The 144,179-nt window shown below is 47.1% G+C and overlaps 6 protein-coding genes and 1 non-coding gene across 7 annotated transcripts in view; 5 read left to right on the top strand and 2 right to left on the bottom strand.

The window, feature by feature from the left end:
* The window catches only part of LOC122370061, a 14,589-nt gene extending 10,047 nt beyond the window's left edge, over positions 1-4,542 (top strand). The window contains exons 5-9 of the mRNA XM_043345323.1: positions 1-49; positions 765-905; positions 2,564-2,777; positions 3,295-3,437; positions 3,720-4,542. The exon at positions 1-49 is cut by the window's left edge and continues 209 nt beyond it. Coding sequence (XP_043201258.1) covers positions 1-49; positions 765-905; positions 2,564-2,777; positions 3,295-3,437; positions 3,720-3,790 — 618 coding nt within the window. The 3' untranslated portion in view covers positions 3,791-4,542. The remainder of the gene's footprint in view (positions 50-764; positions 906-2,563; positions 2,778-3,294; positions 3,438-3,719) is intronic.
* Positions 4,543-17,032: 12,490 nt separating this feature from the next.
* On the top strand, positions 17,033-50,269 carry LOC122370060. Its single transcript, XM_043345322.1, has 9 exons — positions 17,033-17,206; positions 34,090-34,507; positions 36,059-36,285; positions 36,614-36,811; positions 36,929-37,186; positions 38,040-38,183; positions 38,668-38,881; positions 49,130-49,272; positions 49,562-50,269. Exons 2-9 carry the CDS (start codon positions 34,092-34,094, stop codon positions 49,627-49,629), a joined length of 1,668 nt encoding a protein of 555 aa, XP_043201257.1. The 5' UTR covers positions 17,033-17,206; positions 34,090-34,091; the 3' UTR covers positions 49,630-50,269.
* LOC122370064 lies at positions 20,474-22,304 on the top strand. The gene is made up of 2 exons (XM_043345327.1): positions 20,474-21,968; positions 22,243-22,304. Exons 1-2 carry the CDS (start codon positions 20,474-20,476, stop codon positions 22,302-22,304), a joined length of 1,557 nt encoding a protein of 518 aa, XP_043201262.1.
* Positions 22,362-23,973, top strand: LOC122370062. The gene has a single exon (XM_043345324.1). The coding sequence runs from the start codon at positions 22,391-22,393 to the stop codon at positions 23,840-23,842; it is 1,452 nt and encodes a 483-aa protein (XP_043201259.1). The 5' UTR covers positions 22,362-22,390; the 3' UTR covers positions 23,843-23,973.
* A 23,800-nt stretch (positions 50,270-74,069) lies between the features above and the next one.
* Positions 74,070-75,858, bottom strand: LOC122370065 (uncharacterized transmembrane protein DDB_G0289901-like). The gene has a single exon (XM_043345328.1). It carries the CDS (start codon positions 75,781-75,783, stop codon positions 74,458-74,460), a length of 1,326 nt encoding a protein of 441 aa, XP_043201263.1. The 5' UTR covers positions 75,784-75,858; the 3' UTR covers positions 74,070-74,457.
* A 13,481-nt stretch (positions 75,859-89,339) lies between these two features.
* Positions 89,340-142,042, top strand: LOC122370066 (QRFP-like peptide receptor). Its single transcript, XM_043345329.1, has 5 exons — positions 89,340-90,235; positions 99,763-99,997; positions 105,837-106,030; positions 110,045-110,161; positions 141,867-142,042. Exons 1-5 carry the CDS (start codon positions 90,104-90,106, stop codon positions 142,017-142,019), a joined length of 831 nt encoding a protein of 276 aa, XP_043201264.1. The 5' UTR covers positions 89,340-90,103; the 3' UTR covers positions 142,020-142,042.
* On the bottom strand, positions 113,323-113,394 carry Trnae-uuc. Its single transcript has one exon. It is a non-coding gene; the product is annotated as a tRNA-Glu (tRNA).
* Positions 142,043-144,179: the final 2,137 nt, after the last annotated feature.

Genomic DNA, 144,179 nt, shown 5'->3' with positions numbered 1-144,179 from the left:
AAGTGGCTGCGGCTGCTGCCCAAGTCACTGAGGAGACTGGACATCACTGGTGAGAAGGGTCGTGGGGTGCTGGTGGAACGCTTGAGTTTCTAGCACCGTTGCGCAGAGGCGCAGCCAGGATAACATTTCAGAGGGGTCATGAAGTGGTGAGGGCGCCAATTTCGGCTCAGGAGGGCGCTATCAATGCCTAGCAAGAATGACAAAATGTACACTCGTTTTTGCCCTAACATAGTCAGTGATCACGCAACGTTAACCCGCGACCCGTAGGGCTATCGGCGGACCCTACCAACCGTGGAGGGGGGGGGGGGGAAGGGGCGTATCGGCCCCCCTAAGATCTCGGAAACTTACCGGCCGATTTCCAAAATTCAAACAGCGTTGGAATAGTGTCAGGCTAATGCTCTCCTCTATACACAGTGTTGCAGGGCATATTTTAAGGCACTTACTGCGTCCCATTTTGGGACGCAGTCCCCTCGCCTTGGGGCGTAGCCCCTGCTGATTTGACCCACTGCGTCTCTGCCCTGTCCGGTTCCCTGACCTGTGCCCTGCGGTCTGCCCTGACCTGTACCCGGCCTTTCCTCTAAAATGTCCTGTGCCATGCCCTGCAACCAGCCGTGCCCTACTTTCTGCCCTCCTCAGTGCCCTACTCTGTTCCTTGCCCTGTGCCCTTAGTCGTAGCACGTGCCCTCTGCTCAACTTTGGGACGCAGTAAAAATTTGCTAAAATATGCCCTGCAGTGTTGATGGCGATTATGTCCCTCTCCACAGGGTTGGGGATGACTCGGACACCTTGGACTTTGAAAAGATGTCCGGAGGGACTCTTCGTCTGCATACAGCTGGCAACGGACGCACTCCTGGAGCAGCTGGCTGTTCTGGCGACCCATTCAGTCACGGGACTGTTTATACCTGGTGAGCAGCAACAACACGAGCAGAGCATCAGTGCCAAGAAATTCGTGACCACTGACCAATGGACATATCATATGTATGTACTAGTGTAGGGAAGACGCGGCTCTTATGTTCCGCTTACTACTGCACGTAACCAAATTGACCAAACGTAGCGCATTTCGTTAACCCGCGCCCCAGTGGCGGTCTCAGCCAACTTCGCCCTAGTGGGGGGGGGGGGGGATATGTTACCACCCACCTCTAACTCAAAAACTAAGAGGGCTAGAAAGACGCGGTAACAGTCGATAGCTCTTAATGCGTACGTTTGAAAGTATTTCAGTCATTTTTCATCTTAGAGCAATATTGGGGTCACCAGAGGTCATCAAAGGTCAAAATTTGCCAATTGTCATTATATTTTTTCAGAAAACATGCCGATATCTCAGGAACTATGATAACTAGAAAAACGCATGGAAAAGCAATAGATAGCTTTTTACCTCTTCTTTTGATAAGGTCATTATCAAAATTGACCTCAGGTCAACGGCTTAGCCTCCAGAGGGCAAAAACTCCAAAAATAGCTGTTTTTACGAAAAGTGTTTTTTTCGACAATAACTTTCGACTACAAAAAGCCACGACATTTCTTTTGCCAGAATCGTGTTCCTCTCGCCGAGACGCGTCGAATGAACTATAATTTGACCTTGAAAGGTCAACTTGAAAATTTGACCTCAGGTCAAGGTCATGACCTGACCTGAAAAGGTCATGTTGCATATCAGTCGATGCGTCTCAACAAGACAAAGACAATGAGACCATCCCCAGCGTTCTATCTCTTTCCACTAGCGAGTTATTGGCAAAAATCTGTTTGTAGCCTCAAATGACCTCGGATGACCTTTCTAGAGGCTATCAGCAAAAATGACACCATGGTCATTGGTCATCACGGGTGGTCCAAATCATTGTAATTCTGATATATTTGGACTGTTCCTATGCGTACAAACGGACCTAGAGGCATTTTCATTTTTCTTCATTGACTTGTAATGGAAAGGTCACGCCACTGACCTGACCTTAGGTCACGGATATAAAAAATCCGAGTTATGCAAATTGTAGGCGCCCATAACAACATGCAATCCACCAAGTTTAAAACCTTTCTGACAAACACTGCAGGCTGGACATGATTGCAATTTTTTAGGCTTGGTCAGTTAACTTGACCTGGTGACCTGACCTGACATGACCTGGGGTCAAAAATTTCACACATTGTCCAAAATCGACATACCAAAAGCTAGTCCAAGCGGCGCGGCGCTACGCGCCGTGGTTTTTTATTCACACGCAAAAACGCGACAGGGTGGTAACATATGCCCCCCCCCCCCACTGGGGCGAAGGTTAAACACATATTTTACTGAGCATGCTAATTGTCAATTAACAAATATGGGGCCACTTATCCACCTCATTCTCAAGAGCGACGGGCTGGATTGCGCTGGAGTTTTCTACGTTGCTCTGGACAGGTTTGAAGGATGGCCCATATAAAGCAGTTAGATCTTACTACTGCGCTTTACCACCATTCCTTTGTTGTTCTCGCTCGTGCGTTTCCAAAAAAGGTCATACCGGTAAGTACTAAGCATATCTTGCTGTGAATATATTAATCTTCAGTTTCAGCCATTCCAGTCGGTATGTGTGTCTGTTTTTATGTTTTACAGCGTCACCGTCTGTGACACCGGAAGCGACGGGACGCCTCCTGACTGCCCTCACCAGCTTGAAGGGCGTCGGTGTCGGCGGATCCGGCGTCATTTCCGAAACTGTGCTGTCCGCCCTCCACGGTTGCTCCCAGCTGGATACGGTGCAGCTTAATGACACCCGGCGCCTCACGGACATCCCTGCCCTGGCCCAGTCAGAGGTGGCAGTGGTCAGCAGGTCAGTCGGCCGGACGGCGACGGCGGATATTATGTGTATCTGGATAGACCGCAATAACCCCCGAGATAGTGCATCCGGTGGAGGTATAGGATAACGGGCACATGGACACTGGAAATCGTAACAAACTCTTTACAGAAGAATAGGTATCCACAAGCAGACTTTTTGATTCAGGTGGTTGTGTAGATGCCATGCAAAGAGACAGACAGACGAACAAACGGACGGGCAGCTACGTTATCTGGACTTCGTTGGTATGAATATAGATATGGACATTGGACATAGTATTGGGTGGTATAAGGCTCTTAAGGGTATCGTGTGAAACGTTAACGTTTCAATCAGGTACGAATTCGTACCTGATTGCAGCACGAGACTGGGAACTTGAGGTAGCTGGAGGCACATATGTTCTGTTATGAACGGCATTATTACTACATGGTCTAACCGTGTTGAGTCGCCCGCTGGTGCCACTGTGTGACTGTGTCCCGTATACTGACCTGTTCTGTTTTGTTGTAATCTGTTACAGGATGGCAGTGACCTGCAGGAAACTGGAGACACTGTACATCAAATCCTCAACTGAAAACTGCCAGGCCGTCCTGACTGCCCTGCACGAGACAGACCTGGGATGTGACGGTGGCCAGTCTCGCACAATCACTCTCTATGTCCCCAGTAAGTGGCAGCGTCTCTGACCACCCACACCAGCCGACACGGCGCCACCGGCCTCTCTGATACGCGCAGACACTGACGCACGTGACGTCACAATAGGTGACGTGTATCTCCGTTAGTGACGTCACAGTATCAGTATCAGCCCTCATGACGTCATTACTCAGTGATACACACATTGTCATTGTATTTGTTTCTGTACCTGTCAGTGACGTCACCAATCTGAGTTGCCCCATGATGTGACATCACTAGCAATCAGTGTGTAATCTGACGTGCTCTATTTTTCAGAGTCTGCATACGACAAGCTTACTAAGCCACCCAACGGCAGCAAAATCACCGTGTACTCTCTAAAAGCCTGACTAATCAGTGCCTCGACCGCTCCGGTGCCGGGTGGCAGTGTCGGAACTCGACAACAGATGGCAGCACCGTGTCTAGTCTGTAGTGTCGGAACTCGACAACAGATGACAGCACCGTGTCTAGTCTGTAGTGTCGGAACTCGACAACAGATGGCGCACCGTGTCCCGTCGGCAGCGCTGTAAGGAGCACAATGCACATCAAGACCTCCATAATTCATAAATCATAATTATCCAGAGTTGTTTTGAGCCGCCCTGTCCCATCGGCTCAGGTCCGCGGGTACTTTACCGCCGTACCAGGCTGGTTTGGACTGAGTGGCCACCTAAATGTTTGATCATTTGAGCACAGATTGCTACGTTTGTTGACACTGCTTTGATAGACACTAGTTATATTCAGTATCCGAGATGTATCACGCTCCGGGCCACTGTCCAGCCGTCGGTAAACCGTTGTCACCGTGCCGGAGATACCGCCGTGGTGACGTCACGTGTGTTGTCGTGACGTCACGCTGGCTCACACCGTTGTGCTGTTGTGTTGTTGTTTCAGTTTAGACCAGAGAGTGGTTGGAGCTAGCTGTGAGGGTGTCCGGTCCGGGCGATATCGGACCTCGCCCGTCACTGTGTCGGACCGTCGGTGGTCCGGTCGGCTGTGGTTGGTTTGGACCGGATATGTCCGGTTCGGTGTCGCTCATGGGATATCACGGGCTGATGGCGATTGAAATACACAGTGGTTCAGACGTTCAATACACAAATGTTACTGGGTTTCCAAGCGCCACTATGTAGTGCTGTCATTTCGTGACGGTAACTAGTCAAAGGGATTGTAAGGCTTCTGACCATTATGCAATGCTTTGAACATACCTATCATTCCATAATGTCATCGAAGTTGTGATAAAAAGAAGTCACCTACTTGAAGTGACGTGGAGCTCTAATGTCGGATGCTTCATAAAAAGTGCGTGCAACTTCAGATTGCCTAATATAAGTGTTCCGTAAAAATTAAGCCAAACCCAGAGAGTTATCAGTAAAAGGAAAAATCAGGTAATTCCCAGGAAACGTTTCCCTCACGGGACGGGTGAATCATACTTTTTACCCTCACCACCAGCCCAGCACTTCAGTTGACTGAGCCGATAGGCTATACTGATTATCACACATGAAGTGTGTCTATGGTGATCAATGTGTCCCCCAGCCCGTGCGCTGCGGCACAGCCTACCACTCCAGGCAGCTGATTGCCCGCTGAGAAACGGTGCATCGTTCTGCCGTCAACTGTAGACTGTACAGTGTGTATTAGTTATATTACAGCTGTATGGACACAGCACGGGTACGGATCCGGGACACCACACCATCGACTGGTGGATACAGGACACGGTCTAGTATCAAGCGGTGCGATGCAGCCGGTGGCCGTTATTTCTTTTAGAAGGCTGGATACCGCCAGTGGACACTATTTCTTATAGAAGGCTGGATACCGCTATACTCTGTTCCGTTTCAAGTTTGCAGCCGAAGTCCCCTGCTGAAAGCAGTGCGTGATTTCTGTATCTATATTACTATTTGAGGTGACGTAGTTTCTGTCTATTACGAAGGTCGCGACATGGTGCTACGTAGCGCGGGTTACAGGTCACACCGTTGCACCTACCGCGCTGAAGTTTGCGCAACTCATAGAACAAGGATGGACAACGTGCCTTTGATGGGTCTCAGCTCGATCGGATCGATAGCGAGCGCGTGGCGCGTGCCCAAAAAGTGCAAATTCGCGTCATATACTTTAATGTATTAATCGGCTGGCAAAAACGGGCGAAAACAGCCAAATTTGCCCGACACGGGTCCGGTCCCGGTGCAATATCTCGGTAACCGTGGGCCCGACCGGTACGGGGAAAACAGCATCGTGTAGAGAATCGAACGGGCTATCGAATGGTTTGCGGTGCAGGGGTTGGCACGCGCCACGTGCACCGGGGAGGACACTTTCTTTTGAAAAATGGACGTTTTGGACGGATTTTGGAATTTATATTAATTTCAGGTGATCGTCAGACGGAATGAGTTGAAACAGCGCCTATTAGCAATAAAAATGTACCGTCTCTCATGGAAAAATTGTGAAAAGCTAATTGATCAAAAACAATGTGGAAAAAAATCGCTGAATTAAGTGGTATTTTCCAAAATGTGCCACTAAATAATTACACGGATTTTGCTGCTTAACCTGATACGTTTGTCAATTGAAAATGCTATCATTGGAAAGAGCATTCAATTCTCTCCAAGATCCAATCATCACGTTTGCATGACAAGCAACAGTATTCTTAAAAACATAAATGTTTCAATCCTCTGCAAAATGATTTTTAGTGAAAATTATCTACGCCTTTAATTTGTCGTAAAACTACGCGCCTAAATTATAAAGCACATTTGACAGATTCTGAAGTGGAAAGCATGCTTATCAGACACGGGCACCTCGATGCGGTGGATATCAGTGGCGGATCTAGGATTTGAGTTTAGGGGGGGGGGGGCAAACATTGCGCCGCCAGGCAAGTCGGCGAGAATTTCAAACGTCCAGTCTTAGGAACAAAAAAAAAAAAACGAGCTACCCCTATTTTTCTCCTCGGATTTCGGGATTTTTTTTTTGATTTTTTACATTTTTGTCAGTCCGGCCAAGCCAGGGCAGCGCAAAAAATTGCAGCCCCCCCTGACTCCGGGAGATAGTTAGAGAATAGCTCACCGGCGCTATGGACGGTCCGTCCTCTACCTCCCGCATCACCTCGGCAAGACCTCGTCCGAAAGGTCCGCCCGCGCCGGTTCTCAAGGGCTTCTGTATCCGGAGACCGATAAGGGTCGCAGCAGCAGGTTCATGTGTAAATGCCCACGACCAAAGGCCACATCAGCGTACCTGCGATACTATACGCAGTCAGGGTTGCCACGTAGTTAAACGTATTAACAGTTGTTTCCGGTAATAGAAAATGAGATCAGTCGATTAAGAATCCCAACAAGAAATAGACGAAGAACAGCGCATTTGTTTTCGGTCCTGCATTTATTGATGCAATTACAATGAACATTCCTTAACTTTGGGACTAAACTTCGCGAGCTAGCAAAATTATTACGAGCGAGCGAGCGCAGCGAGCGAAGCGAAGTCTTTTCAATATAACGGAAAAATCTCAGTATGAGCGGCCCGGCCCGGCCCGGCCTGTAACGCTTTTGAGAGGCTTATATCTCAGCAACCGCTGGACCGATTGGCCTGCGGTCTTTTTTGCTGGGTAGCCCCATCCCTTCTACCCCGTAATTGACTACTTCTGATACATCTCAGTGACCGTCGTGGCACGTGCCACGTGAAAAGTCAAGGGTGTTCAAGCAGTTTTGCAAAAGTAGTGATTTTGAGAGGCCCATATCTCAGCAGCGGCTTGAGCGATTGTCTTGCGGTAATTTTTATAGGGTAGCTGCATCCCTTCTACCAAAGGTCGCATACTCTTGATCTATTTGAGTGCCCCCCACTGCTCGTGCAAAATACAAAAAGAAGAGGTGCCAAATTTGTTCCCATTTTAGTAGCTCGCTAATTGCTGGGGCGATTTCGCTGAAACTTGGCATACAGGTAGGCACCCACCAGGCAATGCATTCCCATGTGTTGCGGTTAGGGTGCTACTGCACGTGCGCACGTGCAGGGGGCGTTTCCAGATCTCGAGAACGGCTGGGCCGATTGCGCTCAAATTTGGTACACGGTTGGGGACCGGTTAGTAGGGTGCCGTGCAAAAGTCATTTTGGACCCCGTTTGCACGTGCGCATGTGCAGAATGCCGCTTCCAGATCTCAGGAACGGCTGGGCCGATTGCGGTCAAATTTGGCCCGGTTATAAGGGTGCTTTGCACAAGCCCGTTGGAAGTACCCTCTCGCCCTTCCGCACGTGCAGGGCTCACTATCTCGCTCGCTCGTTCTTCGCCCAAAAGGCGTTTTACTGGTACCTACAATAAGTGTTACTTTCGAGAGGAGATAAACGATGCTTCTACAGACTACATAGGACCACAGCGCAACAGCCAACGGAATCACACTGAACAGCGTTAAGTTCCCACAACATACTGAGCTTCTCCAACACCTCGCAAACCAAAAGCTCTGACCGAGCCTTTCTGTATTTGTCGTCCCCACTGGCGTCTGGCGGTCTGCTGTTGACGGTTTGTTTACTTGGTTCAAGGTTTCAATAAATCGCGTTATTTTTTTTTTTTTTTTTTTTTGTAGCAGTAGCAGTAGTAGCACTGCTGATGGATGATGGACTGACATTCATGGGGCGGACTCGGAGGCAATTTATCAGCTCACAACTTAATATCACGAATATGACAACCTTCTAGTCCTCCATTTATTTCACATTTTCTTTTCAAACACCATATTTTTAGTATTCAAGTTGTAGGTTTTTTTAGGGGGGGCAAAAAGATATGTTTGCCCAGAGGTTTTCCGTTTAGGGGGGGCAATTGCCCATTTTGCCCCAACGTAGATCCGCCACTGGTGGATATTTTTTTCCACAAACCAAAACGTTTAGCCGTCAAAAAGCAATCGACCGAAATGGATAGATAACCCAACCGACGAAAGAACAACCGAACACCCACCGATCGAAAATACCCCTTTTCGCGTTGCGGAGCAAGCGGGTCACCCTAGTATACAGCTATTACATTTTAAGACGCAAATTTTTGAGCGGAGGAGCGATCTGCCGAAGAAACTCCGACTGCAAGCTTGATATGGAACAGACTATAGTCGCCATTATCACTTTTAGAAGGCTGCATACCGCCAGTGGCCACATCACATGCCTAGAGGGGTCCAATAGGGCCTTTCGGTTGGTTTACTCACCTCTAAAAGGTGGTGAATAGTGACGTAACGTTTATCACTCAGTTCTAATCAATACCCTTACCTGAAAACGTTCGTGGTCCGATCATTGACCTTGGAAATTTTGCATTGTTTAACCCGCGCCGGGCCGGGGGGGGGGGTGTTTGAACACCCCCCTGCGGTTCTTCGCAGATATATCAAAAACGGCGGCTCGGAGCGCCGCCGTTTTTGGCATACCTGTTCATGCATCTTTTCCGCACATCTTGTGAAAAAAAAATTCAGACCCAGGGCTCTCAACGTCAGGTCACCAGGTCAGGTCAGGTCAAGTGACCTCACCTCAGAAAAAGTTTCAATCCTCGTCATAGCTACAGCGACTGAAGGATCGCCTTGAAACTTTCAGCGATTGATAAGAGTAACAGTATGTACAAAATGTTTAGGTATCTCGGAATTTCGATATCGGTGACCTAAGGTCAGGTCAATTTTGCGACCTCTCCATCATACTCTGTAACAAATATTCAGTACACTATGGCATGAAAATCAATCAAGCGAAAACGTTCATGGCACCAAAATAGCTTTGCAGGACCTTCAGCCAGCTCAGATTAAGTTTGGCCAGTCGATCATTTCTGAAAGCCGCACAGTTAAAAATCTCGGCCTCACAGTGGACCGACATCTGACGTTCGGGGATGATGTTAGCCAGCTGGTTGGCAAATGTACCGGTCTTTTATTATCGCTGTCCCATTCCAAGTATGTCATACCTGCCGGACCGTTGCTTACATTGTGAACGCGCTTGTGGCTAGCTCAATTCGCTACTGCATCTCCATCTACGGGTCCTGCCGCTGCGTTATAACAGAAATGCACCACATTCAAAAACTGTTCAATTTCTGAGCTCGTGTTGTGAGCGGCCGGCACAAATTTGATCACATTTCTGACGTGTTTCATCAACTCGGGTGGTTACACGCTGAGCTGCTCGTGAGCTACCGTAGACTTGATTAACCCGCGCCCTGGTGGGGGGGGGGGGGCTATTTTTTGCCCCCCCCTCCAGACTTTTCGATATATCTCCAGAACCACTGCGCCGATCGTCACCAAACTTTCAGTACCCTCCCGGACATCAATTTTACACATTTTGACCAAAAATTTTTCCAAAGGCTATGATAGGTTGGCCGCAAATGACGTCAGAGTGACGTCATGTTCTGCCGTTTTCGACCCAAAAAAGGGTTTTGCGGGAAGAGCTGTCAGGCCTATAGCTTTGCAAATACAGAAAAATGATACAGACATAAAAGCTGTAGAATGGACAGGGCTACAAAACTGCTATCTCGGATTTTTAAAAATTTTTGGATTTTGACCCCCAAAAATAAAAAAATAGATTTTTTGAATATAATAACCAAAAAATCCAAAAAGTTTTTTGAATTTCGAAAAAACCGGAATATATGTGATAGTCCCTACCGTCTTCCATCTACATACCAAATTTGAGATCGATACCTCTTTTTTTGGCCAAGTTATAGCGAAAAAACTGTTCAAAATTGATGACGTCAAATTTTCAAACTCAATTTTCAGCAATTCTAGACCTCGTAGCGCAAAACAAAGACCACCATTAGACTCCCCGTGACGAGCTGCATCGAATCAATACCCATTTTATGCAAAAATATCAACTTTGAAATTTGACCTTTTTTGACCTGACCTTGACCTTACCTCCACCAGAAAGTGACCTAAACCGTACCTGATGGTCTTATAACCAACACCATTGAGTTGGAAATGAAAAACTGGCCATAAAACATGCATCGCACAACCTTAGTAAAGTTGGGTTCATGTGGTGACCCTCGGTGACCTTTGGTGACCTGACCTGTGACCTGACCTGGTACGACCAGTGACCTCTAACAGCAACATATCTACTAGGCAACTGACGCCCTATCGCTGATTCCCGACAAAATGCGTTTTCCTCGGTGTTATAGCGCATTCCCTAGAAGACCCGTGAACGGTGAAACATTTCATCTTTGACCTGACCTGTGACGTCATCGGTGACCCCGAGGTCAATAAAATTTGGTTTCCTTCGACAAATTTGACAGGCCTTTCGAACGCCGTTTGAATTTTGCGGATCCGTCCAGTAGTTTCGGAGATACGAGGGGGGGGGCAAAAAATAGCCCCCCCCCACCAGGTCGCGTTATAAACAGACCCCACCAGGGCGCGGGTTAAAAAGTCGCTCTAGATACTGAATTACCTGTTGACATTGCAGCCATGTTTTCGTATGTCTGTACTCCACATCCTACTCGCCAGATCGGCCAGCTGCACTGCCACTGCCAGAGAACAGACAGACATCCCAGTGGCGGATCCAGGGGGGGGGGGGCAAAATGGGCATTTGCCCCCCCCCCCCAAACGGCATAATTTTAACATTACGCCTATGGACGAGGCATGGAAAGAATCGATAAATTGTTATGGTTTGCCCCCCCAAAAAAAAACTCTGAGCTGGATCCGCCTTTGAGACATCCTCCGGCACCAGGCGGCTATCACACTGCAGTGCAATGTTTAATTAAAGGGACCCTCCCACCTTAACATTAGTTTTGAGCAAGGCTAAAGAACTCCGTTTTGAGTTGAGATAGCCAAGTTTGCGGCCAGGCTCAGAAACCACCATTTATCCTGGTCGCAACCCCCGCAGCTTTATAGAGTTCAAGAAATTTCTTCCCTTTACTTGCAGGGTGGGACCAGCGTAGTCCCTATCTCTTAACACTAACGGACTCTGATGACGTCATCAAGCCCATTGACCGCGCGTTATAAAATAAAAGTCATATATTTCAAAAACGGGTGAATATTTTTCGGTGAAATTTGGTAGATGTTCATTTTCGCTCTTTCTGATTCACGTTACACCACTTTTATGCCAATTCATTAACTTTTTTAAGGTGGGAGGGTCCCTTTAACCGGCTCCCGAGCGAGCTGAAATGCCTCACCGGATGTTCCTTCAAACGTCATCTTAAGCAGCTGGCAGCTGCTGCTGTACACGTGGTACTGTTGTGGTACTGGGACTGATGGCTGATAAGTGAATGCAAGGAGTGAATGAATGGTACTGTGTTTGTGTTTACGAGTATCTGTCTTAGCCTCACCGTTGTTTTGCCCTATACCTACCCTGGGTTTACCTCCACTGACGTAGTCGTAAGGTGACTCGGGTGCGGAAGAGCCACGGAATTGTGGATATACCTTAATTAAATATTCTTTGAACTTTGGGGAGCGAATCGCACGACTGGTAAAATTAAAAAAGTAAGAATCAAAAGTTAGAGGTTAAATTCAACGCCACGGACTGACAGACTGCTGGAAACCAGCTGTCATCTATCGGCGGTTGTCGGAACTAGATATGTCATTCGGATACCAACTTTTTGGTTTACCGATACCAAACCGATACCAACTTGGTATTTGGTATTTGTCAATGCTAAGGCCTTCCGAGGTATTTTGTTGGTATTATGAATCCTATTCCTAATGTAAAAGAGGCAGCTAATTTGGTAAAAAGTTCGTATTTTTCTCATTTTCCAAAGTCGGTTCGGTTTCGGTATTCAGGGGCGCGGGAACTACTTTCAGACTGGGGGGGGGGGGGGGGGGGGCACCATGATAGAGATCAACCTAGGGTACCCCCAAATTTAGTTTTCTCGCCGGTTTTAGGCCACTTATTTTTCATCCCTTGGCTTTTTCAACAAAAAAGAAAACATTTGCAAAAAAGTGCGGTATTCCGTCTTAACCCGCGCCCTGCTGGGGGGGGGGGTGTTTGAACACCCCCCCTTGTGGTTTTTTGCGAATATCTCAAAAACGGCGGCGCGGAGCGCCGCCGTTTTTGGTACACCTTATTATACATCAATTCTACACATGTTGTGAAAATTTCAGACCAAGGTCATTCAAGGTCAGGTCACCAGGTCACTTGAAGTGACCTCACCTCATAAAAAGTTTCAATGTCCGTCAGAGCTACACCGAGTGACCGATCGCTTTGAAACTTTCAGCGATTGCTAAGAGCAATAGCACGTACAAAATGTATATCTCAGAATTTTGATATCGATGACCTAAGGTTAGGTCAATTTTGCGACCTCCCCATTATAAGTCAATGGGAGAAAATTGAAATGCGCCTCTTTTGGACGAAAGACATTATAAACACTCCCAAACACTGAATTACAAGTGGTTTAGACACACTGAACATGAAAATGGTGTCCGTGACCCCTGTTTATGCCCTGAGGTCATCTTAGGTCACGAATGGTATCTAACAATTTTTCGCAAATAACTTTGATAGGGGCATGCTAGAGCGATGAAAACGCCTTAGATGTGTTCAGCTCGACGATACGGATCGACTGATATGCAACATGACGCTTTCCGGTCAGGTCATGACCTTGACCTGAGGTCAAATTTTCAAGTTGACCTTTAAAGGTCAAGTTATGGTTCATTCGATGCGTCTTGACGAGAGGAACACGATGCCGGTAAAAGTAAGCTTGTACAAGGTTTGGGTCAAAAGTTATTGCAGAAAAACTGTTTCCGAAAAAATCGGTTATTTTTGCAGTTTTTGCCCCCTGCAGGCAAAACCGTTGACGTTAGGTCAAATCTGAGAAAATTACTCAGAAAGGGCGTTAATAGGGCTATCGAATGCGCTTTTCCGCGGCGCTGTAGCTCTATTGGTTCCCGAGTTATGCGCTGGCTTCTTGGAAATTGTCGACATTCGACCTGGAAATCGGCGAAATTTTGCCTTCAGTGACCTCTGGTGACCTGACCTTTGACCTGACCAAAAAATTGACCGAAGTGAATTCCTCATTATTTTTGACGCTCTTTCGAACGCCGCCTTCCGCGTATCGCTACGTGGCCCAGGAGCCGAGTTAGAAGGGGGGGGGGGTGTTCAAACACCCCCCCCCCCAGCAGGGCGTGGAAATCCAGGACCCCCAGCCGGGCGCGGGTTAAAGTTGTGGGGGCACCGCCCCCACGACCCTTAAGTTAGGGGGCAAGCTGCCCCCACTGCCCCCCCCCCCCCGGTTCCCGCGCCCATGTCGGTATTTTCTCATGGTCTTTGTTGGTATTTGGTTTGGTATTGGCAGGGGCGCCGCCACGGATTTTTGACTGGGGGGGACGGACTGACCGACTGAAAACCCAAAAATAGACATTCTTACCGTGGCCTTTTCGGTCCGATGTATTGAACGTTTAAAGCAAATATGCCACTTTTAACATAGGGTTTTAAACTGAAGTAACAGTTTTGTAGCTTGAGCTGAGACAAGAATTAACAAATCAAGAGCTTTTATGGCCCAACGATCACCCTAGCTAAAGATATCGGTATCGATTTTAGGTTTGAAGACTGAAGTCATTCCCATAGACTACACTTTGTCATTCCATTACCGAGGAATCCATTCCCTTACGGAAAAATGGTAGCCAATCAGCATTCAGCTGGTTTGAACTACGTAATACGAGTATGCTTGGTCAACGCGTAATCAGCTTCCGCTGCAATATAAGTAGCCTCTACGAAAGATGGAAATATTGGAAAACAGTTCTTATTTAAAAATAAAATAAAATTCTCTTTGCAAATACCTATCCATTATGTTATTTTCTGACCATTTTAAGCATAAAAACTCATAACTGTGGTAAAACAACTGGTTTGAGGAAAGTAGTTTAGGTATGGCTATAGACCGATTTCCCACCAAGTACCTATACCTAAGTACCTATATACACAGCCGATGTCCGATTCAATTTGACACGGCAAAACTTCCAGTGCTCTATCAGGCTATAATTGCTGATGTATGCCACTAATTTGATCGGTAATGCGTATTGCATAGGAAATGCATATTGCATACCCGCGTGGGAGAGGGGGCGTTGTATAGTAACAATCTCTCTTTTTTGGGTTGTGCATGAATCGGCGCGAAGCGCCGCGAAAATTGGCAAAAAACATCAGGCAAAACTGGTCCAAAATACGGATTTTGCAGCCCGTGTAACAAGCTTGATACCAGAAAACCTTAGGTCAGGTCACCAAGTGAAGTAGTCAAGTCGCCTCAAAGTTTTGTTGCCCTCTCAACCGTATAGCTTATTTCTTAGAAGCTGGAAATTTAGTGTCGTGTGATGCAGAACTGTGGGGTTGTAGCCGGAATCAGTCGGAGTTGATAGTTTCGGCTAGAGTCGGATTTGAAGTCTTCGAAATTGTTCGGATTTTGACTCCGATGTCGAATTGGTTTAAAGTCATGCTCTCTTGGCTGGTTTGACGAAATATATTAGGCCCATTTTCGGCCAGTCGTGTTATACGACACACTTTGATCACGATATCAAAAATCGGCAGCTCCGCGATGACAGGTCGGACAAGAGCTGGAGATTTTGTTGGCCGAGGTGTCAGGGGTCAGACCAATGCATGTAGGCCCACACCCCATATACTGAGTAGGTATGTAAACCTCCTGAACCCTCTCAGATTCGGCACCGTTCTATCTCTTCCATCCTCAGGACAGTCAAATCCTTCTCCTCCACGCCGCAACCCCCCTGCTCCGGGCTGGACGGGCAACTATCACATGCAGGAATGGCTCCACTGGAGCTATAGTCCTTTGCCGGGTGCAGTGAATGCCAGTGGGCTGGGCTGCCTGTTCAATTGGTCGGGTTCAGCCCAATTGTGGCTCACTGGGGTGGCTGCCCAGACCAATGTCTCCCACTAATTCTTTCATCCTTCCGGCTCTGAAATGGTCTCATTGGACAGAAGGGCCTAAGCAAATTTCGAGTATGGATAACAGCCAGTAAAACGCCTTTGGGGGCGACCAACGGAGCGAGCGAGAGGGTGAGCGTTGCACGTGCGAAATTGCAAGGGGATACCTCCAACATACTTGTGCACTGCACCCTACTAACCGGTCCCTAACGATGTGCCAAATTTGAGCGCAATCGGCCTAGCCGTTCTCGAGCTCTGGTCTGGAAGCGGCACCCTGCACGTGCGCACGTGCAGACTGTGTCCCAACTGACTTTTGCACGGTACCCTACTAACCGGTCCCTAACCATGTATCAAATTTCAGCACAATCGGTTCAGCCGTTCTCAAGATCTGGAATCGACCCCTGCACGTGCGCACGTGCAGTAGCACCCCAACAGTAGCGCATGCATATGCATTGCCTAGTGGGTACCTACCCATACATGCCAACTTTCAGCGCAATCGGCCCAGTAGTTACCGATATAGGGGAAGCGGGGGGAGCACCGCCACCTTAAGCATTTCTGCTCACCGAGCTGATATGCGTAGTAAAAACGAAGCTCTTTTGCATTCATGTGAAAGTAGGAATGGTTTCCTACATGTTGGCATAGTTTCCAGCGCTCCATTATAAAATTTCGCTACTTTACAGACATTGAAAACAAGTCCTGCATTTTCCGTCCTCCAAAAAATGTGCGGGTAGCACCGCCACTGATGGCGATGTTATTCACAGATCGGCCTTACGGTGACAGCCACCCTTGGAAGCGTTACTGCTGTCTGAAATAGTAACTCAAACTCATATAAGACACACAAGAGTTGGTTGTTAGTTTGTCACAGATCAGACTGTTTGTTGCGGACAATATGCATACAAAGCATGACAAATTCACGTTTATTTCGAAACATCCAGTGAAGTCAAACGTGAGGTTAAAAAACAGACGACGTTTGCGGCCTAACTAAAGCTCTTCTTCGAGCTGAGTGAATCATCATTGCGGCTTTATCCATTTTGCCACCCCTTGGGGTAGCACCGCCGAGCATGGCGGTGTTACCCCACACACAGTCATGGACCGACAACGCCCCGACAGCAAAACAAGCCGGGACGCGATTCTTCTGTAATTCCTTTCTAAACGAAGAGACACTTCATGCCCTCAAATTTAACGTAAAAATCAAGGCATTTTGACTTGAAATGACCACTTACTTGCTGCTAAAACATGCCAAATGATTACAACGATGGTTTGAAATTCACAAAATGGGCAATTGCGATCTCAAAATCAAATAAATCTTAGCGAAACCTACCTCACGCGGCGTCCCGTTTCCGTTCGAACACCGAAATGGCGGGTGTTTACATTTACAATTCAGAGTTTTGCCGATAGAGAGGATGGTGGTGTTTCCCACATGGCGGTGCTACCCCCGCTTCCCCTATTGCAATTGTTACAAAACTGACACCGCTTCATTTTTCACGTGGCACGTGCATAAGGGGTCACCCACATGCATCGGGAATAGTCCAACACTTGTTAGAAGGAATAAAGCTACCCTACCAAAAATTATGGCATGTAATTCGGTCAAGTGGCTGCTGAGATATAAGCCTCGCAAAAGCGTGCCGGCCGCTCATACTCAGAAATTTCCGTTATCTACGAAAGACTAAGCTCGCTTCGCTCGCTCCGTAATGAGTTTGGGGGGGACGTCCCCCTTCCATTCTGAGAGTGGGGGGACGCGTCCCCCCCGTCCTCCCCGGTGGCGGCGCCCATGGGTATTGGTATCACGATTTTCCGTAATTGACATCACTAGTCGGAACCATAACGGCAGACTGAGCCCAGGACCTGCTGCCACCTATCGGCGATTGTCGGAACCAGAGGCGGCCGACGGTCGAGCGACGGCCTTGGGACTGCCAGTGGCTGCTCAAGGCCATGTGGCTGCTGGAAGTCTGGCGTAGCAGGTGGGAGTACGGAAAGTGGAGACGGAGAAATACGGACGGCGAAGACGGCAGTACGGACAGAGGAGACGAGGTGAGGTCAAAGCGAGGGGTCAGGGAAGGGGTGACACAGACGGTCACACATCTCTGTGGGGATGAGGGGGGGGGGGCTGGCTAAACAGTGTGGTCTTTGTGTGGCCTGTGGGTATTTTCCAGGGTCTCTTTCTCAGCGGCACGGTACCCGGTTGAAGGTATGGCCGAATGCTGAGCTCCAACAGTTGAACAAGCATAGGTTCTGTTCTGTTCCATGCCCTAAACCTAAATAACGATGTTTATCAGCGCACCCAACATGGAGGTAATCCGCTGGGGTGAGTAGGTCACGTGACACATCCCCATCAGTCTGACGTAATCTGCAGGATAGCTTTCTGCCATTGGTAGTTATTCAGGGTTAGGCAGGGCAGGGGTATATCAATATAGGGTCTTGGGTTGGGTGCAGGGTGAAGTGTTGTTGGGTTAGGTAAAAATTAGTCAGGCAGGGCTAGTTTTGGCCGGGCTAGGTCAAGCTTAGATCAGGAGGCCTGAGTCCTGGCCTGGATGGATTATCCTGACGTTTATTACTCTAATGAGCATCATTTCAATATTCAGGACATGTAAAAATGTGATATGGACAGCAGCACACTATATCTAAAAAACAACGGGCACTCGGCTTCAGTTTTCCTGAACGGGGAAGTCCCCCTGACGCGGTTCGCCCCGCTGCGCGTGGGAGAGGGGAAGTCCCTTTCTGCCGTTGGGCGCGACTGGCTGGCGGTTGCCATGGAGACGTCTCAGCTACCAGGATGAGGAGCTCGTCTGAGGAGTTTGGTCTGGTCAAGGCCCTATATACCGGTCAGGTCAGATTTGACGACGTATTTCCTATGTGACTTTTATCTTATTACGTTTTGTTTGGGAGGATTTTATATCAATGAGGCTCGAGCGTGAGCTGCTCGAGAAATGAAAAAAGATTTTTACTGAAAAATACAGGAGAACATGAAGTGTTAAAAGTGTTTAAACCGTTATTAAGTACTTAGCAATTTAAGCTGGTTTATTTATTAAGTATCACATCTATTTAAGATTTAAGATTACAAAACACAACGCGAGGATAGCAAAACTATAATAACATCTGGTGCATGTGACTCCGGATATGGGAAAATCGCGCAAAGCCGGCAATTCAAGCGCTGGCGTAGCCGTTGAAGAAATCATGGAGAGCCAGATTGTGGAAAGTAAAATGAAGAAGAAGCAAAGAATACTGAAGGAGATTCGAATGAATGAATCCAAGTTAAGTTCGCTGATTTGCGACCAAGAATCCTCACTCTCAGAGCTCCAAAAGATAGCAGGTGAGCTAGGAGAGCAGGCGAGTGAGCTATTAGATGTAGTAGAGGCCATCTGGGAAGAGAAGAACAGCGGTGAAGTAGAATCAGGACCAATATGGGACATGTTTCATGGAGTAGAAGCTAGCATTCAAGATTCCGTCAGCATGGCAAACAAGTATATCCGCAAGAAACTGTCAGGAAACCTGTATTGTGAGGAAACAAGTGCGAGCAGTGAAGCGAGTGAACAGCCGAGCACGCAAAAAGAAAATGAAGCAAAGGACAAGGAAAACACGAACCGATCCCAAGATGCGACGGATTCGTCCATCAAGGGTATAAAGCCGCCAGAACTGCCCATATTCGATGGCAGAAAGGGTTACAGTGACTGGAGGGCGGTATTCGATGCTTTCGTCGGCAACTCGAACGCGTCGGCTGAGCTCAAGATGGTCTACCTCAAGAACAGTTTGACCGGCGAGCCCCTACAAATGGTAGAACGATATGGGTTGTCGAAAGCTGGTTATGAGAAAGCTAGAGAAGAGTTGGAAAGAAAGTATGGTGGTCATGCCAGGCGAGTGCGAGCAGAGATAGCCAGCATTCGCAGCTTCCCCAAGATAGGTGAAAACGATACAAAGAAGCTTGAAGAGTACTCAGATAAGGTGACAAGTCTCGTCACCAGTCTGAAGGAAAATGGATCAGACGGAGATCTTTCGGAAGTATCAGCATTTTATATGCTTGTGTCTGAAAAAGTTCACCACTCCTACATCAAGAACTATCAAAGGTGGCTAAGCACGACGAGTCAACAAGACAGCTTCGAAACATTTTCAAAATGGCTAGCTGAAGAAGTCATGCTGGAAAAAAGAGCCAAGGAAGCAACAGCAGCCAGTAGCGAGCAGGATGAGCCAAGACCGAGAATGCGTAGCCACGGAACAAAGAAGACGTACGCTGCCACAAGGCAGGCCAGCCGGCATGCCTTCAGTCGGCTGAAATGTGCAGTGTGTCACGCAGAACACGCGACTGAAGATTGCGCTGAGCTGCAGAGCTGGGAAGTCGCTAGAAGATATGCATTCTGCAAAGCCGAAGGATTGTGCTTCAGGTGTCTGCGTGGCAAGCACAGGGGAACTAACTGCCGCAAGTTTCCCGGCTGTGCTGTTGAGGGCTGTGGTGGCACTCATCACAGCCTCCTGCATGCCAGTGGAGGTGGAAACTCTCGAAACTCACCTGAAGTAGCCCGACCGTCTTACAGGACTCCGACACTCAGCAGCCAGGCCAAGGAATTCATTCCGAGAACGGTCGAGGGCCGCGCTTGTGCTAAAGAAGATAGTGCTCCAACAAGCAGTGCACAGGTGTCCGCGGCTCCCGGTGCAAGTTTTAATACCGCTGCCCAGAGACAAGAGAAGCGAAGTGGAAAAGTCGCGTTTCAGACGGCCCCGGTATTAGTGCACTGTCAGGATCGATTTCTGAAGCTGAACGCACTTTTAGATCCCTGCTCTGACGCCAGTTACATAAGTAAAGCTGCTGCAGACGAACTCGGACTACAAGGAGAAGAAGTCAAATTTGAGCTTGGGACGGTCAATGGCAAGACGGATGTGAAAATGAAGTCAGGAGCTGTCCGGATAGCCTCTACCCAGAGTAGGTTTGAAACGTCCTTAGATGTTCACGTCATTCCCAGTCTGGAAGGAGCCTCCGTATGTACGAGCTGGCAGGATGTGAAGCAGCGTTGGCCACACATGGTAGACATCCCCTTTCCAAAGATGGCTGGAAGGGAAGTGGACCTACTGATCGGTCTTAGCCCTGAGACAATGCCCATCTTTGTGCCTCTGAAGACTGTCTCCGGCGAGAGTTCGAGCCCAGTCGCTGTCCTAACGCCACTTGGATGGACAGCATTCGGCTGCGTTCAAGACAATGAAGATCCTTCTAACCTACAAAAGCTGAAGAGCATGGCAAACGTCGCAAGAACCTTGAGAACTTGCCTGACAGATAAGTCACTAAACGAAGAAATTCAAGCAATGAGAGCGATGACAGATCTGGAGATGCTGGACGTCAAGACCACCGAGACCAATCTTCTGTCAGCTGAAGAAAAAGTGGCTATGAAGAAAGCTGCAAGTTCATTGAAGAAACAAGGAAGTAGATATCAAGTTGCAGTACCATGGCGAGAAAACGAACCGCAGCTGAAAAGCAACTACGAATCTGCGCTGATTCGCCTAGTGAAGCTGGAGAATTCTCTTCATCGTCGGGGAGCTCATCTTGCTGCAAAGTATAACGACATTCTTGAAGAGTACGTGAAGAAAGGTTATATGACCAAAACTCCCACGGCGCAGAGATCAAACAGTGGAGAGGATGAGTGGTTCCTTCCACACTTTCCCGTCATTCGAGAGGACAAGGCGTCATCCAAGATCCGAATCGTGTACGACGCAGCGGCCAAAAGTGAGGGAATCAGTCTCAACTCACAGCTCCTTCCGGGACCATCGCTTTACAGCGACCTGATCGAAACGCTAGTCGGATTCAGACAACATCCTATCGCCTTAGTCGGAGATGTAAAGGAGATGTTCCTTCAAGTCGAGCTGGCGCCAAAAGATCAGAAGTTCCACCGCGTTCTATGGCGCAACATGAAGCAAGATGAAGAACCAACAGTTTTTGAAGCCAAGAGATGGATCTTCGGGAACGCTGCAGCACCATTCGTCGCGCAGTTTGTTCTGAAGGAGCATGCGCGACTCAACGCAGAGAAGTACCCTGTTGCGTCTGAAGTAATCAGCAAGCACGTTTACATGGACGACGAGATCGCATCATTTAAGGATGCGGAATCCGCCATCGGAGCAAGGAGGCAAGTTAGTGAGCTGCTGGAAGATGCTGGCATGAAGATGACGAAGTGGAAATCAAACAGTCAAGAAGTGATGGAAACAGTACCAGAAGAAGACAGAGCCGTCACCTCAAAACACTTCATTGAAGACAAAGGATCAGAATCAACCAAAGCTCTCGGCGTGGTGTGGTCGACAGAAGACGACCTTCTATCACTGGATGTGTCCAAGCGACCGCCGGTGACAGGAAGATGGACCAAGAGAGCTGTCCTGAAGGAGATGGCTGCCATCTTCGACCCGTTGTGCCTATTCGCACCATTCACACTCCGTGCCAAGATGTTATTTCAGCAAACCTGGGACTGCACGATCAACTGGGACGACGTCCTACCTGAGGATCAGCAGAAACAGTGGAACGCGTGGTTCTCCGAACTCGCAGAACTGGAGACCATAGCTGTGCCAAGATGTGTTCACCGCTTCAAGGGTGAACCTGACCAAGAGCTCCATGTCTTCAGTGATGCCTCTGAGCAGGCATATGCCGCTGCTGTATATGTCGTATCCGAAAGCATGGGTGAGAGGTGCTCCAATCTCGTCCTGGCACGTGCCAGAGTGGCACCGAAAGCAAAGAAGAAGACGATCGCCAGGCTGGAGCTCATGGGGGCGCTCTTGGGACTGCGTCTAGTCAAGAAAGTGTGCAGCGCTCTTGGGAAGGAGCTATGTGAGGTCCATTTCTGGTCAGACTCAATGGATGTCCTCTGCTGGATCAGAAACGAAGTTTCTAGGTTTCAAGCATTTGTGGCTCACCGAGTGTCAGAAATCCGTGAGTGTACGGTGCCGGAGCAATGGCAGCACGTACCAGGCAAGGAAAACCCAGCCGACGCGCCGACAAGAGGACTGAGTCTCGAGGCGCTCCGAGGTCACAGGCTGTGGTGGCATGGGCCGGAGTTCCTGGTGGATGAAGACCGTACATGGCCGACAAAAAGACACTTCAGTGATGAAGATTTTGACAGAACCGAACTGGCCAGACGAGAGCAAAGAAACACGTTCGCCATAAGAGCTCCAGCCTCAAGCGCGGAATTACGACTCCTCCCGGAAAAATTCTCTAGCTGGACTAGGTTCATTCGAATCACAGCCTGGGTGATGCGATTCATCAAAGCACTGAAAGAAAAACTGAGAAAACGCCCAGCCAGATGTACTGAACCAGAGGGGCTAGGTCCAACTGAAGTCGATGAAGCGGAACAGTTCTGGATTAAACGAGCTCAGGAAGAGTCATTTTCTGAAGAAATGAAGCAGCTGAAGACAAGTGAAGGATCCGGTGTCAAAAGATGTCGTCAAAGCTCAGTGAAGAAGCTGTGTCCATTCATGGACGAGGACGGCATACTCAGAGTTGGAGGCAGGCTACAGCGCTCCGACTTGAGCTACAGCGCCAAGCATCCTGTTCTGCTTCCAAAGGGACACCCAATCAGCAGACTGATAATTCGTCAGCTGCACGAGGACACTGAACATGGCTTAGGTGTAGAGCACACCTTGGCCAGCTTACGAACGCGCTTCTGGGTGCCTGCTGCGCGGGAGATGATCAAGAAATGCATTCACCAGTGCGTAAAGTGTCAGAAGCTCCGAAAGTCAGCCGAGACACAAGTGATGGCGCCCAAGCAAAGCAACCAAGTGAGAACGCGCTTCCGCGCCTTTGACAAGACGGCAGTTGACTTTGCAGGACCATTCCTGACAAAACAAGGTCGTGGAAAAGTCAGGCAAAAACGGTACCTATGTATCTTCACCTGCCTCCAGGTCAGAGCCGTTCATCTGGAGATGACGTACGGGCTAGATACATCCAGTTTCATTCGGGCTCTGATGAGATTCATTTCCAGAAAAGGCGAGCCCTCAGAGATCATATCTGACAACGGAAGAAACTTCACACGGGCTTCAAAGGAACTGCAGCAGTCCTTTCACGGATTGGACAACAGTCAGATCCAGCGTGAACTTCTGAAGTCACGCACGAAGTGGACGTTCATTCCTCCTGGTGCTCCACACTTCAATGGAGCGTGTGAAGCAATGGTAAAGATCGCGAAGAGAGCGTTGATGAAGACTCTCGAGCATGCTGACCTCTCTGATGAAGAGCTGCAGACAGCGTTCTGTAAAGTAGAGGCGCTGATGAACACAAGGCCACTGACGGTGTTATCCAACGACCCAACTGATGACCAGCCGCTCACGCCAGCCAACTTCCTCGTGGGTCACACAGCAATCGAGATGACAGTATCATCAGATTCCAATGAGGCGGGGGTGAGGCAGCGCTGGAAACGTATACAACAGCTGTCAACAGAGTACTGGAGGCGATGGCTCAGAGAATATCTACCGTCGCTACAGCGGAGACAGAAGTGGCTTGATCCGAAACCTGACATAGCACCTGGTGACGTGGTGTTGGTGGTCGACCCGTCTTCTCCACGAGGAAAGTGGCCGATGGGACGCATAGACCAAGTGATGAGAGGTGACGATGGTCACGTCAGAGTGGCGTCTGTGAGGATGCGAGACAAGATCGTCACAAGACCAGTCACAAAGATGGTCCGACTGGATGTCAGCGGCCTGCTGGTGTAATTGTTGGATTGGGAACAATCCAAAGTGAGGGGAAGATGTTTGGGAGGATTTTATATCAATGAGGCTCGAGCGTGAGCTGCTCGAGAAATGAAAAAAGATTTTTACTGAAAAATACAGGAGAACATGAAGTGTTAAAAGTGTTTAAACCGTTATTAAGTACTTAGCAATTTAAGCTGGTTTATTTATTAAGTATCACATCTATTTAAGATTTAAGATTACAAAACACAACGCGAGGATAGCAAAACTATAATAACACGTTTTATAGAATCGTTATAGTTATTGACGGGGTGTTATTCCTATGTGACTTTTATCTTAATTATTACGTTTTATAGAATCGTTTAAGTTATTGTCAGGATGTTAGAAAATAGCGTTGAATAGCTATAATGTCTCTTGCTGACCCCTGGTTACCTAATAGCAGACCTTATGTCAGGAACGGATAGATTATAACTGTAAGAGATGTCAATCGGATACCAACGTGTTTGGTATAATGAATCCAAGCCATTGTCATCCCGGTTTGGTATCGGGTTTCCAATGATTTGGGATGACCATCACTGATGGATGAACACCACTGATGAATAATCCGCAGCGAAGGAGGCAGGGCCTCACCACGGCCTGTATACTGGGAAACGCGTCCATTTGGACCACGGCTCGGAGATCTGACCGGTACGGCGGGTCGTTTCCACCTTCTCTCTCTCTCTCTCTCTCTCTCTCTCTCTCTCTCTCTCTCTCTCTCTCTCTCTCTCTCTCTCTCTCTCTCTCTCTCTCTCCCTGGCTCCAGTTGCTCTGTACCGGTGTTTCTGCCGACTGAACACACAGACAAGGAGCTGCACCACGGCCGAGTCAGCCGACGGAGACACGACACCGAATTTTCGTTCAAAGCGTGACACGAAATCTTTGCGGCCTTTCTCAACTCTTGTCAAATGTCTGCGACAGGCTCAAGCACCGTTCAAGTGCCGCAGGACTCATGAGCTTGCTTATCACACAGGCTCCTAAGGAGCTCCACTGAGCTCTAACCCTCGCCCGTATAGGAGGGGGGGGGGTCTTACGGACCCCCCATGGTTTTTCGCGAATAACTCGCGTAAAAAGCGGCCGATCGCGACGAAACTTTCAATACCCTCGCGTTCATCAATTTCACACCGACCCTGAAAATTTCATGACCCTGGCCCAAATGACCTTTGACCTGTGACCTACTTTTCGAGACCATGTTTGGCTGAAATCGCGTTTCGGCGTATGTCGGCTCGCATTAGCCGCGCGTTTGCAGTCTTTTCGTGGTTTCAAACGTTCAAACATGTGATATGCTGTTGCCCCCATGCATTAGGGTGGGTGTCAAGGTCACCTGAAGGTCAGGTCAGGTCATTGACCTTTGATGACCTCGGTTCACTTTTTCGAGTTTTACATGTTTCTAGGCCAGTTTTTGGAGCTGAGTTCGAATTTAGCAACCATATGAACATTTACGAAGTAGTTTTGGTGCCTTCGTAACATGTTACGAAGCTGTCAGAGGCGGTTGCCTCCTACACCTTTTTGCGTTGTTCGATGGCCAATCGTCATAACCATTTCGGCATCAGTTTGGACAAGCGTCATTCAGAATAACCCATCGGCGGTGTGCATCACTGTTTGACGGTCGGCAAAACAGGCTGGACTCCATTTAACCATTCTGCATAACTCTTTGTCATTGAGCACAATGTTCGTCATAGGTAAAACACTTTGTCATATTGTCATTATGCTTCGACATTTCACAAAATGGTTAGTCGATGAGCAAAATTCATCGGTACTGTGCGTAAACAATGACTGTTGATTTAAAACTTTCGTCAATGATCAAAATGTCAATGATGTAGTGCTTATCTAGCCATATTCAATGTTTAACGTTAATCACGCATTCAGGGATGAGGCTTATGACAGTTCCAGCGCAATTTGCAACCAATTAACTATTGGATTCCCGATTCCGAAAAAGGCAGTTATACGATAGCTACGAGGAGACTGCCGGCGCCATACCGAGTAGGCATGTAGGTTCTTGAGCGTCGGACTCCAAGCAATTCGATACAAACCACGAAATCGGCCGTCATTATACCCGTGCGATGTCATGGGACAACGCCTCGGGCGGCCGCGCCGGTCGGACTCGCGAGGGAATGGCTGACAGATGGCGAGCCGGGCCCTGCCGGCCGGACACCTTGGTGTTTGGGGCGGCGCTGACTTATCCAGCCTGTTGCTCTGTTGCCTGTCCATTTTTCAATCAGCCGATAACATGTCAGCTACGTCCATCTACATTGTACCTATGGTGCTCATGAACGCTACCGATTTTTATGTGGATCAATGGTCTACGAGTTTCGCCACCTATGCCTCGCACTGCACTGTATAAACGTGGTCATATTTGTACTTCTCTGTAAAGGGGCGATCTGTTTTTAGTTTTGACGAAATGTTATGAGGAATGCCGAAATTAGCATGGGGATGTTTTGGTGAACGACGAAGGGATATTAACGAATGACGAAGCATTTATCCAAATCGTCAAAGGTTTTGCCGGGACTCAATCAGTTATGGCGAATAGCGAAGGTAATACCAACTGACGAACTGTGGAGTGGGATCAGCATTCCGTTTTGCCCATATGCTGAAGGTTTTGCCGGAATGCCTCTCACTGGCGCCACCTATGTGCTGATCGGACGAATGGGTTTTGCTGATTGGCCATTAGAGATGCCACAAATTTGCAATTTCATTACCCGCTCCGCCCCGCAGCTACCCCTTGCCCAACCACAACTACCCGCAAGCTGATTTTGGCTGAGCCGAACCCGCAAAAAACCCGCAATTTTGAAAACCTGCTTTTGCAAGAAAAAAATACAGCTGGGTCAATGCTAGAGCTATATAAACATTACTTGCTTCATTGCTGTGCAGAAAAAGACAGCCAAACAAATAGTAAGGACCTGAAATTGCTATGCTAAGTCCTCAAGAAGTGCACACTGGATAGTGGAAAACGAATAATGCATCAATACATTTGAAATTCCTTTCTGAAAAGAGTTCAGTAAAATTTTTCTCTCACCTTACCCTTCAGCATTAGACGCGTTTACATAGGGTTTGTTGCAAGCTTATATCTCCGTCCGTGATGTTGCAAAAGATGCCAATGGTGCTTAACAATTTACAAAATGATCCCCTCTAAATATTTGAAGACCACTGCAACGAAATTATCGCCAAATTAACGAGCTAGAGCCTCGTCAAATATGCTATGTAAACCGGGTTATTGGCTGAGGATCAAAATTTTACTCTGGCTCCCTCTCAATGTTAGGCTTCTGGAATGATATTGTTATCAAAATGAATGTTGATATAAAAGATATGCGATTTCCAGTTAAAAATAAATAGTGACACGGTGAATAATAAGTATCCAGTCGATCTACACATAAAACAAATCATGCAAAATCCCAGCAAAAACCAACTAATCACCAATGAACCACGCGTTTCTGGAAACATGCGTCAGAAGCGTCACCAACAGCTGATTGCAAAGAATGTAACAGCGACTAAATTATTGCGGCCGTAGTTAGTGCGAACTTGTTGCGAAAACACCGATGTATAACCCGCGCCCTGGTGTGGGTCTGAGCCACCTTCGCCCTGGTGGGGGGGGGCCAAAATGACCCCCCCCGTCTAACTCGAAAACGAAGAGGGCTAGGAAGACGCGGAAAAAAGCAAACGAAAGCCCATAACAAGTACGTTCGAAAGTATTTCGGTCATTTTTTCGCTAAGGTCAATATTGAGGTCGCTAGAGGTCATCATAGGTCAAATTTCAGTGTTTTCGGTGTTGCCGGACATATTCCGCTGTAGCTCGGAAACTAGAAGAGCTAGAGAGCCGCGGAAAAAAGCAATCGATAGCTCTTTTCAAGCTCTTTCGCCAAGGCTCGTCAGATTTGACCTCAGCTCAACGGTTTGGCCTACAGAGGTCATGCAAGGTCAACTTGGCAAATTTCGTTGAAAATGTTTTTAACTATAGCATGCATTCACGAGAAAATAGAGAAACGATTCATGCACCATCGTGCTTGGCTCGTCGAGACGCGTCGAATGATATATAGTTTGACCTCGAAAGGTCATTTTGAAAATTTGACCTCAGGTCAAGGTCATGACCTTACCGAAATAGGTCATGCTGCATATCATTCGATCCGCATTGACGAGACAAACACGATAAACGTCGAACGGAGTCTCTATCTCTATTCAATAACAAGTAAGTGCAGAAAAACCGCTGGTGACCTCTGGTGACCAGGGAGATGACCTAGCGTGACCTCAGCGAGGTCACAAGCAAATGGTTTCACATGGGCTGTGATTTGCTGACCCAAGACACTTCAATAACGAAATATAGGAACAATCACGCCCGATTTAGCTGAAAAACAACTACTTTTCGATTCTCCCATTGACTTATAATGGGGAGCAGCGATGACCTGACCTGACCTTAGGTCACATTTATAAAAAATCCGAGATAGCCATTTTGTAGAGCTGGGTGACATCTTCAAGTACTGTAAATTTTACATAGATCGGATAAAAGCTGTGCCTTTGAGAGAGCTTTGAACTTTTTTAGAGGTGGTGTCAGTTTTGGTGACCTTGTGACCTGACCTGACCTGACCCGAACCCCCCAAAAAAGAACATGATGTAAAAATGTTGAATAAACAGCTATACAAAGTTTCAGGGCGCTAACTCAAGTGGTTTCTGAGTTATCGCTGAAAAACCACAGGGGGGGGCCAAAATGGCCCCCCCCCCACCAGGGCGAAGGATAATGCATATTCATGTGCCATTCTGATAAAGTTATTTTACACAACAGCTAAAGTTTTACCATTTAGAGGTTAATAACCGGTTAAGAAATAAAGAGACAGTAAATACTAAATTGAATGTAATAATTTCATACATGGTCTTGGTAATGTTCTCCGGCTCTCTCGTCATACAAATGATAAGCACGTAAAAAGACAAAAGAAATAAATGCGACCAGCTACGTGGTTTTGTATGTAACATGTATAACTGCTATTTTGAGGTATTCAAAAACCAAGACAGAAAAATTGATTGTAAAATTATTGCGTCATCAATGACAGCTTTCCTTTGCCTCAGAGACCAAAATTGCCGCAGTCAAATGCCAATCCTTGTCAGAATGTCGGAAGTGCGCCAGTATTGTATTGCGTTATATTTGGGCCGCCCAGTCAAGGCAGTATATACCGCCCAGTCAAGTATACCGCAGCGCCCAGTCAATATTTTGATTTTTGTAAGGGTAATTGGTGAGTTATTTTCGTAATATAGGGTGGAACAGAACATAGGATAGGTAATCAATGAATTTGCATCAAATTTTGTTTAGTTGATAGCTCTTTTTATGCCGACCAGACGCAAATAAAGTAGCATGTGGCATTTGCTCTGATTCTGGGTTCTTCCATAATGTATATCTAGTGCACACTGCACATAGACTTCAGTTCAGCTTCCTATAAGTTTGCTTTCAGGTTCTTTTATGTTTTATGGAATGCTTTCATCAGCAATTATTTATGCTTTGTAGTTTGTTGCTTATACCTTGGTTTGGTCATTGCTAGACTGTGGATGCTATTGCTGGTTGTTTTCAGTTTTGCATTTGAAATGTGCTTCCTTGATATATTTCTATATTTGGTTCTGTTTTAAAAGCTGTTTTGATGAATATTGTATTGCTAACCTGAGCAAATGCACTTGGCATTGTGTTTTGCATCTAAAAAAAAAAAAATATAGGTTCTTAAGTCTGACCGCCAAATACCCGCCACACGATAAGTTTTGCTTCTCAAACCCGCCAAAAACCCTGCGGGTTTTGAAAACCCGCAGAAAGCGGGTTCGCGGGTTCAAAAGTGGCATCTCTATTGGCCATCGAACAACGCAAAAAGGTGTACTACGAATACCCTTACTGGTTGACCTGACCTGACCTAACCCGACCTGGCCTAAATACATGAAGACATCATCTGTGATCAAAACTAACATGATATTCGTGATCATCACCCCGAAAAAACCCCATAGCAGCCACACTTTACGACGTTCTAACAGGTCCAGATTTTCCCGCCTTTGGGGTCATTGACCTGACCTGTAAGGTCAACCAATGACCTAGGACCTTAAAATTGGGTATCATCGGCTTCCTCTTGTCACGGGCAACACGCTCGTTTTTTCCGCGAAGCTCTAGCTCGATCAGGGGCGAAACGGCAAGGGGGGGGGGTCCAACGGACCCCCCCCCCCTTATACGTTCGCGGCTGGAAAAACACCAATACGGGCGAGGGCTAAGAGGCATTCAGAGTGCCCAAACCGGCCTCTGAGAGTCCCACTGGTGTCCATGTTCTCTGAGGGCCCATACAGGGATTTTTGAGGATCTTACACATGCGTAGGCCTCTGAGCCACACGAATCTTTAAGGATGCCTTCGAAAATTTCGAGCTTTTGAGGCGATAGACTTTGCTAACACCAAACCGGCATCTGAAGGGTCACAACTCACGTGTCCCTCTGAGGGCCGCAACAAATGTTTCTTATGTCCCTACATAAGAAACAAATCCTTAGGGATTTGACGCAGACCCCGATGGTGCATACATTAGGTATCCGAGGGCTCCATGCTCACACTGGGCCTAGTCTCTTAGCGCCCGCCGCCCACACTGGCTTCTGAGGGCCCCACCTTGGGCTCGGAAAGCCCTTAACCCGCGACCTGGTGGGGGGGGGGCTATTTTTTGCCCCCCCCCCCCTCCAGACTTTTCGATATATCTCCAGAACCGCTGCGCCGATCGTCACCAAACTTTCAGAACCCTCCCGGACATCAATTTTACACATTGTGACCAAAAATGTATCCAAAGGCTATTATAGGTTGGCCGGAAATGACGTCAGAGTGACGTCATGTTCTGCCGTTTTCGACCCAAAAAAAGGGTTTCGCGGGAAGAACTGTCAGGCCTATAGCTTTGCAAATACAGAAAAAATGATAAAGACATAAGAGCTGTAGAATTGACAGGGCTACAAAACTGCTATCTCGGATTTTTTAAAATTTTGGATTTTGATCCCAAAAATAAAAAAATAGATTTTTTGGATATAATAGTCGAAAAATCCAAGAAGTTTTTTTTTTTTAATTTCGCAAAAACCGGAATATATGTGATAGTCCTTACCGCCTTCCATCCACATACAAAATTTGAGATTGATACCTCTTTTTTTGGCGAAGTTATAGCTAAAAAACTGTTCAAAATTGGTGACGTCAAATTTTCAAACTCAATTTTTAGCAATTCTAGACCCCGTAGCGCAAAACAAAGACCACCATTAGACTTCCTGTGACGAGCTGCATCGAATCAATACCCATTTTATGCAAAACTATCAACTTTAAAATTTTACCTTTTTTGGCCTGACCTTGGCCTGACCTTGACCTGACCTTGACCTGACCTTGACCTGACCTTGACCTGACCTTGACCTGACCTTCACCAGAAAGTGACCTAAGCTGTACCTGATAGTCTTATAACCAACACCATTGAGTTGGAAATGAAAAATTGGCCATAAAACATGCATCACACAACCTTAGTAAAGTTGGGTTCATGTGACCTGACCTGTGACCCTTGGTGACCTGACCTGTGACCTGACCTGGTATTGTCAGTGACCTCTAATAGCAACATATCTACTAGGCAACTGACGCCCTATCGCTGATTCTCGACATAATGCGTTTTCCTTGGTGTTATAGCGCATTCCCTAGAAGACCCGTGAACGGTGAAACATTTCATCTTTGACCTGACCTGTGACGTCATCGGTGACCCCGAGGTCAATGAAATTTGGTTTCCCTTGACAAATGTGACAGGCCTTTCGAACGCCGTTTGAGTTTTGCGGATCCGCCCAGTAGTTTCGGAGATACGAGGGGGAGGGGGGCAAAAAATAGCCCTCCCCCACCAGGTCGCGTTATAAACAGACCCCACCAGGGCGCGGGTTAAGCAGCACACGCGCGTAAATATTTGAGGTGACCCACGCCGATCTCCGGGATCCTAAGCAGGCTTTTAACCCGCGCCCCGTTGGGCTCTGCCGAGCAACGCGCCCCGTTGGGGGGGGGGGGGGGGCATTTTGGCCCCCCCTAAGATCTCGAGAACCACGCAACGTAGCGACAAGCGGCAAACGGTGTTGGATAGCCCTATCAGGGAACTACCTTGTGACCCAATTTTATTGACCTAGGTCAAACCGATGACGTCACAGGTCAGGTCAAAGGTCCAATTTTCACCGTTTACAGGCATTTCAAGAAATGCGTTGTAAAATCGAGTAAAATGCATTTCATTGAAAATCATCGATGGGGAAATGTTCTTCAAACACATATTTTGCTAGTTGAGGTCACTGATACCAGGTCAGGTCACTGAGGTCAGGTCACTGGGGGGTCACAATATGAAAGTGTCGTGTGATACATGTTTTATGGTCCATTTTACATGACAAATGCGATTATGTGGGTCAGCCAGCCTTTGGGGCCAGCTTAGGTCACGTTTTGGTCAAGGTCAGGTCAAGGTCAGGTCAAGGTCAGGTCAAGGTCAGGTCAAATAAGGTCAAATTTCAAAGTTGATATTTTTGCATAAAATGGGTATCGAATCGATGCAGCTCGTCACGAGTTCAATGGTGGTCTTTGTTTTGCCGTACGAGGTCTAGAATCGCTAAAAATTGAGTTCAAAAATTTGACGTCATCATTTTTGAACAGTTTTTTCGCTATAACTTGGCCAAAAAACGAGATATCGATCTGAAATTTGGTATATATATAGAAGAGCGCAGGGACTATCAAATATATTCCGGTTTTTACGAAATTCGGAAAAATGTTGGATTTTTTTTAGTATTTCTAAAAAAAAATCAATTTTTTGAATTTTTTTTTTGGTCAAAAACCCAAAATTTTGAAAATCCGAGATAGCAGTTTTGTAGCGCCGCTTTTTGTCTATTAGACCATATAAAGAACTTTGAAATTGCTTGATAACTGTAGATTTGGTGAGTGTTTCAAGATTGCATGTTTTTTGCTCATTTTTGCTCGAACATGACCTCAGATTGACCTCAATAACTCCTGACCTAAGGTGACCTAAGACTTGAAATTTGGTGTGAAGGTGTCAAATTGATGCCCGGAAAGGTACTAAAAATTTGGCGGCGCTGCGCGCCGCCGTTTTCTTGCTATTTAGGAAAAACCACAGGGGGGGGGGGGCCAAAATGGCCCCCCCCCAACGGGGCGAGGGTTAAGAATCCACGCTGACCCTGAATGGCCTGAAATGGCCTGGAAGTCCCAAGCCTAAGGGATCCCTTGCCGCTATGCCGTGTTTAATTTTTGGTTCCGTTAAACATTTTTTGTTCGCGTTTGCAGCGCTCCCTGTCACACGAAAAACGAGAAACTTTTTGTTCACACTCGAGTGAACAAAACACTTCCTCTCACTGGAGCAAAAATGAATTATTTGCGATTCACACTTCCGACATTCACTCTCAGTCCCCGCCGAATGCCCAACTTAGCTACAATCGGCGGCTGGGATAAACCCTAATGCATTTCACGTAAAACCTCTGCATGCATGCATGAATGGAGGTTTTAGCAGGGTGCTGCGATTAAATGGAGCGTTTTTCACCTTTTTGTGGGTAATGATCATGAGCGACGAGGCTGGGCAGGGGCCCTCTGTAGTGCGTCGGCAATCGCAGCCACTGTAATTTTACCGGTCGTTTTTGTCTATAAATTTCAAAATTTCGAATTTTCCTGTAAAAACAAAATGAAATGACATAGCTAGAAGGAAAACTTTGACACCATCGGATTCCTTGCGCCATTGCGCGTCGAATGATATGTAAAACGAGTGAGTAACGACTGGGGAAAGGCAAGATTTAACACAAAAGTTGATTTTGCCCCCCCCCCCAACCGAAAATCTCTGGCGACGCCTATGTGTTCAACCCTCCCCAGTAGGACTAGGGCGTGGAAATTCAGGGCCGTCAGCGAAGTGCGGGTTAACCTGCGGGGTAGTGGGGGGAGCTAGCGCAGCGCCCCCATTTTTTACGTGCCTTAGCTTAAAAGAAAAACGGGACACAACAGGCACGGCAAATTCTGCTAACATGTAAAGAATTGACTGAAGTTCAGATAGACGAAACTTCAAACAAATTTGTCAAAGAATGTTTTATGGATTGAGGCTTTAGTGACGTCATGGTTTCGAGATTTTCGACCAATAACGGCGTGTGTTAAAAATCATAAACTCACAGAATAGCCATAGACACATGCCGTTAAGGCCATTAGACTGTTTCAGGTGAAACCGTTCTCTCAGTCTTATATACCGCACGTTCTATGTTTTAGAAATGGAGCCCAGGCAGCTCCAAGAGAAGGTTATCCAGATGAAAGAACAGATGGCACTTCTGAAGGAGGAAATGACACATCGTAATCAAGAGGACATTGTCCGTTTGGATGGTGAACTGACCACTCTGAAGAAAAACTGCGACTCACTGAGTGAACAGGTGGTCGGACTGGAGGGAGAAGTGGTCACACTGAAGGGGGACAACGCCACACTGAAGGGAGAAGTGACCACACTGAAGGGAGACAACGCCACACTTAAGGGAGACAACGCCACACTGCGTCAGGAGGTGGTCCATCTACGTGAAGAGGTGGTCCGCCTGCGGCAGGCTGTCCTCGAGGAGCGCACCACTCGCCAGGTCGTCGTGGAGGAGCTGCGGCAGGAGGTCCGCCGGCGAGCGGCGCCATCCGACCGCTCCCAGAGGTGAGACTGAGAGGCAGCAGGAGTGGCACCAGGGGGTTAGTCGGTGGGATGACATTAGGGGGTTAAAAGTAGGAGTTAGTCGGCTTTGACTGCAAGTGATTTTAAACATCAGCTTGTAAGAGTGAAACCGGTTGTGTACGTGTAGACAGTTTGTAAGAGTCAACCCGGATATGTAGAGAGTTTGTTTTTAAAGGGAGATAATGAGCTTTCTTTTTTCTTAAATAAAAATTACTCGACATCTATGCTATTTCTACTGTAGTTTCTATAAAATATGAAAATTTCCTAGCACATTTTCGTATGTGAAAAAGGTTTTTATTTTTGCAAAAAAGAAGCAGTACTTGCAGTACTTGTAACACCCACCGAAATGCGTTGTCCTTCTCTATAAAAAAGTCGCAGTATATGGCGCTTTTGTTTCAAACAGCGACGCTTGGGTCTTTGTTTATGTTATCGTCTTGTCGTTGCTTGGTTGTAAGGATTCTAATTTGAATTAGAGTTAATTCGAATTAGAATTAATTAGATTCTAATTCGGGGGTACATAGTGCCTACTCTTCTTTGTTTCCAAGTATTATTTTGCGCCACAAATGAACGGCATGCGCCAGAAACGCAGCCAAATCTTGCGATTGCGATTACGAAATTCATTATTTTGGCGTCAGAGCCTGAAGCGAAAAATACAAGCATATTTATTTCAAAAAGACTTCAGGTTTGTCGAACGGTGTTATGAGAATTTTGATAACAGTATTGCATAAGTTTTTCAGTGATGCCGCAAAAGTGTTGTATTGTATCTATCTTCTTTTATTGTGCAGTCGGCGGGACCGATTCAAAATTGAGTCGTTGCTACTAAAATAGCAGCATATGGCGTCAGATGATGAACAGGAAAAATAGTTGCGTAAATTTAGACATAAACCACCCCCAAACCATGAATATCTTTTGAAGGCACTATAGACGACCATTAACTAACTAGATGTGATGAAGATCAAATGTAAGGAATACGCTCATTTTACAAAATTACATGCAAGTACCAAAAAGTGATGTAAGTACTTATTCAACGGTCATTTTCAGCGCTTCCCGCTAACGTGACTTCAAGTTGAGATATTTGCGGCAAGGTACCGATTTGAGCAAAATGGTTTTAATTTACATTATAACTTGTTGTGTTTTGTCAGAAAATGGTCCTAACTCAGATTTTGTGGAAAAAGGTCATTATCTCCCATTAAGAGTCAACCCGGTTGTGTAGACAGTTTGTATGCAAATATTGACCGGTTGTATGGACAGTTTGTCTACATATAAGAGCCGAACCGGTTGTGTAGACACTAGACAGTTTGTAAGAGACAACTCGGTTTTGTAGACAACTTGACTGTGAGTGACTGTGAGGCAGCAGGCTGCTGGGTGGGACAAGGATGGGGGGGAGGGGACACTAGATGGGCTTTCACAGATCGATGGTACGGCCCAGGGTCCTGTCTTGAAAGTGGAGACTTCTGGAAATTATTGTCTAATGACCGACCTAAGAGCTCTTATGACGTCACACTACGTCACACTGACGTCATTCCTTCCCAGTGACGGCGAGGGGGTGGCTTCTCCGAAGGGCGACACTTGTGACAAGTGTGACGTCATCAGTAGCTGTGACGTCATAACCCCAACTGCGAAGGGGGCGGGGCCGGCGGGCGGCGACGTGCGAGAGGCTGCACCGCAATTGGCTCCTGCCATTTATCTTCTGGACCACGAGTTGTTGAAGATGGTGCTGAGCAAGATGGACTGCTGGGAGATGTTCCGCGCCAGGCGGGGTAAGTGCTACAGCAACTGACATTGTATGTAGGACAGTTGAATGGAGTGTATGTAGATCATGCTTCATTATGATACGCAGTCCTTCGTGGAGTCATTCCTTAGAAACCGGAGTGCTCGGCAAGGGACAATCTATCACGCGAAGGGCTAGAACGGCGACAGGGGCTGGCACGGGATTCACACGTAGATGGATGACCGCTCGGAATGCTGTTTTTCATAGAATAGCTACTTTCTACAATTCAAGATGCAAACGCTGTCTGTACAAACATTGACGCTCCCGGCAAGGTGCTTGGTCAAACCCAATTCTTTTTGTTCCGTCGGTGCCGACAGTCTGCCGTCGGTGGCGGTCCGCCGTCGACGATATCGTCGGCGACTGTCGGCGGGAGCTAACCGATCAGAAAACCCGTGGTGGAGAGGTCCCGGCGCCGGCCACGAGCCTACAGCTCGTATTGAAGGTGCAGGACCAGCCGAAGCTGCCTGAACTGCAGGCGCCGACCGCTGAGACGGACACCGACCTCCGACTGGTCGGTGAGTCCTGTGTGAAACGCGCTGCACACGAACTGGTACGCTTTGTCCCGCTGTAACTGTCATTCCTTGTCCATATCAGTAATCACTTCTTCACTGACTGGTGTTGCTTTATTCCAGCGGCCACCTGCCACGCCCTGGAGAAGGCCAACCTGCGCGGCTTTAAGCTGCGGGTCTCTGCCCTGCGCCGGCTGGCGCGTGCCAACGCCTCCAGTCTGCGTGAGCTGACGCTGCCGGCCGGCATCAGCGACTGGCAGCTGGAGGCGCTGCTGGACCCGCTGAAGGCTCTGGAGCGGCTCGATGTGAGCCCACCCGTGGACAGCTCCGGCAAGTGGCTTCGGCTGCTGCCCAAGTCACTGAGGAGACTGGACATCACTGGTCAGTTGGACTGGGTGTTGGTAGAACGCGTGAGCTCGCAGTTGCCTCAGCCCTCAGCACTGACCTGCATCGTCAGGGCCTCGTTTCATAAAGCGAGTCTGTAACTTACGCCGGTTTTTGGTCTTGCATTGCAAGTGTATGTGAAGCGATAGATTTATTTCCCCTTCTCCCCTCTGTTCTGGCTTGCAAGATAAATAAATTCAACGACTCAAACTAACGTCATCGCTTCACATGCTTTGCAATACAAGGCCAAAAACCGCCGTAAGTTACGGATTCGCTTTATGAAACGTGGCTCAGATCTCGAGAGAGGCTTAAAAAGGAAGACAATGGGCCCTCCTGTAACTGTTGTATGTTTTGTTGGAGAGTTGATTGAAGAAATAAAATTGTTAAGATGCAAATGGTACCTTACCTGCAAAAATACCTTTACTCTTTTTTGCAACTACTTTTTTGCTTGCTCATGAGTAATGAGTATACCTACTAAGTACTAACGGACCGAAGTCCAATCAGTGTTGAAATCTGAGATTTGAGAACGAATTAAATTCACAATGCGCATATCATGAATTACAAATGCAGGCTAACATCTATTGCCTGGACATATTGTACTCAAAATCAAACGATAAATTATCTAAAGATCAAAAATGCGATGACAACAAATGACTAGTATGCATATGGCAATGACAGAAAAAGACTATGGGAGACGGTGATTCTCATGCCACCCATACGAGTGTTATTTACTGACTAGCTGACCCATAGTGTCAGGCTATGGGTCATAGGCTATGGGCTATGGGTATGGGTATACCTTCCCCTGTACACAGTTGACAGTGTTGATGGGCGATTATATCCCTCTCCACAGGGTCGGGAATGACGCGGGCACCTCTGACTTTCGTAAGATGTCCGTCGGAGGGACTGCTGTTCGGTGTACAGCTAGCAACGGACACACTCCTGGACCAGCTGGCTGTCCTGGCGACCCACTCAGTCACCAAGCTGTTCATTAATGGTGAGCAACACCAGCACGAGTAGAGCATCGGTGCCAAGACATCGTGACCAGACCAATGGCCATGACAAATGTAGGGAACACGTGGCTCTTATGTTCCGCTTACTACTGCTCTTTATCAAGTTGACAAAACGTAGCGCTTATCGTTAAACACATATCGTACCGATCATGCCAATGAGTATAGTATATGCATTTGGCTATTATGTATGGGTATAGTATATGCTTATGCATCTTATTCTCAATAACGACGGACGCTCGAGGCTGCTATGCTATTATGGACTGGTTGGAAGGATGGCCCATATAAAGCAGTTGGATCTTACTGCTGCGCTATTCCAATATTCCTTTATTGCTCTCGCTTGTCCGTTTCCCAAAAAGGTGTCGTACTGGTTAGTACTAACTACTAAGCATGATATCTTGCTGTGAATATTATTTGTCTTGAGTTGCAGCCATTCCAGTCGGTATGTGTGTCTGTTTTTATGTTTTGCAGACTCACCGTCCGTGACACCGGAAGCGACGGGACGCCTCCTGGCTGCCCTCATCAGCTTGAAGGACGTGACTCTTCACGGAGCGGGCGGCATTTCCGAAACTGTGCTGTCCGCCCTTCACGGCTGTTCCCAGCTGGATACGGTGCAGCTCAGTGACACCCGGCCCCTCGCGGACATCCCTGCCCTGGCCCAGTCAGAGGTGGCAGCGGTCAGCAGGTCAGTCGGCCGGACGGCGACGGCGGGTATTAGGTGTATCTGGATAGACCGCAATAACCTCAGCGATAACCTTATCCGTTGGAGGTATACATACATAGGAGTACGGGCACATGGACGTTGAAAATGAAAACGATCACGTCACAGAAGAATATGCATCCACTGACAGATAATATGCTGGAGATTAATAAATGCATGGATGCAAGCAGACAGACGGACAGACGGACGGGCAGAGTTGTTAGCTAGACTGCATCGTTCTTCATCCTAATGCTACGTAATAACAATAGCAATAGGTATCTAAAACAACTTCGATTCCAAGTATGTATTACTGTCATTCCAGAGGTGTGAACTCATTTAACCCGCGCCCTGCTGGGGGGGGGGGGGTGTTTGAACACCCCCCTTGTGGTTTTTCGCGAATATCTCAAAAACGGCGGCGCGGAGCGCCGCCGTTTTTGGTACACCTTATCATGCATCAATTCTACACATGTTGTAAAAATTTCAGACCAAGGTCATTCAAGGTCAGGTCACCAGGTCACTTGAAGTGACCTCACCTCATAAAAAGTTTCAATGTCTGTCATAGCTACACCGAGTGACCGATTGCTTTGAAACTTTCAGCGATTGGTAAGAGCAATGACATATACAAAATGTATATCTCAGAATTTTGATATCGATGACCTAAGGTCAGGTCAATTTTGCGACCTCCCCATTATAAGTCAATGGGAGAAAATTGAAATGCGCCTCTTTTGGACGGAAGACATTATAAACACTCCCAAACACCGAATTACAAGTGGTTTAGACACACTGAACATGAAAATGGTGTCCGTGACCCTTGTTTATGCCCTGAGGTCATCTTAGGTCACGAATGGTATCTAACAGTTTTTCGCAAATAACTTTTGATAGAGGCATGCTAGAGCGATGAAAATGCCTTAGATGTGTTCAGCTCGACGATACGGATCGACTGATATGCAACATGACCCTTTCCGGTCAGGTCATGACCTTGACCTGAGGTCAAATTTTCAAGTTGACCTTTCAAGGTCAAGGTATAGTTCATTCGATGCGTCTTGACGAGAGGAACACGATGCCGGTAAAAGTAAGTTTGTACAGGGCTTGGGTCAAAAGTTATTGCAGAAAAACTGTTTCCGAAAAAATCGGCTATTTTTGCAGTTTTTGCCCCCTGGAGGCAAAACCGTTGACGTTAGGTCAAATCTGAGAGAATTACCCAGAAAGGGCGTTAATAGGGCTATTGAATGCGCTTTTCCGCGGCGCTGTAGCTCTATTGGTTCCCGAGTTACGCGTTGGCTTTTTGGAAATTTTCGACATTCGACCTGGAAATCGGCGAAATTTTGTCTTCAATGACCTCTGGTGACCTGACCTTTGACCTGACCAAAAAATTGACCGAAGTAATTTCGTCATTATTTTTGACGCTCTTTCGAACGCCGCCTTCCGCGTATCGCTACGTGGCCCAGGAGCCGAGTTACAAGGGGGGGGGGGTGTTCAAACACCCCCCCCCCAGCAGGGCGTGGAAATCCAGGACCCCCAGCCGGGCGCGGGTTAAGTCAGGCCATAAAAAGATATTGACGGCCGTTTTACGCAATTTTACCAAAACTACTCGTCGGAGAGACGAACGAAGTATTTGCGCTGTTGCTCCGTGTGCAACGTTTCATCCACAATGGGAGAAGGCGACACAAAAGATCGTGTCCGTAGTCAGACCGTAGTCACTTACAGTGGTTATTGTAGACTTGTTGGAACAATATTTCCCACTCCCTTATTTAGTTCAATGACGCAAGTATAGAGTAGTAAACACGCATATGGACAGTGCACAACGTACACATACATAACAATTCAGTACAAGACCAAAACAATAAAAATAATACCAACGGGAATGTGAAGGGTGAATAAGCATAGGACAAGACATGGGCTGAGCTAGTTTCTATAACGTTTGCCATTTCAAGTGCATGATAGACCGGAAGTCAACTCCACTGGAATTGAAGACACAACATATCAGTACGGCCTATAGACAGTCTCATTGGCCTGAGAACTGCAATATAATATTTATTTATGCCTATGTAGCGCGGGAGGCTGATAGAAAATGGGAAAAGTGAAAAAGTGAAATTTAAGTGTGAAATTCTAGTTAGAAATGAAGAAAACCGCCACCTTTCGTCAATACTCCCTCGATATACGGTCAAAGAAGAAAATGAGAAGATATAATAGAGGAAAGATAGAAAGTGATAAAAGTCCTCCCTTGCAGACAATATTGCATCGGGTGATAGTCGATGCTTTATGTTATTTGAGGCTGGTCATTCTGGTATATTGAATCGGCTTTGTGAGGTTGAATGATATTTTAATGCTTAAATTCCTGATGCCCTCAAGTGTCATTTCATATAATCGTTCCGGCTGAGTTCGTCACAACTCCTACTGGACCTTATCCTAGGATTCACCCATCATCTCTCACCCTTTCACTCCTGATACCAATACTTGCATTCTCCCCGTACTTTAGCTGTGACGCCCCCAAAATACCCTCCAGTAGTGCCGGTGACCAAGTAAAAGATTGACCCCCAGGCTGGATAAATGTCCATAAACTGCATTATACATTCACGCTAACAGGGTCTTAAGTGTCGTCTTCTGTCTGCTATCCGCCATCTAACAAAGAAGCTAAATAAAAACTCATCGGAGGCTACCATGCTGTCCCATCCCGGGCCTGCCTCAATTTAGGGCCCGTCGGCCTGCCGAGTTACCACTAACACAACATACACTGCACCACGTCACTCGACGTCACCACATCTCGGCCTAACTTTTACGGGGGAGCCCGTCGACTCCGAGGACTTATCGATGCCTATCCCACCGACTAGGACTTATCAGGCCTCACTAACTTTTCAGGGGCTCTCATTCCACCACCACCCACGAATACCCGGCACCACTCCATGGGTTGTCATTAACTTCCTACAAGAACGTAAAACTCTCGATCTATGGACTCCTCAAATACCTTGACTACCACAATAATTCAAACTACCTGAACTCAAAACCTCGGAACTCGAACGTCTCTACTTTTCCTTGCACATTTCCCCATTACTTTCGATACCTCGTCTACTAACCTTTACACTGCTACTCCAACTTATCCCACCGATACTCTACCGACGTTACTACCTCACTACATGACGCTACCGGCCCCTCTCTCTGCCGAAATAAGACGTGCAGACATTGTTGACACAGCCCTGACAATACAGAACAGACCTCTCCCTGTACGCATTCAACTGTACAAAAGCCATGTTGGTAGAAATATCGACATAGAAGCCGGGCACACAAGCCGTCTAGCCTCGAGAAAAAAATTGCCCGTACGATAATAGAAAAAAAATGGAGGCTTCCCGCCTAAACCTACTCTCGGCTCCCTTACATTTCCCGAGGAATTCCTACCCATCGCGTCAATAACACCTCGCCTCGGACTACCTGCCCTATTCCTACTTCGCACTCGTATCCCTTTCCTTACGTCCCACTGTATAATCGTAATAACGTGAAGCAACGGTTTAACTGAATAATCCTTTCCTGCAAGTCTAACATCCTACTTTAACCCGCGCCCGGCTGGGGGTCCTGGATTTCCACGCCCTGCTGGGGGGGGGGGGGGTGTTTGAACACCCCCCTTCTAACTCGGCTCCTGGGCCACGTAGCGATACGCGGAAGGCGGCGTTCGAAAGAGCGTCAAAAATAATGACGAAATCACTTCGGTCAATTTTTTGGTCAGGTCAAAGGTCAGGTCACCAGAGGTCATTGAAGGCAAAATTTCGCCGATTTCCAGGTCGAATGTCGAAAATTTCCAAGAAGCCAACGCATAACTCGGGAACCAAAAGAGCTACAGCGCCGCGGAAAAGCGCATTCGATAGCCCTATTAACGCCCTTTCTGATTAAGTCTCTCCGATTTGACCTAACGTCAACGGTTTTGCCTGCAGGGGGCAAAAACTGCAAAAATAGCCGATTTTTTCGGAAACAGTTTTTCTGCAATAACTTTTGACCCAAGCCTTGTACGAGCTTACTTTTACCGGCATCGTGTTCCTCTTGTCAAGACGCATCGAATGAACTATAACTTGACCTTGAAAGGTCAACTTGAAAATTTGACCTCAGGTCAAGGTCATGACCTGACCGGAAAGGGTCATGTTGCATATCAGTCGATCCGTATCGTCGAGCTGAACACATCTAAGGTGTTTTCATCGCTCTAGCCCGGCAGTTGCTGGGGTATTTCGCCACCCACCGTTTGCTGGGGGGGGGGGGGGCGTTAAACGCCCCCAGCCGATAACTCGAGAACCAATAGGCGCAGCGAAACGCACGGGGCGGCAAACGAAAGAACGCGACGAGACGCTTCAGATGAGTACTTTTAAGTTGAATTTCGAGGTCACAGGTCAGGTCAAGGTCAGGTCAAACACCTGAAATCGGGCTTTCAGTAGCATGGACTTCAGGACTTCGCAATGGGCGCCTCTCGTCATAAACTCTGCCAAAACGGTGCACAATCCATCATATAAGGCCTACAAGAGTGTCAGCTCCATGCAGGGGTCAGTCAAGTATAGGTCAGGGTCAAGGTCAGGTCAACCGGGCAGGCACATATCCCCGAAAATAAAAACTGATATACGCAGCCTGTGACACATGTTTTATGGGTAATTTGGGGCGTAGAACACGATGGTGACATTCATTTTATCATATGTGTACGTGTTTGGCTAAAAAAGTTTAATTTAAGAAATTAATGTATCATGGTCGTGAAGTAGTCACGAGAAATTGCCAAGATTCAGTGCAAGATTTTGGAAAATGCGGATCCATAATCAATAATCGAAGATAGCCATTTGATTATACATGGTATTGGCAGTCTAATGGCGTTTGCGGCATTTCTATATGTCTATTCTGTGATTTTATATGATTTTTTGAACATATGTCGTTTTTGGTCGAAAACTCAGAAATCATGACGTCACTTGAAGCTCGATATCTCAAAATTTTTCCGACCGATTTTTTTGAAACTTTGTCACAATAAACTTCAATCAATTCCCTACAGGTACCCAAAATTTGGCGCGCCTGCGGCGCGCCGTTTTTATGCTATGGCCCGGCGAAAAAAGTGGGGGCGTTTAACGCCCCCCCCCAGCAACTCGCGGGCTAGCATGCCTCTATCAAAAGTTATTTGCGAAAAACTGTTAGATACCATTCGTGACCTGAGATGACCTCAGGGCATAAACAGGGGTCACGGACACCATTTTCATGTTCAGTGTGTCTAAACCACTTGTAATTTAGTGTTTGGGAGTGTTTATAATGTCTTTCGTCCAAAAGAGACGCATTTCAATTTTCTCCCATTGACTTATAATGGGGAGGTCGCAAAATTGACCTGACCTTAGGTCATCGATATCAAAATTCTGAGATATACATTTTGTACATGCTATTGCTTTTAGCAAACGCTGAAAGTTTCAAAGCGATCGGTCACTCGGTGTTGCTATGGCAGACATTGAAACTTTTTATGAGGTGAGGTCACTTCAAGTGACCTGGTGACCTGACCTTGAATGACCTTGGTCTGAAATTTTCACAACATGTGTAGAATTGATGCATGGTAAGGTGTACAAAAAATGGCGGCGCTCCGCGCCCCCGTTTTTGAGATATTCGCGAAAAACCACAAGGGGGGGGGGGGTGTTCAAACACCCCCCCCAGCAGGGCGCGGGTTAACCCTGCTCAAATCAACACCTGGCGCCTCTTAACCCGTTTCCCGGAAATTACTTCGTAAAATTATATCCTCTTCTCTCACCCTAAACAACTAACTTTCTTAACTTACAAAATACAGCGTGGTCACAGCTAGCACTCACAAGTTTAGCTGCTCGTTATCATTCCTATCTTGATCTTACTCAACCCATACTTTCCTTATTCAACAGAAATCAACGACTATTAATGGGATGACTGATGGATAATATATTTAGTACCGGGGGTCTAGATTGGGGCTTTCCTTCGGACAGGTACGGCGAGAACTGATCACCAGTAACTCGTCGGGGCTTAGGATGAGCGTTTGGACGGGGTACGACAAGAACTGATCACCAGTAACTCGTCGGGGCTTAGGATGAGCGTTTGGACGGGGTACGACAAGAACTGATCACCAGTAACTCGTCGGGGCTTAGGATGAGCGTTTGGACGGGGTACGACAAGAACTGATCACCAGTAACTCGTCGGGGCTTAGGATGAGCGTTTGGACGGGGTTACGACAAGAACTGATCACCAGTAACTCGTCGGGGCTTTAGGATGAGCGTATGGACGGGGTACGACAAGAACTGATCACCAGTAACTCGTCGGGCCGTAGGATGAGCGAATGGACGGGTACGACAAGAACTGATCACCAGTAACTCGTCGGGGCGTAGGATGAGCGAATGGACGGGTTACGACAAGAACTGATCACCAGTAACTCGTCGGGGCTTAGGATGGGCGTATGAAAGGAACGCAGGGCATATTTTAGTCGTTGATCTCCTAAACAAACGAACGGATGTATATCCTAATATCTTTAATCCTACTTCCCGAATCCTATCCTGATATCTATGTACTTGGACAACCTTCGGAGAATTTACAGAAAACCTTCTTTCGGAACACCGTAGCATTACAATGAAAGAAAATCACTCACCTTTCTGGAACTTCTCCGGGCCAGCTCCTCAGCCTCCGACCAGTGCACAGTGGGCGATCCGCCCGGTGTAGCCTCGCGAAACCTATCGGCATTCATAACATCTATGTTTTTGAAGCTAGAACCACAATATTTAGGAGCAACCTTCTTGAATATCCAATGATCATATGTTTTAAGTAAGGACTATCTCTTATAGGATTTGTGCTCTGTGGCGAGCTTGCAATTTGCCTAATTGCTGCTCGAATAACGCATGAATACTTTTGAGGGTAGGTCGAAATTTATGACGATATGAGCTGCGTAGGACATTGAAATGGTGTGTACCTCCATAGAAAATTGCTTCCAAACCAATTTTTTATTCAAACGATTATGCCCTACCAATTTATACACATCATGACACAGCGTAAATCTCGCCCGGCAAGGCCCCATTTCATAACGTGACCCAAGCAGTGGGTTTGGTTTTGGTAAATAACTTCGCAAAACATGGCCGCAGAACCACGATTTTGACATCGTCGTGTTCGCCTTGCTCAGGCGCGTCGAATGGTATACTTTTGTTCAGGTGAGGCCACCGTAAGGTCAACCTGACCTTGACCTCGAGCCAAGATCAGATCAGAGGTCTTCAAATCACGAAGTTGGTCGAAGGAGGTCATATCGCATATCATTCTATTTGGCAGGTCTTCCGGAGTCCATTGGTGACCTTGTCGACTCTCTAGCTCAAGTTGATCGGGAGTTATTGACGAAAAACTCGTATGACCCTAGTGACGTCATAAATGACGTCATGCAAGGTCAACAATGCAAAAATGCAGCATCAGATCTTGCAAGGAGTGCATGAAGTAACGATTCCATGTACTTGAGACAATTGAATATCATTCCTGGCGCCAAAATAACAGTTTTCATATTTCCCCATTGACTTATAGGTGAGGTCACGTGACCTACCTGACTTTATGTGACATTTAGGAAAAATCTGAGATATACAAGTTGTAACACCTCTGAAGGACAATAAGTCCTGCAAGTCTCACCTCCTGTGAAAGTTACTTTGGCATTGAGAGCGTCGCAGGGTTGCGACATCTGAGGATCGTGCAGAGGCTCATTTATGACGTCATAGGTCAGTGACCTGACCTGACTTGAAAGTGCGGTTGGTGTCACAAGATGCAGCGTGCATCAAAGGTCAGGTATGCCAGGTTGCAGCTCTCTATTGCCTGGATGTTTTGAGCTATCGCGAAAACACCCTTTGGAGCATTTACCACTTGTGCTCAAGTGCACCAAGCCACGGCCAACCCTTAGAAAAAAAAAGTGTCTGGATGCCAGGGCTGCAAGTGGCTGCAAATTTTTACTGGCTCCCCTAATAGATAGTGTCTTAGTGCATGCGATACAGCATTATTTTCAGTTCATCCTCGTAAAACTTTTTTGCTGGGCTTGGTCAATTCAGTGAACGTAATGTTCAGTGGTAGAAAAAATATAAAAAGTTAACCTAATTATAAGACATTTTGAACTGATTTTGTCCACTTGCTTTCTATGGCGGAATCGTCTAAACATCTAAATTTCACTTTCCATGCAAAATGGATGCTCAACACCTAGCAATTTCATCGTTCCGCAAAATATTCAAAGAGCGTAAACATCGGCTGTAATTATCCCCCTTATGAAGTGTTACGGAACGCTGTCTTTAACGATACTTTTGTCCACGAAAAAATGTCTCCTGAGCCATGCAAATGCACTAATCGTAATCTTTGATGAATTTTCTGTCGACTAGTATGCGTTGTTTTCCAATTTTCGGAAAAAAGTGTCTTTGAGGTTTCGCGAGGCTAGACCGGCCCGATCGCCTACCGTGCAGTGCGCGGATGAGTCAGTGTTTGCAGCTACCGTCTTTCTCTGCTGCCGCCCATAATTGTCCCCTGTCCCGATCGTCGCGATTTACCCTCGTGTTCTCCCTCTCTTTCCGTTCCTTCATTTCGTACTGATAATTTCCTACCCTTTCCCGAAATTTCCCTCAAGACTCTTTATGAAAATAACAGATTGATATATTTGTGAAGCGAAGCAAAGCGAGCAAGCGTTAACAATAAAACAGTAAAGAAATGGTACGTTTCTCCGCCAACGACGATAAATCAATAGTGAACATTTTCCTTTACAACTGATATCATACTCTGGTTTGGATAATCGTTACCTAACATTTAATCATTCGAAGATTTCCTAACCAACAAAGCTAAACAGATCTTATCATATTACCCGTTCCGGAAACTAAGCCAGTTTCAATCATTGGAAATAAAATATTACGCTGTATGTGCCAGTTTTCCTCGCCAACCCACGAAGGTACTGATTCCTAACGGAAAGTTCTGCCTTTCCCGTAGCTTCTATCATGGAGTAAATCGTTTTCCAAGTTACAACGCGTTTTCCGAATAATAATCAATCAGGTAAAATCTATACACAATATTCCTAAATAAGCATTGGTAACCTGCGTCCAGCCTGTACGGTATTGAAATTTAACTGTATTCGTTACGTTGTTAATTCATAATATAAATTTCTTAAACCCAGTTTAATTTACCCCACCCAGCCGCCAGGATAATTTCAGGGAACTTACATGGTGGGATCGGGCGTGTGTCACTCGGCCGGAGTCCCCCAGGGATCTGTCTGTCAGCCTCCGGCGGCGAGCGCTTCTCTGCCGCTCTGATGCGTCATTGCCAACTCTCTCTGATTGGTCCACTTTCCAGGGTACCATCCGGGATGCAATTTATGTCTTGAAATTTTACTGGTTTCTTGTAGTTTTCTTGTATATTAGCTACGATTTGACGTCCAGCGTTTGATGTAACCTTTTACTTGAGTGTTTTCAACGTCCCCTTCCATTGCTGATGGATTTTGCGACTTCGGTCCTGCGCTGTCCCCTGGTGACCATTTGGGGCTCTTCGGGGAGGGGTTGGTGACGTACCCTCGCGGCTCCGCCCCTGGGTCGTTGGAGACAGTCACTCGGCTCGGATAAAGCTGCTGAATCTGCGGCGACGGCGGCCGGCCGTTGCTGACTCAGTTGTGGATGAGTCGCAGTGAGGGCAGGCATGTGGCGATGACAGCGGACTGTGGTCATTGCGCCACAGCAGCTCATTCGGGGCTGTGATGTGCCTCTGTCGCTCATCGTGCGGGGTCGTTGTAGACATTCACCTGTTCTGGATCAGAATGCTGACGCTGCGGCGGCGGCGGCCGACCGGCTCTCTGTCCCGACGGCGCTGACACTGGTGGGGATGAGGTGTTGGGATGGAAGGCTTGTGACCAGTGTGCCACGGTATGATGAGTCGATGACTGCTGCTGCTGAGTATGGGGAGGGGAGTATGGCGGGCGGCTGGGTCCCGATCTGAAAATGTTAAAACGTCCCAAGATGTAGCCTTGCTACACCTACATGTCTGAGATGGTCAGAGTTTAACCTACAGAGATGGCATGGAATAGCATATGGCTCACAGTATCGTGTGAAGCATCCATAGCGCTCCACTGTATCATACTGGGAACTTGAGATAGCCGGAGGCACATTTTATATTATGAACGACATTGACAATGCACTATGCAGTGTCTCCGTGTTTAATCGCTCACTTGTGCCACTTCGTGACTGTGTCCCTTATACTGACCTGTTCTGTTTTGCTCTGATCTTGTTGCAGGATGGCAGTGACCTGCAGGAAACTGTATAGACTGTACATCAAATCCTCAACTGAAAACTGCCAGGCCGTCCTGACTGCCCTGCACGAGACAGACCTGGGATGTGACAGTGACCAGTCCCGCATCATTTATCTTCGGGTCCCCGGTAAGTGACGGCGTCTCTGACCACCCACACCAGCCGACACGGCGCCACCGGCCTCTCGGACACGCACACTGACGCACGTGACGTCACTAGTACTGACGTCACGCTTGGTGACGTGTATCTCCGTTAGTGACATCACAGTATCAGTATCAGCCCTCATAACGTCATTAGTCGGTGATACACACATTGTCATTGTGTTCGTTTATGTATCTGTAGGTGACGTCATCAGTTTGAGTTGCCCCATGTAACATCACTAGCAATCAGTGTGTAATCTGACGTGTTCCGTTTCCAGAGTCTGCATACGACAAGCTTACTGAGCCTCCCAATGGCAGCAAAATCTACTTGGGTTCCTACACGTAGACGACTAGCTTCCCGGTGCCTCGTCCGCTCCGGTGCCGGGCGGCAGTGTCGGAACTCGACAACAGGTGGCAGCACCGTGTCTTGTCGGCAGCGCTGTACGGGGCACAATGCACATCTAGACATTCATATCCAGAAGTACTTCGAGCCGCCCTGTACCATCGGGCCAGTTCCGCGGGTACTTTACCGCCGTGCCAGGCTGGTTTGGGTTAAGTGGCCACCTAAATGCTTGATCATTTGAGCACAGATTGCTACGTTTGTTGACACTGCTTTGATAGACAGTGGGTATGTTCACTGTTCAGCATCCGAGATTTATCACGCTCCGGGCCACTGTCCAGCCGTCGGTAAACTGTTGTCATCGTGCCGGAGGTACCGCCGTGGTGACGTCACGTGTGTTGTGACGTCACGCTGGCTCACGCCGCTGTGCTGTTGTGTTGTAGTTTCAGTTTAGACCAGAGAGAGGTTGGAGCTAGCTGTGAGGGTGTCCGGTCCAGGCGATATCGGACCTCGCCCGTCACTGTCGGACCGTCGGTGGTCCGGTCGGCTGTGGTTCGTTTGGACCGGATATGTCCGGTTCGGTGTCGCTCATGGGATATCACGGGCTGATGGCGATTGAAATACACAGTGGTTGAGACGTTCAATACACCAATGTTACTGGATTCCCAAGCGCCACTATGTAGTGCTGTCATTTCGTAACGGTAACTAGTCAAAGGGATTGTAAGGCTGCTGACCATTATGCAATGCTTTGAACATATCATTCCATAATGTCATACGAAGTTGTGATAAAAAGAAGTCACTTTCTTGAAGCGACGTGGAGCTCTAATGTCGGATCCTTCATAAAAAGTGTGTGCAGCGTCAGGCTGCCTAATATAATTGTTCCGTAAAAATTAAGCCAAACCCAAAGAGTTACCTACCAGTAAAAAAAAGAAAAATCAGGTCATTCCCAGGAAATGCATCCCTCAGGGGGCGGGGGAATCATACTTTTTACCCGCACCGCCGGCCCAGCACTTCAGTTGACTGAGCCGTAAGGCTGTACTGATTATCACACATGAAGTGTGTCTATGGTGATCAATGTGTCACCCAGCCCGTGTGCTGCGGCACAGCCTACCACTGCAGGCAGCTGACTGACCGCTGAGAAACGGTGCATCGTTCTGCCGTCAACTGTAGACTGTACAGTGTGTATTAGTTATATTACAGCTGTATGGACACAGCACGGGTACGGATCCCGGGACACCATACCATCGACTGGTGGATACAGGACACGGTCTAGTATCAAGCGGTGCGATATCGCCGGTGGTCGTTATTTCTTTTAGAAGGCTGGATACCGCCAGTGGACACTATTTCTTTTAGAAGGCTGGATGTCGCCAGTGGCCACTATTATTTTACTCAAGACTGGATATCGCCAGTGGCCATTATCACTTTTAGAAGGCTGGATGTCGCCAGTGGCCATATCACATACATAGAGGGGTCCAATAGGGCCTTTCGGTTGGTTTACTAACCTCTAAAACGTGGTGAATATTGACGTAACGTTTATCACTCAGTTCTAATCAATACCCTTACCTGAAAACGTTCGTGGTCCGATCATTGACCTTGGAAGTTTTGCATTGTTTAACCCGCGCCGGGCCGGGGGGGGGGTGTTTGAAACCCCCCTGCGGTTCTTCGCAGATATATCAAAAACGGCGGCTCGGAGCGCCGCCGTTTTTGGCATACCTGTTCATGCATCTTTTCCGCACATCTTGTGAAAAAAATTCAGACCCAGGGCTCTCAACGTCAGGTCACCAGGTCAGGTCAGGTCAAGTGACCTCACCTCAGGAAAAGTTTCAATCCTCGTCATAGCTACAGCGACTGAAGGATCGCCTTGAAACTTTCAGCGATTGATAAGAGTAACAGTGTGTACAAAATGTTTAGGTATCTCGGAATTTCGATATCGGTGACCTAAGGTCAGGTCAATTTTGCGACCTCTCCATCATACTCTGTAACAAATATTCAGTACACTATGGCATGAAAATCAATCAAGCGAAAACGTTCATGGCACCAAAATAGCTTTGCCTGAGGACATCCGGCCAGTTCAGATTAAATTTGGACAGTCGATCATTTCTGAAAGCCGCACAGTTAAAAATCTCGGCCTCACTATGGACCGACATCTGACGTTCGGGGATGATGTTAGCCAGCTGGTTGGCAAATGTACCTACCGGTCTTTTGAGTTCGCTGTCCCATTCCAAGCATGTCACACGTGCCTGGACCGTTGCTTACATTGTGAACGCGCTTGTGGCTAGCTCTATTCGCTACTGCATCTCCATCTACGGGTCCTGTGGTAAAACAGAAAAAACCACAATCAGAAACTGTTCAATTTCTGAGCTCGTGTTGTGAGCGGCCGGCACAAATTTGATCACATTTCTGACGTGTTTCATCAACTCGGGTGGTTACACGCTGAGCTGCGTGTGAGCTACCATAGCACGCGCACCGACGGGGGGGGCGGATATCCGCCCCCTGAGGTTTTTCGCGGATAGCGGGAAAACCGCGGCGTGTAGCGCCGCGAAATTTGGTATGACTATTCCCTTATCAATTTTACACATGGTGTGCAAGTTTGAACCTCCTACCTTTCAAGGTCAGGTCACCAGGTCACTTTGAATGACCCAACCTCAAGTCACTTTTTTGCAACTTTGTCACCGTGCCAGAGCTACAGTAGATGTCGGAGGCCTTTGAAAGTCGCAGGATGTTATTAGGTCATTAGTAGCTACAATTTGTATATCTCGGAATTTTGATATCGGTGACCTAAGGTCAGGTCAATTTCGCGACCTCCCCATTATAAGTCAATGGGGGAAAAATCAACTCCCTGTTTTTACCACTAAAACGGGTCGGAATGGCCCCATATACCATACATGACTTCATATACGATCAACCTTCACTACCTTGAGGTCTGTTTTGCTGTTGGACAGCTGTGAGGTCATGTGACGTCATCAAAGGTCACCAAAGGTTTTTGGCCAATAACTCCGTACAGGAACAAGATACAGACGCGTGGATGGTCTCATTGTGTTCAGCTCGTCAAGACGCATCGAATGATATACATGATGACCTCGAGGTCACGTGACCTGAGGTCAACCTTTGACCTTGACCTTTCGAGGTCAACATATATATCATTCGATGCGGATTGACGAGAGGATCACGATGATGCCCTTAGTTTGTTCCTATCTTGACTAATTCGAAAGTTATTCGAGAAAAACTCTCTCCATATTTAGCGCCGCCATTTTGACTTTTTCGACCCCTGTGACGTCATCTTTGACCTGACCTGAAAATGACCTTAGTAAAAATTGTAGATCTTGACCGTGCGTATCCGATGCCGTTTACCGCTTGTCGCTATCTTGCTTCGTTCTCGAGATCTCAGGGGGGGGGGGCGGTCATCCGCCCCCCCCCGTCGGTACTAAGTTAGCGCAGACCCCCGTCGGTGCGCGGGTTAATGGCGTAAATAAAGGGGTAAATAACAGCAGCTTAGTGGAACTGTTATAGCGTTCTAGTTGAATCAGCATTGACAGCATTTCTTACACCTGCATTAACACTGACACTGCATCAATGTGTTTACAATCATGTCACCAAAAACGAATAAATCGGACACTTTTATGAACAGCCAACACCAAACCCCAAACTTCTCCATCCGCTACATCTCACAGGTCACAACACCCTCCCACCTCCACCATATGTTTCAGCAGCACAATTATCGGTGTGATTTTCACTTTACAAACCATGGACACAACAAAACACTGTGACAAAAAGACACCGTCGAGTGTCACCGCAGCGTTTACTTTCCATAACAGCTGGTCAGCTATTCAGATGTTTCTTGTCTTATTTTCAAGGACGCATCAAGGCGAGGGGAGGCGGGGGACCTCCGCTTGGATTTCTCCTTTGCCTGCGAGGGCAATAACCGATAAGGTGAGTTGTATTTAATTCTGAAATACGGCCTATACGAACTGACAGACATGTGCGTGCATGGATCAGAGTGATAGATCTATGATCTCATTGGATCTCCAAGCAAACTGCATGTTAGGAACTGCATGTATGCTGCAATACTGCAGGCTGCAAGCTGTTTTCTTCTTGTTCTTCAGTCACTTTTCTTCAGTCACTTTTCTAATAATAATTTCCGATATATGTGAAATATATATTGATTTGACCAAGAGAACCATTTTATCTGTGCAACGATTTATCACAAACATAATTACGTTCTTTACTTCTTCGCTGAATTGTCAGCTGGATTCTTCTATAACCATGACACAAAGCAACGTCCATTTGGTGAAGGATTTTTTTTACAGCTCAATAAAGGATCCCTTCCCGTCAGGTGAAGGATTTCTCACAGTATGACGGGAAATGCCTTCCGACCTGCAGGTCTGGTAACTGTCTTGGAACCGTTCTCAGTACACAAACTGTACTGGCCTGGGAGAGTGGCGGTCATTTTAGAACGCTCGTTGACCCCAAACTCACACGGCAGCACTTATAAGTTCAGTTTGTGAGCTCAGCAAATAACCAGAATGGTGGCTCCAAGTGCACGTGCACTTCGCGATTTGGGACCGACACAAGGCCATATATAGGGAGGGACCAGCAATAGGAAAGGCGGTGAGCCGGTTGGTTTGTCTTTGAGAGGTAACGTGTGTCTATTGGCGGTGATTCGATTGATCTGCTTGTGTGGTCGTCTGTCGTTTTGTTACCTCGTCTTATCTGCATATATTGGTTATTGTCTTATCTATCCATTATGCCAGTTTGATTGTTTCCTTATTTCCTGTTTTATATAATACTGAACGAGGCCGGTGTAAATAAATTTTCGAGACCGAGGTCCTTACTGGATTTTTGAACGAGGCTGAAGGCCGAGTTCAAAAATCAGCAAGGACTGAGGTCATGACAATTTATCACCGGCCGAGCTTGGTATGTATTTTACTGTATGCCAACGATAAATTTATTTTCTGGACCGAAGCTCTTAGCCGGCTTAGGAACGAGACCATCCCAAAATGTTGGCTTAAGTGCATTCTGGTAATGCATTTTTGACCGTGGTCAATTTTTGGTCAATTTGCTTACACCAGTTATTACCACACCCCTCTGGCTAATGTATTTGAATAGGCCAGGCATACAGTAAATTTTTTTTCTTCCCTCACACTTTTGTAAGGAAATCGTCTTTCATTTTATTTATAATTCCAATCATCCTTTCTCAATCCATATGTCACCCTCCAATTATTTCCTTTCCACCCAAATCTGCCTTCTCTCTCTCCCCTCTCTCTCTCTCTCTCTCTCTCTCTCTCTCTTTCTCTCTCTCTATCCCCCCTCTCTCTCCCTACCTCTCTCTCTCTGTATCTCTCTCTCTCTCTCTCTGTCTCTCTCTCTCTCTCTCTCTCTGTCTCTCTCTCTGTCTCTCTCTCTTTCTCTCTCTCTCTCTCTCTCTCTCTCTCTCTCTCTCTCTCTCTCTCTCTCTCTCTCTCTCTCTCTCTCTCTCTCTCGTCCTTTACGACGCCACTGAACCATATCAAGGTTGTTAAACCCTCCCAAATCGGGGACGTTTGAGACATATGGCACGTGAAAACTCTGTTTGGATGCTACGGGCCTATGATTTCTAACCAGCTGTTTTGTGGACGGGAGCAACGCTTGACTAAGCGGACTAGCGGTTGCCTACCATCTGCCTCTGTTGGTTTGTAATTCAGTCGTGATCAAGAGAGATGCAGATGAGATTAAGAACCGTTATGTTGTGTTTTGCATTACTGATAACTGTTGTGATTAGAGGAATACTTTGTCGATTTAAATGTTTGCTCAACGTCGCTCTTTTGTGTGGTGTTCATCTCGTGAAAATACAGTCGAGTGCTCTTCTGTGGCAGTGACAGCGAAAACAAAAGACATTTGAACCAGTGGTCAAGTGAGCCAGTCAGTTATCAACGAGTTCAGTTGATGAATGTTTCTGTTGTCCTTTGGTGCAGTTGACCACTGCTTACGTTGCCACTGGTGCAGTTAGGTATGCACCACTGGTTCGCTTGTTTACTGGTTCCGGTCTCACTGGTTCAGTTGTACACTGGTTCAGTTGTTCACTGGTTCAGTTTTAGTTCAGTTACCCCGTTGTCACTGGCTCAGTTGTCCGTTTAGCTTGGTGGTGTTTCACCGGTGATAGCAGCACGCTGCTATTTCATTTCGCGAGCTGACGTCACACTTGTGGTAGTGTTGGAGCAATGGGCTTTTTGACATCTCCATGGAAACCCAATTTGACAGCGTGCTGCTATCATCGGTGAAACACCACCTAACTTACCCTGAGAGGTCACCTCCCCCCCCCCCACTGAGCCCCACCTGACGCCGCAGTGGGTACACCTGTCCCCAGTCAGACGGGTAAGTGGGACGCACCGCGCTGGGGGTGGTGTGGCGTTAGAAAGTCGGCTGGGACAGACGGTCGACAGTTTGAGAGACACTGAGATACCGTGGGTGGAATTTGAGGGCCACTGGGATGCTGAGGTTACGGATGATTGAAAATGGAGCGATGGTGTTGATTTATCTTTTAATTGGCAGATTGTTGAGGGGTGGGGGTGGGGGTATATGGCGAACACCGTTTAAACAAAGCTATGCCATGGATACAAACCAAATGATAATAAACCAAATAAACCAAGGCAACACTATGCTAAATGAACCGAAGTGCTAAGACACTAGCGAGCACCCACGAGACTCACGAAATGTATAGGTAGACTATCAAGAAGAAAAAGTCCAAAATACAATTTACAATAAAATCGGAAACAATTTGTCATTGGTATTCAAGAAAGAAGGACATCGAATGAAATTCTCGAGTTATCGCTTTTTGTCTGGCATTTCTAATATTAACCAGAGTTTTAATATTCAGCATTTTTGATATCTTACACCTATACCGGAAGAAGAATTTTGCAACAGATTCACCATTCACCAACACATCACGCTCCTACTGTTCACACATCATACCCATCGTGCAAAGTATGCACTTAGTGTGCACCTAGCGCGCTGCGTCGCGTCACGCACTGTTGCGTCACTTTCGCCGCGCGATGTGCGCCGAGAAACGCACCGACGCGCCGCCGGTGTCACCGCAGCTGATTCCCACGGCTGAGCTGGTGTTTAGAGTCACATCCGGACACGTTAACCCTCGCATGTGTGCGGCGTTTGCCAGCTTCTAATGTGTAGGGGGGGGGGGTCGGTTGGACCCCCCCTTGCCGTTTGGCCCCTGATCGAGCTAGAGCTTCGCGGAAAAAACGAGCGTGTTGCCCGCGACGAGAGGAAGCCGATGATACCCAATTTTAAGGTCCTAGGTCATTGGTTGACCTTCCAGGTCAGGTCAATGACCCAAAGTCGGGAAAATCGGGACCTGTTAGAAAGTCGTAAAGTGTGGCTGCTAAGGGGTTTTTCGGGGTGCTGATCACGAATATCGTGTTAGTTTTGATCACAGATGATGTCTTGAAGCATTTAGACCAGGTCGGGTCAGGTCAGGTCAGGTCAACCAGTAGGCGTCGTGATGGGTATTCGTAGTACGTGTCAACCGCCTCTGACAGCTTCGTAACATGTTACGAAGTCACCAAAACTACTTCGTAAATGTTCAAATGGTTGCTAAATTCGAATTCAGCTCCAAAAACTAGCCTAGAAACATGTAAAACTCGAAAAAGTGACCCGAGGTCACCCGAGGTCACCAAAGGTCAATGACCTGACCTGACCTTCAGGTGACCTTGACACACACGGGAGTAACATCAAATCACATGTTTGAACGTTTGAAACCACGAAAAGCTTGCAAACACGCGGCTAGTGCGAGCTGACATACGCGAAATCGCGATTCCGGCCAAACATGGTCTCGGAAAAGAGGTCACAGGTCAAAGGTCATTTGGGTCAGGGTCATGAAATTTTCAGGGTAGGTGTAAAATTGATCAATGCGAGGGTACTGAAAGTTTCGTCGCGATCGGCCGCTTTTTACGCGAGTTATTCGCGAAAAACCATGGGGGGGGTCCATCCGACCCCCCCCCCTACACATGCGAGGGTTAAGCCTGAAACATGACTCTTTCCGCAGTCAGGAAATCGCATGTGAGAGCCTATTCAAATACATTGTATTCCTTTCCGCTTCAATGACATGCGAGCGGTGCGTGCGATTGATGCGAGCGTGAGTTTATGTATTTGAATTGGCTCTCGCATGTGATTTTCTGATTGCGGAAAGAGTCTGTTTCAGGCTTTAACCCTATTAGTGGCAGGCTCCTGGCTACGCCTATTAGTGGCAGGGGGGCTGTTTACGACCCCCCCTGATATCTCGAGATCTAACGGGCCGATTTTCAAAATTCAAACGGCATTCGATTTCGCTCAACGTGATCTACATTTCTAAAAAATAGAAATTAAAATGTCAATAGGGGGGTAGAGGGGGGTAAAAACGGGCAAATTGCAGATATATTTTAGACTGTTTATCACGGCCAGGTTTCTGAACCAATCTTAACCCTCGCCGGACCTATTGGTTTTCTACATACGCGCCGGCCGAGGGGGGGGGGGGCGGGTACGACCCCCCCCCCCCTCGCCGTTTCGCCCCTGGTGGAGCTAGCGCGTCGCGGAAAAAACGAGCGTGTGCGCCGTTACGAGACGCAGAGATTGGTACCCGATTTTAAGGTCCTAGGTCAACCGGTGACCTCTGAGGTCAGGTCAAGTGCCCCAGGGTACGGTTCAGTTTTTGGTGAATAACTTCGCAAAAAACGGCCGCAGAGCCGCGATTTTGGCAGCATCGTGTTCGCCTTGATCAGGCACGTCGAATGATATACTTTTTGTCCGGGTCAGGTCAACTTGGGGTCTTGACCTCAGGTCAAGGTCAGGTCAGCACCCCCAGGTCACGAAGTTGGTTGAAAGAGGTCATGTCGCATATCATTCGATTTGGCAGGTCTTCCTGAGTCCATTGGTGGCTTTCCCGACTCGCTAGCTCAATTTGATCGGGAGTTATTGACGAAAAACTAATATGACCTTGATGACGTCATAAATGACGTCACGGAAGGTCAACATTGCAAAAGTGACGCATCTAACCTTGCAAGGAGTGCATCAAATCACGATTCTGTGTGCTTGAGATAGTTGGAGATCGTTCCCGGCGCCAGAATAGCAGTTTGAATTTTTCCCCATTGACTTATAATGGTGAGGTCACGAAAATGACCTGACCTCATATGACCTTTAGGAAAAATCCGAGATATACAAGTTGTGAGACTCATAATGGATACTAGATCCTGCAAGTTTCATTTCCCTGTGACATCTCCTCTGGCAGTGAGGGCGTTGCGAAGTTGCGACATCTGAAGACCGTGCAGAGGTTCACTTATGACGTCATAGGTCAGTGACCTGACCTGACCCAAAAATGCGGTTGGTGTCAAAAGATGCGGCTTGGATCAAAGGTCAGGTATGCCAAGTTTCAGCTCTCTATCGCCAGCGTGTTCGGAGCTATCGCGAAAAAACCCTATGGGGGGGGGGCGGCACCCGCCCCCCCCCCCCCTCGGCCGGCGAGGGTTAACGCAACTTTTGTCGATCGATAGAGAATGAACCAGGAATTCACATGGATCCTAAAAATATGCATTTTCAAAAATCATAGGCAGATACAGATCATTGAGATTGGGGGTACACAAAAAGTATAGTAAATAAGGTTGTTGTTGGTACTGTTTCTAAAAAGGGTGGCAATGGTCTTGTTATGTTACAATTTTCTTATGAGAGAACGACTACAATTGTATTGATCATGCATAGGCGGTGTCAGGGCACCTATGTTGGGAGGTAAAACATAACCCCCCCCCCTTTTGAACGCCTGAATCCGCCTATTATAGCAAAAACGTGTCAAAAGAGGATGTACAATAACTTTGTATATGTTATCACATGATACCTTTCATTCACTGTCCGTAAAACTGGTGCATACAGTTATAATACATCAGCATCGTGATCTTCGCCCAAATGACTCGCTTCGCGAATAGGACCCCCAATTCCCAGTGCTCTGGAGCCGCCCCTGGTATAGTTATGTACTTTAAATTTTCAGGGAATGTGCCCAATTTAGTTTTAGGAAAAGTCAGAAAATTTCAGCATCGTAGCTTCAGCGGTTTTGGAGATATTTCCGAAAAACCTGAGGGGTGGATGAAAACAACCCCCTCTGCCACTAATAGGGTTAATGTTCGCGTCTAGGAATAATGGTCTCTTTTTTGCATCATTTCGCATCTCAAAGAGCATAGTTTGGCGAACCGCTATGGTTTTCAAGCCACCATGTAGGTATGCCGTCTTTTTTACCCAAAAGTGTAGGCCTAAATGCTTAGGTAGGTGCCTAAAGGTCAGATTTTAGCATCGTTTCCGTAAAATATGCTCAGTCGTCTCGCTATAGGTTGGTAAAATAATTAGAGCTCTGATTTCGTTTCAGATATCCATATCGATATGTCTGGGGTTGTTTACTTAAAACTTACCTATGAATTTGACCTTGGGTCATGCAAGAAAACATCATTATCAGGCCCAGACGCCGCAATAAATTGATGCAAAACCACTGGCTAGTGTCTGATGTCACATGATACATCATGGGTGATGGCACCAGCCCTTCTCTCCGCTCGGATCAGATGCGAGGGTGTAACATTGTGTGCAGTTTACGTCTACCGGATGTTTGGCACTTCCGGCGCGACGTGCACCATGGCTCTGATGATGTTATGATTATGTAGTTGTCATAGATATGAAAAATGGGTCTGGGACCGGTTTCACCTCACGGAACTAAAACTAGGGTCTGATGAAGGGACCATAGGTTCACCTATTTCAATATGTCGAGAAATCGATTGCGATAAAAATATTAGCATGATTTTCGCCAGAGATCCAGTGGGATCATAGAACCTAGCATTAATTTCTGTTGATCCAAACATGTCGCCAGATCCCAGAGAATAAAAAAAAACTAAGCTACATTTTCTACTGGGGACCAGTGGCGTATCCAGGATCTTGAAAAGGGGGAGGCCAAACCTGCTCAAGGGGCCCCACCCTTACCTTAGGGCCCCAGTAGTGACGCTCTTAACCCACGCCCAGGTGCGGTTCTTTGCCACTTTTACCATGTGAGGGAGCCTTTTTAGGCACACTCGGCAATCTTAAAAAGAAAAGAAAAACGTGAAAAAGCCATCGACATCGATAGCTCTGTATGAAGTGTACAATTTATTTCAGCAGTAGGCATACAGTTTTTTTCCTTTGGTCGGTGCCGGGGCCACTAAAGATTATCAAAAATGAAATGTTTTGTCAATTTTTTACGATTGTAACATTTTTCAAAGGGCAGATGTCAATCTCTTAGTGTTTTGCGCTGGCTGAGGGCTGATACCCTTAACTTTAGCAGGGCCCGACTCGGGTTGAGCTCTGATCTAGACTCTGATGGCTCTATGTCGCCCACATTGGCCTCATTCCGGCCTCTGAAGGCTCATTCTGGCCTCTGAAAGCCCAACACCGGCAACAGAGTGAACCACGCTGGCCTGCGGGCCCCATAATGGCCTTAGTAGACCCATGCTATGGCTGACCTCATAACCCCCCCCCCCCCGCCGGCTCTTCGGAGTCTTTGAGTCAGTCTGAGGACCCTATGCCGCTCTCGAACCCACGCCGGTCTCTAGAAGCCCATGATGCCCCCTGAGGGTCCCACGCCGGCCTTTATAAGGGCCACTCCTACCTCAAGGGGCCCAAACATGCATAAGATCTGAAAAGTGGTTGCCGAGGCCCTCGAGGTGGCCTCTAATGGCCCGACGCCAGCCTATGAAGGCCCGCGCTGGCTTCTGAGGGCCCAGCACCAGTCTCTGAAGTCTGAAGTCAGATGACAGATGGCCCCACGCTGGCCTCAGATGGTTCACGCTGGTCACAGAGTGCCCAACACTGGTCTAAAAGGGCTCCACATTGTCTTCAGAGGGCCCCAAGCTAGTCTCGGTGGCCAATGGGCCTCAATCTGACCTAAGAATGCCCCATGTCGCTGGGCTTAAAAGACCCCACGCTGGACATAGACGGCCCCATGCTGGACATAGAGGGCCCACACTGGCCTTACAAGGCCTCACACTGGCCTTAGAAGGCCCAACATTGGCCTTAGAAGACACCACAATGGCCTTAGAGGGCCCCACGCTGACCTTAGAGGGCTGAGCGCTGGCTCCTTAGGGCTCTACACCAGCCTAAAAGGATCCCACGCTCGAGTATAAGCTTCTTTATGGCCGCCAAAGCGACCTCTGAGGGCCCACGCTAGCCTCTGGGGGCTCGGCCTTGGCCTCTGAGGGCCTATGAGCGCCATCAAATGGCATTTTAAGATAGTTTGACGCAGTTTGACTTTAGTTATGCTTGGGCCAGTACTTTGGATGAGGCCCTGAAGATCGTTTCTCTTGGGACACTCAAGCAGGCACGTAGTACGTACCCAGGATTTCGCCCATGAGGGGGCCGCCTGCTCTCAAAGGGGCCCACGGGTCACCCGGATGCCGCTGTCAACCCAGGCAGGGGCGTATCCAGAACCTTTCGATGAGGGGATTGGGCACAGTGGTTCCGGTCCCCCCTTGCAGACGGGCCCCTCTGTCCGTCTGTCTGTCTAAATCCTGAGAAAATGTGCAAAATTGGCAGGTAAAAATATCATTTCTTGCTTGAGAGGTATGCATAAAATGCACGGTATTTTATTAGGAAGTGAAGCGAGCGAGCGCCTCAGAGTCGCCTGTGTTAGTCCCTCAGAGGTGTCGGTAAAAGGCTATCAGATGTGCTGGTGTGGGGTCCTCACAAGCGCCGTTGTGATGGCTTGGGGCTTAGAGACACTGGTGGGGGCCATCACTTAGGCGTGTGTGGGGCCCTGAAAGTTACTGGTGGCACTTCATAGGCCGGCAAGGGACCCTCAGAGGTCGGTAAGAGGCCCTCAGAGTCGCTGGTAAGTGACCGTCAGATGCGCTGCATAGGGCCCTCGGAGGCGCCGGTGTGGGGGCTCTCAGAGCCGCCGAAGTAGGCCCTTAAAAGGCACTGGTGTGGGGCCCTTAGAGGTGGCAGTGGAGGCCCTCGCAGGCGCCGTTGTGAGGGCCCTCAGAAACACCGGTGTGGGCCGTGGGGCCATAGCAAACGGGTATGAGGCCCTTACAGCTGATCTCTCATTAGCCTTCGAGGACCCTCAGAGGCCGGCGAGGTCCCTCAGAACCTGGCGTGAGGCCCCTCTGGAGATAAGTATGGCTACAGAAGAGCCCATGGGGTGTTCTCACAAGCCCTGTGGTCTCCTTTCCAGTTGAAGCGTTGCCAGCGCGGGCCCTCTGCCGCCCATTGGCACCGCAGGTCCTCTCGGGCCCGAGGGGACCCTAAACCTTATAACGGACACGTGCCCCCTCGCCCCTGGCCATACCATTGAATCCAAGTGATCACGGGCCGTTCAGGTAATCAGGGGCCTCTCAGGTGACCAGGGGCCTTTCAATTGACCAGGGCCTTTCAATTGACCAGGTGGCTTTCAATTGACCAGGGGCCCACCAGGTGACCAGGGGACCCTCTGATAACCAGGGGACGGTTATACCAGGGGCTCCACGGGTAACTAAGGGCCTTAATGTGACTGCAGGGGCCCTTCATATAACCAGGTACTCCCCGGGTAAACATGGGCCCTTCAGGTGACCAGGGTTTCTTCAAACCACTGGCCAGGGGTCACCCCGGGGATCAGGGCCCCTCATCATCATCATCATCATCATCATCATCATGTATTGGTAACAAAACAAGCATCAAACAAGATATGCAGGGCGGTGCAAAAGCACTCCGTGCTTATATCGAGGCACCGCTCCCGTCACACATGCATGAATACTTCAAGAATCACATACACCAAACAACCCTCTCACAAACGCACGCCCACTCCCCACCCCCGCCGACCCAATGTATTTACAGCGCGGCAGCGTTTTCTCAAACGCGCGATGGGTGTGCTCTAGGCAATAAGCACTTGTGCAAATATTGATTATACTTCGAAACGCTTTGAAAGTTTTATTTAGCTACCCCTCAGGTAGCTAGGGTCCCTTTAGATAACCAGGGGCCCATCAGGTAACCAGGGGCCCCTCAGATAACCAGGGGTCCCTCATATACCAAGAGGCCCCACTGGTAACCAGGGGCCTCTCAGAAAATCAGGGGCTCTCAGGCAATCACGAGCCTCTTAGGTAATCAGGGGCCCCTCAGGTAAGCAGGGGCCCCTCGGGAAACCAGGGGCCCCTCAGGTAACCATGGGCCCCTCAGATAACAAGGGCCACTCAGGTTACCAGGGCCCCCGTAGCCAGGGGCCCCTCAGGTAACCAGGAGTCCTTCAGATAACCAGGGACCAATCAGGTAACCAGGGTCCCCTCAGATAACCAAGGGCTCCTCAGATAACCATGGGCCCCTCAGATAACCAGGGGCCACTCAGGTAACCAGGGGCCCCTCAGCTAACCAGGTACCCCTCAGGTGACCAGGGGGACCCTCACTTCAGGTAACCAGGGCGCCCCTCAGGGCCCCCATGGCCCCCTTGGGTACGTCACTGCACTCAAGTGACCCAAAGGGCCCACTTGCATGTTTGATGCCAAAGGGGGAGGCCATGGCCTCTTGGCCTCCCCCCTGGATACGCCACTGCTGGGGACCCAATGGTATCATTCATTATAACCTGAAGTTTGCCTGGATATTTACTTAGGTCACAAATCTTTCTATCAGATTCATTCACATATTGGATCGACACCTACTAAGGTCATACGTCTGAAACACCTCTTCTGATCTCATACGTCAGGATAAGATGGACTTGCCGGTGATGACACCCTGCCTGTTGCGATGTGAAGCGCGCTTTAGGCCACCTGTGAAAGCCTACACCGTTGCACTGAGGAAATGAAAGGGAGGAGGAGCCTGTGCAAGTCATTCACGTGAGGAAGTCCCAATGATTTGTGCATTTGTCCTCATTCGCACCCACTTTCGATTCAAAGATGATTCTCGGGGTAGACACGATAGAAAAGAAGACGACTCACACGGAAATATTATCCGAACGGCACTATAGTTTGGTAAATGAAAGAACGTACGAAGCTAAAGCGTTTAGCGCATTTGGCACGCGATCTGGTCGTTACATATTTGTTAAATAATTTGAATAGTATATCGGCAAGTTTGTATGGAAAAGGAGAAACACATTGAAAAATCACTGGTTAGCAATAGGAGGCACAAATCAGGTAAAAATAAATCGAGCATGAAACATAAAATTCCAATTGCCAAATGATGATCGGTGTCGTGTCGATAAACTAAAAAAGGTGTCCAAACCGAATGACAACTAATAATCCGGACTGTATGGGACGCTTCGTAAAGCGTTTTCATACGGCTGAGAGTGGTGGCTGAGGTTGGCGAGCTGTCAGCTGAACAGCCCCTTATCCGGGTCAGCTGAACGCTAGCGACCATCGGAATTGAGGGCAAGGAACCTCGAGCTACCTCCGCCCGCCGCCGCCGCCGCCACCGCCGCCACCACCACCGTCGCCGCTGCCGCCAGCCGCTTCATTGCATCGAGCGGTGATCCGCTGCTGCTGTTGGTGACATGCAGATATTCTAATTCATGTATTTGTTGTAGTGAGTCTGAAGTGGTGTATGAGTGTTTCAGCAGGTATAAAAATATTGCTATGCTGGGAATCGAAAAAGATGCAAGACCTATAAGCGATGGAATTGAGATGAAAGAGATGTGAGAGTTGTTAGAGGTGATATTTATTTTCCCAATGTATCTTCGATGTGTTTCCAAGTGTCTGTGCGTGTTGACCTGCGGCTGCAGTATGTGGAAAGACTTCCGGTCCCGCCGAGTACAAGCCAGGGAGCCTGAAACACACCACACTAACTAACTTTCAGTGCCTTAAACACACCACACTAACTAACTTTCAGTGCCTGAAACACACCACATTAACTAACTTTCAGTGCCTTAACCCTATTCCTGGCGGGGGGGGGCCTCAGGAGCCCCCCCCTGAGGTTTTTTGGTTATATCTCCCAAACGCGTTGAGCTAGGAAGCTCAAATTTTCTGACTTTTCCTAAAAGGCTTCTACGCAACATGTCTGAAAATTTTGAGTTGATCTGACCTCAGGTCAGGTCACCAGAGGCGGTTTGCTGACGCTACCTCAGAAAAGTTTGCAATCACGCCAGAGCTAGAGTTTTTGACCGATCAATTTCTTCTCTTCAGGGTTTAGTTAGGGTACCAGTATGTGCAATTTGTATATCTCGGAATTTTGATATCGGTGACCTAAGGTCAGGTCAATTTCGCGACCTCCCCATTATAAGTCAATGGGGGAAAAATCAACTCCCTGTTTTTACCACTAAAACGGGTCGGAATGGCCCCATATACCATACATGACTTCATATACGATCAACCTTCACTACCTTGAGGTCTGTTTTGCTGTTGGGCAGCTGTGAGGTCATGTGACGTCATCAAAGGTCACCAAAGGTTTTTGGCCAATAACTCCGTACAGGAACAAGATACAGACGCGTGGATGGTCTCATTGTGTTCAGCTCGTCAAGACGCATCGAATGATATACATGATGACCTCGAGGTCACGTGACCTGAGGTCAACCTTTGACCTTGACCTTTCGAGGTCAACATATATATCATTCGATGCGGATTGACGAGAGGATCACGATGATGCCCTTAGTTTGTTCCTATCTTGACTAATTCGAAAGTTATTCGAGAAAAACTCTCTCCATATCTAGTGCCGCCATTTTGACTTTTTCGACCCCTGTGACGTCATCTTTGACCTGACCTGAAAATGACCTTAGTAAAAATTGTAGATCTTGGCCGTGCGTATCCGATGCCGTTTACCGCTTGTCGCTAGCTTGCTTCGTTCTCGAGATCTCAGGGGGGGGCCGAATCGGCCCCCCCCCGCCAGTTTCTTGTCCCGGCGGAGCCCGCCAGGAATAGGGTTAAACACACCACACTAACTTTCAGTGCCTTAAACACACCACACTAACTAACTTTCAGTGCCTTAAACACACCACACTAACTAACTTTCAGTGCCTTAAACACACCACACTAACTAACTTTTAGTGCCTTAACACACCTTACTTGCTGTCAGTGCCTGAAACACACCTTAGCTGAGTACCCTGTGAGCTGATGTAAATTGTAATGGTGAATGACCCCAGCTGTGCTGCTCGCTAGTGAAAGTTCCCCTGCCGCCCTGCTCGCCCCCTCTGCCCTCCTCTCTGCACTCTCTCTCCCCTCGGGCTGATTTTGGTCGGAGGAATGCAGAGGTGATGAAAGCTATCCCCCGAACGGAGGGTGCTGGAGAGCACGGAGCTCGTTTCTAGCAGGCGGTGTTTCGTCAAGTTTGGTAGATTGTAAAGCAATTGGCCTCAAGCAGGGAACTACAGCGGAGCAATCGTAAGGCTTCGAGCAGTGTTATCCTTCTATAGGATAACGGAGTTCTATAGCCTTGGTGTTATCGAAGACACGGAATATCGAATGCTGTTAGGAATGGAGCAATGCCTTCATGAAACATCACGCATGTACACAAAAAGGAAATATAATAAATGAAAAATACCATACACAATATTTAGGAAAGGTTTTGTAGCAAGCTACCAGTACCCATGCATATGTTTCTTGCATCCATATAAAGAGTAAATACAGAAGTAAACTTTGTCGGTTCTGATCACAACTGCCTCTGCAAATCGGTAAAAATAGCTACGTCTTCTAACGAATCATTATTATTCATATCTACCTTTGCTAAGTAGCTCCGGCATTACCAATTTGAGTTTGCTACCTTGTCGTATTCCAGAATCCGACAACCCCGTGGATCAAGATTAATAACCCTGGATAAGAGCGCTGGAGACGCCTCTGCCAGTAGTCTGCAGCACGACGATCCGAATTCCGAAGCCCAATGGCGGTGTCAGGCAATCTTCTCAGGGGTGGGATAGTCTGAGAGTTAGTCAAAAGGCGGCAGCACTTGGCTCAGCAAAGGTCTAGTTGAAGGTTTTGTCACAAGGTGGCAGCACTAACCTAGGCGAAAGGGTAGTTGGATGCCTGGGCACGAGATGGCTGTACTAGAAGTTTCAGAGGAGGCATGGTAGGTGCGCTGACCGCTGATGCATCAGGTGGAAGCACCTCAGAGAAAGGCTTGTTAACCCTCTTGTTAACCTTCCAGGCGGTGGGGGGGGGGGCACCATTTTTGCCCCCACTTTTTTCGATATTTCTCCAGAATCGCTGAGCCGATCGTCTCCTAACTTTCAGTAGGTACCTACCCTCCCGTGAATAAGCTATTGCACATTGTGAACAATTTTTTTCCAAAGACTATGATATGTTGGCCGCTAATGACGTCAGAGTGACGTCATTTCTGCCATTTTCGACCCAAAAAAGGTTTCGCGGGAAGAGCTGTCAGGCCTACAGCTTTAGAGATACAGAAAAATGTTTCAGCCATAAATGGTGTAGAATTTAAAGGGCTACAAAACTGCTATCTCGGATTTTTGAAATTTTTGGATTTTTACTCCAAAATAAAAAATAGATTTTTGAATATGAAAGCAGAAAAATCGAAAAAGTTTTTTTTTTTTGAATTAAGAAAAAACGGGATGTACGTGATGGTCCCTAGCGCCTTCTATGTACATACCAAATTTGAGATCGATACCTCTTTTTTTGGCCAAGTTATAGCGAAAAAAACTGTTCAAAATTGATGACGTCAAATTTTTAAACTCAATTTTTAGCAATTCTAGACCTCGTAGCGCAAAACAAAGACCATCATTAGACTCCCCGTGACGAGCTGCATCGAATCAATACCCATTTTATGCAAAACTATCAACTTTGAAATTTGATCTTTTTTGACCTGACCTTGACCTGACCTCCAGCAGAAAGTGACCTGGAACGTACCTGATGGTCTTATAACCAACACCATTGAGTTGGAAATGAAAAATTGGACATAAAACATGCATCGCACAACCTAAGTAAAGTTGAGTTCATGTGGTGACCCTTGGTGACCTGACCAGTGACCTGACCTGGTATGACCAGTGTCCTGTAATAGCAACATATGTACTAGACAACTGACGCCCTATCGCTGATTATCGACAAAATGCGTTTTACTCGGTGTTATAGCGCTTTCCCTGGAAGACCGTGAACGGGGAAACATTTTATCTTTGACCTGACCTGTGACGTCATCGGTGACTTCGAGGTCAATGAAACTTAATCTCCCTCGACAAATTTGACAGTGCTATCGAACGCTGTTTGAATTTTCGGATCCGTCCAGTAGTTTCGGAGATACGGGGGGGGGCAAAAATCCCCCCCCCCCACCGCGCCGAAGGTGGCCGGGAACCGCCTGCCAGGTTAAAGGCCAGCATTACAAACGTGACGCATCTAACATTGCAAGGAGTGCATCAAATCACGATTCTGTGTGCTTGAGATAGCTGGAGATGGTTTCCGGCGCCAGAATAGCAGTTTTCATTTTTCCCCATTGACTTACCTATAATGGTGAGGTCACCAAAATGACCTGACCTCATTTGACCTTAACCCTCGCCCTGGCAGGGGGGGGGGGGTCGATGCGACCCCCTAAGGTTTTTCGAAGATAGCGTAAAAACGGGCGCCGCCAAATTTGGCACAGCCTATGGGGCAACCTTTTTACATATGACCTGAAAATTTCAGGTCCGGGTGACCTTGGGTCAGGTCACCAGGTCAGAAAAACCGGTGCAATGTCATGGTCAAATTTCAATTTTCTTTTTGCACCTGTCCAACTCACAGTTTTGGACTGATTTCCTTCAAACTCTCAAGATGTGCTAAGTTCACCGAGTTGTATAACATATAGTTCGGGTTTTTGAGGTCACTGACCTGAGGTCAGTTAGAGGTCATTACGTCGTAATGTTAAGCCTATGGGAAAATACTAAATTCGGAAAATACTGGAGATTTTCGCTTCGTTCTATCACTTTTGTGCTTTGAAACCACAGTACTTAACAGCAGGTCACTTGGTGCTTCTTTGTTTGGTGTAATTATCCATGGGTCAGGTCAAATGAGGTCAACTGAGGTCAAATGACGTTTTTGCCAATAACTTGGCACATAATTACGCTAGAGCTTTAAAAAATGGTGTCATTGTGTTCCTTGTGATCAGCCGAATCGAATGATATGCCATATGATGCAATTTGGTTAACTTAAACTTAATTAATTAATTAAAGTTTACTTAAAAATTAAGAAAACTTTAAATTGAACTTTTTGAGCCAAACACGTACATATATGATAAAATGAATGTCACCATCGTGTTCTACGCCCCAAATTACCCATAAAACATGTGTCTCCGTAAGTACACTTAAGCAAGCTAAAAAGTATATCATTCGACGCGCCTTGACGTGCTGAGTTCACTGGTGCTTTTCTTTTTGCTCTATCTTAATTAGATCAAAAGTTATAAGCGAAAAACTTTTGACCTGTTTTTAGCGAAATTTTTACATTTATACCCCCCCCCCCCCAAAAAACCCCCCTAAATATTGACCTAGAGCAACCAATTTGCACAGGGGCGAGAACTCCAGGGGGCCCACCTACCTACCAAATGGTGTTTCTAGGTGCCATAGGAGCCAATCGCGAGGGGGGTCGCATCGACCCCCCCCCCCCCTGCCAGGCCGTGTTATGAAAAATGCCCTGCCAGGGCGAGGGTTAAGGAAAATTCAGAGATATACAAGTTGTGAGACTCGTAATGAATACTAGATTCTGCAAGTTTCATTTCCCTGTGAAAGCTCCTCTGGCAGTGAGGGCTTTGCGAAGTTGCGACATCTGAAGACCGTGCAGAGGTTCATTTATGATGTTATAGGTCAGTGCCCTGACCTGACCCGAAAATATGGTTGGTGTCAAAAGATCCGGCTTTAATAAAATATCAGGTACGCCAAGTTTCAGCTCTCTATCCCCATTGTAATCGGAGCTATCGCGAAAAAAAACCTAGGGGGGGGGGGTGGCACCCGCTCCCCTCGGCCGGCGAGGGCTAAATTTTGACTCACTGCATTCTAACTATACCCTTTGGCTTTTTTTGTCCCACGTTAGCTCATGTTGGCTGCGAAACATTAAGCAATGCTTAGCTTCATCACTTTTAGCATGTTCGAGCGTTCTTACTTCTTTAACCCGCGCCCCACCTGGGTGGGAGGGGGGGGGGGCTATTTATAGCTCCCTCCCGTTTTTCTCCAATAACTTCCAAACCGCTTGACATATCAACGCCAAACCTTCAGTACCTTCAGCTGCATCAATTTGACACCTTGTGAAAAATATTAACTTCGTAGCTACCATAGATCGGCCGGAAGTGACGTCAGAGTGACGTTATGTTCGGCCGATTTCGACGCAAAATATTGAACCACGTCAATCGCTCCCAATAGCTCAGTGTTTTAAGCTAGATCCAATTTATTTGCATGAGAGAACTCAGAATAAACTGCGCTATCAAACTGCTATCTCAGAATTTCAAAAAATTGAATATTTTGAAAATTATTTATAATAAATTTCAGTTGCCTGGGTTTACCGAGCAACAAGCTTGCTTAGCTCGGTATCCCTTTTCGGTGAGGATCTGACTCCTCCGGGTATGACTAGGCTCTGTCCCTCTTCAATAATGCAAGCTTTGCATGCGCTTATTACCACTAACCCCTGGATCACTGTCTCCTTCTCACTATTTTCTTTGGGAATGGTGTAGCGGCTAGTCAAGCTACATTTAGTCTTGACTTCTTTGCCTCTTCTTATGACAATTTACTAACTTGCTAAGTATTGTATTTAGCCTTGTTTTTGTTTGCTTTCCTTTTTCTTAGCAGGGAGTGTCGCGACTTGCTTCATATTTTGGCTTGGGAAGTGTTAACGTAAGGTTCTGTTGTCGCGTGGGGTCAGTGGTTGGACACTCCTGGTCGTCTGATCATGGGCGGCGGCTTAAAAAAAATAGAAAATTAAAAAAAATCATATTTTTCAAAAAATGACTTTTTGAAAAAAAAAACAAAACGGAATATATGTGATAGAACACATGTTTATGACTTACTCTAGCAAGTTTCAGCTAAATATCTTTAAAAATGGCCAAGTTATACGCATTATTGCAAAACAAATCACAATTAAAAAAATTCAAATCAATTTTTCAGTACGTTTTGACATCGTACACCAATATAAATAGCCCCATCGTGTTCCTGAACTCAAGCTGCATCCAATAGACACCTTTTTGGTTGAAAAATTTCAACTGCAAAACTTGACCTTTTTTACCTGAAAGTGACCTGAACTAAGCTAGATTCAACGTTAGGCGGCACGGGTGGACATCGATAGTAGCGCCTCTAGCTGTCACTAGGGAAAGCTGGGCTGTAGGCGAAGAAATACCGGCCGAGTCGTCACACGTTAGGTTTATAGACATTCATCTCGTGAAAAAGTTCAACTTTTGCCTTCAATATTTCTAAAGGCAATTTTAGAAGTGTCTTTACATCTTACAAAACCGTTTAGGTTATTGTATTTACTTCAAGCCTTCCCTATTGTTCTTGACGATGATGCGGGAACTATTTCTAATTGGTGTTTCTAGTTTAGCAAAAGAACATATTGTGAAAACGATAGGAAAAGCATAAATGGAAGGTTTTAAACGCAATTTTCTCTAACAATGAATGGTAGATTCTCTACACATCAAAGAGAAGGTGCATGCTAACTGATAATTCAAAGTTCTTTTGGGCCAGTTGTTTTCTTCTTCTCTTACGTCGCCCCAATGGCCGCGAATACACTTGTGATAATGCCTATCGACTCAAAATGACCTCGAATGACACAGACGACATCAAATTCGAAATCTATGACCGAAATGGACCATAAAACATGTGTCACGTGACCGATGCATGATATAATATTTCCGTGACCTGTGATTAGGCCTGACCCTGACCTGAAAATCAAAGTACAAGTTGGGTACCCTTATGGTATCTATAGCATCTATTCACGAGTGTGTAAACCAACAATGAGCCTGATCTGCCTTTTAACCCTATTCCTGGCGGGCTCCGCCGGGACAAGAAACTGGCGGGGGGGGCCGATTCGGCCCCCCCCTGAGATCTCGAGAACGAAGCAAGATAGCGACAAACGGTAAACGGCATCGGATACGCACGGTAAAGATCTACAATTTTTACAAAGGTCATTTTCAGGTCAGGTCAAAGATGACGTCACAGGGGTCGAAAAAGTCAAAATGGCGGCGCTAGATATGGAGACAGTTTTTCTCGAATAACTTTCGAATTAGTCAAGATAGGAACAAACTAAGGGCATCATCGTGATCCTCTCGTCAATCCGCATCGAATGATATATATGTTGACCTCGCAAGGTCAAGGTCAAAGGTTGACCTCAGGTCACGTGACCTCGAGGTCATCATGTATATCATTCGATGCGTCTTGACGAGCTGAACACAATGAGACCATCCACGCGTCTGTATCTTGTTCCTGTACGGAGTTATTGGCCAAAAACCTTTGGTGACCTTTGATGACGTCACATGACCTCACAGCTGCCCAACAGCAAAACAGACCTCAAGGTAGTGAAGGTTGATCGTATATGAAGTCATGTATGGTAAATGGGGCCATTCCGACCCGTTTTAGTGGTAAAAACAGGGAGTTGATTTTTCCCCCATTGACTTATAATGGGGAGGTCGCGAAACTGACCTGACCTTAGGTCACCGATATCAAAATTCCGAGATATACAAATTGTACATACTGGTACCCTAACTAAAGCCTGAAGAGAAGAAATTGATCGGTCAAAAACTCTAGCTCTGGCGTGATTGCAAACTTTTCTGAGGTAGGGTCACCAAACCGCCTCTGGTGACCTGACCTGAGGTCAGATCAACTCAAAATTTTCAGACATGTTGCGTAGAAGCCTTTTGGGAAAAGTCAGAAAATTTGAGCTTCCTAGCTCAACGCGTTTGGGAGATATAACCAAAAAACCTCAGGGGGGGCTCCTGAGGCCCCCCCCCGCCAGGAATAGGGTTAAGACGGCGGCCAGATCCCAAAATGTGAACAAGCCAAAATGCTAATAATTTTTACTTTGACCCGACCTGTAACGTCATCGGTGACATTGAGGTCAATGAAATTAGTTTTCGCTTCAGCAGTTTTCCGGGGCTATCAGACGCCTTTTGAATTTTGACGATCGGCCCAGTGGTTTCGGAGTTAGGAGGGGGGGCTATGAAGAGCCTTCCCCCCTCCAGTAGGGCGTGCTATACGCAGACCCCAGTGGGGCACGGGTTGAACACTGAACAGCAAATAATGCAAGTCAAACGATATGACAGACCTTGCTATGCAAGAAGATGATCATCTAACTATAGACCTTATCAGCTGCATTGGTGCCTAAGCTCTAAAGATAGGTACAACAGTCGTCAAGGGTTCTGTAACATCTGATCAACGCCATCGACCGTGAATAAAACTCAATCATGTCTGATTATTTACCTTTTGACAAATTTATACCTGCCGTATGTAAGTTGAAATCAGTTTGGTCTTACTTTTTGATCAATATCGACGAAGCCTGCGACCAAACTTACGTTTAGCAGTTAGCACGATATTTCTCAATGTCGCAACATTTCCCAAGATCTCGTTACAAAAATCACTATTTGTAGACGATGTGGCGTTTTTATTACCCATAATGCATCATTCCCAAGTGGTACATATACAAGCACGATCATTGGCGTCAGTGCGAACCAGCTCAAGGCTGTTTGCACATTCATTTCTCTGGTCAAAGTAGCGCATGGTCAGTATCAGGTCGGCCAACGGCGCAACCGAAGAAGAATCCTGAGGAGTTCTGCATTATCACGAGGATTTCTTTAGAAATCCTAAGATCTTCACAATAACCCTTCGGCAACCTAAGGATGTGTTAAAAGATCTTAGAATTTCCTCAAAATCCTTGAGATTTCCTCAGAATCCTGATGATTCTTCCGCATTTATCCAGCCGATATCGTGCCGGTTCAGTCGCCGTCGCGCTATCTCACCGTACATTTAGCCTACCATTTAGGCTTATACAGTTTGCTGTACTTGGCGGGTATTTTGTGAGGGATAACACATAGCCACTCCAACTTAGTATCGGGCACCCAGCCATACGGCCAGCCTTTGGGCGCTTTGCTGGGGAGCTTGCAGGGCCACACAGGCCGTTTCAGTGTGACGCTCCCGCTGGCGCTAGATGACTGGCTTCCCTCGACTGCACCGGTCTGACGCGTCTGACCGCCGACAGAGGTCTCGGCGAAACCGCTGCCCTCCCCTGCCGAGTGGCCAGCGGAACCTCCGGTGTTGAAATCGGTCTTGGCACTGCCTACCGACTCGGCGCTGCCTCCTGAAGCTGCGTCACTCTTTCCGACGAGTTTGTCTTTGATGGCGCCCAGCACGCCAGCGGAGCCGCTCTTGGCATCCACCGCGGCACTACCAGTCCTGGTTGATGCGATCTTTTGGTTGGAGTCTGACTCAGCGGCAACGTTGGAGCCCTGGTTGGCTGTGCCACCAGCGGAGGACTCGCCCTTGCTAGCTGATCCTCCTCCTACGGTTGACGAAGTACCCGTGGTCTGTGCAGAAGTCTCGGCACCGAGAGCCCCACGCCTGCGGCCTGTAGTTCCGGTACCGGTGGAGCGCTGGTCAGCCTCGGTCCTTCCGTCGCCTGTCGTCGATGTCTTCGTTTGAGAATCCGCACGTGACGTTGTGCCGTCACCGATTCCCCGGCTGGAAGCCTTGCCAGCTGCGTCGGTTCCGGCGGATCCTGAGGAGGTACCCCCGGTCTTCGAGTTGGCGTTGGAGACTGTGCTGGACCCTCCGGGAACCGTCAACGTTTCGGAGGCGGCGGTGTTGAGCGCCTCGGAAGCTGCCTTGCCGTCGCTGATGGTGGAGGTACTGGAACCTCCCTGGACATCAGACTTGGTGTCGTCGCAGATGGTTCCCGCCTCTCCCGTGGCGTCGGAGGTCGACGTCGCCTCGCCGACACTGGCGCCGCTCGTCTGCTGGCCGGTCACACTCGCTCCCTTGCTGAAGCCAGGCTTGCACTTGACTTTGGTCGCGCTGGTGGAGGCGGCACTTCCCTTCGTAGCTCCTGCCTTCTGCGAGTAGAGATCAACCTTGGCTCCAGTTTTGCTTCCCTGATCGGCAGTCTGCTCCAGGGCGACAGCACCACCTGAGGACTTACCAATGGCGTTACCTACGGTCTTGAGCGTACCAACAGTCACCGCATCGGCGTCTGTGGCAGCCCTCTTCGGAGGAAGAGGCGGAGGAACGGGCGGTACCACTCCGGGAGCAGGCGCCGATAGCGCCGCACCCAGGGAGAGGAGAAGGATCGCGGCAGGCAGCATGGTCGGATCGGACGGGGCGTCAGCCAAGGGGTGGGCCGCACTGCGACGAGTCAACGCGGCGGGGGGTTTTATAGAGGCCCGACACCCACGCGGGTGGTCTGTCAGGTGAACCGCTGACGTATGACCGCCACATTTCTCCGCCCAGTGTCCTGCGGTCATGCCTGTCATGACGCGTTAACCTCCTACCCCTCCCCGGACGCGACCATGGCTGACGCTTGGCTACCCCTCCCCCCAGCTACCCCCTCCTGGCGCCCCAACTGCCATGACTGACACAGCGCTACCCCTCCCCTTCCCCTCACCCACCTGCCCCCGTTGCCCGAATGAGGTCCGGGCCAACGGTCAGCCCGTCTCCACCCACGGCACGCTGAGCTGGCGTCACTGACGTTCGGTTGAAGGTTGGAGGATGGCATTTGGTCGTCGGACCACCGCTCATGGCGCGGCGGCTCTGTGATGACTACTCTGACTCTATCGCTGACTCTAAGACTGACTACACTCTATGACTCTATGACTGTGTTCTATATGAGCCGATGTGGAAGTCTACAGGATACGGTTTAATTTTGTGTGAGCCGCTGATAATCCGGCGATGGCTTATGTGAACAACTGTGAAGCTATGTGAGTCGCTGTGATGCTACACGAGACACTGTGGGCCATTCTGAGGGTTACCGTGAGATACCGTGGGATACCGTGAGCTACCCTATGCGAGCCTATTTACATGCCAATGTGAGACGAGCCGGTGTGGTTCGCTACTGGTCTATATGTGTCCTTGTAAGCCAGTGTGAGCAGTTGTGAGCAGTGTGTGAGTCCTTGTAAGCTAGTGTGAGCAGTTGTGAGCAGCGTGTGAGCAGTGTGTGAGCAGTTGTGAGCAGTATGAGCAATGTGTGATCAGTTGTGAGCAGTGTGAGCAATGTGTGAGCAGTTGTGAGTAGTGTGTGAGTCCTTGCAAGCCAGTGTGAGCAATGTGTGAGTCCTTGTAAGCCAGTGTGAGCAGTTGTCGGTGAGTGTGTGAGTCATTATAAATTCAACCCTCTGTGAGCCGACACTCCTGACGCTTTGAGTCGCTGTTAGCCTATACGTGAGTCGCTGTGAGTCGCAGCGCATGGTGCTGTGACTCGCCGAGAGCCGCCGCATCCCTATGACCTCTGTTTTAGTGTCAAAGTCTGGTTAGTTGGTTAATGTTGGTTGTTAATGCTGGTGCTGGTCAGCTATGTATTGTTGTTAATTAGCATTGTGACGGTTGTTAATTAGTTATGAGCCGGTGGAGCAGTTGGGGACTAGCTTTTGGAATGACTCTTTAGTGCCCTGGTTGAAATATGTGACCCGTTGCTGTCACATTTAGCCAGTGTGGGCTGCTGTGAACTTTAGTGAGCCAATCTGAGTCACTGTGAATCACTATGAACCACTGTGCCCTGTGGGGAGCTGTGGGTCTATATTGAGTTAGGTAAGTCGATATTGGAATCTGTGAGCTACTATGAGATTATGTAAGCGATGTCGGCAGCTGTGAGCATGTATGAGCCATAGTGAGCCACTAATCGGTGTGCTGTGAGTGTTTTTTGAGCTATTGTTTGTCGGTTGAGCCTATATGAGCCATTACGAGTCTAGGTGAGCCAAAAGCCATGTTGTAAGTGGGCGAGCTTCTGTGAGCCTCAACTCAATATTCATGAGACTGTGAGCCTTTGTGAAACGAAGCCTTTGTCAGGCCCCTTGTAAGTTGGTGTGAGCCAGGCGACAGGCGCTGTTCAGCGGCTGAGCTGTGGGTGCTACTCACGGCTCTCTGAGACTTTATGAGCCTCTGGGTGTCTCTGAGTCTACATAGTCTCTGAGTCTACATAGTCTCTGAGTCTACATAGTCTATGAGTCTACATAGTCTCTGAGTCTACACTCGTTGGCCAAGCCGCTGAAGGTCGTAAGGAGCCGGTGGTATATTTTTGTATTATGATTTTGTATTATGCAGTCCACTGAGTCGCGATCAATAGCATTGTGAGCCTATGTGAGCTTCCGTGAGCCACTTTGAGCCCTTGTGAGCTGCAGTGAGCACTTGTAAGTCACAATGACCCGTTGCTTATGGCTTACTGTGCTGTGAGCCACTTCCAATGAGATTGCTGAGATCATGACCAAAAAATTGGATTCTCCTATTGTCTACTTGCGTAAGCAGTAAACACATAAGCAAACGCTTTTTTCCAAAAAGAAGTAGCACGCTTGTCCCCCTCCCACCAGAAAAAAAACTAAACTGATTGGTGACCGCAGTGGCGCAGCCAGGGGGGGGGGGTCAGAGGGTTAGCTGACCCCCCCCCCCCGAAATTTCTGTCGGGGGCCCGCTCGAGAGAGAGAGAGAGAGAGAGAGAGAGAGAGAGAGAGAGAGAGAGAGAGAGAGAGAGAGAGAGAGAGAGAGAGAGAGAGAGAGAGAGGCAGTAATCGCCACGCCATGTGTGGATCGCCCATGATCGTAAATACATACATACATACATACAGAGAGAGAGAGAGAGAGAGGAGAGAGGTCCTAATCTAATCGGACGAGCCCGCTTCGAGAAATGCCTGCTGGGACACCACGGGTGAGGGGTCGGCCTGGGGCCCCAGGTGGACGGGGCCCGGGCCCCGGGTGGATGGGGCCTGGGCCCCCCGTTGGATGGGTTCGGGCCCCCTGGGTGGATGGGGCCCAAGCCCCCGGGAGTACGGACCCCGGGCCCCGAGTGGACGGGGCCCGGACCCCCGGGTGGATAGGGCCCGGGCCCCCGGGAGAACGGGGCCCGGACTCGGAGCCCAGGTGGACGTGGCCCGGGCCCCCGTGGGGATAGGGCCCGGGCCCTCGGGTGAATGGGGCCCGGGCCCCGGGTGGATGGGGCCGAGTCCCCGGGAGAACGGGGCCCGGGCCCCGGGTGGATGGGGTCGGGCCCCGGGTGGACGGGGCCCGGGCCCCTGGTGGATGGGTCCGGCCCCGAGCCCCCGGGAGTACGGACCCCGGGCCCCGAGTGGACGGGGCCCGGATCCCCGGGTGGATGGGGCCCGGGCCCCCGGGAGAACGGGGCCCGGACCCGGAGCCCAGGTGGACGTGGCCCGGGCCCCCGTGGGGATAGGGCCTGGGCCCTCGGGTGAATGGGACCCGGGCCCCCGGGTGGATGGGGCCGGGTCCCCGGGAGAACGGGGCCCGGGCCCCGGGTGGACTTGGCCCGGGCCCCGGTTGGATTGGACCCGGGCCCCCGGGAGAACGGGGTCCTGACCCCTGGTGGACGGGGCCCGGGCCCCGGGTGGATGGGGTCGGGGCCCGGGTGGACGGGGCCCGGACCCCCGGGTGGATTGGATTGGACCCGGGCCCCCAAGAGAACGGGGCCCGGGTCCCTGGGAGAACGGGACCCGGGCCCCTGGTGGACGGGCCACGGAGCCCCGGGTGGACGCAGCCCGGGTCCTCGGATGGACGGGGCCCGGGCCCTCGGGTGGACGGGGCCCGGGCCCTCTGATGGACGGGGCCCGGAGCCCCGGGTGGACGGAGCCCGGGCCCTCGTGTGGACGGGGACCAGCCCCCTGTGGATGCCCCCCCCCCCCCGGGTGGATGGGGCCCGCTAGGGTGACCCTCTTGCTCCGCAACGCGAATAAGGGATATTTTCGATCGGTGGGCGTTTGGTTGGTCTTGTGTCCGTGGGTCATGTATACATTTCGGTCGGTTGTCTTTTGACGGCTAAGCATTTTGGTTTGGGAAAAACATCCATCGCATCGAGGTGCTCGTGTCTGATAACCATACCTCTACTATAGAACTTGCCAAGTGTATTTTATAGCATAGGTTGACGTAGGTCATTGAAAAATGAGAGCCATAGATGAATTGCCATGTAGAGGTTTGAAAAATTTATATTTTTAAGAATACTGTTGCTCGTCTTGCAGAAGCGATGATTGGATCTTGGACAAAATGGAATGCTCTTTCCAACGATGCCATTTTTAATTGTCAAACGTATCAGGTTATGCAGCAAAACCCGTGTTATTAAGTAAGTCATGAACAAATACCATTTTCTCCAGCGATTTGTTCCACATTGTTTTTGATCAATTATCTTTTCACAAATTTTCCTTGAGAGGCGGTACATTTCTCTTGCCAACAGGCGTTGTTTGAACCCGCTCCGTCTGACAGTCACGCGAAAATAGCAGTAAGTCCAAAATCCGTCCGAAACGTCAATTTTTCCAGCATAAGTGCCCTAGCGGGTGCACGTGGCGCGTGCCATCCCTGCACCGCTCACCATTCGATAGCCCGTTCGATCCTCATATACGATACTGTGTTCCCCTTGCCGATTGGACCCACGGTTACCGAGATACTGCACGGGGACCGGACCCGTATCGGGCAAATTTAGCAATTTTCGCCCAATTTTGCAAGCCGATTTATACATGTAAAGTCTATGACGCGAATTTGCACTTTTTGAGCACGCGCCATGTGCTCACCACCGGCCCGATCGAGCTGAGACCCCTCACAGGCACGTTCCCCATCCTTGTTCTATAAGTTGCGCAAAGTTCAGCGCACTATGTAGGTGCAACGGTCTGGCCTGTACCTACCCCGGGATAAGTAACACCATGCCGGGACCACGGTAACAGACAGAATCTACGTCACCACATCACCACACCACAACAAACCTGGCCCAAGGCAATACATGACCCATGTGAGCGCGTTAACCCTCGCCGGCTCAGGCCATTTTGCGTCCTTCGACGGCACAAGGGAGGGAGGGTACGACCCCTTCCTCGCGTTTGGCCCATGATCGAGCTAGAGCTTCGCGGAAAAAACGAGCGTGTTGCCCGTGACGAGAGGAAGCCGATAATACCCAATTCCAAGGTCTTAGGTCATTGGTTGACCTTCCAGGTCAGGTCAATGACCCAAATGTCGGGAAAATCGGGACCTGTTAGAACGTCGTAAAATGTGGCTGCTATAGGGATTTTGTCGGGGTGCTGATCACGAATATTATGTTAGTTTTGATCACAAATGATGTCTTTATGCATTTAGGCCAGGTCGGGTCAGGTCAGGTCATGTCAACCTAGTGATGTCAGTTACAGAACATCTGAATACCGATACCAAACCAAATCCCAACATAAACCGTAAGGAAATACCGATACCGAACCAACTTCAGAACATGAGTCAAATGCCGAATTTTTACCAATTTCTCAGCCTTCTTATACGTAAGTGAGGGCTCATATTACCAACAAAATACCGAGTACATTAGGATTGAAATACCAAATACCAAGTTGGTATCGGTTTGGTATCGGTATACCAAAAAGTTGGTATCCGATTGACATCTCTATGTCAACCAGTAGGGGTCCTGCCGGGTATTCGTAGTACCTACGTGTCAACTGCCTCTGACAGCTTCGTAACATGTTACGAAGGCACCAAAACTACTTCTTAAATGTTCAAATGGTTGCTAAAATCGAATTCAGCTAAAAAAAAAAAACTAGCCTAGAAACATGCATTACTTGAAAAAGTGTACCGAGGTCATCATAAGTCAATGATCTGACCTGACCTGACCTTCAGGTGACATTGACATCACCCTTATGCATGGGAGCAACATCAAATCACATGTTTGAACTCCTGAAACCACGAAAGGACTGCAAACGCGCGGCTAATGCGAGCCGGCATACGCCGAACCGCGATTCTGGCCAAACATGGTGTCGGAAAGTAGGTCAAAGGTCATTTGGGTCAGGGTCATGAAATTCTAGGGTAGGTAGGTGTAAAATTGATCAACGAGAGGGTGCTGAAAGTGACGTCGCGATCAGCCGCTTTTTACGCGAGTTATTCGCGAAAAAAACCTTAGGGGGGTGCATCAACCCCTCCCCCTGTGCCGCACGGTTCGTCGGAAGGTCATCTCAGGCTCAAAAGAAACGATATATACCATTCGAAAGCTGACGGTAAGCTGAATCCAAAAAAGTATTTTTTATCAAAATCGATCGATGGCCTTTTTTGAAAATTGCGTTTTAGTAAAAACTTAATAATCTTTTATTCAACGGGCTGTCCCGGACATTCTTGAAAACATAAACATGTATTTTTTAGTTCCAGTGAAAGCTTAACGCCAAAAGAACAATATTCAGCGAAGCAATATTTCCAAACATTAATAAGCGTCTCTCACAGCCGACAATAAGGCGCAATCACACAGCTCTGTGTCACTATGGACCGAAGTCAGCCACACAGAAGCGTGAAATGACCCTTATCGACTCGCAGACCCGGCGCTCTCGGCCCGCCTGACCGGCCACGGAAAGAACGTTCGGCTCTCGTTCTACTAAACAAATGTCATATTTGTCAGTTTAACTGTCCACATCGCTATTAAAGTTATTCAGGATACCTGTGAAGAAAATTCATTGTTCTGCTTGATTTACAACATGCTTTAATTTACATTTTTCTTACACATGTTTTGTTCCATCCAGCTGCGATCAGTGCCCGCGCAGGGGAAGTGAGCGGGGTTTCACTGTCAGAGGCTGTACTGGTGACAGCTGCTCGGCCGTGCGACCGGTCAAAGGTTACCCTGCCCCGCCGGGCGCTACCCCCACTCCACCCGAGCTGAGGCCGGTGCAGCCTCTGACATTTCAGCGCGGCCAATTTTCCTTATATGGGCATGATACCAAGCTCAATTGAGCAAAGTAGACATGAACAAATGCAAATTAATGCATGATGTGAAGATGACAGAACAATGAATTTTCTTCACAGGTATCCTGAATAACTTTAATAGCGATGTGGACAGTTAAACTGACAAATATGACATGTGTTTAGTAGAACGAGAGCCGAACGTTCTTTCCGTGGCCGGTCAGGCGGGCCGAGAGCGCCGGGTCTGCGAGTCGATAAGGGTCATTTCACGCTTCTGTGTGGCTGACTTTGGTCCATCGTGACACTGAGCAGTGTGATTGCGCCTTATTGTCGGCTGTGGGAGACGCATATTAATGTTTGGAAATATTGCTTCGCTAAATATTGTTCTTTTGGCGTTCAGCTTTCACTGGAACTAAAAAATACATGTTTATGTTTTCAAGAATGTCCGGGACAGCCCGTTGAATAAAAGATTATTAAGTTTTTACAAAAACGCAATTTTCAAAAAAGGCCATCGATCGATTTTGATAAAAAATACATTTTTGGATTCAGCTCACCGTCAGCTTTCGAATGGTATATATCGTTTCTTTTGAGCCTGAGATGACCTTCCGACGAACCGTGGCCGGCGAGGGTTAAAACTTTTTGTGAGCGAATTCACGTAATGAAGAAGAATAATGGCATAATCTACATACTACAGCAACCAATAGATGGCTTAGGACAGGCACATGAGCCTACTTAAATCTTGTCCGACAGAAGCAGGCAACAGTTCCGATTGCATATATGCTATGCATATTGCGGAAGGGGCACTTTTCGGCCTCGAAAGATACGAATTCATACGTCATAGTAACATATTTCTGTTGTGGTCAATTTGCGTAAAAATTGAACACCGGGTGATTACCGAGCTATTGTTCTATCCAAATTTTCTGATTCATACTCGCTCAGGGTTATCGTGCAGGTAAAGGTGGCCCGCTCAGCAGAATGTGTATGAAATATGGAGAGATTCTGAAAAATGAGTGGAGGGCCCGCACACTAGGGGGCCCGCTTTGGAGGCGATGACCCCCCCGAAACGAAATCCTGGCTGCGCCACTGGGTGACCGACCACTCTCGAAGTTCGCATTCCGGTGCTAAAAGATAAGCGGTCACTTAACCCTCGCCGGCCGAGGGGGGCCAGCGTTGAAACTTTGTTGCGTCAGCTGCCGTGCCGACCGCCCGTCCACCTATGGTCAACGCCCCCCTCCCCTAGTGGGGTGAAAGGTCAACCGACCACGTGCTCTTGGGGGGGGTCGGCTTCATGACAGATAGATCCGGCCCTCACCCCCGCCCCACCAGTCGAGGGGGGGGGGGCGTTTTCATGTCAGAGCTGTGTCCGGTTCGAGTATACTGTGAACTGATAAAGCATGTGATTGCGTTTTTTTGTGAAAATTAACACATTGATTCATAGCAAGAAATGAATCTTACCACAGCTGTTCGCTTGTGACACAAACATTTGAAAATTTTACCGCTAACATTCTTGTCTTCAGCATGATAGTGTTCAGAGAGCAGAAAACAAGTTTGTGAACAAAGAGGAGCAATTAGGGCACTAGCCACTAATGTATCGATTAGGATAATGGGTCGATAGATTATTGCACTGGACACTTTCCGTCAATCGAGATCATTTCAGGCCGGGGGAGGGGATAGATCGGAAAGATAACGAAGACACATTGAGACGAGTCGATCATGGATTTGGGTTGTGCTCAGTATGGAAGAAAGGGATCAAAAACTTGATCCCATCCCACCGGAAATGGGTTGTGCCGCTGGGTCAGGCCGCTACGCCGCCCAAACGATCACAGAGTTGGCTTTCTAGACCTGAGGCCAGTTTTACCAACAGAAAAATAGCCGCCTGCCGGAATTTTTTGCCTAAAGACCACTTCACAAACGGAGCGTAAACGGTAAAAATCCGCTTACGTGCCCATCGCATTTACGCTCCTGTATGTGAAGCGGTCTTTAGGCAAAAAATTCGGCAGGCGGCTATTTTTCTGTTGGTAAAACTGGCCTCAGTCCGCGTGGTGACCCTGACGGGGAAATATTTGTCGGCCAGACCTCCATCCCTCTGATGGGAGGAGCTTTTCCAGGGAAGTTAGTAGGGCAAAAAGTCACCAAAGTAACAAGACCCGACTGTCTAGTTAAATGAACTACCAGACTGAAGCTATTTCTATCAGTGCAAAGATAATCTTTGGCATTAAACAGGCATTCCAAAGCTCCTCAATTGATTTCGAAAATCTACAGTCCTGCAAATGAGTTCAAGTTCATGGGGCAAAACGGTTATTGGTGGGGAAAACGGCAAGTTGGTGCCCGGTGGGGCAAAGTGATATTGGATGTGACAGTTTCTCCACCCACTGCACCTAAAGACCGTAGGAAGCTCCGCCCCTGCTGATGACTGATGGGGGCTGTGTGACCGTCAGAGCGGGGAGATGCGATCCAAGATGAGCATCAGGATAAGATTATAAGGTGACGGAGGATATGTTTTCCTTACCGGTTTAATTTGGTTTTGGAAGGCATCACATAACGGAACCCTGAATGAATCTTTACATCGTGCTCGTTAGCAGCGCTTGGGAGTTGTGCTAGGTGTCGCCACTGAGGCTGTTCCAGATGTCGCACCCATCGCTCCCGTCTGCTCGGCTGTGTCATTGCTCGTTGATTCTGTAGGTAAACTCTGAACTCTGAAGCCATGGGCGTCGAAACCGGGGGGGACGGGGGGGACGCGTCCCCCCCAGTCGAGGAATCCGGGGGGGACGTCCCCCGCAAAAATATCCCCATGAATGATTTAAAAAGTGACCTACGACATTGGTGTATTGTCGTTTTGGGATGAAATTGCGGATACCTACTCGTATACAAATTGAATCTGCGAATTGCTGACACTGTACCCTTGCTTACAGGGCTGCGGAGTAGATGATTTTGGTAACTCCGACTCCGGCTTAAAAAAAAAAAACGCTCGGAGTCCCAACTCCATCTCCGACCACGGCATCCCTCGGCCCGCATCGGAGTGAAAAAAAAACATGTGATGTGATGCTTTTGTCTCTTTGAACGTTTCTTGGCACATTAAAAGATAACATTGCCTACGAGGTGCAGCTCTGGACTGTCCGTCCCAGGTCCTCGATAGGGAGCCAAAGCTCCAGTTGTAGGGGCGACCATATCCAACAAGGGCTGAAGATCTGTCCCAAAGTCTCAGAGTGCAGTAGGACAACAGCTTGCAGAGACCACCACATTTTACATAGGATATTCGTAATAGTCAAGACCTTCAGCTCACTCTCAAACGGCCCTCTTCCCGTTCGAGGCCATCCGACAGGAGAAGGTCTCACCATGGCCTTTGAACGCTTGATGCTTGAGGGTGAGAGGACCTCGTCCTGGTCTGAGAGAGCCCAGGGGGACGTAATGCTCAGTATGCCCCTACATTGGTCTTACCATGACCCCTACAATCACCACAGCCAACAGAATCTCCAGCTCTTATTCGACCCATCCTCGGGGATGACGTTGACTTCAGAGTTGAAGTCTGTTACGATTTTGGTGACTCCCAACTCCGTATCCGACCAAAACCGTCGACTACGACCGAAGTCGACTCCGACCCCGCAGTCCTGCAGCTACACTGCACAGAAGTTGGAAAAAAGCTGTACCTATGGTTAACAGCGGCTTACAGAGGACCACACGATTTTTTAGAGGCAGGGCTGCTGGACTTGGTGACCAGACCCTAACTGTCCTGGTATCAAACGTGTTACGCGGGATGCAAAATTTATGCGTTTTGGGACTGTTTTGCCAAGAGTTTTTGCCAATTTTCGCGGCGCTTCGCGCCGCCAATTCATGCACAGGTAGAAAGGAGTGTGACTATATAATAACGCCTCCACGCGAGAACATGAGAACATGTGTATTGTGTATGCGTTACAAGTAGTGCATAGGCCTGAAATTGTACGGTAAACTAACTAACTTTTGGGTTTTTAGTCAGCCAATCCGTCCCCCCCAGTCAAAAATCCGTGGCGACGCCCCTGTCTGAAGCATATCAGTCGTTTTCACGACGGGCTACCTCGCCTCGCGAATGCACTCAATTTGACCAAAGCTACACCAAAACTCTTCTTTCAGAATTCAAAAAATTCTTTCAGTGTTTTAATCGAAAATAATGTTTGATAATTTGACAAATGAGGTAGGGGTAGGTATACCTACATGTAAGCATCTGTGCAGCCCAAACTGATAACTTTGAAGAAACACACTACATCTAATTTGACCAAATCTGCACTAAATCTGCACCTAGTATGCACCAACCTGAAATCTGGATCATAGTCCTGTTCCAAAATAGTGAGCACGACAATGCTTCAATGTTTATTGAACGCTCTTATTCAGTCTAAACACAAGCCGCCCGGCGCCCCTCTTAGTTCGTTTTTTTTTCTTATTTGATGGACAGTGGAGAACTTAGTTCTAAAGATCGCCTGTTTCACACGGATAAGGCTTACAACATTTTAGGTACCAGAAACGGTAAACACGTCCTTTATACTGAGTTCGTTTATATTGTTCGTTGCTTACGCTGTTGAAAGAAGAAAACAAGTTCATTTTTCAGATACCTATGGCAATGCTTTCTTGTTATTGACACGGTCAAACCATTTTTCACGATTGATCTTTATTTCGTTAGTCTTGATTTTCAAAGAATCATTTATATCACACTGAATGAACGTGTTAACTCAGCCTGATGATTGTAAAAGTCAAGGTATATTGAATTGTAAAGGCAGCCACCCGTGACAGCTTCTCTCAACTCCAGCCTGTGTGTTTTTTTAAAAGGATTTCTGTCAGATTTCTTTCTTATATATTATTAACGATCTGTAGGACATAACAATTTACAAATCACAAAATACCTATAGGGCTACATCATTGACTTGTACCATATCATCGTGCAACTCAGATGCATCTTTTGCCAACTAGTCCTCATTTTTCAGCATTCTTTCTTTTCTCTTCGGCTCAGAGCCTTTGCAGATTTTCCGGACAAATTATGCTCTACTAAGAAAAAGACTCAGAAAAGCTTAAGAAAAAAAAAACAGATTCCAGGACTATTACATGTTGAACTGCATCATAAATGATAGAATGTGTGTCTTCGTTAGCGTTGAACTAACCCAGCAGAGGTTACTATTATTTTACTTATTTAGGGTGCTAACAGTTCGCAGGACATGACCGGACGAATGCATTAATTTGCCCGGACGAAACATCGTCCTGAATTCATCCATTCTCTGCTCAAATGAACTGGAGCTTGGAGCTGATCTGTTGCACATTGCCACATTTTACATTTATCTACTCCAACAAGCATAAGCGGCGGAACGGGGAGGGCACCGGGGCACAGTGCCTCCCTTTGATTTTGGCATTTTAACCCGCGCCCGGCTGGGGGTCCTGGATTTCCACGCCCTGCTGGGGGGGTGTTTGAACACCCCCCTTCTAACTCGGCTCCTGGGCCACGTAGCGATACGCGGAAGGCAGCGTTCGAAAGAACGTCAAAAATAATGAGGAAATCACTTGGGTCAATTTTTGGTCAGGTCAAAGGTCAGGTCACCAGAGGTCATTGAAGGCAAAATTTCGCCGATTTCCAGGTCGAATGTCGACAATTTCCAAGAAGTCAACGCATAACTCGGGAACCAATAGAGCTACAGCGCCGCGGAAAAGCGCATTCGATAGCCCTATTAACGCCCTTTCTGAGCAATTTTCTCAGATTTGACCTAACGTCAACGGTTTTGCCTGCAGGGGGCAAAAGCTGCAAAAATAGCAGATTTTTTTGGAAACAGTTTTTCTGCAATAACTTTTGACCCAAGCATTGTACGAGCTTACTTTTACCAGCATCGTGTTCCTCTCGTCAAGACGCATCGAATGAACTATAACATGACCTTGAAAGGTCAACCTGAAAATTTGACCTCAGGTCAAGGTCATGACCTGACCTGAAAGGGTCATGTTGCATATCAGTCGATCCGTATCGTCGAGCTGAACACATCTAAGGCGTTTTCATCGCTCTAGCATGCCTCTATCAAAAGTTATTTGCGAAAAACTGTTAGATACCATTCGTGACCTAAGATGGCCTCAGGGCATAAACAGGGGTCACGGACACCATTTTCATGTTCAGTGTGTCTAAACCACTTGTAATTCAGTGTTTGGGAGTGTTTATAATGTCTTTCGTCCAAAAGAGGCGCATTTCAATTTTATCCCATTGACTTATAATGGGGAGATCGCAAAATTGACCTGACCTTAGGTCATCGATATCAAAATTCTGAGATATACATTTTGTACATGCTACTGCTCTTAGCAATCGCTGAAAGTTTCAAAGCGATCGGTCACTCGGTGTAGCTATGGCAGACATTGAAACTTTTTATGAGGTGAGGTCACTTCAAGTGACCTGGTGACCTGACCTTGAATGACCTTGGTCTGAAATTTTCACAACACGTGTAGAATTGATGTATGATAAGGTGGAGCGCCGCCGTTTTTGAGATATTCGCGAAAAACCACAAGGGGGGGTGTTCAAACACCCCCCCCCCCCCCCAGCAGGGCGCGGGTTAACATAAGCCCTATGGGCGTTGCATGGAAAGAATGGGATCAAAAGTCGGCAGTGCCCCCCCCCCCCCTTTATTGAAGGTGTTCCGCCGCTACTGCCAACAAGTCACATAATCCAATAAATCTTCCATGTCTCCAGCAACAAGTCATACAACACAGCAGGTGTCCTCTGTCTGTCTGTCTGTCTGTCTGTCTGTCTGTCTGTCTGTCTGTCTGTCTGTCTGTCTGTCTGTCTGTCTGTCTGTCTCTCTGTCTCTCTGTCTCTCTCTCTCTCTCTCTCTCTCTCTCTCTCTCTCTCTCTCTCTCCCTCTCCCCCTCCCTCTCCCCCTCTCTTTCTCTGTCCCTCTCTCTCTCTCTCCCTCTCCCTCTCCCCCTCTCTCTCTGTCCCTCTCTCTCCCCCCCTCCCCCTCCAGGGACCGTCGGCTGCCCCCCTCTCCAGCGGCGGGGTCATCCCACCTCGGGTCTCGACTCCGTATCCATACGTCCTCGGGCAGTCGGAGGAGGAGGTCGTGCCGCGTCCCGACTTGTGGTCGAGACTCTGGACAGTGAGGATTCACCGCGTCGCATAGGGGAGATGCAGAGAGAGTGGAGAGAGTGGAGAGAGTGAGAGAGGGCGGTGGTTATTATCGAAGCCATTTGGTGATGATACGGGAGTATTGTGAACTGACGGAAGTGGCTCTGATGGAAGGATGAAACTCTGGTGGTGAAACGGATCACGGTCGGTGACGTGGAATTGACTTGACGTCAGGTGACGTTAAACGAAAGCAAGTGACGGAATCTTGGTAACTGACAGAAAAGTGATCACGGGCTGAGACTCATTATAAGAAATTTTAGCAGCATCTGTGGCTGTTGAAAAAAACGACAAATTAAACGCTGAGCCACAAATACACTCCAACTGATTAATTTTGTCAAATCCCTTTCATTTTCATATCCTCCTCTCTTTTTGTCAGAGCATTTACGGGATCATTAGTGACAACTCAACGTCAGTTATGAAAATCTGTTATCTGTTTCGGATGAATGAGATCTCCGACCGCCACTACGCCTTAACATTCATTCAAACGCAACGTGCGTGAAACTTGCCGCGTGTGAACGCTACGACGTGTGAACACTCCAAGAGCGGAATGCCGCGCGTAACAGCACGACTCGTGTGAACATCACCCCAAGATCTCCACGTGTGAGCAATAACACGTGTGAACAGTGTCTCGTACACCACGTGTTGGAAGTCACCACGTGTCATCAGCCATGGAATCCGCATCCGCCGAAGACATGTGCGCGAATGAGACTACAAACATGTTTGGAGGGTTCGAATTCGCCAACTTCTCGTACCCACAGAAGTACGATCCGCTGGACTTCAGTACTGCCGATCTTGTCAAGGTCAGGTCAAGGTCACTGGGCCTGGGAAGGGGGTGGTAGGGGATGGTAGGGAAGGGGGTTTAGAGGCTGGTTAGGGGTGATATTTATGTTTAACCCTCGCCCTGGCAGGGAGGGTCGATGCGACCCCCCCTAAGGTTTTTCGAAGATAGCGTAAAAACGGCGGCGCGCAGCGCCGCCAAATTTGGCACAGCCTATGGGGCAACCTTTTTACATATGACCTGAAAATTTCAGGTCCGAGTGACCTAGGGTCAGGTCACCAGGTCAGAAAAACCGGTACAAGGTCATGGTCAAATTTCAATTTTCTTTTTGCACCTGTCCAACTCACAGTTTTGGACTGATTTCCTTCAAACTTTCAGGACGTGCTAAGTTCACCGAGCTGTATAACATATAGTTCGGGTTTTTTGAGGTCACTGACCTGAGGTCAGTTAGAGGTCATTACGTCGTAATGTTAAGCCTATGGGAAAATACTAAATTCGGAAAATACTGGAGATATCCGCTTCGTTCCATCACTTTTGTGCTTTGAAACCACAGTACTTAACAGCAGGTCACTTAATGCTTCTTTGTTTGGTGTACTTATCCATGGGTCAGGTCAAATGAGGTCAACTGAGGTCAAATGACGTTTTTGCCAATAACTTGGCACATAATGACGCTAGAGCTTAAAAAATGATATCATTGTGTTCCTGGTGATCAGCCGAATCGAATAATATGCGATATGATGCAATTTGGTTAACTTGAACTTAATTTATAAATTTAAGTTTACTTAAAATTTAAGAAAAACTTTAAGTACACTTAAGCAAGCTAAAAAGTATATCAATCGACGCGCCTTGACGTGCAGAGTTCACTGGTGCTTTTCGTTTTGCTCTATCTTAATTAAATCAAAAGTTATAAGCGAAAAACTTTTGACCTGTTTTTTTATTTATTTATTTCACAGTTCGCTACCCATCCACGGACACCGTGGCTATTCCGGGTAGTACGTCAGCAGTACACAAGGTTACACAGGGAGTAGCACACATACCACATTCGGACACAAACCATGCTCCGTTCACTACACGATGCACTATGTGACCTGAGCGCTCAGCAGGTACCGGCGCAGCTCCGACTTGAAGCGGGGCAGGCCTAGCTCACGTGTATCATGGGGCAGTTCATTGAATTCCTTCACGACAGAATACATGAAACGCCGCCGTCCCGACTCAGTGCGAATGGCCGGGGTGTGAAGCTGCTGTACTTGCCTCGTCTGCCGCGAGTGCAGCTCACCACGCGTCACTGTCAGCCCATACAATGTGTCTGGATAGCCTGTCAGCATGATCCGCTTCAGGAGCATAAGGGAGTGATACCGGTACAGGTTGTGCGCAGACAACCACCCCAAGTCCCTAATGACGTCACTGATATGCTCATGCTTCCTTCGACCCGACACAACCCTCGCGCCAAAATTCATCAGCCTCTGGATGCGAGCCATCCGTGTCTGGTCGCAGGAACCATAGACACTAATACAATACCGGATCACCGATACAACCAGCGCCTCCACGATCGTTACAAGCGCCTGCCGCGGCAGGCTATGGCGACAGTGACTCAATCCGACGAGCATGCCGGTACAGCGCCGAACGACATCGTCAACATGTGAAGCGAACGTCATTTGCTGGTCGAAAACCACTCCCAGGTTCTTCAAACTGGGGCAGCCGGTGACGGTAGATCCCATGAAATGAACGGAGATGGTGGGTAGTTGTTTCAGAATTTGTCGTGAGCCAAATACTATGAGTTGAGTTTTGTCTGCGTTAATTTTCATGCCATTTTTGCAGAACCATTTCGAAAGCGAGTCTAAGTTGAGCTCCATCGACCGGACAAGGGCGGCACTGTCACTGGGTCGTCCAAACACTGCCACCTGACAGTCATCGGCGTACTGGACAAGACAGTCACTGTGTGGAAGCGAGTCATGCCTGTGCAGAGGCAGATCGAGCGCATAGACGGAGAACATGAGTGGGCCCAGGGCCGATCCCTGGTAGGTTCCTATCGGGTTCAGTAGCGGCTGTGATATGACTCGTTCGCCATCTGGTGTCTGAATCAGGACTCGCTGGTAGTGGTCTGATGGATAGCTGCTGAACCATCGAGTGTCCACGTTATACAGATGGAGTTTCCAGAGCAGGCGGTCATGCGGAATTACATCAAAACACTTTGACATGTCCAACAAACAGAGAAGTCCGATTTCGCGTCGATCTATGGCTTCTAAAATTCGATCAGAGATAGTGACTAGTGCTGTTTCGGTTGAATGATGTGCCCTAAAGCCGTGCTGGTGAGAAGAGAACAGGTCATGTGAAGTGAAGTATGAAGACAGCTGTTCATAAACTACACGTTCCGTGATCTTAGCGATAGTCGGCAGTATAGATATGGGTCTGTAGTTAGAGGGTTCAGTTGACTTAGAGTTTTTCTGGATCGGATGAACGTAAGTTACTTTCCGCGCCGCTGGTACAGTGTGCGAGGCAAGACTGGAGTTAACAATGTGCGCGACGACATGACACAGCGAGTCCCAACACAACTTCACAAAACGCATGCACAGGCCGTCGTCACCGCCCGCTGTGCTACCGTTCATACTCGCCACGGTGTTAGTCAGACTCTCGGGAGACACCGGAGTCACATCAAACCGACCGGTGGTCACACGCGTCAGACGCACCGGCAGCTCCGGTCCGCTGGAGTCCACCTGGCGGGCTACTCGGGCACCGACACTCACGAAATGCCGGTTCAAAGAGTCCGGGTCGGCACTCGGCGCGACTCTGCTCGGCTGCTTCGCAGCTATCACCGGCTGGACAGAGCGCCACAGAGAGCCTCGGCCGCTTTTTAGCGAAATTTTTACATTTAACCCTCCAAAACCCCCCTAAATATTGACCTAGAGCAACCAAATTTGCACAGGGGCGAGAACTTCAGGGGGCCCACCTACCTACCGAATTTGGTGTTTCTAGGTGCCATAGGAGCCAATCGCGAGGGGGGGTCGCATCGAACCCCCCCCCCCTGCCAGGCCGTGTTATGAAAAATGCCCTGCCAGGGCGAGGGTTAAGTGGTATGCAACTCCTGGGAATTCGGAAGTAAATGTTCAATTAAGATCGATATTACAATTCATAGGATGCTCAACACTGCCTTACGATTTTCTGACATGCTACTTTTAGCACAAACATTGCTTCCAATTTTGCTTAAAAAAGTTTATTTTCTTTATTTGAAACTATCTACTTTCTACTTAAAGGAAGGGTGCCACCTTTTGGACACAACGCAGTTTTTACAAGATTAGCCTCACATGAACCTAAAAACCGGCTTCACTTACCTATGCTCGAGACGGTCAGCATTGAATCCGCACGTGAAGTTATCATTTGCGAGTTTTGCTGCCAGCATTCGGGCAGGCAAAAATCTTCAGCACTATTTCCTCGTCGTGTTAAGGGTATTTTATAAAACATGAAATCAGCAAAGGTATGTATAAAAGTTATACTTTTGAAGCATGTTTTATCATTTTGAAAGGGTATATTTTTTCTTTATGGTATACACTTAAGTTTTAAAATTTTAATTGGGAAGTTTTTCTAGTAAGTTGCATGAAGGGTGAAGGGTTCCATAGATCTCTTAAACATTGTAAAGGAAAACCCTTTACTCGACTTATTTGATGTATTTATTTGATGTATTTATTTATTATTATTATTATTATTTGATGTATTTATTTGATGTATTTTATTGATGTATTTATTTGATTTGATTTTTGTCTCAGTTGCGCCATCAATGCAAATGGCAGAATGATATGTTGCCATGACAACAGGATATGCCAGCCGTCCTAGCTGCCACATCAAACGACCTTGAGTTGTAGTGGTGATATAAACAACGATCTTTTTTTTGGCCAATGTATTAAATGCAATGTTTCGGTTTTTTGTATATTGTGGACGCGCTAACCACGTCTAAAAATTCAAATAAGTAAAATAGATTCATAGAACAAAAATTTCGGAAGGTGGCACCCTTCCTTTAATTATTTCTTGTCTTTCTTTTTGACATGAAAATACCACCGTTTGTTTTGCATGTTTTTGTGAAGTTTCAACTGACTAATGCTGAAAAAGCTTTACAAATGAGTTCTCCTTAATCTAACTATAACTCGTGCCACTTCGCCCTGACATGTTTTTCGTTTCCTGCAATATCAGCTCCACTTTATGAATTTGTGACGTCAGAGTTATGGATTAGTGACGTCAGCAATGCAAACATTGGATGCATATGGCATAATGCATATGGATGAGGCGTCTGCGAAATTTGATTACCGAACCTCGGCGGCTGCACTTCGGTGATGAGACGAAATTTAATATTTACTGAAATTCCAAACCAAATCATGCCAATATTCCAGTATTCCAGTAATCCACAACAGGACGGGATTGTTAATGAATGGGTACATGAGCCGGCAATGATGAGGATTACAATTCCAAGGATTATTGGTAGGCAGAAGTTCGTAAAAATCAGTTTTCGCTTTGTGTGACTGGATAAATTTTGTGAACTTGATACAAATTTAGGAGTTGCAGTTTTGAGGGGCCGAGGTGTGTAGGTATTGCAGTTTTTTACATACTCCTATGCAAGATTGTGTTTTACTAATTAAATGCTAAATAGTGTCAATGTCCAAAACAATTACGACTAGCATTCAGATCACCTTTGCTCCAACTCTTATGATTTTTATCACTACCAAATTCTGCGTAATTTACATCACAACGATTAGTTTCCTCCTAGAATTATGATCATGCACGATTGGATTCCGAGATTGCATCCCTATATGCTTGTTGCGAACAGCACTTTTACAGAACACGGAAATGAGATTTTATTCCAGGTTATTTGGCAGGAGATTAAATTTATTCGGCTCGAGCTGCCGGCCCACTCCAGAAAGTCATGCATTTTGCAAACAGAAACACAGAAACAGCAAAAGCCACTTGCAGTTGATTACATTTACATGATGAGAGAATTAACATTTCAATAATTAATCTGTACTTTGGGAAATTTCATAATTAACGGTACTCTACCGAGCAAGCTTGGAATATCAAATCGCAATAACCTCAGTTTAATTACAACCATGGTGTACATAATTAGCAGCATCGCAGTACCAGATATCACTATATTGGTGTTAAGCACACTTTACCACATGCCGAGATATCCCTTTAACATTAGCACGTGCATTTGGGAAATGGCTTCGGCCCGCCTCGGCTAATGTTGAAGGTATTTGGGAAACGATTCGGCCCTAGGGCTTTTTGATTTTCCCAGACAAAATTTTACTGAATATTCTGAGCGGAAGAACCAATTTCAAAGAAGATATTTACGGATTGCGTGTTCACTAACAGCAACAGCAAAAGTAAGTGACTGCGTGTTTACTTACTTTTGCTGTCAACGTAATTCAACTAAACAAGGTTATCGTTCCAATGCCAATGTATTTATTGCTGCAGAGCATGGTCGGAAATCGGAATAATAATTATTTCTACATAATGCACGCAAAAAAACGATCAATTTAAATGCGTGAAGCATCTTAACGTGCCACAATGAAACATTTGATATTGTTCCAGCTGGGATCCAAGACGCGTTTGATTCAGCGTTTCACCCAATTTTCAGTTTTCCTCACGGTTTCCTCACTCTTGTTGGACTCCATATCTTTATTCTAACTTCTGGCGCTTCACCATCTTCATCCTCAGCTTTTTCAAACCCTAAATAAAGGGGAAGTAGGAATTTCATCTTTCATACTCAACGCAGCCCAATAATGAAAAACACAAAAAATAATCACGGTGACTATAAATATGAACATAGTACTAATATAATATTAACACAATATTAAGATTAAAGTGTAAAATATCAAATGATTATGATATTAACTGTTGCACCGGTACGGCATGTGGTAAATTTCTTCCCAACCTTGGGCTGTGAAAATGCAGTTTTATTCACCTCGGTTTTTTGCTACGGACCTCGTGCCTACCGGCACTCGGTCCTCCGCACAAAAACCTGGGTGAATAAAACGCATTTTCCCAGCCCCGGTCGGGAATATATATTACTGAACGGCTCTGGGAAAGAAAAATGGAAACCGAGGTCTTTAAAAAATTGTAGGCACGAGGCGTAGCCGAGTGCCGGAGATTTTTTGAAGACCGAGGTGTCCATTTTTCTTCCCAGAGCAAGTTCAGTAAGATATTTCCCATACGTCGTTTAATATCTATTCAGAAACTCACAATTTAATTATTGAAATCACCTTTTTTAAGATTTTTATCAAAAAAAACACCAGAACTGTAGGTCATCAACCCGTGCCGGAAAACAGTGCAGGAAAGATCACGTGCAAATGTTTCCCGAACGGCTAGGATAATGCTAAAGGGATATCTCGGCGTATGGGAATATATAATCCTACACGTCCTACACTTTGAAACACGTCCACCAAACTGCTACCGACTGAAGCCGGGTTTACGCCGCTAAAACGATTTGATGAACTCAGGCTAGTTCAGCAGATGTGTGGGATTGCTCGAGATGAACAGCACTTTAGACAAACGGCTCTATTTTCGGTAACGCGTGACTCATTGATCAGAAATCCTTCACTTTAAAGGCTCTGTCAGGGACGGATTGATCGACGCAGCATCAGCAATTGAAATGTAGCTTTTGTAGAAAGGGGCAATTCAACTTATCGGTCTAAGATATTGTATTAGACGTGATTCACGCCGTTTCGAAGATCGTTCGATCAAACATCGATTGGTGCATTTATTTTGCTTGTAGCCAAGGGATAGGTCATTTACTGAGTTTACGATATACCTAGGGCGAATGGGGACGGCTTCCAAATAATTTACGGTTATGGGCTCTAGTAAATATAATGACGCAATAGCCTGTAACTGAAAAGGTCTTTCATGGTCATTTTTTTGTAGTAGCGACTCTTGACCTTTGAAGCGGTTAGTGTAGCAACCACTTCCAAGGTCCTCGACTCACTTCATGTAGTATGAAGTGGCCTTTAATTAAAACGAGCAGCATGAACCTGGCTTTATACGCTCTGTTTGATATGAACCAGCTCTTCAGCATCCTGTCAAGTTTGTTTGTCTCCCGGTAACCCTTTGAAGTCTCGTGAAAAGGAGGAACATTAAATCACGGAAGAGGAAATGGATGCGTTGATCTTTTAGAAGTTGAAGATAAGGCCATAGGGAGAGATGAAAATAGAGTTATTTTGACATATTTCATTCCCTTTATTGTGAACTGTTTTTATATTAGAGAATTAAATTTAGTGAGGTGCCTACGGATACGTGGATAGAAGATAAATGCAGCCACGTTAAACATAACATTTTCTCTGTTTAACTAGTCTCTGTCCATTCAAAAATTCATTTCAACATCCATGGCCATCCTTTCAGCGAAGTTCCGTCCCTACGTCTTACAATTTCCAGTTCGACCCGCTGTAGGAGCCCCTGAACGTAATACCACACACACGTGGATATGAATAGAAGGCTTATCGCTGATGCTGGAAATGCTCCGAGGTGAAACGCAAATGTCGGATTCTTTCTGAAGCATGTGGCGAGATCAACCCAGGGAGACAAGTACCTAAAAGGTTACGGATGGACGGGGATGATAGTTATGATGAATTAGGAAAAATGGGTGATTGAGATTTAAACATGCAATGCGGGATGTAATTTGTGAGGTGAAACTCACAGGTTGTTTCTTCTCTCTCTACTCTTACAAGCATTAATGATGGGAAGAATTAATGAGTTATATTCATATCAAATTACAGATAACTTATTCCTATCTAAGTAGGGGAGAGTGGGGATAACTGGGACGCGGGAGAAGTGGGACACCTTCAATATCTTCGTGGCCGATTGGACAAACAATTTTGTTTTTGCATATTTTCTCATGAATTTAGTCGGGGCACGTCACATCCAAGCGGTTTCCTTTTCCGGTTGCCTGTCTCTGAGATATCGAGTTAGGGTCTAAAATGTGATTTTTAGGCATTTTACTCTAATTCAATTTGCCGCTTATTCAGCGATGTGAAGTGTTCAGGCCGTTCACCTTTGGATATCAGTTAGGTTATCTTAATTATGCAGAAGCATTTTTTATGTATGTTATACTTTTTGTGTGGGAGAGCAGCTGAAATAAAAAGACGACTTGGGGAGGACTGGGACAACGTGCCTAAACCCTGTCCTAGTTCTCCCGCATGCAAATGCATGGGAAAATTTTCCAGGATACTCAGTGCTGTCAGTGTAATTCAAAAAAGATAATCGAGGTGATTTCTTTAAGTGTCAATTTTAAAAACTCCTTCGTGATACTGATGGGTCATCAAATTTTAATTGTATTCCATTTAAATCACATTTCTCGACCAGTCCCAGTTCTCCCCATCATCTGTCCCACTTCTCCTGGACGTGTCCCAGTTCACCCCATTGTCAACCTTTCCTAAAATTTAAATTTTAGAAGTAACACGTGAACAAACACGCATAAAAACAGTAAAGAATGAAGAAGAAATAAACCGTTTACCAGTAAATGCAATCAATTTATTTAAATATTTAATATTCTATTTTTTACGATTTTTCAAAGTTGACGTCAAAATAATGTCCCACTTCTCCCCAGTCTCCCCAGCATAAATGTTTTGCTGTATCGTTAAGCCAATAGCCTATAAACATATCATATCTACTCATATTTCTGAAATGAAATCTCACATCTCACAGGCAGACATGCACATTGCACAGTCATTTCGAATACCGCAAATAAAACAACTGGTGAAAGTAATTGCCCTGCCATATGCAGCTGACAGCAAAGCTCTGTTCTGCGCGTCACTTAATCCGATACCGGAATTTATTATCTTTTTCTACTGTCTTTCTCATCAATGTCACATCATAGCGTGTCTTGTCTAGCACGTATCCCTGGGGATGGCAGTAATGTATATTGGCCTTTCGATAGAAGTTCTCCGTGTTCGACATTTCCTCGGTATATTGGTTGCTTTTATAAGATAATCTCTTATGAGGAGCAGTTTATTGTGAAAGGCAAATAAACCGCATATAGCAACTAAACCCAGTAAGATACCACATGCGTTATCACGCCAGTGCGTGGCAGTTTCATATGATATTTTAAACGTCTAAAATCCCGGGCATAATAAAAAAGCAAACTGAGTGGAAAGAGCCGAAATATCCAGTCGTTTGGTGCTGGCTTATAGACTAACGGAACACTGTTATGCTGTGAATGATTATGTCAGCATAAATCTAGCTTCACTTGTCTCGGCTTTCTTTCCCTCTATCCTTCCTTCGCTTGCTCGTTCCTTTCTCAATTCAATTAGCAATGTTTTTTACCTACTAGGTAGCTATCATGATAAGTGATATTGAATCACCAACAACTTCCCCAGTTATGCCAAGACGTCACCAATTACCTTCATCCCATCCTCATCAGACTCACAACCCTGAACCCTCAGTACCTCTAGTGACATAATTTCACTCTCTCCAAATATTAGCTCACAATCCTACTCCATCCAGTGTCATAACCCCCCCCCCAGCCCCCTCCCACCACCACCCCAATGACGTCATATTTCTCTCTCTTTTCCCCAGATGGTCGCGTACGGCATCGTCTTTTTCGTCTCTCTCATCGGCAATCTCAGCGTCGTGGCCATCTCTGCTGCCAACTCCCACATGCGGAGCGCCATAAATGCCTACCTGGTCAATCTGGCAGCAGCGGATATCTGCATCGTGCTGTTTTGTATGTGGGTACATCTGGTGAATAACTTGAGCGAGCCGATGTTCGTGCTGGGAGCATTCTGGTGCAAGTTTAACGGATTTGCGCAAAGTAAGTGAGATGGGGGGAAGGGAGGGAGGGAGGGAGGTTGGGGAGGGGATGAATGGGAGGGAGATAATAGGGATGAGAGGGAGAGAGAAAGGAAGGAGGAAAGGTAGGGATGGGAGGGGAGGAGGAGGGGAAGTGGGAGAGAGTTGGGGGAGGGAAGTTGGGAAGGGATGGAAGGCAGGGGTAGGAGAGGAGAGAGAGAGGTATGGAAGGGACAGTGTTCAAATGCTGTTACTGTCATACAAAGTACAATTATTCACCGTGGCTTATCAGTCATCATGTATTCAAGGACATTTGACAAATTTTCCATACAAAAAAAAAGACGTCTTTTGAATAATTTCACCAAATCTTAAACATATCACACTCAGCGTATCTGCGTATATGTGTTACCAGCAGTGCTTAAATGTCACCTGCCATGACTGGTGGCCTCGGGATCTGACACCTACGGCCAGATATTTTAATTTTAGCCATCAGGCGTTCTGCGTACACTCCCCTCCCCGCCCCCTCCCCGTGTTCAGCCTGCCTCCCCCAGCGGACGATTGTCAAGTGCCGGTGGTGTGTCGGTGAATGTCTAAATGCTGCACATTTGTGGGTAGATGGAGTTTCACTTGAGGTAGCTGAGCGGAATTCGAGAGTGACAATCAGATATACATAGAACCTGTTTCCGTGGGCATCAATGATTCGGATCAGCCCATTTAAATCGTATCATATTCTCGAACTCTTAGTTACATGATATTATTGCAAGTATTCCAAGTATTATTAGGCTTACATAATCAGTTAACCCCTTATTTTCATTTTCATATACTGTCTAACTATACTGTATTAGCTAATCCATTTTTACTGATCCGGATCAGTGATGCTCATGGAAACGTGGTCATAGTCATTTATAGTGTCATGATACTCAGTCGTAGGCGACACTCAGTACCAGTCCGCGATGAATATTTCCATAGAAAGATTCAAACTACACTAATAGTCGTAACTAACCCATAACTAAACGTGGGATAACGATTCATGAACGGAGGCACTCATAAACCATGCCTACACAGACTAACCAGATCTACCAGTCACCTTCATTCTACTTGTAGAATATGGCGGCATATGCCGCCATATCTCCTAGAATAATCCCCCTCCTCTTTGTTCAGCCAATTCACAACCTCCATTCCGTTCCAATAGTCTTTCCAGTTCGAACGTGTCCACTCGTCAGGTCAAAGTTCCAACAATGGCTTCAAGTCAGAGAAAAATGTTGTGGCGCAGTTCACCTTTTCTAGCGAAATGGTCAGCCCCTTCTGCCAGAATGCTTTTTCTGCACCGTGGAGCGAAAAAATCGCAACCGCGGCGTGTTAGCTGATGTGATTTCGAATCTCTAACGTTCAGTGTTTATTTTACACTTGGCCAGGTGGCGAAGAGGGAATGTTTCTTTTCTGCACGGGTGAAGGTAATTCTGGTGGAAAATAGGAATGCACTGCAATGCGTTCAACAATAGATCGTTTGGGCCGATAATAATAATTTTAGAGTTTATGAGATGATCGTTTACTGCAATATAGAATGGTCGCCCGATAATAATTGCATATAGACTTTACAGTCTTTGCATTCAGTCTTTACCTATACCTATATAACGGAGGATTGAGGACTTGCCTGGAAATCGACAGCAGTTTCAATGTGTTTCCTTACTCATCAACAAAACTTAAGTTTTGCAAAACTTAAGTTTTGTGTGAATTGCTTGCTTAGATATAAGAACGTGTGCCTTGTTAAGGCATACGTTGCTGCGCGATAGGTTGAAAAGATTCCCTGGGCTGTGCTCGGATCAGGCAATCGTGATCACCAGCCCTACAGCTGTGCGAAGTGTAGATCTTCAGTCAAAGATGTAAAACAAGTCGTTACTCTCAAATTCAGCATTGGGACTAGTTGGGGCATTGAGATATTTCATCTCGTTTTCAGTCTGATTCTCACCTTGTTGTGCATTTTTTGTTTGTTTGAACATCCACCACAGCATTGCACTACATACACCGGAGTATATTTCAAATTTATTAAGCAACACCAGGCAAAATTGTGCATGTGAATACACTGACCTGTATAGAAAACGCTGAAATCTAATATCCAGCTTCTTAGAAGACCACTTGGTACGTGCCGCGATTCATTCTTCAGGCGACCGCCATGACCTTCCATGGGTTATTGAGGATGTTACATGAGTCTCCTTTCATTGCGTCTTTGAAGATTCAGGCTTGCCGAAGTGTGTGTGTGTGGGGGGTATTTGACAATGTTCAGCTATTGGAAATGACACGTTGCCTTTGTGCTGGGTTGATGACTGATGATGCTCGATACATGTATATTGCTATTTTTATGTGGGGTGTAAGTTCATTCAGCAACAGAAATTTCATTCATTCCAAAGTTACAATTGTATTGAGCTATTGATTTACTGTTTGTAGCTATCCCAAGCCATTGATCCCGTGTGAATTGTGGTTCAAAATATGTCACTAAAGCATGCACCACCAGTTTAAATGCTGAACGATTGCCCATCAATTTATCCAGTATAAGTTCAGAAGCACATCATCCATTACCACACTGAGGAATGTATTTCATGTGCCAGTTGGCAGTATCTCGGTGTTTATTCAGTCTGGTTTGCAAGGTTTCGACGTCCTCTGTTTTTATTTAATAACGATTTTTTATTTTATTCAATAACGAGATATTTGATCCTGATGTGGACACCTTGGAGCTTGGACCCTGAGGCACTTTGGTCGGTGGCATGACAGTTTGAATAGGCACTCGTGATCACTTGCTTTCGGCTCTCAAACGTGTAAAACTACACTCAATGGAGCAAAACAAGTCGGCCGTAGTACTGGTAGGTACTGGCAAGACGGCCTAATTACTGGTGTGGCTGCAGTCAAGTAGTGTGGTGAATCGCGCACGGGATTTGTAGGAAGGTACACGTTAAACACTCCACTCTGATGCTCTAACATGATATGTATCTAACTCAAAGCAGTGTGGTGTTATGCTGATGATTTTCAACAGGACCGTTATACTATCTCAGCATGCCTTACATATCACCTCGCGGTGTTGCATGAGTCCCAAGTCCCCCAAATCTCTACCTCCCCCAACTCTTCTCTCTCTCTCTCTCTCTCTCTCTCTCTCTCTCTCTCTCTCTCCCTCCCTCCCTCTCTCTCTCTCTCTCTCTCTCTTCCTTCCTCTTCTCTCTCCACCCGACTGACCGTCTTGGTCACCAAAGATCAGATCAGTTGGAATGCGAGCTCAAGCCACGCTCTAAGTGACCTGAACGGGACCCTTGCCAAACATTTGCTCCGTCACGGTCAAATTTGTCGAAGAGCCAGACCGACTTTTTTCTGGTGATTGATCAGTAGTGTCTCGTTCGATAAGGGTCATTTACCGCCTGAACGGTGCTAAACTTAGCCCCTACTGGCGGCACCGGGAGGCGTCTCGTCGCCAAATGGCGCGTGTTCTGATTTGGAAGCGAGTGGAAACAATTGGCTTCGGACGTGGCGGAACTAGCGAGCGAGTCTAATGTGAAAGGAAGAGCTGGATCGCCCGTGGGTGGTATACAAACAACACTGAACAAAGCCCGGTTTACACGGAACGAAATAAAATCACTTTTGTTACGTACTTCACTGAGTGCGTTTCTGGCTCAGTGGAGCGATGATTGTTTATTTTTGGAATGAAAAATGCTCTTTGTTTATCTATCACAAGGGAAATGTAAAATTCGCCATTGTGCCTACTGTTTACACCATTTCAGATGTAAAATCTTGAAAGCCAAGCTACAGGCACGACTAAAAATAAAATCACACCTGTTATACGAGTATGCTTATGAAGACAGCTCTCTCTCTCAAACAATACACAGATCAATGAATCCACGTTCACCGCCAGTTTCAGGACGGAGCTTTATCGTTCCTGCATTTGAAAAAAAAACAGACGCTAAAGGATATGACACGGGACGGGACACAGCGACATGTGCAACTGACCGGATTTCCCACACCCTCCCAAACATTTGCATGCTCCACGTCTAAACCCGGCTTTACTTCGTCCGCAATTCCCAAAGCTATACTCCGCCAGCGGCCATATATCACACGGGCATATAAAGCGCAGTTCACATGACCGAACCACTACTGACCTTGACCTACTTTGGCAGTCATGGCCGGCTGAGTCCAAACGAGATACATGAATATCTGATGGACCGAGACAAATCGAGAGACTGATGCGGGGTGGACTGACTGTCCCAATATGGCCGTCGTTACTCGGGAAGCTGTGTTTGGGGGTGGATTTATGGCGATAAGGCATGGGTTATTTGTTTGTGTGGCAGTTTGGTTTTGTTTACTTATGTGAGTGGAATTGTAATGATAAAAACGACGTTTAGCATCAATGGGGAACCAGAAAGGGATTTTTAATTTTGAAACGTGATCTGTGCACGAATGTCCTAGACCTGAGGAAATGAGAACATGGCTCTTGACTTGCTTGCGGCTGGTACAGTTATAAATTTAACTTTTATTCAGGGGCGCATCCAGGAGCTTCATAGGGTGGAAGCAGTCAGCACAGGGGCGGCACATTTTTCGCCTTCGGGGCGGCACTCACTTCACTACGGAGCGGCACTTCGACTTGAGGCGGCGGCACTCTGACTTCAGGGAGAGAAGCAACATACTCTGAGGGTTAGATATAAATTCAGAGAGTTATTACCAGATATTATTATGAAATTGCTGAAAAGAAACGCCAATTTCCGTAAAGTGCACTCCACCGCCTATCAAAAACAAAATGCCGTATCAAAAAACAAATGCGCCACCTACAACGGCGGAGGGCGGCATTTTTTCTATAGGCAAGGGACTTCGGCTCCCAAAGCCCCCCCCCCTGGTTCCGCGCCTGCTCTTATTCGATATACGTATGTAACTCAGGAAATTATCCGAATTATGGATTTCTGATTGTGAAGATCAAATAATTCAATTTTGCAACTTATAATCTTGTGATCCCTGCATCCAACTAAGAAGGATCAACGCAATATTGCTCAATTACAGGATGCCTAGCTGTCTGAAGAAGATGGGTCGATGACCGAAAACTATTTTTGTAACAGTAATTGATTGCCCTTTCTCTATTATTTTCCCTTTGACTTTCTCTTTGACTTCACTCTGACGTTCCACGAAAAAGCACAAGGAGGTACGCACAGCGATTGATTCTTCAAAGAACACTTAATTCACATAAATGGCAACCCATTCACGTATATAAGCCCTTGATCATCTATTCACAGTCATCTATTCAAGGCCATGATTGCCAATGATTCGATGGTGTGATTTTCCCTAGAAGAACTGCAAACCAATTACCAGAGATTACAAGAAAGCAGTGAAGCATCAATATGATTGGCATAATTGATGATATTGCGATATTTTCAGAACTATGATGACTGATGAAATTCTCAATAAGCTCAGGATCATGTATATGAATGAATATGCAATTATCGCCATTCATCTTATGCCTATTTGTAAGCCGTCGATCCGTCATCGGCTTAGAAACACGAGATGCATGGTGACAAATTCGCTTATCCATTTCTTCAAAATACTTGAGACGAATCGCGGATTGTCGGACTTCTGTCCCCTTGATGTGAAGCTTACATTCAACTTAAGACGGGTACGAAAGTCTTACTGCTAGCATCTTTAACTTTTTCATCTATTTATAGACCGGGGATGCATGAGCTGAGTAAATGTGCATTAAAAACGGATAACAATGATGAGCGAATAGGAAAGTCCGTATTTTTTGCTCATGTATCCCAGGTAAAACATGCATTTTCAGCGCATTTCTTTTACTTCCTAATGACGTCATCTAACCACCGTTCTCCCCTTTTTGTCCCCAGTGACGTCACTAACGGCCTCCGTTCTGACACTGACGGCCATCGCCTGTGATCGCTTCTCCGCCATCATGTTCCCGCTGCGTACACTGCGCATGCGCGGAGTTCATCGCTCGACGGCCATCATTGTTTTGATTTGGCTGGTGTCTGCCGCGGTGGCTCTGCCTCTTCTTCTTTATCGGGACCTCATGGAAGTACAGGTGAGTGCCGGTAGAGATGTCATATAATATAGACATAACTCTTGTTACTATTATAATAAAAGTAACCAACTATTGAATTTTGATATACTCATGATCTAAGGTAATTAGGGCATTGGACATTTAAAATGCATGTTTTGTTTTTATTTTGGTTTCACTTAAGTGTGTTATTATGAGCTAGATTGTGTTCAATTGAGCTCGTTTATCTCGCTGTTCACCAGCCTTGGTTTATTTATTTTGGTACTTGGTCATGCTTTCGGCTGGTGCTTGTTTGATAAAAAATATAAGTTTTGAAATCGAGCTTGTTGGTACAGGTGGTGCCTTTCGTGATGACTTATTCAGGAAAGCCTGTGAAAATCTAGCTAACAATGGCCCCACATCTCTCGGGCCCCACACATTCCAGAAAGGGCTGAGGGTCTTCTTCCTATGTGAGATGAGAGATCACCAGCCATTTCTTTTAGGGGCCACACTGGTTCCCGCTGGCCACAGAGATATTAGTGCTAGTCTGAAATGACACAGCACCGGTCTGAGAGTCCTAATACAGTTTTGGTTTCCACTGATCTCACGGATCTCAACAGGGTCTCGAGCCATGAACTTAACCAAGTTTATGCCGTTTCCATGCTCTAAGATCAAATTAATTACTTCACTGAATCGAAACATCATGCCGAGAAGTTGTTGATCTCACATAACAAGGCTTCTGAACATGAAGTTTAGTTTTAACAGGCTGCATATCTATGAGCGTCGAACAAAGTTTACACATTTGAATTTAACAGCCTTGTCTTTAGCTGTGCAGTGCCGTTGCAGGCTTACGGCTCACCTTAAAAGTTTTCCAAAGTTCATTTTATGCCTCGTTACAGTATTTTATTACGGCTGCTATTGTTATTTACAGTAAATTGTGAAAACAAAAGTCATCGTTCATCTCAGTCATGGAGTCTGCCATATGTTACACGCCGTCATTTTGCTGCTTCTTTATTGGTATTCGTCTTTTGTACATCTTTTAGTTCGGTGCACACAGTGAACAGTCCATTGTAGAATCACGTCGCATCCTGCACCAGAGCCAATCTGGCCCATTGAGATTCCAGTCGCTCTTTGACTCTGGCGCCTGCTCTGTCTATTCACGAGACCCTGGCGACGTCCCATGGCTTAGATTTTGTAAAATGGACAGATTACAGCCTGTTCGAGCTCATGAAGCGAGTCTTCGGTGCCAATGCAAATTGTACATTGTTACATAAGACTCCGTGAGCGCACATATAATTTTTTGCAGAAATTAGAAATAACCATGATGTACGAGCTGTAATAATGTTCTCTCTCTCTCTCTCTCTCTCTCTCTCTCTCTCTCTCTCTCTCTCTCTCTCTCTCTCTCTCTCTCTCTCTCACACTCTCACTCTCACTCTCACTCTCTCTCTCTCTCCATCTCTCTCTCTCTCCATCTCTCTCTCTCTCTCTCTCTCCATCTCTCTCTCTCTCTCTCTCTCTCTCTCTCTCTCTCTCTCTCTCTCTCTCTCTCTCTCGCACACATACACCCAGTACACCCGTCCGCATGCCCCCACATAACTTTGGGGCCAGCACAATCACCCATTGCCCAGACGAACGGTCGATATTCGATCTTTTCGTCAGGCACACGTGGCAGACATCACTTGGCACCTCGCTGTCTAGGCACTGATTAATAGCTCCGTCCGCTAGGTGCAGTTTGGTGAACGCTAGAGACGGCCCCACAAGTGTGGTTTTGGCGAAGAGTAATGGGAGCTGAAGGATGTGCTTATCAGGCTGAACATAACGCGAAACATGTGCATTGATTATGCATATTTTAGGTACGACATTATAGCGTTTGTTAACTTTCTGTAGGGATACTCACTACTTATTCAACCATTTTGATCATTTTTTGGGTGTAATTTGTATCATATGTGCTATGTTGAATCCGTATGCCTCGCTATTCAGTGAATATTGACCAGTGAGTAGTAATGCCACACATCTGTTCTTCGTCTTCTCTCTCCCCTTTTGCTCTGTCTGTCTGTATTTATGTCTGTCTGTCTGTCTGTCTGTCTGTCTGTCTGTCTGTCTGTCTGTCTGTCTGTCTGTCTGTCTGTCTGTCTGTCTGTCTGTCTGTCTGTCTGTCTGTCTGTCTGTCTGTCTGTCTGTCTGTCTGTCTGTCTGTCTGTCTGTCTGTCTGTCTGTCTGTCTGTCTGTCTGTCTGTCTGTCTGTCTGTCTGTCTGTCTGTCTGTCTGTCTGTCTGTCTGTCTGTCTGTCTGTCTGTCTGTCTGTCTGTCTGTCTGTCTGTCTGTCTGTCTGTCTGTCTGTCTGTCTGTCTGTCTGTCTGTCTGTCTGTCTGTCTGTCTGTCTGTCTGTCTGTCTGTCTGTCTGTCTGTCTGTCTGTCTGTCTGTCTGTCTGTCTGTCTGTCTGTCTGTCTGTCTGTCTGTCTGTCTGTCTGTCTGTCTGTCTGTCTGTCTGTCTGTCTGTCTGTCTGTCTGTCTGTCTGTCTGTCTGTCTGTCTGTCTGTCTGTCTGTCTGTCTGTCTGTCTGTCTGTCTGTCTGTCTGTCTGTCTGTCTGTCTGTCTGTCTGTCTGTCTGTCTGTCTGTCTGTCTGTCTGTCTGTCTGTCTGTCTGTCTGTCTGTCTGTCTGTCTGTCTGTCTGTCTGTCTGTCTGTCTGTCTGTCTGTCTGTCTGTCTGTCTGTCTGTCTGTCTGTCTGTCTGTCTGTCTGTCTGTCTGTCTGTCTGTCTGTCTGTCTGTCTGTCTGTCTGTCTGTCTGTCTGTCTGTCTGTCTGTCTGTCTGTCTGTCTGTCTGTCTGTCTGTCTGTCTGTCTGTCTGTCTGTCTGTCTGTCTGTCTGTCTGTCTGTCTGTCTGTCTGTCTGTCTGTCTGTCTGTCTGTCTGTCTGTCTGTCTGTCTGTCTGTCTGTCTGTCTGTCTGTCTGTCTGTCTGTCTGTCTGTCTGTCTGTCTGTCTGTCTGTCTGTCTGTCTGTCTGTCTGTCTGTCTGTCTGTCTGTCTGTCTGTCTGTCTGTCTGTCTGTCTGTCTGTCTGTCTGTCTGTCTGTCTGTCTGTCTGTCTGTCTGTCTGTCTGTCTGTCTGTCTGTCTGTCTGTCTGTCTGTCTGTCTGTCTGTCTGTCTGTCTGTCTGTCTGTCTGTCTGTCTGTCTGTCTGTCTGTCTGTCTGTCTGTCTGTCTGTCTGTCTGTCTCTCTCTCTCTCTCTCTCTCTCTCTCTCTCTCTCTCTCTCTCTCTCTCTCTCTCTTCTCCCTCCCTCCTCCTCTCGAATATCTTTTCCTTCCCCTCTATCTCTCTCCCTCTCTCTCTCTCACTCCTCCTCTCTCTCCGCTCAATTGTCTCAACATCTAATCCCCCTGTTACTAACCCTTCTGAGAGCGTATTGACAATAACGGTACAAGGATTACTGGCAAATGCCCGGGGATTACGGAGAGCGTATTGGGGATATCGGCCAAATGGAACCTGAATTACCATCAGACGGAAATAAGTCTCAAAGGTTCTCCGCTTCACGACAAGGACAGTACTCTCACAAAAAAATACACTTAAAGATCTGAAGAAAAAAATGTTAATGGTATAGTGTTATCACTACAACGAATACCGTGGTTATTTTGTAATAAAAAGAAATGTTTGATGAGTTCATACAAACGTGTACCTAATATTGAAAGTAGGATCCTCGATACTTGCGGGAAGAGTTAGTGATGACCTTTTTGTGGAATCTCTTGTCTCTATTTCATCACTGCATCACTTATTCGAATTTGCCGAACATCTGTGATAGCCTAACATGATGCATAAAATATATTATTTCGAAAGTTTTGCCGAATTCCGACTCTTTTTATGGCATATGTCTTTGTTATTACTTAAAACATATTTTAACAGATTTTAACAGATTATCCACTCTTAGAAAGCTGTGAACAAGGTCTCTAAATGCTTGCATTCTTCAAGGCTGCTCCATCGCTCACAACTGTCCGCCTAGTGTCTACTCTCCACTGACGTCATATCTTTCCACTGACGTCACGCCCCCACGTGTCCCCAGTGGAAGGATGTGGTGGAGGTCACGTGTCAGGACTCGTGGCCGGTGGCGCACGTCTGGGACCCCCTGCTGGGCAGGTGTACGAGGACCCACAAACACAAGATCGCCTACTATACAATGGTGAGTCGAACAAGATCGCCTACTATACAATGGTGAGTCAGTCGTACAAGATCGCCTACTATACAATGGTGAGTCGAACAAGATCGCCTACTATACAATGGTGAGTCGAACAAGATCGCCTACTATACAATGGTGAGTACCGAGTTGACAAACCGAGTTGATCGATTTGTGTGCTTCTTATGTGTTTGTTAGCAGAAGAGGAGAAGAGAAGAGGAGAGATCAGAAGAAGAGGAGAGAATAAAGGGAGAAATGAGAAGGAGAGGGAGGGAAGTATGAAGAGAGAATGAATAAAGAATGAATGAATAAAATATTGAAATATGGAAACCCGATATGTGTGAGGAGTGGGATAAATTAATTCCCACAATTTGCGTTTGAAAAGGATTTATTCACATGCCCACATTACCCTGAATTTGCAAATCATGTTAGAGCACCCAGCTTTCAGATTGTACGAGAGGCGCTCACTCTAAACGACGCATTAGCGACGCCGTCCCGCCCAGAAAGTCCGCTATAGCTGTTCAACACGTGGCGTGGATCACATTAAGATAGCAAAGTCATGCATTAACATAATTGACCAACGCGTATCGCGCAGCATGGTACTACGCAGTGCACAGTGTACCAAAATAGCCATCTCCTGGGCCAAAACTTTCCCCTATGTGTGCTGTAAACCAGTGGATTAAATTTAGCCACACTGTGCCAGGGTTGTATACCAATCAAGTCGATTGAATTGATTGATTTGATTCAACGCGTATTTTGAGTTGATTGGATTGAGTCGATTGACTTTTCGAGATGACTGGTTGACTGACTCGTTTGACTTTAGCGACTGGTTGACTGATTTGATTCCCGAAAATTAGAGTGACTCGTATGATTGAGTCGATTGAATGGAAAGTTGAAATAAGTTTTAGTTGACAAAAAATAATGACACCAATTGATGACATCAAAGATCACAAAACTACACTGAAAACTGCTTGTCATCACAACTGCAATATGGGGTAGATGGCCAAATAAAGAACAGGGCCTAAACATGAACAGCCAACTTTGACTTTCAACTGCAATAACTGCTCCAATCCTGTGATAGAACCTGGCCATGGATGAGATAATACCTGGCGATGCACCTACCTACCTTTCTGCACTCAGCAGGAAACTTTTTTTTTAATCCAGATGATAAAGTGCAAGGCCCTATATACTAATAAAGTGTGATTAATTAATAATTCACACCTCCACATCTCCTCAGAAACAACCCACTGAACTCTATAGATATCTGAAACCCCTACAAAAATAACTGAAACAAAAGCGTCGTTTTCGTCTCGTTAATTACGTTTACGTAAATTAATAGCTAATTTGCTGCATTGTTTAATTTGCAGCAAAACGTTTGTTGATCCTTTTTTCCTGAGAGCCTAAGCATAACATATTTAATATATTTCATTTTCCTTAAAATATTTTACCGAATATTATTAAGTGGTTTTATTTCAAATGAAATAATAATTAAAACGAAATTGGTGTTGTACAACCGATTTATTTTATGATGACCTACCATACTACATGATAATCAATGACGTCATCTTACCAAAAAATCAAAAGACGTAGAATAAGGATTTATAAAAGCATAGCATACTTATCGGCAAAACGTTTTGTCCAACGTTTTCTTTGTTTTTTCGCAGTCGCACCGTGCCGTTTTCTCGCGTTTTAATTTGTACCTACTTCCTTTGTCTTTAACTTATCCTGTGGTTCCAGAGTCCATGTCCTTTCCATTTCCTTTTAAATATATTTTTAATGCTCATCCCTATCCCCCAGTCCTAACAGTTTCAAATTGCATTGCAATAAAATGTTTTGAATTCTTCACACATAACCTATCTACCTTCGTTGGTACTGTTGGTAGCCAGTGACACATCTAGGCAGGTAAGTAGGTACCTACCTGCTTTCCTGCTGTCTTCATAAAGCATACCTAATGAAGTTGTCAAATTTGTAGCACATTTTCAACACTTTCATATGGTGTCAGTGTGGCATGAAACCTAGCTAGGTTCATTATGTTCAGGCCCAGGGTTCAATTCAGAAGAGCTCCGCATAACTCACATAATGATAAGAGACAGACGGGGGCTTTACATGGGGTAGATGGCCTGATGACTTAGCTGGAATATGGTCAAAATTAAATTGACAACTTTTAGGTGAAAGGTGGTGATTTGGGTTAAGGGGCGTTTGTTGAAGTCAACTACTGGGTTATTTTGCACCCATTAAATGAAACTTCTGCTCCAATTCTACCCATTGAACCTCAATATCATGATCCACCTGTCCATCACTATGTATCCTTCCTTATTACATAGAAACTTTGAATGGCATGGCAATTTATAATTTTAAATGACAATATTTTTATGTTTCTTCTGTAGGTAGGTAGGTAGGTAGGTAGGTAGGTAGGTACACCAGACTGCTATGGACACTTTTCCAAGTTGGTGGGGCAAAAAACCTAATGTATATCTTGGTTTGAGTCGTTTGATTGAGTTGATTGATTCCTTTCATTGTCGCGTTTGAGTCGATTGAATCAATTCCCGAAAACTGCTCTGACTTGATTGATTTGATTGGTTTCCCAAATTTGTCGTGATTGAATTGATTGCTATTGATTGAGTCGTATACAACCCTGCACTGTGCTACTTTCTGGTGGATGTCTGTGCGATTGGTCGGAATTTAAAAGCGCGGTTCACGCCGTGCTGTCGCCCAGCCTGTCAATGGTATTCGTCGGGCTAAAGGTCGGCTCACGTGTCGTTGTCACTGGTAGCGTGTTTCGGGGTGGTGATAAAGGTCGCGAGTGGACCGATGAGGATTTGGATTTTGTGGTGGGAGCGGGGTCATGTGAAGGGTTTGGGGCAGGATCAATTGAGAGGCTTGGAAGATGGGTATTTTGCGATATTAATATGCATTTGTTTTCCGATGCGGTATCTATTTAACAATATGGTGGGTAAATAGCCATTATAAGACCCATTACAAACCAATATCCACTGGGAGAACCAATGATCAATCAAAGAAAACGGGATTCTTCAGGCTAGGATACACAGAATTTGTCGTAAATATGTAAAATCTACACGGCCGAATTTCACGGACATTCAGCTGCACCAAAGTCCAAAACACCAGTTATTCAGTATGATGGCGAAGGTAAACATCCCCTAAAACCACTCCCGCGCCGGGAATCGAACCCGGGCCTTCTGGGTGAAAGCCAGATATCCTAGCCACTAGACCACGCGGGATCACGTTAGTAAATGGTAAGTGCAAATTAGTATATACTGCATCGGTTCACTCACTTTTGAAATATACTGGTTATCGGTGCCATCATTTTCCTCACCGAATTAAACAATGGCGGACTACAACGATCGGTGTTGGCAACACACGAAAACCGGCTAAACCAGTTATCACCGGATCCCCGCCCCAACACCACGCTCCCCATCCCTACCACATTTGTCTAGTTCGTTTATTCGTCACCGTATCCAACCATTCATTAGTCACCTTTCCCTCCCCTCATGTTTTCAAGCGCCGTTACGCCGGACATATCGCTGCCCCTCCTCCTCTTCCCCTCCCGCTGTCAGCTCTCCCCCCCCCCCTCGCCCCGCGCCGCTGCTGCCGGCCGATGCTGATGTTTTGTCGAAAAGCGGACCCGTCATGAAGCTACAGTAGGGCAGAAAGTGAGGCATTGAGACAGTGATAGAGTGAGGAAGACAATGAGACACAAACACTGAGACACTGCGGCAGTAAGACGTCTCAGTCAGTCAGAGGTGCTGAGACAGCGAGGCCCATAAAACAGTAAGATACTGAGACATTGAGGAAGTGATACACTGAAACATTAAACTAAAGCACATGACATCAGAACACTGAAAAACCGAAAACTGAACCAAACACTGATCCACTGAATCCCACCATTTTCCGTCTCCCCCAGTGATTGTTCCACGACCTTCATGAGCCACTGAAACAAAAGCAGTAAGACACTGAGCCAGAAATACATTCAGACACAGTCTCTAAGACACAGAGGAACTGAGATAGGTACTCAAATACTGAGATTTTTTTTTTAAATTTAGTGCGAACTTTTTGAATGGAAGGATTCACAAGGACAGAGCCCCCGCTAAGCGAAGCTTGTTGCGTTGGCCCTGCCCTCTACTCTACCCTCCGATCGTGCAATTCCTGTTCTATGGCATAATTTAGAGTCCAAAGTTTAACGTACGCACAAAGCCACGCACGGCCAGAGATACACCTAATGTTCTGATACACCCAGACGCAGAATCCCTGCGTCTTCGTCAGCGATTGTTCGGATTGTTCCACGATCCACCATGTTGTTGTTGGCTGCGGTCCCCGTCATTCTATATTGGTCCAGAACTGCCGCCTGGCCACGCGGGTAGAGCGCTGCCAAGATTGTCGCCAAAACTTGGATCAAGCCGTATTACTGCGGTGGTATTTCGAAGAGTTGAAAGGTGTTAGCGTCGTTTTGATGTGTGGGTAAAATATTGTTAGGAATTACATAATGAGACATGTGTTTGTAGGATCAGCAAGAGAAATGATGTGAAGATATTTGCAAAACTTTAATCTATATTGCTAAGGGCGACTAAAAAGTCTAGGAGTCAAAGTGGCGATTTTTCCTTTCATATCCGCACGTTTGTTTTCGTTCAGGGCTGACGTGCATTTTCAATAAACAATTTCCGCATCTTTTCACAAATATGCATAAAGTTTTTCGACCGTAACAATTACAGATGAGCCGCTGATTTTTAATGAGAACACATTGACACTTACCTTTTTTCCTACTATTTTTCCACACAGAAACCAGAAAAAAAAACAATAATCACATAAGGTGGTTGAAATAACATCAACACTGTGTGTTTGGCAATAATTTGTATCGACCTCAGTTGTTTTCGCTGCAGATCCATGGGTTTTCTTCCCCCAGCAAGACGTGTTATTTTAGAAATCAGTGTAGCGACAGGAATGTTTAATTTATAAACACTAGACGCCGCCTTCGCTGTTTCTCTCGTTTAGACGACAGTATAGGGCTCATCAGTAACATAACTCTGCCGGTGATATTCCACTGTGACGTCATAATGACGTCATAGGATCAGCGTGCCAGCAGAATGACGTCCTGATGTGAGAGGAAGGAATGGATGTGAAAGACGATACTTTTACATTATTTTGTGTGGCTGTTGATGAAATGTTCCTTAAATTATGGTAAGGCATTCGTTGGTGCTTTTTCAGTTATTTAACTATTTTAGCTGCTTTAGTAACATACTATGCTGCTTGCCGTGCCCCACCATATTATTTTTTTATTGTGTTTGGTTCCAGCTTATTGTTTCCATGCACGAGTACATCATTGCAATGTTTTCACAGTAGGTACTATTTATTAGCACTTCCATATTTCCGGTAGACACAAATAAAACAGGAAGCTGCTGCCTCCTGCGGCAGGAGTCCTGCCACAAACTCCATTACGAGTTACTCTGACTGTCATCACCCAGTAACGACATGCTCATGTCTTCATGACAAGCTTCAATACATCACAAAGTCAACCAACTTCACTGAATATGCCGAAGCCATTTCCGGGAAACGAATAGCCGCTTCCGTAATGGAAAACGTCAATCAGCATAGCATGTGGTAGGCGATTTGGCGGTTTTCGACCGGCTCCATATCAAAGCATACAAAATCTTATCATACAATCATCAAAACATACAAAATCGTAACATACAACGCGCAAAACCTACAAAACAGGCCGGGTAGGGGACAGTCAAAACATACAAAAGCGCAGCATACAAAATCGTGTCATACAAAATCGCAAGGTACAAAATCGTTTCACACAAAAAGGCAGTGGAAAATTAATGGCATTAATCAAAGTACGCATCATACAAAACCATTTCATATAAATTTAACTCAATTCGTTGTCCTTGAGATGTCAATTTTCAGTTGGATCAAAACCTACAATCTCAACTGCGCTTCAAGCGACATCTTTGTTAGAAGTTTGTGTAGTTACGAAATATTCCACTAGATGCCTCCTCTGTCAAAGCACAGCCAAGCTTTGCACGGCCAGCGTTTTTTGCTTGTTTATACAGTGAGCGCCGGTCTCAGAGCGACGGGGCGTCCCGGTGGCGCCGTCGTCCCCCTCCCTCAGACTGGGCAAGGTCTCCCCTCCCTCGGCAGACGGCGCGGTCCCAGAGGAAACGGCCAAGGCCGTGCCTGACTTACATCCCCGCTCTCTGCGGGCCGGAGAACGAAGTTGCGCTTGGTACATTGAGCAGCATTCTGCTCATTTTGACCATAGCTGCCGGAACATAATTCGTAAATTAAATTGAAAACTGCAAAAGAAATTTAACTGACTTAACCCTCGCCCGTATAGGGGGGGGGGGGTCGAACGGACACCCACCCCCATGTTTTTTCGCGAATAACTCGCGTAAAAAGCGGTTGATCGCGATGAAACTTTCAGTACTGTCGAGTCAATCAATTGTACACTTACCCTTAAAAGTTCATGACCCTGTCCCAAATGAACCTTGATCTGTGGCCTATTTTTCGAGACCATGTTTGGCCGGAATCGCGATTCGGCGTATGTCGGCTCGGATTAGCCGCGCGTTTGCAGTATTTTTGCGGTTTCAAGCGTTCAAACATGTGATATGATGTTGGTCCCAGGCATAATGGTGGGTGTCAAGGTCACCTGAAGGTCAGGTCAGATCATTGACCTTTGATGACCTAGGTTCACTTCTTCGAGTTTTACATGTTTCTAGGCTACTTTTTGGATCTGATTTCGAATTAAGCAACCATTTGAGCATTTACGAAGTTGTTTTGGTGTCTTTGTAACATGTTACGAAGCTGTCAGTAACGGCTGACACGTACTATGAATACCTGGCAGGACGTCTACTGATTGGCCTGACCTGACCTGACGTGGCCTAAATGCATTAAGACATCATCTGTGATCAAAACTAACACGATATTCGTGATCAGCACCCCGAAAAACCCTCATCAACCTCACTTTACGATGTTCTAACAGGTCCCGATTTTCCAGACTTGTGGGTCATTAACCTGACCTGGAAAGTCAACCAATGACCTAGGACCTTAAATTTTTCTCGAAGCTCTAGCTCGATCAGGGGCCAAACGGCAAGGGGGGGGGGGTGGTCCAACGGACCCACCACCCCCTACCTATACGTTTGAGGCTGGTAAACGACCAATACGGGCGAGGGTTAACCCGGCAGTTGCTGGAGTATTTCGCCACACACCACTTGCTGGGTGGGGGTGGGAGGGGGTGGTAAACTTTCCCAGCCCATAGCTCGAGAACCCATAGCCCATAGCCCATAGCTCGAGGCGCAGCGAAACGGGCGAGGCAGCAAACAAAATAGCGCTACGAGAGGCTTCTGATGAGTACCTTCAAGTGGAGTTCCGAGGTCACAGGTCGGTTCAAGATTATTTTAAATACCTGAAATTAGCTTTTAATAGCATGGACTTTAAACCTCGAACTGGGCGTCTCTCGTAACAAATTATGTCTCCAACGGACCCCCCCCCCCCCCCATATACGTTCGCGGCTGGCAAAACACCAGTACGGGCGAGGATTAATGACTTATGTGTTTGTATGCTCTTTGAAACCCCTTCCGTGACTGCGTTTTCAGCCGCTAGCATATAATTGGGGGGGGGGATTCTGTTGGATCCCCAATTGTTCAGTCCCTAACCGAACTATAGCTTCGCGAAAACATGAACGTCCTACCGTAACTAAAGGAAGCCGATGATACCCGATTTTAAGATCGCCGGTCATTAGTTGGCATTTCAATTCGGGTAAATGACTTAAAAGTCAGGGAAATCGTGGCCTATTTCAACTTTTTTAAAATGAGGTTGTTAGTGAGTTTTTTCGGGGTTCTGATTTCGAATTTCGCGCTAGTTTTGATCAAAGACGATGTATCCGTGCATTTTGGGTAGGTGAGGTCAGGTCAGCGCAACCATTAGGCGTCACCGCCGTCATCCAAATGGGTGTTTACCGCCACCAACAGCTTAGTTACACATAAAGGTATGATGTGGACTGTGGAGTTTGTTAATGCAATAAGTGAATGAGAGCTTCACTCCACAAGAAATCGTTCGGGTCGGAGCTTTCAAATTGTATTTACAAAACTTGTCAGCGAGTCGTAATCGGGTTCAGGGGGTATCGGTCGCAAAATATGTAGCATAGACACTAAAACTATTTCTTACAATGCACAATGGGACCGGAGCGAGAATTAGCGCGACATCGGTACTTCTTCGTGTTTTGTGCCCGCTTTTCACATGAAAGGGATGATAGAATCATACAAATGGTAGTCGGTGTACTTTCGAAGCAATTCCTGATAAATTTAATTAAATAATCATTTGTCATTTAATTAATTAATTAATTAATTAATTGATTAATTAATTAATTAATCAGTTGACCTGCGTTGACCTTGACTCGGTTCAGTCATGTGATAAGATGGCATCACCTGCCAGGTCAAGTCATGACGGAACCAGAAATTCCCAGCAAATAATGTAGCTACCAAAACCATGATGGGAATCTGATAGCCTGATGGACTATATAACAAATAAAGTGAGGGTCAGAAAAGTGTATCAGACACTCCGATAGCAGGTACGGATATTTCCGGACAAAACTTAAATATAGTTGGCACTTGGCAGCCTTGTTCGACTCCTAGGAGGATCTGTCGATCTGTTACTTCCAGCTTCCGGCCGGCTCGTGGTAACCGCGCACGGCCAGCGCCGGCGACCTGAAGTAAAAACAAAAATGCCCCTCATTTTCGATGTAGCAGGCTGAAGCAGCTAAATTATACATTTTCTGAAAGGCAATTGATCGGTAAAGACCATATTGATAAAAGAAGAGCGCGACCTAGCGGGACGTTTCATATCGGCATTCTAGAATGTTTATAACAGTAAAATTAACTCACAATTTTAAAAGCACCTACAATAGGGTGGTCCACATCTACATGGTAAAAAATAAAGTTCGTCAGATTCATCGGGCCGGGTCGGAATTCTTGTCGATACTATAGTACAAGCTTCTGTGCAAAATTTCATTAAGATCGGATGATTTTTTCCCGTCCCGCAAAGCGGTCAAAGTTTCCATTGTACAGGTCTCGCGGGTTTTAGCGGTAGGTGGCTCGGCGAGCGGGAGGGCAACCAGTTCCGCCTCTGTATCGGTGACCATTTGCTCCGCCCAGTTACTCGCTAGTGTGTACTACGACACATAGTAAAGTGGGGAGGGGAGGGTTAGAGTGGCAGCCTGCGTCGAGGCTAGAACCGGTTTCTATCGTCTGGGCCGGCGACACGGCATGCGGTCAGGGGACGGGGAAACAGGGGCGGATCCAGCTCAGAGGTTTGGGGGGGCAAACCATAAAAATTTATCGATTCTTTCCATGCATCGTCCATAGGCGTCCATAGGCGTCCATGCCGTTTGGGGGGGGGGGCAAATGCCCATTTTGCCCACCCCCCTCCCTGGATCCGCCACTGCGGGGAAAGGTCAGAGGTCACTCACAACGTGCAGTACAGTAGGTCTATTAAAAAAGTCCCCAGCACCAGTGGGCGCTGCCTTCGCTGAGCCGAACCCCCGTCTGCCCGTCCCATATCGCGCCGAGCTCAGGTCAGGAAGGGTCAGCGGGACCGCTCGGTCCGGCCCGCGGGCGGTGGACGGGCGGCCGGTAACGCTTTCCGCCAGCCAGCTGTAGAATCCAACAAACGGGACGGCCACCGCTCAGCGCAGCGAAACCGGTGTTAAAGAATGGCAGTAGATGTTCATGGCCGCAATGATTATGAGATAGTCATTGTTAGCCCGTGCCCCACAGAAATGCCTAGACTCTCAAGCCCTGTTGGAGGGGAAATGGGGATTGGCCATCATTCTTATACCTAACTCAGCTTTGGGCATTGGTATTCGAAGTAGCGTCAAAAGTAGCAAAAAGAAGAAAAGATACTTCAGCCAATTTTAGATCGGGTCAGAGCAAAAGATCATGTCACCAGAGGTCATCGATGATAAAATTTTGCTAGGACAGGGTGCGTTGCGCGCACCGGTGCATTGGGTTTCCAATTTCCATGGATGCATCAACAGACTCGGAAGCTCGTAACGCTAGCGTGAAGCCGAATTCATATCAACCGCCGCAACAATGCATGGCAGCGCAGCGCAGCGTGCTGCAGCGCGGGGCCGTGAAACACCGCCGACGGCTATCCATGTGTCAGGGCAATCCAACCCACGTGATGGGCTCGGCCCCAGCGGAGCATGAGGCCCAGGACTCCCGCCCAGGGCCCCTGTCTCCCCCTTCCTGTCATCCTTCCCACTCTGAAATTGACCGAAAGAGCCTAACCTAACACAACAAGCAGCTCGTTTACCGCTATGTCTGAAAAATATTGTCAGATTTAATTAAGGTCAACGGCTAAGCACGTAAATAACAGCAACTGCCATCATCGGTATTATGAGAAAACCAATTGTTTTTCCACGAACACTGAAAGTTTTAAGCTAAACTTGCATGAAATTAATTTTACCAGCCTCGTGTTCCTCTTATCAAAACGCTTCGAATGAATCAAAAGTTGATCTTTAAAGGTCATTTGAAGAATTTGGCCGATGTTCAAAGACATGACCTGACCAGAAATGGTCATGATGCATAGCAGGATATAAGATCCAAATCGTGGAGCTTTACAAACACTTTAGATGATTTCATAACTTAAGCATGTCTATCAAAAATATTTATTACATGGCTCATGGGTAAGCTGGGTGTGTGATCATGCTTATGAGTATGTTGAACGCAACTGATAATGTTCTGTTGGCCACAATTTCTATATTTAATTTATCCTCCCGGATTTCATATTTTTGTTAATGACACCTTGACGATGTCGAGAAAAAAAACGCTTAGGAGATTTGACAGCCTGAGATACATTCAGTATAAGGAAGGGTCAAGGGTGCTAGATTCCTTCCGTCCTCGCTATCCCCAGGAAAAACCAATCTGCATCGCCCCTAATCTTCATGCTTCCCTCTCTGGACTGGAGGTCACCCCACCAGCCCACCTGTAGTTGATGTCGGATCCATTCCAGGACACATAATCCTCTTCGGGTGACCGTTTGGGAGACGACTGGAACGCCCCGACATGGCAATCGTCCCACGGGACATCACGCTTCCGCAGATCACTGTCGCTGGCTCGCACAACCAAATTACTGAACCAGAGCATAGTTATGTCATAGCTCTGCAAGGGCCTTCTCAGACCGAAAAAGATGGCTCCCAACAAAACAAACAATTTTCTCATTCAGTATTGTATCTCATCAGGCACCACATGTTTTCAGACTTCAGAGTGTTTATTATGCGTTCCGTCAAAAAAAAGCGCAGTTCAACTTTCTCCCATTGACTTAAGCGATCTCAAAATTGACCCGACCTTTCTGTCAGCAATGTCTAACTTGCAAACTAAACGTTTCAAATACATATACTGTTGCCCATTGAAATCGCTGAAGGTTCTAAAGCGATCGGTTAGTCGATGCATTTAGATATGATGAGCACAGGAACTTTCCTTCATGAGGTAAGGTCACTTGACGTGACCTGGTGTGTTATGACCTTCAATTGAAAGACTTGGGCGGAAAAAATGGGTCATTTAAAATCTTAAAATGTTAGATTTTAACAATAATTGCGAACACTATCCCGGCCAAATAGTGAGTGAGAAGGGAGCGATTCCCCAACCCCATGTTTAGATCCTATAATTGAGCTAAGAGCTTTGCGGAAAAAAACGAGCGCTTGCGTCGTTACGTGACGCAGCGACTGTTACCCCATTTTAAAATATCAGTGACCTCTTAGGGCAGGTTAAGGGCCCCACGGCATTGGATCGGTTTTTGGTGAAAACCTTCGCAAAAAAATGGTCGCATTATCGTCATTTCGATACAATCGTGTTTTCTGTTCTCAGACGCGTCGATTTATATGCTTTTTTGCTTAGGTGAAGCAATTTAGGATGTTTAGGTCAATGTCATGTTAGGGCAACACAGGTCACGAAGCTGTTGGAAGGACATGTTGCATAACATTTGATTCGGCAAGTCTTGCAGAGTCCATTGATGGCTGTCCCGACTGGCTAGCTCATTTTGATCGGGAGTTATTGACGAAGCACTCCTATTGACGAGCACTCCGTCACGCAAGGTAAACAATGCAAAAGTGAAGCATTAAACCTTGCCAAGAATGTATTAAGTCACGATTTCATGTGCTTGAGGTATAGTTTTAGCCCTCGCCGGACCTATTGGTTTTCTACATACGCGCCGGCCGAGGGGGGGGGGGCGGGTACGACCCCCCCCCTCGCCGTTTCGCCCCTGGTGGAGCTAGCGCGTCGCGGAAAAAACGAGCGTGTGCGCCGTTACGAGACGCAGAGATTGGTACCCGATTTTAAGGTCCTAGGTCAACCGGTGACCTCTGAGGTCAGGTCAAGTGCCCCAAGGTACGGTTCAGTTTTTGGTGAATAACTTCGCAAAAAACGGCCGCAGAGCGCCGATTTTGGCAGCATCGTGTTTGCCTCGCTCAGGCGCGTCGAATGATATACTTTTTGTCCGGGTCAGGTCAACTTGGGGTGTTGACCTCAGGTCAAGGTCAGGTCAGCACCCCCAGGTCACGAAGTTGGTCGAAAGAGATCATGTCGCATATCATTCGATTCGGCAGGCCTTCCTGAGTCCATTGGTGGCTCTCCCGACTCGCTAGCTCAATTTGATCAAGAGTTATTGACGAAAAACTAATATGACCTTGATGACGTCATAAATGACGTCACACAAGGTCAACATTGCAAAAGTGACGCATCTAACCTTGCAAGGAGTGCATCAAATCACGATTCTGTGTGCTTGAGATAGTTGGAGATCGTTCCCGGCGCCAGAATAGCAGTTTTCATTTTTCCCCATTGACTTATAATGGTGAGGTCACGAAAATGACCTGACCTCATATGACCTTTAGGAAAAATCCGAGATATACAAGTTGTGGGACTCATAATGGATACTAGATCCTGCAAGTTTCATTTCCCTGTGACATCTCCTCTAGCAGTGAGGGCGTTGCGAAGTTGCGACATCTGAAGACCGTGTAGAGGTTCACTTATGACGTCATAGGTCAGTGACCTGACCTGACCCAAAAACGCGGTTGGTGTCAAAAGATGCGGCTTGGATCAAAGGTCAGGTATGCCAAGTTTCAGATCTCTATCGCCAGCGTGTTCGGAACTATTGCGAAAAAAACCTATGGGGGGGGGCGGCACCCGCCCCCCCCCCCCCCTCGGCCGGCGAGGGTTAATATATTCCTGCCCGGGGCCGGGATGATTCAATAAATGTCACCGAGGTTTTTTAGCGAAAACTCCGAGGGCCGTTAGGCCCGAGGTGCTTTTCGCTAAAAAAGCGAGGTGACATTTATTGAATTCCCGGCCTTAGGGCTGGAAGGTGTTTCCCATACCTGCCAAAAAGCTCACAACTATAATTGATAGTGACGTCAGCAGCCGTGTGGTTCAACGCGTTTAACCACACCCCTTGAACCACACGGCTGGCAATATTAAAGCACTGCATTAAACTTTGAAAAGTGTGGTACAGTGCACGTGCCATTAAAATGCCTGGATGTCTCGATTTAATCATGCAATGTAGCAGGTATGGGAAAGGCCATTTCCGACGCCAAATTAACAGTTTCCATATTTTCCCAGTATAGCTTATATGAGACTAAGTGCATTACGGATTTGCATCATTTTATAACCGACAACCGTGCAGTCTGAAGAGGTTTACTTAAAACGTCATAGTTAACCCTCGCCGGACCTATTGGTTTTCTACATACGCGCCGGCCGAGGGGGGGGGGCGGGTACGACCCCCCCCCCCTCGCCGTTTCGCCCCTGGTGGAGCTAGCGCGTCGCGGAAAAAACGAGCGTGTGCGCCGTTACGAGACGCAGAGATTGGTACCCGATTTTAAGGTCCTAGGTCAACCGGTGACCTCTGAGGTCAGGTCAAGTGCCCCAGGGTACGGTTCAGTTTTTGGTGAATAACTTCGCAAAAAACGGCCGCAGAGCCGTGATTTTGGCAGCATCGTGTTCGCCTTGATCAGGCGCGTCGAATGATATGCTTTTTGTCCGGGTCAGGTCAACTTGGGGTGTTGACCTCAGGTCAAGATCAGGTCAGCACCCCCAGGTCACGAAGTTGGTCGAAAGAGGTCATGTCGCATATCATTCGATTCGGCAGGTCTTCCTGAGTCCATTGGTGGCTTTCCCGACTCGCTAGCTCAATTTGATCGGGAGTTATTGACGAAAAACTAATATGACCTTGATGACGTCATAAATGACGTCACAGAAGGTCAACATTGCAAAAGTGACGCATCTAACCTTGCAAGGAGTGCGTCAAATCACGATTCTGTGTGCTTGAGATAGTTGGAGATCGTTCCCGGCGCCAGAATAGCAGTTTGAATTTTTCCCCATTGACTTATAATGGTGAGGTCACGAAAATGACCTGACCTCATATGACCTTTAGGAAAAATCCGAGATATACAAGTTGTGAGACTCATAATGGATACTAGATCCTGCAAGTTTCATTTCCCTGTGACATCTCCTCTGGCAGTGAGGGCGTTGCGAAGTTGCGACATCTGAAGACCGTGCAGAGGTTCACTTATGACGTCATAGGTCAGTGACCTGTCCTGACCCAAAAATGCGGTTGGTGTCAAAAGATGCGGCTTGGATCAAAGGTCAGGTATGCCAAGTTTCAGCTCTCTATCGCCAGCGTGTTTGGAGCTATCGCGAAAAAACCCTATGGGGGGGCGGCACCCGCCCCCCCCCTCGGCCGGCGAGGGTTAAGTGACCTGACATGAAAACGTGGTTGATTTCAAATGATCCGGCTTGAATCAAATGTAAGGGATATGAAATGTTAGCCTTCTATCATCAGTGTGCTTCGAGCTACCACAAAGAAAAATACATGGTGGCGGCATCCACCCTTTTTCTCGGTTGGCGAGGGTTAAACCTCGCTTCGAATTATTGCAGATAATGATGCGACCAAAAACAAAGTATTTATCTGAGACTAGAACGGCCGCTGACTTGTTGGACAAGATCCCCAATCCTAATTTGCTAGATGGGAATAAAATAATCGGCATATGATACATATATACCCCTCGATGTGCCCTCGCGCTAAGTCAATTCTAATCATCACTGTCGCTTTTTTATCCGAGATAATGTCGCCGCTAAACGGGTTGTTTTGTTTGCTTGCTTGCGTTGAATGGTCATTACGGATGATATTATTGAAGGATTATGATAAACATAATAGGAATGGGCAAGGGAGGATATGCACTGCAGTCCAGGCAGTGGCGGCGGAAGGTATTTTGGGATGGGGGGGCACACCTGATCCTTCCCGGAACCTAGGGTACCCCCAAATCTAGTTTTCTCACCGGTTTTAGGCCACTTATTTTTCACCTCTTGGCCTTTACAACAAAAATAAAAAATAAAACATTTGCAAATAAGTGAAATAATTAGTCTCATCTGAGTCAAGAAACTACCTTTTTGGTAACCTGGAATAAACGTTTAAAGCTTCCACACATGAGCTGTCAAGTCAGGTACGGGGACCCGCAGTTGCTACTGTACAGCGACCCTGAGTAAATTGTCCCAGCACCCTCACAGGGAACAACGATAAGCTGTCAGAGGGCACGCACAGAAAACCTCAGCTGCTCTTGTGCAGGGACCGGCAGTCGATATCAATGTTATCGGTTGTTACTGGACAGGACAGACGGCTAGAGTTGGGGTTCGTGTACAATAGCAACTGCGGGTCCCCGTACAGAGGGGGATTTTTTTACTTAAATAGGTATTGTCTTCCATTCAGCTTTTCTTTGAGGCCCTCGGCCGCTAATATGGGGAGGACAAGCTGCCCCGACGGTTCCTGGCCCTTTGAAACTTTGCGGGGGCAGAGACCCCCACGGCCCCAGAGTTGTGGGGGCAGGCTGCCCCCATGCTGCCCCCCGGCTCACGCGCCTATGCCGGCTGGCGTCTGGCAGAGTCGCGGGGAAAGGCCTGTGGCACGCTCAGACGCACTTTCGTGACGTCCGTGCCGCCTGCCGGGCCACTCGCGTTCCGTCCTACTCTTCCAGACTTCGGTTACCGGTAGCTCGTAGATAGCTCTGCTTGATTTCTGAGCATTATGTGTGGAGGGCGTTTGGTGGAAATAGTCCGTCACGGACTAGCTCGCCGGATAGCCCGTCGTGAAAACGGCTATTATCAATCCAAGTTACTCGCTATATCAACTTAATAAAAAGGTACTCAGCCAAACTGGCATATGTTCCCGACGTAGGTAGTATGGAAGTATTGTGGTACTTCGTCGATAACAATTTTGGGGGGGGGGGGGCAAAAAGATATGTTTGCCCCCCCACCCTGGAAGATGGGGGGGCGCCGTGCCCCCGCTGCCCCCCCGCTTCCGCCGCCACTGAGTCCAGGTATTTAATTTATATCACAAAGGCATCATTTCCGGCATCGTGCAGAGTCATCTTCCCCTCCTCTGCACTGCGGCATCGCTGCGCCCCACACACGGCGTCCTCACTCCACGGCCGGCCGCCGCCAACTGACCCACTCGCCGGGCGCCGCGACCTGACCCGTGTCACTGCCGCGGCCTGCGCAATAGAGTCGGGGCTGGAATCCGGGGGTTCGGCCAGCCGGCCGCCTCTGGAGCGGGGGACTTTTTTAGTAGACCTACTGTACCGCGTCCCGTCCTCTCTGCGTGCTGACCAGCGCACGACCTCGGCCGTTGGCCAATCGGCATTGAACGGTCAAGGCCACCAGTAGCCAGCGGGCGGGGTGAGCCGACAGCGTGCCGATCCATAGTCGTCCAAAGTTTTTAGCCGCTTACCATGGAGGCCGGGAGACGAGTGCAATGCTATTGCCTATTTCATGGGAACAGGTTGTTTTTTTTCGTTATTTTTAGAACAAAATCAATGTGAGCCGCTACAAAAGCAAAAAATAAAATGGAATATTCCATAACTCGCACCCATATCGGTGTTTTCGCAGGCGCTAACGTATGGGCGGGGTGGATCAGACCTCACAGTTGATCGGCTTCTGATCAAACTAGAGCTTCATGAAAAGAAGGAACATGTTGCGCGTGACGAGAGGAAGCCGATGATACCCAATTTTTAGATCATACGTCAATCGTTAACCATAGGTCACACGTTGACCTTCCAAGCCAGGTTAATGACCCAAAAGTCGGAAGGATCGAGACCTGCCTAGAAGTTTTTGTTTGTTGTGAGCTTTTATGGTGCTTTCGGAATAAGAGAGAGAGAGAGAGAGAGAGAGAGAGAGAGAGAGAGAGGGAGAGAGAGTGAGAGAGAGTGTGAGAGAGAGAGAGAGAGAGAGAGAGAGAGAGAGAGAGAGAGACAGGCAGACAGACAGACAGACAGAGAGACAGACAGACAGACAGACAGACAGACAGACAGACAGACAGACAGACAGACAGACAGACAGACAGACAGACAGACAGACAGACAGACAGACAGACAGACAGACAGACAGACAGACAGACAGACAGACAGACAGACAGACAGACAGACAGACAGACAGACAGACAGACAGACAGACAGACAGACAGACAGACAGACAGACAGACAGACAGACAGACAGACAGACAGACAGACAGACAGACAGACAGACAGACAGACAGACAGACAGACAGACAGACAGACAGACAGACAGACAGACAGACAGACAGACAGACAGACAGACAGACAGACAGACAGACAGACAGACAGACAGACAGACAGACAGACAGACAGACAGACAGACAGACAGACAGACAGACAGACAGACAGACAGACAGAAAGACATACAGACAGACAGACAGACAGACAGACAGACAGACAGACAGACAGACAGAGACAGAGAGAGAGAGAGAGAGAGAGAGAGAGAGAGAGAGAGAGAGAGAGAGAGAGAGAGAGAGAGAGAGAGAGAGAGTGGGATAAATTGGCCCTCTTAGAAAACGGTCGGTATCTGTATTTATGCGACAATACACGAAATTAAAATGAACCTTAATCCTTCTCACAGCTAGCCTGTTCAACGTGTTTCCATTTCTATCAGTATCGCTAATGACCTCACCTTTAGGCCATGTGACCAGAAACCGGCAGCTAAACTGCGGATATTCTAGGGGCGTGGAAACCTCGAAGATTGACTGTGCCGCAATGTCACCCCTAGTGGTTATAAACCTGGCTAGATCTGCTCCATGCGCTCAGCAGATCGGCAAATTTGTAGTTAAACAGCCCTGAAGGCACCGGCCAAGTAAGCCACAAGGGACCAAACATCATTTCACATGTTAGGACGTTTCTAATCACAAGTATAGAAATGAGCGGTTAACCCACGAGCCGCTGGGCAGGGGAAGGGGACATAAAATTGCTCCCCCTTTACGTTTTGTGGAATATCTCCGAAACCTGATGAGCTACCAACGTGAAACTTGGCAAAACTTGGCAAGTCATTTCACATGGGATTGACACCAAATTGGAACACAACCTCGGCTAGGTATTCAGGAAGATGTGTGCAAAGTTTCTCTTCTCTATCTATTCATCGCAGAAGTAAAGGGCCCCCAGTAAAATGATGCCCCCTTCCCCCCCCCCCCCCAGCGGCCGGCGGGTGGCGCGGAGGCCCAGCGGCCGCCGGGGTAATGAAACCTGACACCCCGAATGCCCATTCTGGCCTAAACATAATGGGCTCTAAAAAGTAGTCACAGACCAATGGCCATTTTGGTCAGGGTCATTAAATTTTCAGGGATGTGTAAAATATCAAATTGCGGATGGCCTGAACTTATCCTGACCCCTGACCGCATGGATATAAAATTACTTAAGGTGAAAAAAAAAATAACTTACGGCACTGAAAGCTTCGCAGCTATCCGCCACTTCCTACGACAGTTATTCAGGAAAAACTGAGGAGAGGGGTTTATTTTATCACCCCTAGTAAAAGGTAGGGTTTGAATTCCATTAGGTAAAAGTAAACGGTATCATCGAAAAATAGCATTTCTTTTATATTTATCAATAAAAAATGGTGGATTCTTTCGTAATGTTAATAAATGTTTATTAGGTAAAAAATAATTTAAGTTGACCATGGCACGACATTTCCAATCTATTTTAGACCTAAACCACCACCCCGTTAGTTCTAGCCCCTCCCGCCTGCCGTCCCCCCCCCCCCCCACCCCACCACCACTACCACCACACCGGCTGAGTTACAAGGCTGAGGCGAGCGCCTCCCCTTCATGTGCGCCGAATAGCGCCGGGCTCTCGTGACCTCTGACCCCACCGCCCGAGGGCTCGGTCGCTGTCCAAGGACGCCCTGCGCGGCGGGCCGCAGTGATAGCCTCTGCCGAGTCCCGTCTCTATCCACCGTTCACCACGCGCTGGATTCATTCATGCGTCTGTGTTTCAGCGTCCTACCCGTTGGGTGGCACCACTGTAGTCATAGGCGACTGCAGGGAAGCCGCGGTCAGAATGCCCCAAACGGCAGATTTTGAGGTTTTCTTTAAATTTCTCCGAAACTAGCCGGCATACGATCAAACCTTTTTCCATGATCATGGTAGGGAGCTATACGAATAACTCGGTCACATCTTTAAGCCTACAAAGCTGAAGACGAAAAAGATATAGCCGGAAAGGCAAAACCTACCCTTAAAACCCGCGAGACCTGTACCTACCAGTCTTTAGTATAGGGCGAATATTCGTCTTTCAACATTGCCCAGTCGTGCCAGCGGCTATCTACCAATGAGCTTGCCTGCTCATCGCACCAGCCCTCTCTAGCCTTCTCAATGATAGATCTAGTCTTCCTGTCAGCCACAGACAGGAACGATGATTCACAATTCCTGTTGCAGTTCCTGTTCTCCAGTGCCAGTAGCAAGCCACTATATGCCAGGAGGTGCGATATGCATTACGCTAATTGTGGCTTTGCCTGCGTTTGGGATCACCGCTGCAGCTGCAAGAGGCACACGCTCAATCACCGAAATGTGGCTTGTTTTGGCAGCCAGAAAAAGCAAATCCTTGCTGGATGAAACAGTCTCTTACGAACGAGCAAGTGCAGGGCGCCTCTTTCACTTGGCACTCACCATCCGTCTTCCGGCCCCGGGCTCCCGAGATCCCGTCGTTCAAGCGGTTTGTAAAGTGGTGGCAGCTCACGGAACGAGTGTCGTTCAAACCGCTCAATTACTTAATCGACTTCGCCGACAAGATGATTGTCACCTGATGCGCGTTGGTGATGAAGCAGCGGCCCTGGGATGACTGCCGCGATGTGGTGCAGTTCACCATCGTCGTGATGGACGGTGATTTTGAGGCCAGCATCCGGAACCAGTTGCCTTACAACGTGGTCGTTGGATTGCAAAGGTGATGAACACACTCAAGATCATTCTCTTCTGCCAGCTCGCGCTCACCGAGCACGAGAAGAGGACGATGGTCCGGTTCACCACCTTAACCCTCGCCCGTAAACGGCGATCTGCCACCTTCGCCCATGCAGGGGGGGGGGGGTTGGTGCGACCCCCCCTTGGCGTTTGAAAACGGAGCGTCGTAGAGCTTAGCGGAAAAGACCAACGGATTGCTCTCGCCGAGATCTCGCGATTGGTGGTATATTTTTTGGTCCTAGGTCAACATTTGACCTACTTTTGACCGGTCAAAGGTCAAATTTTCGGAAAAATAGGCTTTTTTCAAATTTCCGCGGCGATTGCGGCAAAACGGTGGGAGATATCGACTTGAAACCTTCACTATCGTGTTCCTTGATCAATTCTCTATCGTTTGGTATGTATTTCGTTTCCCTAGCTCTAAAAATAGCGCGTTGGGAGCGCCGGAAGTCGGCAAGGTCACAGTCGGCGGCAGAAATTCGAAAAATCAAAATTTAAATTTTTGAAATCTGATTGTATTTTTGGATTTGGGAGGTCCATTTGCTCCCGAAAGAAGCTAATATTGCTGCATATTCCCATTGAGGTGACAAGAATTAGCAAAATAGTGGTTCGGGCGCTTTTCAAAAATAGTACCGGACGCTGTTCCTCTTGTGACGTCATAGCTCGGTGACCTGACCTGACCCGGTCAAGTTTCTTATACCATATGATAGCCAATACTTGCCCCAACATGCATGGGAAGTTTCATCACGATCCATCAACCGATGTCCGTACCACCGGCAGGAAACCTCGGGCGTTGGCACTCAGTTTGTGAAAATCCGGCCGGAGGCTGTTCCCTTTGTGACGTCATAACTCCGTGACCTGACATGACCCGATCAAATTTTTTTTATCAAAAGATGCGCAAGGTTTGCCCCATCAGGTACCCAAAATTTGGCGGCGCTGCGCGCCGCCGTTTTTGCACTATTTCCGAAAAACCTCAGGGGGGGGGTTGCACCAACCCCCCCCCCCCCTACATGGGCGAGGGTTAACCCTCGCCCCGTTGGGGGGGGGCCATTTTGGCCCCCCCTGTGGTTTTTCCTGAATAGCAAGAAAACGGCGGCGCGCAGCGCCGCCAAATTTTCAGTACCTTCCCGGGCATCAATTTGACACCTTCACACCAAATTTCAAGTCTTAGGTCACCTTAGGTCAGGAGTTATTGAGGTCAAACTGAGGTCATGTTCGAGCAAACATGAGCAAAAAACATGCAATCTTGAAACGCTCACCAAATCTACAGTTATCAAGCAATTTCAAAGTTTTTTTTTCACATTCGCTGAAGTTTATTGGACACGGCACACTTCACAGCTTATTGCACAGAACACAATCACCAAACACAAATCGCTGACACAAACTGCAACAGCGTGCAGTAATATACCGCTTATTTCTGGCCGGGGTTGAGATCGTCAGCATATGCATAGCAGGACACACAGCATGCACAACATAGTAAACTCGATTGTCGAAGACAGTGAGCGGGCGCCGCTCCCTCCGTTTCGATTGTTCGCTGGCGTAACGAATCACGGGCCGCGGGCCCCCGCCCGCACCCCCGGAAAATCATTTTTCCCGGGGGTGCCCCCTAACCACCGCCCGGGCGAGGGGAGCGCCGACCCGCAATTTCAAAGTTCTTTATATGGTCTAGTAGACAAAAAGCGGCGCTACAAAACTGCTATCTCGGATTTTCAAAATTTTTGGTTTTTGACCAAAAAAAATCAAAAAATTGATTTTTTAAAAAAACTTTGAAAAAATCCACATTTTTTTCGAATTTCGAAAAAAAACCGGAATATATGTGATAGTCCCAGCGCTCTTCTATATACATACCAAATTTCAGCTCGATATCTCGTTTTTTGGCCAAGTTATAGCGAAAAAACTGTTCAAAAATGATGACGTCAAATTTTTGAACTCAATTTTTAGCGATTCTAGACCACGTACGGCAAAACAAAGACCACCATTGAACTCCCCGTGACGAGCTGCATCGATTCGATACCCATTTTATGCAAAAATATTAACTTTGAAATTTGACCTAGTTTGACCTGACCTTGACCTGACCTTGACCTGACCTTGACCTGACCTTGACCTGACCTTGACCAAAACGTGATCTAAGCTGGCCCCAAAGGCTGCCTGACCCATATAATCGCATTTGTCATGTAAAATGGACCATAAAACATGTATCACACGACACTTTCATATTGTGACCCCCCCGTGACCTGACCTCTGTGACCTGACCTGGTATCAGTGACCTGAAATAGCAAAATATGTGTTTGAAGAACATTTCCCCATCGATGATTTTCAATGAAATGCATTTTACTCGATTTTACAACGCATTTCTTGAAGTGTCTGTAAACGGTGAAAATTGGACCTTTGACCTGACCTGTGACGTCATCGGTTTGACCTAGGTCAATAAAATTGGGTCACAAGGTAGTTCCCCGTTGGGGCTATCCAACGCCGTTTACCGCTTGTCGCTATGTTGCGTGGTTCTCGAGATCTTAGGGGGGGGGCAAAATGCCCCCCCCCCCCCAACCGGGCGCGTTGCTCGGCAGAGCCCAACGGGGCGCGGGTTAATCGTCACAAGGTAGGTAGCATCGTGACTGTCTGCCCATTGATCGACCTCAGCATGGGGAACTGACATCGCCCTCCTCAAAGGCCCTCGCCGCTTACCACACGGATATCGGAAGGTAGCCGGGAAAGGTGATAGGCAAGGTCTCAAGGCCATCGGTCTCCTTCTTCGGCGTCGGGACGGCGGTCGAGGAAAAGCAGGCGATTGCCACCTCCTTGCAGCAGCGGCTAAGATAGAAGAACCCTCCCGCGTCGACATCGCCCTCGACGCAGTGGAGCGGCGCTCGCTGGTTGCTATGTTGGTCTCGGCACCGCCCTCGGAGCCAGTCACAATTTCCTCAAAGTGGACCCGGCCGAAGGGTCGTACAATGACGACTTGACCACTGCTCGTCGGCGACCGACACATATACGGGTGGTAAACGACTTTGCAGGAGCCGGGTGCTGCACTATTGCCCTCATCAGCGGCAAATTTTTAGCGCCATCGCGCACGGCAAGGAACAGTGACAGCAGTTCCTTCAGGTCGAGGAGCGTAACTACACTGGGCGTTGCATCCGGGCGGGAGATTGGTTTAGGATGGCTCGCAAGGTGGACCTCGTCTTTTAATCTGTACCGATATGCTATTTTCACTAATGCCTATTCCACTCTGACGTGTTTCTCTCCTTTGCTGTTCTTATTTAGTGACTGCCAGTGCGTATTGAGCAAAAAATGTGAACTGAGTGGGAGAATCCGTATTATCGCCCATCCCCTTATTGTTAACATAGGGAAAACTTTGGACGCTTTGCGGGACGGGATAAATTTATCCGATCAGAATGAAATTTTGCACACAACATTGTGTCATGGTATCGACAAGAATTCCGACCCGGCCCGACGGATCCTAGAAACTTTTTCAAAATGGACCACCCTAACCTACAAACTTAACCCGCGCCCCACTGGGGGGGCTATTTATAGCCCCCCCCTCCAGTTTTTCTGCAATAACTTCCAAACCGCTTGACGTATCGACGCCAAACTTTCAGTACCTTAGGCTGCATCAATTTGACACCTTGTGTCAAAATTTGTACTTCGTACCTACTATAGGTCGGCCGGAAATGACGTCAGAGTGACGTCATGTTCGGCCGATTTCGACGCAAAACATTGAACCACGGCAATCGCTCCCAAGAGCTCAGTTTTTAAGCTAGATCCAATTTCTTTGCATGAGAGGACTCAGAATAGTCTGCGCTATCAAACTGCTATCTCGGATTTTCGAAATTTTGAAAATTTTTGAAAATTTTATATAATAATATCCAAAATTTATATTTTTACATTTTTTTTTCAAAAAGTTTTTGACTTTTCGAAAAAAAAACCGGAATATATGTGATAGAACGCATTATTATGACTATCTCTAGCAAGTTTTAGCTAAATATCTTCAAAAATGGTCAAGTTTTACGCATTATTGCAAAAAATTCACAATTATTAATTTTTCAAATCAATTTTTAGCACGTATTTGACAACGTACGCCAATATAAATAGCACCATCGTGTTCCTGAGCTCAAACTGCATCCAATAGACACCTTTTTTGTTAAAAAATTTTAACTTCAAAATTTGACCTTTTTTGACCTGAAAATGACCTAACATAAGCTAAATTCGACTCAAAATGACATCGAATTACACAGACGACATCAAATTCGAAATCTCTGACCTAAATGGACCATAAAACATGTGTCACGTGACCGACGCATGATATAATATTTTCGTGACCTATGATGACCTGACCTTGACCTGAAAATCAAAGTACAAGTTTGGTACCCTCAGGCCAACTAGAGCATCTGTTCCCGAGTGTGTGATCCAAAAATGAGCCTGGTCTGACTTGTAAGACGGTGGCCAGAGCCCAAAACGTGATCAAGCCAAAATGCTAATAATTTTTACTTTGACCTGACCTGTGACGTCATCGGTGACCTCGAGGTCAATGAAATTAGGTTTCGCTCGACAGTTTTTCCGGGGCTATCAGACGCCGTTTGAATTTTGACGATCGGCCCAGTAGTTTCGGAGTTAGGAGGGGGGGGGCTATGAATAGCCCCCCCCCCCCCCCCCCCAGTAGGGCGTGTTATACGCAGACCCCAGTGGGGCGCGGGTTAACATTTGAAGCGTATTTATATATTCCGTTATAAGTTTTTCTTTCCATCGTGAAGCCCATGGTTTAAACATTTCTTGTTTCATGGTCTAAAGGTTAGACCCCGAAAATATTGATAAAGCCGTCTAATATACATTTTTTCTTACCTACATTAGCTGCTACTTTTCTCCGTACGAAAACGGGTCTACGATGCTTGTCACAGAACTTTGTATTTGGGCTGATGTGGCGCGGACGCTATACACCATGGACGAAAAATATTTGCAGATTCGTGGTCCATGGAATTGGACATTTCTGAACTACGTGGAACAGTCTAACTCAGTTTGGGAAAGGGCGGCAAATCCACCAATGTCGCGCTAATTCCGGCCGCGGTCCGGGCCGCGGTCCCATCCGGCCCGTCTTTTGTGAACATCCTGTTGAACACATTTACAATGTTTGCTAGGTCAACCACTCAAAAACTGGTTGGTTCACATACGATTTAACCCTCGCCCGTATTGGTGTTTTGCCAGCGTCTAACGTATCGTGCGTTGTTACTAACGTCACGATTTATATTTGACCTGAGGTCAAATCTAACAACAACACTCGGAAAGGCCTTTGAAAGAGCTGTTGAATGCGCTTTTCTGTGGCGCTGTAGCTCTATTGGTTCCCGAGTTATGCGTTGAGTGTTTGGGAAATATTGAAATAGTCAACATTTTACCTTTGATGACCTCTGGTGACGTGACCTTTGACCCAGGAGCCGAGTTAGACGGGGACGTGAAAACGCCTCCCCCCAGCACGACACGGAAAACTTAGGCCACCAGCACGACGCGGGTTAAGTTCGACCCTCGATGTAAACAACACAGCACGATATTTGCTAGCTGAATTACTGAGAAAACTGGTTAGCGCACATTGTATTGAAGATATTTATATTTTCCAAATGTGTTTTAACCCGCGCCCGGCTGGGGGTCCTGGATTTCCACGCCCTGCTGGGGGGGGGGGTTAACACCCACTTCTAACTCGACTCCTGGTCCACGTAGCGATTCGCGGAAGGCGGCGCTCGAAAGAGCGCCAAAAATAATAACGAAATCACTTCGGTCACTTTTTGGTTAGGCTAAAGGTCAGGTCACCAGTGGTCAAAGGCAAAATTTCGCCGATTTTCAGGTCAAATGTCGACAGTTTCGAAGAAGCCAACGCATAACTCGGGAACCGATATAGCTACAGCGCCGGCCGCCGCGGAAAAGCGACTTCGATAGCCCTATTAACGCCCTTTCTGAATAATTCTCTCAGATTTGACCTAGCGCCAACGGTTTTGCCTGCAGGGGGCAAAAACTGCCAAAATAACCGATTTTTTGGAAAGTGTTTCTGCAATAACTTTTGACTCAAGCCTTGCACGAGCTTACTTTTACCAACATGACCTGACCGGAAAGGATCATGTTGCATATCAGTCGATCCGTATCGTCGAGCTGAACACATCCAAGGCGTTTTCATCGCTCTAGCATGCCTCTATCAAAAGGTATTCGCGAAAAACTGTTAGTTACTATTCGTGACCTGAGATGACCTCAGGGGCATAAACAGGGGTCTCGGATACTACGTATTTTCATGTTCAATGTGTCTTAGTTTCTTGTAATTCAGTGTTTGGGAGTGTTTATAATGGCTTTGGTCCAAAAGAGGCGCCTTTCAATTTTCTCCCATTGACTTATAATGGGGAGGTCGCAAAATTGACCTGACCTTTGGTCATCGATATCAAAACTCTGAGATATGCAGAGTTTATCTCAGTATAGTTTACAGCGCTTCGAAAGTTTCAACGATTGCTAAGAGCAATAGTATGTACAAAATGTTTTATAAGGTGTGCCAAAAACGGCGGCGCTTCGCGCTGCCGTTTTTGTGATATTTGTGAAAAAAAACACAGGGTGTGTGTGTGTGTTCAAACACCCCCCCCCCCCAGCAGGGCGCGGGCTAAACACCGATGATGTACCGTTATGTTAAACGCCATGCGATTGACTAACCGGCGCCGCACTGTAGGCCGGCAGCCCGAAAAAGCGCTAGAAATTCCCCCAAACTGACTGTCCGCAATATGAACAAAATAGGTATCATTTAATCCCAAATTGATCGAAGAATGCGATTCCGATGCCATTTTTGCCCTAAGGGCGAAATTGAGGTGGTCAGTTGTCACCAAACACAAGACTATTTAGACTCGCTAGTGGCCACCACATTTGCCGATTTTAATGCTAATCTTTAGTTGATATTTACTAGTTGACCAGTTGTCGTTTTGAACGCAATTTTCTGTCAGACTAGTTCAGGGCACTGTTGTTTACTGTACCAACAACATTCTTACATATTGCATCGCTTTTCTGCAAGATAAGCTAGCTTTTTGCAAGCAGCTGCAAGACCTAAATAAAAATCATATCTAAATTTTTAAATAGACTTTTATAAAAACGTTATTTCGAGCGGCTAAAAATAAACATCTTATACAAGCCGCTGATTACTCATCTTTCGTTCCATATAGGTGCTTTGCTGCTTTTCCCTGCTACTTTTCGAGATATGCGCCAGTAAACCACATGATGTAGGGGCAATTGTCACCTCGCCGCTCTACTGAATGCCCGGCGCTCTTTATAGCGCTGGAAGTTGTGAAAAACTAACGCTTATAATCTGAATAAAATCTACGTCCCTGAGCTCAGAATTGATCAACGCACACAATGCTGTCAAAATTTTTGGGCCAAACTAAAAAATTCAGTCATTATTAACCCCCAAACACAAGTAAGTGATAATCAACAACAACTTGCTCTTAAGTTAGACTTTTTGAGAAATGTTATTTCGAGCCACTAAAAATGACCGTGCCATACAAACCACTAATCATCTTTCTGTCATGCCCTACTCGCAATTTTTGCTAATGCCTGCTACTCTTCGAGGTCACGTGACATCACCATTAAAAGTAAATGGGGAGATAAGGAAGCTGTTGTTTTTGCGCATGGAATGATCTCAAACTATCTCAAGCACACGGAATCGTGATTTTATGCACTCCTTGCAAGATCCGATGCTTTACTTTTGCATTTTTGACCTTCCGTGACGTCATTTATGACGTCACTACGGTCATAGGAGTTTCTTGTTAATAACTCATGATCAAATTGAGCCAGCGACTCGGGAAAGCCAGCAATGGACTCGGGAAGACCTCCTGAATCGAATGATATGCAATACGACCTCATTCGATTAAGTTCGTGGCCTGATGGGCTCTGACCTGACCTTGACTCGAGGTCAACACCTTAAAGGGACCCTCCCACCTTCAAAAAAGTTAATGAATTGGCACGAAAGTGATGTCGCTCGGTTCAGAAAGAGCGAAAACGAATATCTACCAAATTTCATCGAAAAATATTCACCGGTTTTCAAGATATTTGACTTTTACTTTTGTTTACGTTTTGGGATCTCCGCTGTTCCTAGCGACTTTATTTGAAAGTGCGGCATTTGTTGCGCGCAAAGCAGCATATACCACCGCGTGCTACCAAACGTTTTAGTAAAAGATTTAAAAATCGTTAGATCTCCGCTGACGTCACAAATTCTAAGGGGGCATACCAATGCACTAGCCCCTTAGAATCCGAAAACTGCAAGTTTGAAATTCTTTATCTCCGAATTAAAGCATTTGTCGATGTTGTGAGTGCCCAAACCGGTATTTGCAGGCCATGGCCACCAATTTGGCTATCTCAACTCAAAACTAATGTTAAGGTGGGAGTGTCCCTTTAAGTTGACCTCACCCGAACAAAAAGTATACCATTCGACGCGCCTGGGGCCGATTCGAGATGGCGCACTAGGAAGCTAGTAAGACTAGGCGGCCAAGTGACACTTGATGGTAGTGACACTAAGCCGCATTTTACACCAATCGGCTAGTGGCTCAGCGCAAACCGAAATCGTCTAGTGACACTTGAAATCAAGTGTCACTAGGGCCTTAGTGCGCCAACGCGAATCGGCTGCTGAGCCAGGCAAACACGATGGTGCCAAAATCGCTGCTCTGCGGCCATTTTATGCGAAATTATTTACCAAAAACCAAACCCTACCTTGGGCTTTTTGACTTCACCTCAGAGGTTACCGGTTGACATGGGACCTTAAAATCGGGTATCAATCGTTCCGTCTTGAAACGGTGCACACGCTTGTTTTTTCCGCGAGGCTCTAGCTCCACTAGGGGCGAAACGGCGAAAAGGGGTCGTACCAACCCTCCCCCCACGGCCGGCCGAGGGGGTTGGGGGGTCCGACAATAGGTCCGGCGAGGGTTAAGCAGCCCCACTTCGTTTTTAGCATGTTTGCTTGTCGCTGAGATCAACAACTCAATCACAAATAATTTCTAGCACTTTTCCGGGCCCCCGGCCCAGTGTGCGCCGGGCCGGTGCTCGGCGCCACCTGCACTGGGGGGGGGGGAGTGGGGTGTTTGAACACCCCCCTTCTCACTCGGCTCCTGGGCCACGTAGCGACACGCCGTAGACGGCGTTCGAAAGAGCGGCAGAAGTCAGGTCAACAGAGGTCACCAAAGGTAAAATTTCGCCACTTTCCAGGTCAAACTTCGATAATTTCGACAAACCGGCGCATAGATTAGGAACGGTTTAGCGTGCAGGGGCCAAAAGCTGCCAGAATAGGTAGATGGTTTTTGCGGGAACTGTTTTTCTGCAATACCTTTTGACTCAAAACATGCACGAGCTTACTTTCAGCAGCATCGTGTTCCTCTCGTCAAGGCGACGCATCGAAAGAACTATAAGTTGACCTCAAAAGTTCAACTTGAAAAATTTACTTTAGGTCAAGGTCATGACCTCATTACAAGGTCATGACCTCAGGTCAATGTCATGACCTGACCAGAAAAGGTCATGCTGCATCAGTCGATCCGTATTGTCGAGCCAAACACATACATATAAGGTTTTTTTTCATCGCTCTAGCATGTCTCTGTCAAAAGTTATTTGCGAAAAACTGTAGGATACCATTCGTGACCTGAGATGACCTCAGGGACATAAAGAGGGGTCACGGGTACCATTTTCCGATTCAGTTTGTCATGTCTACTTGTAATTGGATGTTTGAAAGTGATTAGAATGACGTTCGGCCAAAAGAGGCGCCTTTCAAGTTTCTCGCATTGACTTATAATGGAGAGGTCGCAAAATTGAACTGACCTTAGGTCACCGATGTCGAAGTTCCGAGAGATACATTTTGTGTATCATTATTATAATTATTGTATAGGTACATTATGTGTATTGTGTATACCGTTGTTTTATCAGTTGCTCAAAGTTGCAAAGTGATCAGTCACTCGGTGTAGCTGTGACAGGCATTGAAACTTTTAATGTAGTAAGGTCACTTGACGTGATATGGTGACCTGACCTTGGATGACTTTGGTCTGAAGTTTTCACAGAAGGTGTAGAAAAGATGTATGATAAGATGTGCAAAACACGGCGGCACTCTGGGCCGCCGTTTTTTTTTTTTTAGATATTCGCGAGAAACCGGAGGGGTTGTTTATACAGTCCCCCCCGCAGTGCGTGGGTAGGGGTATGTGATCAAGGATGAAGGTGTTACATACCTATGCACGTTTGCCTCATTTACCTACATATGCACACCCGCCAATATAATAGATTTCTCACGGTCTTGATGCCCGCTTCTCCTCGTCGCCTGCTCGGCACCGGTCCACGCGGCACCCGCAGCGTCGATAGTCGGCCGGTGCAGCGTTCAGAGGTATCGTGTTCCCTCCTGCTCGGAACCATTCCCCTCGGCACCCTCCGACCGCCCGCAGCGTCGATAGCCGGCCGGTGCAGCGTCCAGAGGTATCGTGTTTCTAAGGGACTTAGTGGCATTCCACTCTATTTCCTGGTGGCTTCCAAAAAACCACTGCCACAGCACCATTACCCCATCTGGTGGCTGACTTGTTAAATATCAATTCACCCGGCGTCAACCAGAGGCATTTTGCACCTTCCGATTTTAGACGATGCGATTTTGTATGATACGATCATCTCGTTTTGTAGGTTGCAATTTTGTATGATACGCGTTTGTTTGATCTGCCATTGTACGTTCCAATTTTGTACGTTCTGATCATTGTTTGATTTGCCATTGTACGCTTTACCCATTGGACGGTTAACTTTTGTACGTTGGGATTTTGTACGCTGCGCTTTTGTGCGTTTGGGCTGTCCCCTACTTGGCCTGTTTTGTAGGTTTTGCGCGTTGTATGTTGCGATTTTGTATATTTTGAGGATTGTACGCTGCGCTTTTGTATGCTTTGATAGCCACCCTTTCGACCGAACATCGCGCGTGCATTTGTAGATATGACGCCTCCGTAATTGACTACGGTGACGCGGGTGTCATTTTCGGCGTGAGAAAGCGACGGGGAAGTGCTGGGAAAGATGGTGTTGGGATGGTAAAACGAAGAGGTGGTTGTTGAGAAAAATATGGGAGTTCTACTGATCTAGCAACGCGAGGCTGTGAATGGAACTAAGGATGCGTGGGTAAAGAACCGGTGGCGTCAAGCTCCGATAAACTTAATCGTTGCTTTGGGTGACTATTTAGTCAGTGAACTGTGCCAGACTGTAACGATACAAATACGTCACCAATATGGAACATTCAGGGATGCATAGCAAGAGCTGGAACTACCGGAGACTAGTGTATGTTTTGACGGAGCCCGTACCCGGAATGTCCATCCTAAGCAAAAGCTCTAATTGCCTTTTTTGTCATCGCATCCCTTGCCCAAACGAAACTCCACCTTCTTTCTGCTTCACCTCCCATCTGACGGTCAACACGGTCGATTTTCAGGTGACTCTGGCGTTGTTTTTCGCCCCTATCGGCATCATGGGCGTAACGTACGCGCTCATCATCTGGAGGCTATGGGTATCTGCTGTACCTGATATAGGAGGCACGTCCCGGGTGCACTCCCAGCATAACGCCAAGAAAAAGGTAAGCCACTAACAAAAAAAAAGAAGAAAAAAAGTCGAATGTATGCATCTACAGATGTGTGAAGATAAATTGTAACGCAGGTATCTCATTTAGGGAGGTGGGCTGGTTAAGTTTTGAAATAAACAAGGGGATCTTACTTGAAAGGTGTAATGACAATGCATGGTATAATAAGGAAAGGCGTCGTTAATGTCTTGAACGTCATTGGGGAGAGAAAAGTGACGTCTACACTCTACAGTACGAATAACGTCATAAGCTATGTTACAGGCAAAGTGAAAACTCGGGCATTTTGCAAAATGCCTAGGCAATTTGCAAAATGCCTGACACGCCAGGCATTTTGCAAAATGCCCAGGCAGTTTGCAAACTGCCTGACCCACCAGGCATTTTGCAAACTGCCTAGGCATTTTACAAAATGCCTGACCCGCCAGGCATTTTGCAAAATGCCTGGGTTTCCATATATTCCACCGCTTTTGTTGACTACAGGCGTTGATCATAAACGTTCCACTGTGACTGACCCCACAACACATTTCACATGTTTTGTGGGCACATGTGACACATTCCACGGTCACGAATACAGGGTGTCACGAAATTGTTGCGGGATGTTGTACTTGTGTCCCGAAATGTATTGCATCGTAGTTGCGTCAGTGTTCTCCAGCACCTCGCTGACAAGTTATCAGCGGCCACGTGGTCTGTCCCCGCGTCACCTGGTGAAGCTCAAATAGGCCTCTGTAGACCATCATGCCTCAAACGAGAATCCCCAGTCCCCAGTGGGTGCTTCACCGTCTCGGCGGTGCAGCGCCTCTGAGCTGCTGTTGACCCAGAACTGCTTGTCGGGACGGTTCGTGACTAAGAAGAGCTCTAATAGCCGTTTTCACGACGGGCTATCCGGCGAGTGCACCTAATTTGACCAAATCTGCACATAATCTCTTTTACAGCAAATATCTTTATTTTATGAATTTATTTCAGTGTTTTAACCGATGATGCTCTCTGATAATGTGACAAAGGAGGCATATAAGCAATTAGTACAACCCTAGCTGATGGCTACTAAGAGACACACTGAACCTAATTTGACCAAATATGCACCTAATCTGCACCAGATGTGAACCAAATGTGTACCAGATGGCCGTCGTGAAAACGGCTAATATTGCCTCACGGACTCATCATTGAAAAGTCTGAATCTCTAGTCCTGAATGGTCCAGATTTGGTGGGTTTTGTCTAAATCCAGCTGCATCACTTATGGATGACGGTAAGTCAGGGTTGCAGCCTGGGGTTGAGCGGCTTCAGCTTCAGGGTAAAATCTTCAGATACCGAGGGATGGCCGATTTAGGTGCCGAGTGCCCTGGTCCAGATGCCCTGGTGCCGGATCCGTTCAAATTACATCCATTCAGCACTCAGGAGGGGCATGGAGGGACAAGACCGCGCCAACCGCGTATCAAGTTCGTGACATTCTGTATACCTACGTCTTGCGTCAATTCTGTCGAGATGGAGCCAACGCTGAATGGACTTGAGCCACCGTCTCCGTACCTTTCGTACCTATATACGGAGTTGTAGCCGTATGTATAAAAGCTGCGATGTCCAGTATTCTGCCCCGGTGGGCAGCTGTTCCGGCAGAGACGATTGATAATGTACCTACCTAAACGCGTAACAATCACATTTTCGTAAATTGGAGGAGTATTCTTGTCTGATCAATATTCACCCATAGTATTTTCAAAAAGCCACCAAGAGCTCCTAGAAACAGTACAATCATTGTACCGAGCGCGTGTTTATCCACGAAACCACGCCCGGTGCTCGGCACCCGACGGACGCTGGGGCTCAGTGACCTGAACTCGGCGGCGCTACCCGGAGAACGCAGTGTCCCCTCACTTGGTGCGCATTGACAGCGATTAACTTTTGTAAGCGGCAGTTACAAATGATGCTTACCTATACATCGTCGCTAGTGCGAGTTTGATGTCAGGCATTTTGCAAAATGCCTGGAAAAATATTTCAGGCAGTTTGTAAAATGCCTGGTAGGTCAGGCAGTTTGCAAACTGCCTGGGCATTTTGCAAAATGCCTGGCCGGTCAGGCATTTTGCAAATTGCCTAGGCATTTTGCAAAATGCCCGAGTTTTCACTTTGCCTGTAACAGCTATACATATTCATCAATATGGAAGGATATCTGCCACTGCCATGCATTTC

The sequence above is a fragment of the Amphibalanus amphitrite genome, unplaced genomic scaffold (genome assembly GCF_019059575.1).
Source record: "Amphibalanus amphitrite isolate SeventyFive unplaced genomic scaffold, NRLGWU_Aamphi_draft 001094F_arrow, whole genome shotgun sequence".
Taxonomy (NCBI): Eukaryota; Metazoa; Arthropoda; class Thecostraca; order Balanomorpha; family Balanidae; genus Amphibalanus; species Amphibalanus amphitrite.
This window is presented reverse-complemented; position numbering and strand designations above follow the sequence as displayed.

What these genes read in the sequence shown, in the direction of transcription:
- LOC122370065 (XM_043345328.1), bottom strand. Translation starts at nt 75,783, where the DNA reads ATGCTGCCTGCCGCGATCCTTCTCCTCTCCCTGGGTGCGGCGCTATCG.
- LOC122370064 (XM_043345327.1), top strand. Translation starts at nt 20,474, where the DNA reads ATGACAGATCTGGAGATGCTGGACGTCAAGACCACCGAGACCAATCTT. An exon ending in CGCTCTTGGGAAGGAGCTAT is followed by an intron (nt 21,969 to 22,242) that starts GTGAGGTCCATT and finishes AAGACACTTCAG; the next exon opens with TGATGAAGATTTTGACAGAA.
- LOC122370060 (XM_043345322.1), top strand. Translation starts at nt 34,092, where the DNA reads ATGGAGCCCAGGCAGCTCCAAGAGAAGGTTATCCAGATGAAAGAACAG. An exon ending in CCATCCGACCGCTCCCAGAG is followed by an intron (nt 34,508 to 36,058) that starts GTGAGACTGAGA and finishes ATTCCTTCCCAG; the next exon opens with TGACGGCGAGGGGGTGGCTT. An exon ending in GAGGAGACTGGACATCACTG is followed by an intron (nt 37,187 to 38,039) that starts GTCAGTTGGACT and finishes CCCTCTCCACAG; the next exon opens with GGTCGGGAATGACGCGGGCA.
- LOC122370066 (XM_043345329.1), top strand. Translation starts at nt 90,104, where the DNA reads ATGGAATCCGCATCCGCCGAAGACATGTGCGCGAATGAGACTACAAAC. An exon ending in GTTTAACGGATTTGCGCAAA is followed by an intron (nt 99,998 to 105,836) that starts GTAAGTGAGATG and finishes TTTTGTCCCCAG; the next exon opens with TGACGTCACTAACGGCCTCC. An exon ending in AGATCGCCTACTATACAATG is followed by an intron (nt 110,162 to 141,866) that starts GTGAGTCGAACA and finishes GTCGATTTTCAG; the next exon opens with GTGACTCTGGCGTTGTTTTT.
- LOC122370062 (XM_043345324.1), top strand. Translation starts at nt 22,391, where the DNA reads ATGCGATTCATCAAAGCACTGAAAGAAAAACTGAGAAAACGCCCAGCC.